Source organism: Copidosoma floridanum, unplaced genomic scaffold (assembly GCF_036245765.1).
Source record: "Copidosoma floridanum isolate Cflo_tuat_1 unplaced genomic scaffold, Cflo_Japanese_pri ptg000009l, whole genome shotgun sequence".
Classification (NCBI taxonomy): domain Eukaryota; kingdom Metazoa; phylum Arthropoda; class Insecta; order Hymenoptera; family Encyrtidae; genus Copidosoma; species Copidosoma floridanum.
Genome location: NW_028321886.1, coordinates 931,201 through 1,074,111, shown reverse-complemented (window position 1 = coordinate 1,074,111; position 142,911 = coordinate 931,201). Strand labels below are relative to the sequence as shown.

Sequence of the window (142,911 nt, the reverse complement as noted above, 5' to 3'; positions counted from 1 at the left end):
TAAAAAAAACCCTTTTATCAGGCCAAAAAAATTATTTAACAGCAGCGATATTATCCTTACAGTTGCTACAAGAAGTGTGTCATTATTGCAAGATTTTTTCGATTGTGAAATACAAGGACGCGCTTCCTAAATATTCATCATCCACCACGACTGATGGAAGAATCGACACAAGTGGGGCAAAGAAAAAAAAAAGGGGGGGGCATGGATTGCGAAAGGACAAAGAGATACGTGCATTGCGAAAGCACGAAATTTCCCCCGATGATTCCGAGTGAGCGTAACATGTATACGGTGTATTCTTCCATCACCTCTGCAAAATACTGGCCGCGGTCCGGTATCGCGCTCCCATTGATCGACGCGCATTGTCCCGCCGAGAGCGTTAAAGTGCCCCGTCGATGTTTGCTCAGAGTAAATTACAAGCTGTAAAACAATCGCGCCATATCCCGTCAATAAAACAGTCTCCTCCACCTCCTCCTTCTCTCGGCTCGGCTCTTTAACCTACTCTCTCGCGAAAGCGAAGGAGGAACCTATTTCTCGAGTGCTTACGAGTATGTGCCCTGGTGGTGCAGGGCTGGCTCCCGCATCGGTAAAAAGGGGCTATATTTCTCGGGAAACCGAGAGATGTTTCCTCACCGGTGGCATTATATGTATCCAGCAACCGTACAGACAGCTACATCGCCCGAAGAGGTAAGAGTTACTTCTAACCGTCCACTACTCCTTTTAGCCGGCTGTTGCTGTAAATTGAGTGTCTTCATGTAAGTTATACCAATACCTATATAATAGATGAGTTGACTTAAATTGTTGTTACGGCAGGTAGATACTTTGTCAGTCTTTCAAAGACTTTGGAAGAAAAAGAACACGTGCTGATCGATTCGAAACTTTACATGCCGATTGTTTATATAAACGTACTGTGACAAAGGACATTTTACGAGTAAGTTTTAACGAAGGGTAACTCAACATTATTAGATAACTATAAACTTATTTGTGTCGAACTTGACGGTTATATGTCTCGAAATGGATCAACAACAGCAAAAGAGCAAGGAAAAAAACCTCGACTGAAACGGAAAACAATAGCTTGAGCGTAGATGGCTCGATGATGTTACCTATTGAAGAAGACAAAAAATTCCCCATCAGAATTCTTGTTAAAATTCCATAACGAGCCTAGCTAGTGAGCAGCTTTCGAAAGCTCCGCGTAAACAACCTCATAACTTAATATCAAACAAACGAAGTTACTATATATATCCCTCCGAAATACATTTATGTACCCTACAAATACGTGAAATTGAGAGACTCGCACATACCATTATCCCAGTACTCGTGCCTTTATATATATATGTATACATGTATATTCAGCAAAGGAAGGCTGCACTCACTTACGCGCGGGTGATTTGCATAATGTATATGCAACGCTGATTGAAACGACTTGTCGAACAAGCCGCAGTCTCCACTGCATCAACAGCAGCATATAAGCGATATGACTGCTAGTCTCGACTCTCTCTCTCTTTCTGCCTTTCATCTCCAATAACTACATACATGTACATAGATGTGGGTACCTATAATATACGCTCCGCGAGAAATAGTCCCTCCTCGACTCCCATATTATTTATGCCGTGCACATGCATGGACGTACATTATAAGTAAATGGAAGAAAATACCACATGCGTGTACATGTATACAAGTGCGCTTAGCGATTTTCTCGCTCGCCAAGAGAAAGCACAAATGTTGCGTCTTATACATATTATATATACATGCGTGCGCTTCCGACGCGCATCATCCTCTCGCGCTTATACATGCGGATCGACAAATTGGTGCATTGTTCTGCCGTTTCTCATTTTCGTCCATTGTCTTTCCTCTCTTCGGGGACCATTTTTTTTTTTCCTCCACCACTTGCCCTCTTCGTTTTGCCGAACGCGCGTACAATTCACTGCATGTATACCAGCGAGGACGCGAACCTGACATTAGCGATCTTAATGAGCCGGAGGCTCCCGCAGAGCCGAGACCCTCGAATTAGGCGCGTCTGCACTGCTTTTCCACCCCCTCAATTTTCTCTCTCTCTCTCCGAAGACGAGAGTTGAATATTCAACGGATGAAAGTGTAGGTGCTCTGTATAAGCATTTTGGAAACTTTGCACTTTGTGCCATACAATAGAAAGTGAAGGAAAATGAGAAGAAAAAAAAAAGAGTAACATGATTAGAGGATTTTTTTTTGTTGAAACGTGGTGGTGTGTTCGACAACTTATTTTGTTGACAGAGCTTTATCTCCTTGGTGAAAAAGTTGGAGCGCGCGTCTACTCTGGATTTTTCTGGATTACAGCGCGATAAGACGGCCAAATGCTCGCGGCGGTCCCTTTGATGTTGTACCCATGTATTGTTTGCTCTCGGCCAAGCTCTTCTCGAAAAGTGAAAACATCGATATCTCCGATGGGCGCGTCAAAGTTCGAGTATGCACATACGTGTGCGAGGGCGCGTGCCTTTTCGCTCAATTATCCCGGGACAAATGCCGATAGCCCGCGATTGTAAATTATCAGCGTGTTTTCCTCCATCGTGTTTCGCCGTTTACGCGTTGGATTGCAAAATTTACCCAAGTGTCGTTCGCCACGATAAGAGACACCTTTTTGCTGTCATCGGAAAGCCAATTGGCTCGCGTTTTCTGAAAAGAAAAAAAAAAAAAAAAAGAAAAGAAGAACCGAGCAATGGCATCGAGTGAGGATTTTAAAAGCGCGAAAATCACACATGAGACGTGGTGCGAAAAAATGGGTGGCTCGAGGACGATAAGATAAGGCGCAATTGGAGCAAATATAACACATTATGTCGGTACGTGTGTTGCTTACACGGTACATGTTTTAACTGAGCATCGGCGTTGATTGTACATTTTCGATCGAATGATTGACTTGCAAGCACATATGCCAACAATGGCCGATCACTCGGTGTACCCTTGGTTTTTCGATGGTTCTTGCGTTGTTTACTTTCGTACTTACTTGTTCCCCTTTTTTGCTGCGTGATTTGCTGAAAAGGACAAAAAACAGAGAAAAACTGAGGCAAAGTAGCAAAAAAAAGCGACCAACATAATTTTTTTTTTTTCTGTCTTTATTTTCTTCTTTCACTCGTTTCGATGCGACTCGATCGTACACATATACATATCATTATTATCATACATGCTTCCCTTTTGTTTTCATCGATCGTACGCATCAAAATCGTCAAAGCACTAGATACAACAGGATGCGACTCTTTTTTTTAAATTTATTTATTTATTTAGCGCTTACGTAATCTTTTTTTTTTTTTCGTTTGTTTATCCAATCTTTGTTTCGATCATCACCATCGACTCGGACCATTTCAAAGGAGTTACATGACTAAAGGACTATCCGGTCATCATCGTTGTTTGTTTTTTCAATTTTTTTTTTTTTTTCTTTTCATCGTAAAACTAGTCGATAATATAATTTATATATATATATATATTCATTCTTTTTATTTATTATTTTTTTTTGCAAAAGTCCTATTACTCGCTACAATGTATATATAATAATAATAATTAATAATATTAATAATAATAATGTATAATAATAATATTAAAAAACGCCGTAATACTTTAAGCTATGTACAAAGCGCGACTGCAGTCTCATTTCTTGAGGGGGAGATTGGGCGTGAAAGAGACAGATGAAATAAAAGGGAAAAGTGGACGGAAGAAAACTACTCGGGTAAAAAAAAAAAAAAAAAAAAAAAAATAGAAGCTCCGCTCGAGACCACACGGTACTAGTAAAAATCCCGAAAAAGGGGGAAAGAGGTAAAACAAGCCGTGCCATATGCGACAATCTCTCCACCATTGAATTACACACGGACGATCCCCTCGTGTCCCTCTCTGTCCCCGTCTCGTTGACTTTATCCAAGGTGAGCGTGCAAAGGCACCCCCTCGCACGGAGAGACCGGGGAAGAAAAAAAAAAAAAAAAAGAGCTAGTCGTTTCCGCGTTGGTAACGCGATACACCCCGGGACCGGACGCTGAATAACTTTGCGCACTACTCGCTCTCGCGCGACACTTTTTCCGCTCGCACCTCCGTCGCGTCCGAGTATACACAAGTATAGGTACACATAAATAATTATATACACCGAGACAGTATCGGGTTTCGCCCGTGTCATTCTTTGTTCTTCGGTGTTTTTCGCTCGATCGAAGTCGACGCCGTGTGTGTACAATGACACGCCAAATAAGTTTCTCTTTAATCAGCCGTAAAGGGTAACATATTTGCTCCCCGGGGTGTAAGGGGCGTTGCGCAATTGTCGCTAGAGTGATAAAACGATACACGCGAACTCTTGCATCGGTCCACAGTATACGTGTGGGACACAATTCAACAACAAGTCGGTGGACGAATAAATATAATAACATTGACATGCATCAATGATCAACAGTGCACCTTTCACAACGAGATCAGTACGTGTATGAGTATACCTACTGAAATCGCGTAAGTATCGGGCCGCCACCACTTTGCAAACAGCTCGATCATCGTACAGTATTAAGCACACGCACACGCACACACGACGTCAAACAAATGTATAACACGAATGCAAGAGGCAGCAGCGGCGGTGGGGGGAGAGGGTGGGCCGTGTACGCGTGTGTGTATATATGTCGCCGGAGGGCTGGGCGTGGTCCCCCGGTAGCCCCTATGCGAGAAAAGGGCCGAATCATCGAGCGCGTGCGGCGTATCCCCGGTAGCTCTACCTGTTTTCGCTCTCTCTCTCTCTCTCTCTCTCTCTCTCTTCGGTGTTATTACACGCACGGTCCAATTTGGTGGGCCCGTGCACGGAGATCTGGCCCCCGGGCTTGCGGCGGTGTCTTTATAGCTCTTGCTTGCTTCTCTTCATCCCTCCGTATATGGTGTTGCTGATGGTGTTTTTTTTCTTCCTTTTCTTCCTTTTTTTTCTTTTCGTACGGATAAAGTACACTGTAGGTGAGATGCTGCTGATTTCCTCTTCCACGACATTGGTGGGGTTGTCATGTCGACTTGTATGTTTGTTGATTTGTCACTTGGGGTGGGATAAGCGGGGCAGGTGTATGTTTTTGTTTTAATTAAATTATTGTAACGTATGAACACGCGCGTGTTGGGCAAGAGATGAAAACAGAGGATCATTTGACGTGAAAGGAGAGGCGAGGCTGAGTAAGAAGAAATAAAAGGGGGTCGGAAGAAGAAGAGGGACTGCTGGACTAGCGAGATGAGCGCGGGAGTTGATTATTTAAAAAATATATTTATAATAATAATAATAATAATAGTGAAGGAAGTGGAAGAACAAAAAAATGAAATAAAATAATAAGAGAAAAACAGAAGGTTCCGCGTCAATCAGCGCCGGCACGTGAGTGTGGCGAGTTTGAAACCACAATTATCGGACACATGAGTGATGATGTGTGTATGTGTATAGACTGTGCGTGTGTCCGACTACGATGGACGTGGGGAGTGAAGGAGGGGGATCGGGAAATTGGTAATCTACAAATTTGACGGGGGATGCTGGACCACCGGGTAGGTGGACAGAGGGACGGGGAGGAGGCACTTGCGATGGCTTCTAGTACCTAGAGTAGCCATTCGAGTAGCCGTTCGAGTAGCCGTTGGAGCCCTTGAAGGGAACGGAGTGTATGCTCCTGGAACAGAGATTGTGCCAAAACGAGAGGTCAGAATGGGACGTGTTGGTATTTTATCATTTCATCTTTTTTTTTTTTTTTTTTTATATTTTTCCATTTTTCCTTGCAATGGCATGAGTGGTTTTGGGAAGAAAAAAATTTGTTTTCACAAGTAAGTGAATTCAGCACCGAGAGCCGCCCAAACAAGCACAACTTACTTTTGTTCTCAAACGACGCGTCTTACATTTTGTAGTCAAGTATATACACCAGACGGAGCAAAGTAGAGACAAGATTATTACGACATATTTTACTCTTGAAAGTACAACGTGCGTCAAAGAAGGACAAGTTGACGAAATAAAAGTAATGAACAAAAAACATCAAAGTATCACAGTCACGCCCGTGAAAAAAAAAAGAAAAAAAGTAAGACTTGTCCTCAAGACTACTTGACAATCATTGTCATCGCGTGTAAGTGAAGTGCCAGTATAGGTGCGCTCGAAATGCAAATACGACTAAGTACTTGCAAGTACTCATTACCGATGATTAATTGTTATTTTTCTACTTGACGTATTTTGTTCTTCCCAAGTCCAAAACCGTATGAAAATGATAGTGGTTAGTATAAAATAGAGTGCAGTACAGTACGGCATGCTTAGGTGCGTTATTCAGAAAATTGAGAGGACTATTTTCCTTTCAAATACAATGTATTGTTATATATAAAAAATAATATGTTGTCATCATGTATGTATAATATATGTATATATAATATTTATAGTGTCTATAAGCAGTAGGTTAATGATAAATCACAATATGTTGAGACCAAAAATCAATAATTAATAATGATAATGATAAAAATAATAATAATAATAATAAATGTAATGGATAAACAATCGCATTACGCGCGTCCACTACTCTAGGGATGATAAAAAAACGCGAACAGAATATAGGTATAACAAGAAACAAAAGCTCAATTATTAGACGAAGAAAAAAAAAGTGCTTGCGATCAAAGCAGTTCGAACAAGTGGTGTAAAAACAGTGTATTAGCATCGGATGGTACAATGTGGTGGAAGGGCTTTTAATGAGGGCTTTCAGAGACAGTGTAGTGCTAGCGATTTTTCCAGAGCATCTTTTTTAACAAATAAAAAAAAGTAATAATAATAATAATAAAAACAACAAAAAGAACAACAGACATCGACGACGCATATAATAATAATAATAATTTTTTCTCTTTACACTGACGTGGGTATGTGTTTAAAGTGTGTAAAAACTGTGGGTGAGTGAGATACAATGCGCGTGAGAAGGCAGGAGTAGGTCCCGAGAGCCAGCTCCCGCTCACCGCCACCCACATCTACAACAGAACAGAAAAAAAAAAAAAAAAACAAACAAGACCACCGCCATTACACACAAGGTCATAATACACCATATGAGTATATAATTAGTAGTAAGTAAGTATATATGGTATACAGTAAGTATAGGAGTTTTGTTGAATACGACAGTAAGAAATAAGTTTCATTGATTTGTAGTCATAAAAGTTGAAAAATAGAGTTACAGGAAATTTTTACTGCAAGAACTACGGTATGTAAAACGATTAGGACCACAAGATGCGTATGTTTTACCGTAGTTTTTGAAATAATTGTTTCCAAGTTATGGGTGTTGGAAATGTTTCTTGAAACATGGATATTTTTTCCAGTGAACTTTCCTTCTTTGATAAGATTCTTTCTACATTGGAACAATCAAGATTTCAATCTTCTCAAAGGAGCTTTCTAAATATTTATAAAGTTATGAAATTTAGGTTAAAGTAATATTATTAATGAGGAAAACCATGCAATTGCCGTAAACTCGTGGTAAAATTATCCATATTTTGAGATTTATTACTTCTATACTGAAATTAATATAATTTACGATAAAGTTGACTATTAATATTTTATGTTATTACGTAAACATACACAGAATTGAAGTCATTTTACCCCATGTATATACAGCTTACAATGTACAACAAGGCAAATATCGAGACCTTAGGAGCCAGGATCTCTAATACCATTCTACCCACAAAGACAAAGGAAACGTTGAGACTATCTGAGCTAAAATCCACTAACTGTATAAAAACTTGTGACCTACAACGGAATATATTCAATTTCCCATAGTAATCTTCAAGAGAATAAAAATCCCAATGAATATTCCGTCATTTAGCTCAACCAATCTTAATAGGTGTAAAAGTTAACGATGCACGCCCTTTCATTTGCTTTGTAAATGACTCCACATCATAGTTCTAAAAGTAAAAATTCTTGCAACTACTTCCTCCGTACACCATCTACAAGTCTGTCTTGGGAGCGTATTTAGCACTTACATGCAATATTATCTCGCAGACACGCGTAGTCGTAAACTAAGCTCGTCCCTCTCTCGCATGCCAAGAGATATTGTCTTTCCACATTATTTCACTGAGTTTCGTCAAACAAACAAAAAATAATAGTAATAATAATAATAATAACAAGAAACCCGCTGTGTGACCTTCGACTCTGAGCAACAATGAGAGAGAGAGAGGCAAGAAAAAAAAATAAATAAATAAACAAATAATAAAAGTTTCGTCGTTATACGATCTGGGCGCGTTATCCGCCTGATTTATCGGTTACGTGCCGCTGCTTCCGCGACGGGAATAATCATCATCATCATCATCATCATATTTCCCTCGTGGCCGTTATATACCTCTTGCGGCCGTTGTTGTTGCTGCTGCATGCCCTTTCCTGCGTTCGTATGGTACACCTATACCCCTTCAGCCGACTTGAGGTTTTCAAGTCGCTGGGTAGGTAACCGGTGATTTGCGACCGTACGCGGCGATCAATTTCAGAGACGATTTTCACTGGTGCCCTTTCCTTCTGCTCCGTTTACGCGGGCTCCTTCCCCCCCCTCTTTTTCTCGGTTATTGTTACTCAAACGACGCGACGCACGCGGTGTGTTGTTTACGATTGTTCCCCTTTCGAAGGTACAATATTATCTGTTTGATTAATGAATTTTCAGTTGTTTTAATGGATAGCGTTTTGCAATCGCTTTGTACGTGCTCTTTGACATTTATCTCGTGCCCAATAAAGCGATCGTATGTTCGAGTATACATTGTACTTTGCGCAGTATTTGTCACTCGAACGAGGTAAACGCGTGTACCGCGAAATCGGGGGAATCGGTTGGAAATCGGAAAGTTTCAGGCCAAATGTTTGCATTGCGTTTATTCATTGCCTTATTCTTTTCCTCGTCCCAAAAGTTGTCGAAACAATATGGTTATCGGTATTTTCTACCAGGTGTCCTCGAACGCGATAAGAATCGTCGCTTAGCGCGCGTACAACGATCCTCGAGGAAAATAATATTCTCCACTCGTTTTTTTTTCGGACGTTGGTTTTGCCACGTACGCATATGCCTTTATGTTACTTTATCGTCGGGCGCTATGTTTCACGGACATGCGCGTAACGCGAATGAATTTATACGACACGCGTCTATGATGATTCTCTGCGCTTAAATGTCGTTAAACGTAATTGGTATTATCGAACGCGTGTGTATAAATATTGTATGATCTCATGACAATATCATTCATACAAATATAACGTGTACATATACACACGTCGCATATCTATGATAATGGAAATGATTTTCGCGTAACCCAATGACTTTTTTTTTTTTTACCAATCTATCCGATATACCTTCATGTACCATTAATTTTTTATTTGTTATATTTTTTTGAACACGAGCGTACCGATTACCAGCAACAAAAGCAGCAGCAACAACAGGACGTTTTTTGTATTCGTGTTCAAGTTCAATTGCTTATATGCCACCGAAAGAACGCGATCGAGAAAGAAACCGATCGACGTAATTGGAAGAAAAAAAGTCAAGAAGATGAAATGAAGGAAAAGTCAGACCGTCGCGTCGCTGAAAAACGAAGAGTCGCCATCGTCGTTGTATTAGTTTCTAGGAGAGCGTATAGAAACCGGTTTATCTCTCTTCATTGATCTCTCGCGCTCGCGTGCGCCATTATCGTATCGCAAGCGCCTATAGTAGTAGTAGTGGTAGTAGTAGTCGTGGTGGTAGTAGCAGCACCCCGAGTATGAATGTATATATACTTGGATGTGGACAGCAATTTTTATACGTGTATGCACATGTACGTACAGTTGGGTGAAAATAAGGTGACGTTATTTCGACCACGACATAATGATATTATTCCCTTGGCTAAATAGCGCACGAATAAAGTGTGATTTACCGGTGATTACGCGACAGGAGAATGTCAAAAGGTGCTACGAAAGAAGATGAAGAAAAATGACACATCTGTGTAATAACGTATGAAAATACCCATAGAAGCTAAATACATAGTGTGTGCATTATAATAAAATGATCGGTATGCAAGTATTTGAAATAAGTATAGTACGGAGAAAAACATACTTAAATTGGAAAAATGAAAAAAAAAAAGAAGATAAAAATAAAGTAGAAAATTTGTATGTAAATACCTGTGCTGTTTGAGGTTGTCCTGGCGTTTAAAGGACTTGCCGCAGACCTCGCAGGTGAAGGTCACGTCGGCCTTGTGGCTGCGCTCGTGTATCATGAGGTTGTAGGGCTTGGTGAAGCGCCGCTGGCAGTACTTGCAGACAAACTCGACCGTACATTTGGCTCGCATCTTCTGCCGGCGGCCGAACTCCCTGCCGTGCCCCTCTGTCTCCATTGACATTATCGCGAACATCCTTATGCGGATTCCCACCCGTTGCCGGGGACCCACGGACGAGATATATATATGTATATGTATATATAAAAGCTGGCAGTAGTGGTAGTACTGCTGTAGCAGTTGTCTCTCTTTCTTTCTTTCTTTCTCTGTTGTGCGCCGCCGCCGCAGCAGCGCAACAGTACAATCTCGTCTCTCTCTCTTTATTACTTCACCAAAGGCTTGCTCGCAGTTGCTCTCTCTTTCTCGCTCTCCGTTCCACCTCCACGCCTCTTTGTCGACGACAATGACAACGATGTACACACTTGTATACCTGCCAACACAAGACATATCAAAGCCACTGTAATTTTTTTCAAATTTTTTGCTAATTTTTTTTTTATTCTAATTTTACACTCTTTTTTATTTCACTTGTTGCAAGTAACGAGTGTTCGCAATGCTTCTAGAATAGAGGCCGTGATGGGGTCGCGCGTGTATAAATTATTTAGCGCCCGTACCAAGCCGATACTGTACTCTCGGACAAAGGAGAGATCGGCAACAGAAGTTGCAAGCTACCGGCGATCATCTCTCGACCATCTTTCGTAATGCTGTTCCCTCGCGTCGATAAACCTCCATATACCCCATACTATCATGTAACCACTATAATATTGTCTTTGCCCCTGAATTTTTGGGAAAAAAATCATATGGTAATAAATGAAGATATAATAAATATATACGCACGAGTCGAAACGAATTATTAATCAACAGCAGTGAGTCTTGGGGTCCCGTTTGATATATTTACAGACGACACAAACGAGCCGGCTAGAGAAAGAGGAGACGTGGGGTTATAAAAATGCGGCCATTAAGACGCCACGGGGGGCTCTTCGCTCGTTATCCGTACCGGGAGAAATCGTCCGGCATCGGGAAAACGCTCTCGTTATAACAACACCGGCACAAACCGACAAACAACCCGACTACTTACTTATTTCGATACTACTTCTCGATCGGTATACTTTTTTTTTATGTCGTCGTTAGTACACGAGATGGGCGTATTTATTGCGAGGAATTTTCGTTCGTGGGACTTAACTGCGAGTTCGTCGAGGGAATCAATTATTTTCGAGTGTTCGGTAAAAGAGTCGTTCGATTATAATTTAGAAATTTTTATGGATTATCGTCCGCAGATCTTTCGCGGCATGTGATACTCTTTGACGATTCACGCTTAGCATCGAAGAAAATTTTTTACAAGATCACTTTGTCCTTGTCCCCTTTGACCAAAGCTTCATTATTCAAGTCAAACAGCACTGAGAGAGCAATCAACTGGTAACCAATGTAAGAAAATTAAATTAGCACGGCAATTTTCAGCCCCTTGCAACAAACGACTGTACAACACAGCACACGTGAGCCAGAACACGCGCAAGAGTCGTAAAACCAGTCTACCTGAACAAAAGCACTGTGTATATACAGGCCAACTATAGTCTACAGGTGGTAAGTATAGGCAATGGTTACAGTGTAGCACTGGCAGTACTTATATTTCTCTCAAGTTAACGCCGACGCGCAAATAAGGGAAACTACCCGTTTGGAAAAAGATTTCTGCTGTCGTGCAAGAGTGTGACTAAAGGGTGGAAGTACACTTTCATTATCTTTTTCTATGAGAAATGACAAAACTGAAGAAATAAAACGATGCTTTGTTGAAGAAATAGATACTAGTATCCTTGGTAATTTGTAGTATAACATCTTTATTGTAGTTTAAAGTTCATGAGTAAAAATAAATTATAAATTTATAACCCTATATTACTATATGCTCATCCATTATTATTTAAACGTCATATCTATAATACGAATATTGTATCGTCGCATTGAACTTGGGTTTTTGACCATCGATGTATTTATGAGCAAGTGCTCTTTTTCAGAACTCATTCAGAGACGCTTTTGCTTTGGATACTTTCAAGACTTATTGTTAAACGTAGTATCTGAAATGTGTACGAGTTAAGGGGACTTTTATTGTTAAAACAAGCCTAACGGTGAAATGAAAGTATATTTGACTTGCAAGGACCCAATACATAGCAACTCCCTGGGGGTATACATTTTGAACTAAGTAAAATAGAAACATTGACGAGAGTGGAAGAAGTGCTGAGACACCATTAAAATCATTTACTAGTCTGGTTATCTCTGACGCTAACTGAGCTAAGACTAATCTTACATGCAAGCCTAATGTGGTAAAGAGAATAATTTAATCTACTGAGAGGTGTGTTACTGTTTATTGAATAGGCTTATATTTCGTAAATGTTGTCAGTACCTTGCAATTGTTTGTTTTCCTAGAAAACCCTACGCGTAAGTCGTGTGTTTAAGTTTGCGTCATAAAGCATGAAGGTTCCAAAACAAAAGATTATTCGTCCTGACTTACTAAATCAAGGATGTAGTATATTGATGAGCTCCAACTAATTGGCAAGAATCTTACCACTAACCCTAGTTGCCATACTTTTAAGGATACTGAAAAATGACCAAATACAATCGTTACGACCGTCAAAGGATTTTAGCTTCAAAAGTAGTGATATTTACTAGCTGTATACTCGGCAATAATGAAATAACGTTAAGGCCCACACCAAGTGAGCCGCAGCACACTGGCTTGCCCTATAGCTAATATAGTGCCAAAAAGGGTCTGGTACAAGCTGAAATTCCTTCACGACGGGTAGCCTTTGTATACGTTGCTAAGATGCCATGAGGTTCAACTTCCAATCGTAAGCCAACTTGGAATAGCAATACTCGTTCCCTCCTTACCTAGTCAACGAATTCACATTCATAACACATTCAAGGCACGCTCTCGCATAATCCAGCTACCGCCGATACACCATTTCCAAGGAAAAATACGCTACAAACGTGCGTAAGCAGGTACCGACACGAAAGTACACTAATACTTATCGTGGCTAGAGTTTGAGTAGAGCATTACATTAGTCGTGCCAAGCGCATAAAAGCCGCCGCTGCTGGCGTGTCCGAATGAGTAATAAGCCGCCGGCGCGTGCTACCGCTACACCAGGTAGTTAGGTATATACGTGTTGCGGGCGGGCGAAGCCGTCTAGCTAGCTACTTAACTGCGCCGTAGCTTACGGCCGGCAGGACCTAATTGGGCCCCCGTGTTACGCGCTTGGTATAATAGGTAACGACTGGAGAGCTGGCTTGTTTTTCTTTTATCTCTCCTTCTCTGGTTCTCTCGAGGTGTTTCTCCTCTTTCGCTTTTGGACTCGCATAGTACCTGTATACGTATCTTTCCCTTCTTTTCGTCTCGCTCGTGTGCTGCAGCCACTGGATTACGCGCACGTGACTTTTCACTTTCGGAAGGCGTTAGGGTTTGCTTTTGATCGCTCGACTCGAGAGTCCTTTTATCAGTGGACACAAAGTGTAGAATATATGAAAGTTTCTAAAACAATGATGATACAATTCAAATGAGTGGCTATGTTTTTTTTTAAATTACAGATTTAGAATTGAATTACAATTGCCATGTGGTTAGCTAACGAGATGCTCGTGGCTAAATCTATTGTTTGAAAGAATATTTTAAAATCAAGAACAAATATCCAGACAGGTGTATGCCCATTACTGGATGGATTTGATTAGTTTCGAGACTGATCGTTAACGCGTCATTGGATTTTCCATTGAATGTACACCCGACGAAGCGATTGTGTCACGCTCCCGACTCGTGATCTTTTCTTTACATGCACATAGCGGTATACTAACTACATCTGACGTATCAAGATGGTCCGCCTCTGTCTCTAACGATTACCGCACAGTTATTGGACTCGTGATCTGACGAGACAACCGCACCCGCCACCGAGGAGACAGCCGATTGATAAAATGTTCCTATGGCAAACGACTCGTGCCCACGATGTGGGAGTCAATTCTACTGGAAGGAACCGCGCGTCCTCGCCATGAATGCGACTTGTGACTCACGTTACACAACCAGAACGTTGCTAAAGAGTCAATGTAGCATAAGTTATATATCATTTATGGTATCGAGGTTCAGGGAGCACATGCAGCCTCGAAGCAGCAATTAATTTTTTTCAACCTTTACGTCTCAAATACAATTCGTCACATATCAATATCGTAAACGTCCAATCTCTATTGAAATATTAGAAAGAACGAGGTAAGTTTGAGAAGCAAATTAAGCCTCAACAACTAAGCTATTTACCAGAGGCACGTACAATATGTCTCTTAGCGTACAACCCGCGTTAATCCTGTTATTAAAAAAAATAATAATAATAATAAATACAAGTTAACTGAAAGTTAAAATAGCACTGATACGCACATTTCGTTGTTTGTGTAGAGCATGAAAATTTTAGCCGAGAAATAAAAATGAAGTGCACGTGCCAAGACTGTAAGAGCCGGGCATTGCGGAGGGGGCCACCAACCGGGAGCGTGCATGCTGCTACTGTGCGCCGCCCTGCGCGCGCGCTAAGCGAGCCAGAGCACAGAAGCCGGCATGCCCGAGCGGCTACCGGTTTTTTCGACCAGTTACAGGCTGCCCCGGGCGCCTCCCTCCCCCCTTGGCACGACCACACCCTCTAGCCTTCCTCTTTAAACGCATGCTCGTGACTTGATTAGATGAACCCGCAATTACAAATGTAGGACCTCTGTGTCTACATACTGGCTCCAAAAAGGAAAATTATTTCGAGCTTCGCCCAGATGCATAAGTGCCCCCTCCTCTCATCCCTTCGAGAGCGAGTCGGCCTCCGAAATTCTCCGTTATTTTCCTTCTTCTTTCTCCTCTTATGCCCTTTTGTCTTCTAGGGGAGTGGTCCTCACGGACCTGTCCCATGCGGGGAGTTTAGTTTTTTGTCGGTATAGGCACACCGGGTGAATCCGACACTACCACCAGATTAGCTGGGGTGTCTATAAAGATTTTTCCCTCCCCGCTCCATCAAACAAAAAAAAAAAAAAAAAAAAAAAAAAAACAAATTATTGATGCTTAACAGGTTAAGAGATGCTTTCTCATAGACTGCGAAATTTTTCAACTTAAATAAGTATGAATAATTTCCGATCTTCCTTAATATGAAATTATCAAGTATCAAACTGACATGGGATTACTCACGTGTGTTTTAAGAGGCTGGGTTCCTTTGACTGTTGGTACCACCGCTGTCGGCTATCTACTGATCGACGATGATGAGTGGCACACTGCCGCTATTGCCGCTGTTCCTTCTGGTATTGATCAAACGGATGATCCGGTAAATCAGACTCGTTACTCTTCCACTGATACAGAAAGACACTGCGTAGTTCCAACTCGAGAGCGTCGGAGAGGACACAAGAGTGGCGGTCAACTAAAGTATAAGTAGAGCAGCGATTTAGCGAGTCAGTTAAAGACGAGTGAGTAAGTAAGTGAACGGTTGAGGCGTAGCAGTGGTAGTTAGTGCAGATAGTAGGTCTGGACCGTTTGGGTGCGCGGCGTCGACTGAAGAAAAGTCCGGTTGGCCGGGCGCTGGGTACACTTGGTAGCCCGAATAGGTAGACCAAGAGTCTCTCTTTCCCGTGGAGCGGACGGTAGGTCGTAGAGAGACGTGTAACGCCAAAGGTTGGTAGGCAGGCTGGTTGGCAAGTCTCTCTCTTTCGCTTAGCTGCCACTGCTCCTGCTCCTCCCGTTTCGCTCTCCTTTTCGCTCCTGCACTGCCTGCCTCTGGTTGGAGGACCGGGGGGACCTCCCTACCGAACTCGGGGACTTGGTCTCTTTTTCCGTCTCGCTCTTTCGCTTAAGAAGCAGCGAGGCGCACACGAGCCGCCACCGCCACCGTTAAAGCGCCGCCACCGCGCCACTGCTCACATTCTCTTTCTCTCTCCCCCCCTTTGCTCTGGTCCCACAGCAGTCCCAGCTATAATATAATATGCAGTTGGAGCAACAGAGACGGCTGCCTGATGCTGCTGCTGCTGCTGCTACTCCACTGCTGATGCTGCCTACCGTCGTCGTCGCGCACCGCCACGGGAGAGGGAAAGGCAGTAGCGCTTTTTATCTGCTGCTGCTGCAGCCGCTGCTGTTGCCCAGCTCTATTCTGACTCAGAGGATCAAGAATGAGAGAGCGAGACAGAGGCAAAGAGAGCGCGCATAGCGGCGTCCTCGTCGTGCAGTGCTCGCCGAATAGCAACGCGCTTACTCACAAATCCTCTGAGACACGGATGGCTCCTTGGGAATGAGAGAGAGAGAGAAAGCTGCTACTCCTGCTGTTGCTTGTGTCGTTTTTCAGGATACCCCTCTCCCCCACTGCCAATATAGCCGAGGCACCGCCCCCCTTCCTCCAGCTTATTCTCGTCCACCTCCTCTCCTCTCCACCCCCCGAAATGGGACTTAACGACGACGATTGAGCGGGGGTGGGAGTCTCTGGGCATTGGAAAATCCGCAGCATAAATTTAAGCCCATCTTTTGGGCCCCCCCCCCCACCCCCTCCCTTTTGTAATTTCTATGCACACTCTTGACCATATGGTTCGGCAATTGTCAATTGCAACAATATACCGTGTGCGTACCTATAGGATCATGTAGTTCGGTTAGCTCGCGGGGCCTTACGGAGTAAGAAAGTTCAGTCCCATCACTGGAAGAGGGACTTTCTTCCTTCAGCGGATAGAGCGCTTGAACGATATATCGAAAGAAGGAGAGAAACGAGAAGGATAAGGAAGCACGGGCGAGAGCGGGCCGAGCGGTGAAGACGGAGCGAGAAAGAAGAGAGAAGCGCGGGGGCCGGCGCGTCGTGGCGCGCAGACCGCCGCAAGGGTTCCCAGGGCACGTGGGAAATGCACAGTAGTCGCTATCGGCTCCCACCTCCCTCCCTGGGCCCCGGTACAACTCCCCCCGCCCCCGCATGAGGCGCCTACTGCGAGCACTCTCTCGTGTGGCAGCAGCAGCAGCAACGCCTTCCCCCTCCCAGCTGGCATCGAGGCCCCACCCAGATCCCGAGTGGGTAAGTCAGGATTGGCTAGAGTTGGATCCTCCCACGTAGATGGGACGCGTGCCCGCATATAGCCAGCAGTACGGAATAGCATGGGATCTGGGACCGCAGACCCATAGCGACATGGGACTATTGTATATTGTATGGTAGGGCTGTATAGAACGAGCGAGCTCCCTGCCACCGACTGTGTCGCCCGTTTTTTTTTGTGGCTTATTACGGGCCGGCGCACCCGCACCAGCCCATAGCCCTTCGGCGACTCCGAGGCAACTCTCTTGTAACGATATCCTGGGCTGCGCAACCACCACTTTTTCCTTTCCCAATTATTTTTGCCCAACTGCGGCGCGCCGCGAAATTTCCCATGCAAATTCTCCGGGTAGAGCCGCGATCCACGTCCTCTTCTTCGATCTCCTTCTTCTTCCTCTCTTTCCTCCTCCGCAGCTTTATCTGGCCAAACGTTCTCATCATCCCATGGATAGTATATATGGGCGCACCGCGATTTGACTTTTTCATTTGCCAATAATATATACATATGCAAATGATGCTCATCGCACGCTTGATCACCACCATACATTAGCCGCACTTATACCGAGCATTCTTCCCTCCGTGGCATTCAACTTTTTCGTGCGGGTCATACATATAGTATTATATATATTTGGCTTTTGATGATTGTCTTTCCCTTCGAGAATAATGCGTAATTAAGCCGTCTTTTGGATGCACGTGCACCTAATTCAATGATGGTTTTCAGATAACCGAGTCAGGTGGATGGCAGAGAGGCAGACTTTTAATCGAGTGTCTCAAAATTTTAATCCTGGCCTTCATACTACGGATTGTTGAACTAATACTCAGTTACGCGTGCGGACAAATAACCCCCGTTGTTGTACCACGATCATATCGGACCACCAAGTTCTCAAGAGACAATAATTGATAAATTTCATTTAATGCTCCTAATCTGTGTAAGCCGACGAAAAGGGCTTCAAGCTTATGGATGGTTAATTACAATTTCTTAAAGTTTCACACCTTTCATCATTTTTTCGCTATTTTCTTATAATCACGTTTTTTATTTTTCACCTGCTGAATTGTTAGCCATCCTAACTTTCATCTTTCCGATTTCCCATACGTCCTTATACTCACTATTCCGAATTTTTATCTTTTCGAAATTATATCCTTCTGTTTTTCGTTTATCCTTTTATTATTATCAATCCAAAATTTGAGCTTTCCGAATTTTTTAACATCCCATTTTACGTTTTTCGAATTTTCAGTCTTTCTAAATTCGACCTTCAGGTATTTAAGACTTTCGTCGCAGTTAGGTACGCTACACACTGTAGAATTGGTTACTAGATGAGATCTAAGTACGTGGTTTTAGAGATACTTGAGAAACTTTTGCTGCGGGAGCTTTTTCGCAGACACCAGTCCTATAGTATGTGTGATACGAAATTTTTGCATTGTCCCTTACCTCCAATGATAAAAAAGTGTTACGTACCTACTAACCTTAATTGATTTGAAATCCAAATTCAGAGCAACTAAAAAACTTACTAAAGCTCATATTTCTCACAATACAAACTGTATAAGCAAAGTTTTGAGTGAAGGATGCTCCTCGCGTATTGTAGGACATTACATTCATGCTATACTTATTCCTACAAAAAATGATGAGCCACTCTAAAATTACGTCAGTTGAAAGGTAAGTATGCAGAAGCGGTGCTCCACCCCAATTTGGGTCTTAAAATTTTTTTATGGTTTCGAGCCATTTTCTATGATTATATCTAATAATCGCAAGATGGGGGAAGACGTTTTTTACCATTTTTTACCATTTTTACCATAAAAAAAAAAAAAAAATTTCGATTTCTACTATTTTAATACTTTAGTTGTGGCATTAAAATGTAATGTAGGGGACAATATGATACGGTGATACAAGTTAAGCAGATTATTTATTATCATTTTAAAAATCTTCCGTAATTACCCAATCCCCAAACTCTTTCCACTTTCCTCAATTGTATTATCTCTGAAAAATGTAACAAAAATCAGTCAGGCGTGCGGCAAAAATTACGCGAAAATCCAAATCCTCAAGCCACTTGCACAAAGCACAAACGACACAAATAATCTCGGGCGCATCTTGGCGACACCTTATCGATTGACGCAGATATACATCAGCGAGCGAGATAAGGGACTCGTCGATCGTGAGATAATATCCTGACAAAGGAGAGGGGGGAAAGGAAAAGGCCTTTGCATCTGCCGCTCAGGTGAGAATTAAGCGAGTCTTTAGCGGCACGTGGAAGCGAAAAAGAAGGAGAAGCCGTCTTCCAGGCACATATACGTATTATTTATACCAAAGGGCCAGCCGTGCGGAGATGAGTAAGGGAGAGCGGTCGTGGTGGCGGTGCATACAAAAATGATTTGTTAAGGGGCCCGTTTCGAGCGCGAGGCGTGCACGCGCGGGCGCGCGAACGAAAGATAAAATACACGGCAGTGCAGAGGAGGGAGAAGAGGCGCAGGGTGTATAGGCATACATAAAGAGGCGGCAAGGCAAGAGTTAAAGGAAGAAAGAAAGAAAGGAAGATAGTGGCAAGGAGCAGAAGAGGCGTGCAGTGCATTTGGACTTTTCACAGACAATGCCATACCCCTGCTGTTGCTGATGCTACGAAAGACAGAAAGAGAGAGGACACAACGAAGGGTTGTTCTATACGTATACGAGTAATATCATTTTACGGGCAGAAACCACAGACGAGGAGTCCACGACTGTCACTCGTTGGACCGACGATTTAAAAGTTCACACATTACGAATGGCCCCTACTCATCGCTGCCATGATAGTCTGCCGCAATCCAATAGTCTTAGTCACTCGCACGCGGGAGGTCCCTCCTGAATGACGAAAAAAAAAAAAAAAAAAGAGCCATCGATGACAGGCAACAGCAGCCGCTTTTCCTCCTTCCATCGAAAAGCTCCGACGAAAACGCGCAACGCCCAAGCGACGATTAATCCAACCACACTCGCGCTTGTACGTGCACACATGTATAGATTCCCTCGAGTCCGCAGTTCCCCATAAATTGTCCGCTAATTTGCGTGCGTTAACATATTTATGAGCGTGAGGCTAATATTTGCCCTCAGCTCTTTTTCCTTTCCGAAACCGCCCGAGGAAGCCGTACATATACTATACATCGGTACGATCAACAGCAGGTGCTTCTTCTTCTTCTCCTACCTCTTTTCTATAGCTTTGAGAAGGGGGGAAAAAAAAAAAACAAGAATGTCATCGATGATTTACAAGCACCCGTGACGACAGATCGACCAAAAAAAGGCCGAGAGACGGTACGTACACGGTGCCGCGTGTGTTCTCGGTTAATTAAAATTGTCGAGAGCGCGACAAAAACGGCGGGACGAGCGAAAATAACGACGAAGCGCGGCAATGGGAATCCATCCCGGCTGAAATATATTGGCCCTAGGTCGGGGGTAATAATTTCCCTTCGCAGGACGGGCACGGCTAGTTCATTAAGCCACGGCGAGCGATGGCGGAGGCCGAGATTGCGCAACCAGCCAGCTCCTGCCCCTCTGCCCACGCGCTCTACGGTGGTTTTCTTCTTTTTCACCGTCGTCCTCGTCGTAATCGTCCTCCTCACCTACGCCTCGCTTCCTCTTTTTATGATTATCATTATGCGCGTCGCACGCTTCGTACGGATCGTTGTGTCCGTGTAACCCCTTGTAATTCCCTCCCGCTGCGCACCGATACACCGCTGTGTGTGTGTATGTATGGCCCTCACAGCTGCATTTGCGTCATTGCTCGGGATCATTGTCATCGCGCGCACACGTTGTAGGTAAGAAGAGCTCATCTCTCTCGTCGTCCTTTTCTTCTCGTCGTACCGTTTGATGCCGGTAGAAATCGTCACGCTGTGTACTCGTCGCTTTGTGCGTTTATTTATTAATTTTTTCTTTTTTTTTTTTTTTTCTTCTTCTTCTTCACCCACCTCAAAAACTCTTTCACGTATCGGACGAGTAATGTTCGGCAACGACGGACCACATTGCCCATTAGCCTGGGAGCTTTTTTTTGTTGGTAGGTAGAGATGATGGCGAGACGGAGTGCCTTAGAGTCCTTTGTCTATTTGTCGTACGTGAACAAGTCGCGCTCAAGAAAGTAGCTTTTGATACGAGCCGATGTACACCTCGTACATAATGAGCCGAGCATTTGTCAAGCGAATGATCTTAAGCTCGCGCGGCTCGTGAAGGTATATAGAAGGTGTTGTTTCGGAAAGGGAAACCATGAGGGAGTGTAATGGGCTCGTTTTGTTTATCAAGCTGTAGGTGTAGCCAGTCTCGTGGGAGAGATTCTTCGACAAACGAGCATTGCACGGTACAGTCTTGTAAACGCGTGAGATGCGAGATGCGTGACGTGAGCTACGGACATTACATCGATTGTGAAAAGATGTTTGTTTCCATCAGCAATTCATTTCTGTTATCCAAAATGTCAAAAATACGTTCAACTGGAGAGATTTTTGTATGGGTAGTTGATGCATTGGTTGCTTCACCGAATGAAATAATTTTGGTAGTGGTTATCGTGAAACATCAAATTTATATGGTATACATATTGTCACGTTTGTATAGTAAGAGTTGCTTTTGAAATTGCTATTTCTAACATTTTTTAATAAAAAAATCAATGTAGGAACATTGTAGAGTGACAAAACTTATGGCCACTGCAGATTTGAAACGCATACAGATGTGTTGATTCGGTGATAGAAACGTTTCACTCCCCAAAGGTTTTTGATGTCAACAATCGTTGGAAAAAAAAAAAAAAATTGCTTAGTTTGATGGACGAAGCTAAAAACAATTTACAAAACATCGATTTTAATGAGTAACCTCTGTATGCGATTAAGATCCGTACGAGTCAAAGAGAGCCTATATACTACGGAAGTTTGAAAAAAATACCGGTCGATGAAAAAATAATGCATGTATGAATGTATGCATATAGGAAATTACGTTTCATCGATCAAATTCCGTCGCCTCGGAGTTCACACGCGTCACTTGGCTCAGCAGTCCTCGGCCATTATTTACGTGTATAGGCTATAAGTATGCGGTTACCACTTACCCAAAAGTGTCAAAACTAATGCAGGTCGACTTTTATTGACGCGACGAGAGATCTTGGGTCCTTTTTTCTCTCATTCTCCTCTTCTTTTTTCCGTTCGACCTGCAGATCGGTAGAAATCAGTATTACTCGTGACACACCCAGATACGTTTGTTTTTCATAGACGTATTGAAACAGTACCAAACGCCATGCCAATTAGTAAAAAAAACTACGTTTTCAACTCTAGCTCAACATGTATACTCTGAGAAAATTGTTTTAATAACTATTTTTTTTTTTACTCTCCGTAGCAGAGAGATGCCAAAAGAGACTATGGGCTCCAAAGTATTAGATGTTGGATCAAACAACTATATACCCATCAGGGTAATCGTTATAAAGCTCGAAGAGGAAAAAAATGAAGATTCCTTCCGCGCGTCTCCCATCACCACTGCGGCAACGGAATCCGACGCTCACGTGGCACTTAAAAACGAGGCGTCGCCGTCAGGCATAAGAAACAAGACTCACGGGTAGGTATATAGTACAAGGATGGGAGAACAGGATGTTAGCCATCGGCGGAAAGAAGCGCCAAATGACGCGCGCGCGCTCGCGTGTGTGTGTGTACACTCGTCGATTGCGGGTGAAAAGCGCTATAGTGTAGATCAGAGAGAGGTGCCGCCCGGTGTCACTGTGTGCTACGCTATACGTCGGCGCGAGAAAACGGAAACTGCCGTGGAAACAAAACCTCGGCAAACAGAGATGAAGAAAGAAAAGAAATGAAGAGCAAACGGTGATGCGTTGCTTCGAAAAAAAAAAAAAAAAAAAAAGAAAGAAAACGCTTATCAGCCGCTCACAACTCTGACACGTACGTGGTAAACTTGCACCTCTCTCGCTCTCGCGGTTCCCCCAGCACCGACTAGCGTATCTGCGTTTTGGTGCGTGATCATCGATGGCTCTTCGTATCCGGTACTATATACATATACCACCCCATACTCATTTTAAATATACATCTGTAGCTGTGCGAATGGGCAAAAGTGCCGATGACTTGGTGAAAGGAAGCCCCTTTCGGGCTTATTATTATGTTCAAACTCATTCGCAGCCCCACCTCATCCCCATCTACTTCTGAGCTTATCGAAAAAACTCTGAGCGATCGACGAACCGCGCCACCTCGGAAGAGAAAACTCGCTTATCGCTCGAGATTTTCCCGAAATAAAAAAAAAAAAAGGAAAGACAGGAAAAAACAAAAGAAAATTGCAGGCGCTAAACCCTTATCTATATACTCGGGTACTCACGGGTATCGCCTAATGAGATTATCACCACGCACGCCGGAGTGTGTTTGTTCTCGCTTGTTGCGGGAGGTCGTCCGATATTTCCCATAAACGAAGGGAAAGAAGGACACTGCAGGTAAAAAAAAAAAAAAAAAAAAAAAAAAGGAGAATCGTGTATACGCGCAGAAGGAAAAAAAAACAAATAGCTCCGGGGCGCAACAAATATTGTGAGACGTCTGCAGCGTCGGGAAGAAGGGATACGAATAGAAGAGATAACGAGGGAAGCTGTAGTGGCCCTCATTGATTAAGGGATGTATACGGGAAAACGTATGTATACATGAGGTAGCAGGACAGCGAGGAAAGCAGGAATTGGCAGGTAGACGCGGGATGAGGCGGATGCGCTGCACTGATAAGGCTTTCGGGGGGGGGGGGGAAGCGACAAAGCCTCCTTCGAAGGGCCGGGAAGAATAAACCGAACGAGCGCCCGTCCGAGGGTTTAAGCGTGACTGTGGGATCGCTCCCAACTGGAGGAGTTGGTAATGTATATGTGTATCGGTGAGAAAGCGAAAAACGGACACTTTTCCCCGTGTGAGTGATGTTTGCTCTGAAAAATAGACCAGGCCCGCGTGTGTGCGTGCTTTCCCTCGACGTGATGTCCAGATGACGAGGTGTGTGCATATACCTACCCTCTATCAACTGGGCTCGGGAGTGTGTGTGCATAGGCAGCTGCTCCCGCTGTTGCTGCATCATCGTCTCTGTCCACAGGAATTAAGGGAGAGGACGGGAATAAGCTTTCCGGCCGTCTAATTTCGAGTGAGAAGTTTTTATCTTTCGCAGTCGTCGAGCCCGCTTCCTCTTTGTTCGTCTCGACCGTGTGTTGTGAGTTTTTTTTTTTTTTTTTTTTTTTTTTTTTTTTTCCGTGCTCTTCGCGTTTGATTTTCAGCTGTTCCTCACGGGGTCATGCTCGTTTTCGGGAACTGTCAGAGCTTTTGTGAAAATTTCACGATGCGACTACGCAAATATGATGCATATCAATCGGACAAAATGAAATTACTATATTGGCCCTGTATCCAACATAAATGGCCCCATGAATTTATGATGTGTTGAATATCGTGGTGATGGATAACTTTTCCAGCATTACAAGGTCCGCAAAGAGCACCGATCAACAGTATAAGCTTGACACGTGAAAAGAAAAAGAAGCACTAGTCTGTACTTGTGGTGCTTCAAAAGCTTCCGATCGTCGTGGTCTCTATGGAGCAAAGTGAAGACTCATCAGCCGAGGGAAGGGAAATGCTCACCCTTTCCGAGAACAATATCCAACGCGTGCCGAAAAAGCTAAATCGTACAACCGCCTGTGCACAATCCAAGCTCAGCCCGGCTTAATTCCCTCTCCATTCATCTCTGTCGTGAAAGAACTTTATCTCTGATGGCGGAGTTTTTACGATTTTTCGAGAGAACGAGGGAGATCCCGTATCGGTGGCGCAGCCCCCGCGCAACGGACTTTCAAAGAGGGAAAGAAAAAAAAAAAAAAATTCTGATGATTCACGCTCGATGGAGCCGTCAAATGGCTTCTCACTCGCGAGATTTTTTGACAGGGCCGGCGCAAATATGAAAGAGAGAGAGAGAGGGACGAGGTGGAGATTTTTCCGGAGATCAATCGACCGAGAACCCCAAAGGGGATTATTTCATCCGAGAAAGCTTTCCAAAGAGTTACAGGAGGGAAAGAGGAAAGGAGAGACGCAGAAAGGTGACCTACTGTGCTGCCGGCCAAGGGGCTTTCTTTTCACGAATGATAAATGACCGGCTGATAAGATCTCCGTGTGGTGCGTGGGTTCGTGCGAGCGTGTTGACCGATTTCCTCGTCTGCTCCCGGTATTTCTCTAGCTTCGTGGCTCCGATGCCACAAGGGGTTACAAATCCGATGATTTACATGCGTCTCCAGGTGACGGCTAATTACTTGAGCCCGGAGATAATAAAGTGTTTTTACGAGCTCGTTAAGGAAACCGGGGAATCCCCGAATTCCGTTTGGTGCGTATTTGAATGGTATCCCGATTTTTGCAGTATAGAAATAGGTAATAAGAGTCATATTTTTGATGATAATGAGAAAAAACTATCCAGATAAGTCTTTCCAAGTCTATCGATCTTGTGTCACTTGTATACAGAGTTGAAAAACGTCAATTTTCTAATCGTGCGATAAATTAGGTGATGTATATGTGCTTTTGAAAACCCGGTGTAAGACAGTCCAATAGCTTTAAAACGCCATTCGCCGAACCATAACTTCGCCTCGAGTGCGACGAATTCACTTTCCACGCGCGTTGCATCATTGTCGGGTGTGATGTGAAATAAAGGAGGGGGAAAAACGTGTCGGCACGCGTTATAAATTAAGAAAATTATTGTCACTCAAGAGGACGGTCAACTTCACTTTCGAGCCCAACAATATTGTCCCCGGCGCATACGGGGAATTCAGAGCCCCGCGCGTAAGTACGTATACAACAATCGACAATGGCCCGCAGGAGACGGCCGTCGACAAAGCAAAGCACGCAAGTCATTGGCTTTCGGGAAAAAAAAAGACGCACTCCCAGACGATCCTCCCGAAAAACCTATCGTTCCAAAATAAATCGTGTCCCCTCAAGCGGCGCTCGCTTATTCCACCAAAGCAGGGCCGAGAAGGGGTACATCGAAGAAGTTGAAGAATAGCCGAAATGGCCCGGCCGGCGTGTAGAAACACCACATATGCATACAAAAATAGATTCGCCATCGATGAAGATCACCTCCACACTGAGAGAAGGATTTGTTTACTATCAACGTACAAGTATGTTAACAGAAAATTCGTTTACACGTTCGTTATAACTTTTTAAATTTTAACCGACACGGATGGCATGTTAATAGTTCACAAGCCATATTTACGATGAACTTGCACCACGTCATATATGATGCCATGTGGGATACATATATCATACGTAATTAAACAATTAACATATAAAGTTAATTACTAACAAAAGTCCTTCTCTCAGTGCACCTTCGTCTTTTGTCGTCGCTCGGGCACAATATAACTCGGCTTATGTGTATAAAACGTACAGACGCACAACATGAAGTCTATATGGACGTGTATATGCTGCACGAAGAGATGAGAAGAGGACATAAATAAATAATGAAACGCAGCTCGATGGTGTATATAGGTACTATAGGTATACTTGTATGACACGTGATGCGTACATATATACATGTGTATGTTTGGATGGATGGATATAAAGCCGTAGGTACAATACAATAGTACGTATATGGGATTATGCATACTTGTGCCAGTGTACAAGGAGGGAATATAGGGAACACCAGGCGCGTGCACGAGGAAGGGAGGGTGGGTCACGGGGCACCCAATGGAGGAGGAGGAGGTCCCTTTCGAAACGATGATAATATCTGTCCCCTGCAACGCGCGGCTAAGATCAAAGCCACCCGTACAGTCGTACCTCTCATCTCTCTCTCTCTCTCCCTCTCCTGTGGGCTAGTATACGAGCGCTTATGTGGGTACTACTCTTTCGCTCGCTCTGCACGGTGAGAGAAGTCGCGAGGCTCTCTCTCTTAATGGTCCTCTGCTGGATGAGAGAGAGAGGGAGAGAAAAGAAGGAAAAAAAGAAACGAATCAGCCGTGGGATCATTCGCAGAGGGAGTGAGAAAAAGCCGAGCCGGAGCGTATGGAGAGAAGAATAAAGAGAAGTAGAGGAGACCCGTGGCGTACGCATGTGTATATATATTAAGCATGTTCGAATATGACATTGCGATTTTTTTTCACTTCCTTTTCGCTCGTGCTTACGACGTCGACGACGACGACGCTCTACAATACATCTACGTGTGTTTGTGTGTATACATACTGCACCCCCTCGCCCTTTTCATATTGTGCAAGCTCGCGCCTCCCACTCATCTCCGTCGGCCTCCGTTGGTCCCTCTTTTTTCACATCACCCCTCGGCCCGTACTCCCTTTCGGCTCTCGGCTGCACCTATAATTCTTCACTAAACGTCAATTTTATCATTTCCTTTCTTTTATTCCGCCGAGCGCGCCTTTCACCGGTTTAATACTTAAGTATACTCTCGCATTTAATCCGAGGATCTTGTCCGCTTGTTGCAAAAGGGCAGGATCGCTTCATTCGCTTTGGCAATGCAGGTATCCCTTTTTGGGATTTTTCATGCGTGGAGGAAAATTTCGTCTTGTTTTTCGGTATCAACGCATCTCGGAGGTCTTTCGGCCCAGTTTACCGAAATTTTACTCCCATTGAAATCAGTCGACAGAGCAAATCGATGAAAAGAAAAAAAAGATAGAGTTAGATGTACCCAACAACTCCGTGCCAAGTTATTCGGAACATCGCCCAAAATATTTAAATCAACATACTTTCTCTAATCAAACCCTTTGTCCTTTGTTATTCTCTTTCCACAAAGTTTTTTGCGCTTACGTGTTTCCTCAAAGTTGGATCATCTAGAATTTAGATTCCCTATGCTGCCGGCAATTGGTTTCTTTCTATTTTTTAGTGCATTTTTACATTCTTATCGTCTTATCTCTGGATATACGCTGGTTATTTCCTCGTACATCCTTAGATATTCCACTCGGTTGAGAGCGCATTATTTCCTCTATACTGATCCTTAACACCTCATTTTTGCTCAGCCAGCTATTTGTGAGTGGAAATAAATAAACTCTAGCAAACCCCCTTACTCGTACATCAAGGGACTAGCAAAACTCTTTCTTAACCACCTTTTTAACCAATGAAGCACCAAAACACACATCCTACAAACAACAGGTACCTCGAAATACTGTGTCACAAAGTACACCTCAAAGCCTCCAATAAGCCACATCCCCTTTCTTTCTGATTTCCATCCTTTACCGAGACTTACAATTATTCAACCCAATCACATGTTGGAGATACACTCGTTGCCTGCACACGATAAAATATCAATAAAAACACCATATTGCGCATACTGATCCGCGAGAAAGAGCCATAAAGGGGAAGAACGAAAGTGAGGTAAGTAGGTACAACATACATGCACAAGGGGAGCCGAAAGCTCTCTCGCGTGGGAATATCGAAGCACATGCAGGGTTCCCTTCTCTCTACTCTTCGGGGGTACGGATACTCGCGCACATACGAGAGCTAACGACATCAAAGGGCGGGAGGGAGATGATCTACTTTAGGCTCACAGAGTCGGGGGAAACGAGCATGGCTTGCACCTACACCCATCACCGGCAGGTCCCCGATGCAAGTACGAGCATGCAAAGGTACACTATATACAGCTCACGAGCCGGTCGCGGAAAAAAAAAATCGTCAGTCGTGTATATACACGATGTATTCTGTTTCACGCAGTTTGGCGAAGCAAAAGATGTAGAAGAAGAGCGAGCACAAATGACGAAGGGGGTTTGGGCCTTACGTAGGTGTTCTGGGCCGTTGGAAGTATTATATACCTACGAATGTATACATGGTTACACGGATAAAATGGCCTCGGGCCCCGTGGGGATGGGGGGATTTGAACTACAGATATTGCGGACTGAAAAAGAGGGAACCACACCTTCACCGGGGTCCTCTTCGTTCCGTATTATACGGTGCACGCAAATTCCTCGTGTCCCCTCGTTCTCTCCCACCCACACTTATGCTCCCAATAATGTGAGTCGTCGTCAGTGTGACGAGAGGCACTTTATAATATACATACATATTATCATGTATACTTATACATAGGATTGTGCGAGTAAATACAGTTTAGTGTTTTTTACCTTTTTTTTTTTAAATTATCATTATCTCATGGGGAGAGATCAATGCAAGCACGATAAAAACTATTGGACGGCTGACCTGTGTACTTTCTCTTTATCAGACGTGCGTCTGTTTTCTTCGTGCACACATACACTTACTTATAGCTTCAACAAAAAAAAAGAAACGTGACAAGTGATAATCCGACGATTATCGTTATCTGTTCACAATCGCCTTTGTACATTGTATCGTGTATACATTAGTATAATAGCGTATATGGGATAAGTCAACCAGCCAGCACTTGTTGCTTTTCTTTCAAAACCGATAAAGTATACACATAGCTTCTTATCATTGGAAGCTTCATACAGATGACGGTGGTAATGACGATTTAAAAATATACAATTGTGCTGTTTGATCCTTAGCAGATTTAAATGTGTGAAAGCAGCTTCTTTGATTCTCAATGGTCTTGGGTTGACTCTTAACACTCGGGAGCTCATGGGCATAGGATCCAAGTTATTCATCCTCGACAAAGTTATAATATAAGTAGAACAAAATTCCTCACGCAAGACGTAGAACTGAGATCCTCAATACTGGATATAATTTGAGCAATGATCCAAATGGTGAAACTTTACAGCTTAATTGAAAGCTTTAGATATAGAAGATTCTTTCACCTCATCCACGTATAGTTTCTTACATATTGTTAGCCCTTGTTGAAATAATATATGAACAACACGAAAAAGAGACAAGAAATGAGATAATGGCCGTACAAGTATATACGTAAGCCGTTTTACGGAGGAACGAAGAAGCCAAGTGAAGTGAAAGATGAATCGAGAACTGGCGACGATAAGCCGATGAGTTTGAAAAAAAAAAAAAAAAATTAAGCGAAAAAAAAAACATCGAGAGATTCACGGCTTCATAATATATAGAAGGAGAGAACGAGGGGGTGGGCTGCCGCGTGTCGCCGCATTTTTCACGATCTAATTAAATGAGTTTACTGATGCGCTAAAGTCGCATAACTTTCGGACGAGGAAGCACAGAGAGAGAGAGAGAGAGTACAAGGGTAAGGAACGTCGACGACTTATGCACAGATAGATGCGTCCGGAGAACGCGGCGTGCCATAATACACGGCACGGCTCTGCCGATTAAGAGGCGAAAAAGCCGCTCTCCCCGATAAGATCGACCTGCTGCAGCAACAGAGAAATTTGAGCTTCGTGTCCACACGATATACGCGTACGTCTATTCGACGCCCTCGCCCTTTTTTTTCTTTCCTACATCCTCTTCCCTAGGCTTTAAGGTCACCAAACAGGGCACATGTGTGTTTTGCCCGTCACACATTTCAATAAATCCATATATATTATATCACACGCGTTAGATTTCTCTGCAGTACTACTATGCGAAAGTAAATTAAAAAAAAAAAAAGAAAAAAAAAAACTCATGGAAAACAATGGGTGCACAAGGAGATAACTGATGGCGATTACCAAGAAAGCAAATAGAGGAGAGCCCGCGCGTTCATGAATGAGTGCAGCGGATGAATGGATGCTGAAAAGGTCTTACTTTCTTCTTGCTCTCGCGGCGTGAATGAGAGTATAATCTTCACCCCCCCTCTCTCTCTCTCTTTTCCTCTTGTGATTTATCTACGGTGTCAGGATGGACCCCCTCTCTCTTGCGTTGAGCGTGTACGCGTGTGTTTGTGGCGTAGCCATCGTTTCACTGATCTGTACCATCATCTGTCCATCCGGTTAATCAATGGACGATCGACGCTGCTGGTGATCCATATGATAATCTGGCGATGTCCCTCAACTACGAGCATTACTTCAGCTTAAAAAAAAAAATTTTTTTTTCGACTCGAGTCATGATTATCGGTAGTATTTGTCACAAAATTCAGTCATGAAGGTGCTCGTCGTCTTTAACGTCTGCACTCGTTATATTGCCAAAATAATTTGTAATAATACGTACCAGTGTGCCTTTTTAGTATAAATTTTTGAGCCCAAATCGCTTCACGCACTTTTGATAATATTATTGCAGGTTTTTGCAACTATACGTCTATCGAAGGTGGGCTAATCACAAATATATTTACCATGATATTAATATAAAATAGCTCGTTTGACCAGAATGTATTAGTGTAAAAGCTTTGCTACGAAATCTAATGAAATACCCCTTTGATACAAAAGCTTGGGTACGTGTTACGTACAAACCAAAACACATCTACGAATTAAAGGTATTATAAAAATAAAAAAACAAAAAAACCGAAATTGAGAAAGCCAATTCCCACGATCGTCAAATATTAGGTAAAAATTCGCAATGCCTGTACACCCGATGTATTATATACATTTGGAGAAAAAAATTTTTTTTTCAGCTGATGAAACGAGTGACTTTTGAATGTCTAATAAATACGTATTGTTAAATCAAGCTCCGTGGATTCATAAATTCGGCCAATCACAGGTAGAAACTTCGCTACAAATTCACACGTAACTACGTATACACGTATAATCAAAGGACACACGTCGTCGTCGTATACGTCGCGTAGGTGGAACAATACGTACGGCAGCTCGCGCGTCGCGTATAGCCGTACAGGTCCCGAGATTTATTAAATTTGTTGTTAACATGTGTTCTTCGTCCATTAGTATGAATATTTTTGAGTTTCACGTTGTATACGTTAACAATATTAACATAACGAGATAGTCGGGCATAGTCTCTTGTCCAATATAAATACATGAATAAACATTTATTGCGGACATAATGTACGTGTACAATACGTGTATAACCGTACTGTGGGAAATGTCAAAAAATCGGTTCGTAACGGCACATGTATATTGTGTATATAAATTGTTTGCGCGTGAAATTCATGCACATACAGTATGGCAGTAGGCAGCGTTAAAATTATGAGCGTATACAATGAAATATATAGGCTTCGCTGTATACATTGTATAAATAATCGGTATGCATGAAGCACCAGTGAATCGGTGTGTTAATAAATTTTTCGGTTTTTTACGTGAAATTCGATACACTTGCCTGTGAAATGTTGTTTTGTCGAACCACGAGTTAATGCGTGTGCACGACTCACACACATACACGCTAGGGTGGATAAGGAACGAAAAGGCTGAAAATTTCGTCGAGTCGAACGATTGTTACGCACTGATTTCGCATGTTGGCTCTTCTACGCGGAGTCGACAAAAATGCGTCATTTCCTGCCTCTCGAAAATCGACGATCAACCAGCGAGAAATTTTATTCTACAAATATTCACTTAGGTAAATCGGTAATAGGCAGCTCATTTCCTGTACTATGTACATACTCCGAGCTTTATCTGAGGGTTTTCGGATTTGCTCTCCAGATTTTTCGTACATACATATTATACGTATGTATATTCCATTCGTCCTTACCGCTTATCATCTCCTACAGTAATTATGTGTGTACGTCCATATATGTATACACAAGTTGGCGAGGCTTTCCCGTTGTATTTATGTTTATAGGGCTTAAAATCATTCGGACGACAAGATGGTCGATTGCGAATCATCTGTTTCTTTTGTTATTTATCGGATTAAAACTAACAACAACAATTAGAGCTATCCCATACATCTTATGATAATATAATATATATCGAGTCTCGTGCGTGACACGACCGAGCCAACATGTGTCCCTCTGTCTCTTGGTATTGCGTGCGGTTTTTTCGCACTAACGCATTGGAGGCGTGACCGTGAGGTCGACTTTATAGAAATCAAAAAATGCCGTGCAGTAGCCAAACAGACCTTCAAAAACAAAAAAAAGATAGTTTTGTTAAATATGTAAAATCTATAGACTTTAGAACTGACCCTAATTATGTATGGAATCAATGTAAGGTGTTTAAGATTAATTTTTTCACTGATGGTAGCAAAACAGATGACGGAGTAGGATCTGCTTGCTATCATCCACAAATTAGAATGCAGGTTTCATCGCGATTAAATGATCATGCATCAATATTTACTGCTGAATCTCAAGCTATTTGTATTGCTGTAGACTTGGCAACCCTCAACAACAGTAATGATAAGTAATTAAATTAATTAAAAAGATATAGTGTTAAATAATGTTTCTTCATACGATTATTTATGTGTATATTTATTGTATCTTTGTATATTCAATGTATCTTGTAACTGAAGCAATGTAAATTTCAAAAAGGTAACTCTGTATGCCTAATGGACTTTGTCTAAATGGCTTTAAATAAAAAAAAAATAAATTAAAAAAAATGATAACATATAATTTAAATCGGTATTATCCAAACAAGTATTTTGCATTTCATTAAACAATTTGTTTCTAATGTACGTATAAATTATCCGCACACCTTATTTCATAATGTATTTGTTGTGTTTGTTGTATGCCAGATGCAAAAACTCACGCACACACATTATTTGTAAATTAATTATTTTTATTGTACATATACGTTCACAGGAAAATTTCATTTTTCATATTGATATAAAACTTGTTCTAAAAGAAAGGAAAACACCGCTCCTATGTATCATAATCGATTATTTTATATAGTGTTCGTCCACACCTCAATGTTTATGAAAAAAAAAATATTTTAATTATTCAATACACATTGCAAAATAATAACAATAATATCATTTATGTTGCCGCGTTAGTTAAAACGATAACAATACTGCGGCTTTGGAACAATAGAGAGCGTGCCATTACGAGTCTTTTTCTGGTATTTATAATAAGAAAGCTTTCACTTTCTCACTGTTTTGACAATTACTCATCACCTCAATTATTTATCATTTGATGACGCTCGATTAACAAAAAGAAAAAAAAAAAAAAATTTCACTATACCAGTAATTGAAGACACAACTCGTGTAGTGGTAGCTAAACCTTGTAAAATGTGATGAGTTGTAATAAGCCAGTCCTGAGTTAAGGTACAGGTGAGAGGGACTCTCCCGCTTCTGGGACACCCTTGGGTGGATTAGTTATCTCAACGCTCTCAAATCCTCCTTGTCTTTCTCTCAATCTCCCGTGGTTGTAACAAAATTATCCCCCAAATATTTCCTAAAGCTCTTAATTTCCGCATTTTGTAATATTCTTCAGTACTCCCGATAACTTTTGTGAGACTGCAATAGAAATATAGTTGATCCCTCCATTACACCATTGCATTAATAATCCGTCTAATCATTGCGTATGTGTTGGAAAGGATATGCAATACCACCCATTACGTGCAAGCTGTCCGGTAATTACTGGAATTACGCGGCTCTTCGGTGTTTCGTGCCTCTCTAATCTCCAATATACACATTCGCAGCAAAGACACGTCGGACAAACATATCATTACAGGCAAATACTAGGGCGACGTTTCTTTCTTTTTTTTTTTTTCTTTTTTTTTTTCCTCCCACTGACATTACCCGTACATGTTCACATAATCGTAACAATAAGTACATACCTATGAGTAGTTGTACCAAAGTTTATAGTGTCTTCGGAGTTATCTTCTGTACAGGCTTTATCCGCGAGATTTACCGAGAAAGAGACGCACTTGTGTGAGCAAAGAGCAGAGCACGCCCTTGTTTGTCTTGGCTTTTGAGTTACGCCGAAATTTTCGACACGCGTTTTTGTCACAGAGGAAACAGCCGACGCGTCCCAAGAGAAGGAGGAATGTATGATGGGAAAAAAAAAAGGCAGAATAGAGCGAAAGAGGAGTGTAGAGGGCGATAAATGGGCTTTTTTGGCCTACTTATTATTTTCCTTCGTTTTTGGCCGATTAGCGACACGTCGGACATTATTGCTGGCACGTTGGACAGGAGATATGGTAGCAGCTTTTTTTATCCATATAGGTTCGTGTGTTGAATATATAGCTACAAACTTGCGTTATGTTCGCACGCAAGAAGCTGTATGGTAATGGCGCACCACTGTAGGAACAATCAACTTTAACGAAACAAGGTAATTTTGGGTAGTGGTGCAAAGTCCCAGCACAAAATAACATATACCTTTACTTATAAAATATACAAATCATTATCAAGCATAATCTTCTTATTTTGCAACTAACTTGTCAATAAAAGTTATGGATTTTACTTCTATTTTCTATTGAAAAGTAGTAAAATTTTATACTTCATGTGATTCACTGATACGGGAACGAATGAATAGCCGGAATGTGACAGGTTAATTTATGAATTTTATTTAATTAACCATATAAGTGAATATTTCATTATGGTGTAAGTTTTCTTTGTAGTAAAAATAGGATCGACAGAACATGTTTGTATCCAACATGAGAAAAATTATTGGAAAACTTGAAATGGATGCAGTAAAAATTAATTGCAATCGTCAATTCAACTCTTAATTAACTATGAAAAATAGTCAATCATACAGTAAATTTACCGGCTCGCTTTCCAATCTTAAGAATCAAGACATTCTTTCCTTTCACTTCCTAATTGCATATCGTAAGATAATATTTCAAAAATTCCTTACTCAAGTATACTTCATTCAAAATATTCATTGTTTATATTTTATATTTCAATAATTTAAAGTGCTAGTATACTGTAATATGAGATTACAAACAGTGCTATAGACGCAGCCATAATAATTACATATTCCTGTTGATAAAATTATAATTTATAAAAATAACTAAAAAATTATAGAAATAACTAAATTTCCGATTTTTTTTTTTTTTAGACTCAAAAAAACTTGGGTATTGTTTATTTAATAAACCGAAACTAGAGTAGAGATACTACCGATTTTTTTCTAAACCAACTATCAAATTAATATAATAATTTTTACTGTATTCACTTGACAAAATTCATAATGGTAAATTTTAAATCAATAAAACATTATAAAAAAATGTTCTTGTCAAATCACTATCACTAAAATACAATACAAGCGGCGTACTCTTTGGTGAATGTTACGAGCTACAGCGTGTGATTTGTGTAAGTATCTACTTTATCGATACGTACTAACTTTTTTGTGTAGAATATTATGATAAAAAAGTAAAACCTCTACTACTAATGATTTTAATTATCTTTGATATCATCTAAATGATTTTTTAAAAACTTGATGTAACAATTCATATATATGTGTAATCAAAAATTAAAAATACACTTATCTACAGATAATATAAAAGTATTTATCATAATGATTATTATCATGGTCAAAAAAAGCTTTCATCATTAGCACATTATTCAATTAAGATAAGATATTAAAACACTGCTTACATAACGTTCTGTAAATGATTTTATAATGATTCGTGTAATTTTGTCTGCACGTAAAAAAATATTTTAATGAACTACTTTTTTAAAAGCCATTACTTGTGGCTCACGTTATGTTTATTTTAAAATAGCTTTACGTTTTCTTAAGACAATGCCTGTTATCAGACGTGTGTAATCTAAAGTATCCACGTAATCATCCATTCAAGTGTTGTCATTTTTTTTCACAAGAACTAAATGTTATGTAAATATATAAGTTGTTTACAAGAAAATACGTGAGAAAAAAAAAAAAAAAAAAAAATGGCACCAACCTCAGTTCTAATCGATATTTATTTTAAATAAGCTAGTCGTTATGAAATTAACAATTTTTCGATGGATGTAACATAAAAAATAAAAAATAAATCATACAAGTTTCACTTGAAACCAAAGACACTGATACTAAAATCCAATGGCTGTCCAGGCTTGGACTCGAGCTTCAACTTGACAATTGCTCGTCCAACCCCACCACCAATTACTTTAACACTTCCGACCGCACTACCGATGTTTTTGGCCACGACCCTGGTGATTTCTTCCACGTCTCTGCAAGCCTTGAATGTTACGAGACTCACGCCAGGCCTGGCGTCTAGGTGCACGTCTTCGAAATAGAGTAAAGTGTCATGGGTCACTCTACGACCGATGTCCAAGTTTAAGCCCGCGCTCGTGCTCACAGCTGCGATTAGAACTACGACCACGACGAGTTGAAATTTTAACGATACCATTTTGAGGTGGCGAACTTGCCTTGGTGTTTTGCTAAATATAGTTTGACGATATTGGATACGGTTGCGCGTCCTTATAAATATGCGCTTGCGACGTCAAATTGAAAGGTTTTTTTTTTTTTTTTTTTTTTTTTGCCAAATAAGTGATTCTACACAACAACTTTATACATTTTTCATTATTTTTAAACTAACCCAAATTGTAATCATATGTATTGTCTTATCGATAAACTGCACACTCGAAACACCTGCTGTAGATGCTTTTTGTGGCCATGCAGATGATTAATATGGAAATTCAAACTTGTTCGAAAATTTGTTTTAAATGGGGTATTGCACATTTTTATGTAATGTTTTTGACATAATATGTGCGTATTTAATCATTGAATCATTTTTTAAGAGGTAAACTGCGATTTATTTTAACATCATTTTACACTTATAGTTGATTATCATTTGCTTTTATTATTTTATTTCTAAGGATTTTTTTCACATCCACGACGCCATCTGAGGACTTTTTATTTTTGGCAACCTATGATTTTTACCATTCTGCATAGTGATTTATATTTTTCCAAAAATTACTGTTCCAAACAGTAAAAACTATTGCTCGGACAACACAATATTTCTAGACAATGAGTTGCAAAAACGCATAAAATCTGAATGTAACGAAATGTATTTGTTGAATAACGTCTGTGGATAAATGCAACTATTGTTGACACTTTGTCGTCACAGTGATAATATCTTAATTCAATTTTTCTTTTCTACCGGAGCTTTGTTTAAACTTTTTGAATAAAATTATTTTAATAAACAATTGAAGAGAAACTTTTGCCACGTACAACACAACAAGCAACATCAGTGCAATAAAGGCGTAAACGTCCAGCAAAGAGGCTTGCCACCAGGGCATGTGGACGATCGGAGAGCGGAGAGTATCCTTTCCATGGCGCGCTACGTACTCCACCCAATATATCGCTGTATTAACCGGACTCATTGGCGCATCTCTGAAACTGTCCCGTAATTTCTCTGCCGATTTTCTGCGGCAAATTTCGTTCGAATTATAATAACGGCCCTTTTTTCGAGCACTCATTATATACCCATTAACAATCAACAACGCATTACGCCAACTAGGATTTAAACTGTAGATAAGGATACCTCTGGTAGCTGCTTCAAATATTAATCATAATAATTATATATAGTGCTTCTCTTTCTCTCTGCTTGGATATTTGCCACTTGTGTATATTATATGCCAAAGCATCAACCGCATTGAGGATACAGTTGAGTTTTAATCCCAGTCGAGGTAAGCATCAATTGAAAGCAATAAAAAATGAAAATACTAACTTGAAGTTGGGGTCTTTAAGAATGGCAGTGATAGCTTTTGTGAAAACTGTCTCCGTCACGTCCTTATGGCTAAGTTGTATGGCCATTTTTTGCTTGGCGCATGATTTGATGTTGTAATATTGGTCACCGTACATGGGAAACCCTACCATGGGGACCCCGTGATAGACGGCTTCTTGAACTCCCATTATACCCCCATGGGTCACGAAAGCTTTGATGTTTCTGTGCTCTGAAAATTATGTCGAATGTACTGACGTTACCCTTACACCAAAACGGTGTAATCAAATCAAATAAATAAACAAAAGCACGGATTACACGTGAACGATGTGGTGCATAAACTCACTCAAAACTTGAACTTGCGGCAACCACTTTTGGGTGATGACGTTAGGGGGCAGTCCTGGGGCCAATTCCTCGGGCCGGAAAACCTTCATGATCACGCGAACCGGCGCAATTTCCTTAAAAGTACCGTAAAACGCGTCCATCAAGCGTTTCGGAAAAGATTCAATTTTGATCACCGATCCGAAAGACACGTAAACGAATCCGTGCTCGCTGTCGTCCAAAAACTGTTGCACCTCCTGCAAAAGCATTTTTCTACAGTATGGCATTAATGGCAAACACCTTGGAGTGAATGAAGAATGAAAAAGAAAGAAAAAAAAAAAAAAGTACAGGCGTCAATTGATCGGCATTGTTGGCGATATGGGCCCCAGCGATGGGCACGACAGCGGGCACGAGGGGCCTGGGTCCGTTGAGCACGTGGTGATGGTTGACGAACACGAGAGCCAAGTCCCTCTGGAGGTCGACGCCGCTGGGACAGTCGGGCCCAAAGAACTTCCTCATGATGGCATCCTGGTCGCGTCGCGTGAGCCGATCAAAGACCCACGAGTAGTAAGCGCTCGCGTAAACGTTATAGAGGCGCTCGGCGAAAGTCGCGGGCAGCGGGTTGTGGGACAATATGCTGCCCAGGGCCGCGAGCTCCGGTGGGTTGCCCAGCGGCCCGTGCTGCCACTCTATGAGGGACATTGTCGAGACGCCGATCACCGGAACGCCGAGGTGACGGCCGAACGCAAAGTAACAATTGAAGGTGAACACCTGGACAGCAGCCCACAAGTACAATGATGGTATATGGAGAGACAAAAGGTTTGGTAATGGCTATTAGGTATATAATGTATGAGACGTAGCGTTCACCTCAACGATGACGAGGTCGTAGGGAGGATCCGTGGGCGGATCGTTGATGAGTTTTTGGAAGACCGGAAGCTGAAGGAGGTTGCAAACGGGGGGTCCGGTTATGGACATGAGGTCGGGTATTGAGATGCCAATGGAGTCACCGGCGCACCAGTCGTAGGTCAAACTGTTGACGAGGCTGGGCAGGCTGCCCGCGAGGCTGTAGTCCGTGTAGTTGGCCGGGGACCTCTTGGTGGGGAAGTGACTGTAGACGTCGACCTGGTGTCCTCGGGTGGCGAGGCCGCGCATCAGAGGCTCGGCTTGGATGAAGTGGCTTTTGCTGGGTAGCGGGAATATGGCGAGGATCCGCAAGCACGAGCTTTTTGGGACGCCGCTCAGGAGGATCGCGAGAACGACGAGTTTCCAGGTTGGCTTGGCCGGTAAACGGAGTTGCATTGTTTGTGCTGTTTGGTTTTTGGATGTAATTTATTGAAAGTCGTCGAGGGCTTACGTGTTTGGTCATTTTTTTGGGTGGAAGAATAATAATGCTTTGGAAAATTCATAATGATTCCTTGAAAATTTGGATGCACGATATTACGAAACACACCAAAGTTACATACATTTTTTAATTACGCAACAAGTGCATACAAATTATAGGTGATTCGATTCATAAAAATCTCAATATAACTATATTTTTCAACAATACATCCTGAATAGTGCATCGAATCGCCATAATTTTTCTGCCATACGTACCTAATAATATTTTGCATAGGATTTTTTTCAATTCGTAAAAGCTTTGCTAAAATATTTAATATTTTTAATTTTTTTAATATTACATAAAATTTTTTCTATAGTATGTTACGTACTATGATAGTGTTAAAAATTTTACTTTTTTTCATACTACAACAATATTTACAATATCGAGAAAATCAAATCAAATATCATTACAATGGCTCTGTAATCGCTGTGCAATACTTCATTGGTATTCCATTAAATATGAAAAATTATTTTATAAACCCATAAAATTTAGCTATGAATTACAGAATTTATTTATTTTAATCGCATCGTAAATCACTATTTTTGCTGCAAAAAAGTATTCGTTAAAAAAAAAAAAATTACAATAAATTTTTCATTACATTAACAGCAAAAAATTATACTTCCAAAAAAGTTAAAAAATATGAATGCCTAAGTCTGTATGTAATCAAAACTCTTACAAGCATTCGACTTTTTGTAAATATATTGCATTGACAATCCGTAAATGTTTTGTATGAATAAAATTTTGATTAAAAATTTTTTTTTCGTAATTTCTATGTAATGTAACCAATTATTGTTGAAAATAAACAAAAAGTATTAGTTAAAATTTTTTTTCTGCCAATCACTGTTTATTTTTGCAATATTACAAAACAATTATTGTAATGAAGACATGATAAATAAAATAATGCAATATTAACCAAAAATACTGTTTATGTATTAATAATATTGGTATGCAAGATAATTTGACTGAAAGTTGGTAAAAAATCTTCGGTTTTGAAAATTTTTGTGTAAATAAGCCATATTGCTTTTATGCTTTGATGCAACTTACTGCTTTTTAATGACCTTGCAATATGGATTAAATATTTCTTGTATATTTCTTGTACTGGAAAATTTTTAAATGCTTACCTATTGTAAATCACTCAAATGTTCAATGAATTAACAAAATGATTTTAGGAAAAAAATTAGTTTTTTACTTTCCGAATTTCATGTTGTTTAAAATAAAAATTGTTTTTAGTGATCGTTTTTAAAATCTATAAAATTAAATACACAATTCGTGTCACTGAGCATGTGCTGCAATTTTTTTACAAACTCAATAAACTTCGTCTACAACCAAATAAAGTAAATGTTAAACTTGTCGGAAACGTGACTTATTAAAGAAAGTACAACAATTATGTTAAATAGAGATAATTGTTCATTTAAAACACGCTCTCTTTTGATACGTATGAACGATTAACAAATTATCCAATTGAATATTTACTTAACAGTTTATAGGCACTCAACAAAAATATAACTGATATTATTTATTATACTTATCTTGATAATTATTTACGGTAGTAGAAAGTAGAGCATGACTTTTTTACACTTGCTTCTATGAAATATGAAGCATAACTAATTTAAAATTTAGTTCCATTGTTGAAAAAAATTTCTTTGTTGAACAAAATGTAGCGCAAACTTGAGAAAATTGCATTTTTTTCACTCTAACATTTTTAAGAGGTGATAGGGAAAACAAAAAAAAGTTTCCATAGCGAAAAAATAAAACGAGACATATTTTTTACAAGACTATCCGGCTTTATTAACGATGAAAATCGTTTGTAATTGACTAAAAAATTTTCTTATAGCAATAAGCCTTTTTTTTTATGTTTCAAGGCAAAGAAACAAAGTAAATTTGTAAACTGTTAAAAATTTTCTTACAGAACATTACGTAGCAAAAATTTAAATTTTTTCCTTTTGGTGTAAAATAAAATAATTAATAAAAATCGAAATTTTTTAAAATATATTTAGCCACTTTATCTATTCATACGAATGTTTACTTTATTTGAGTAAAAAGGCTTAAGTAATGGGTTCAGGTTTATTATCGATATTTGTTTTATTAGTAAAAATTAGCTCATCTCGTATGAATAAAGTACTGCATGGATGTAAAATTTTTTGAAAATTTGTTTACCCATTAAAATACATTGATAATTAATCAAATATGTTATTCATAGATACAAACGTGAATACAATTGGCTAAAAAATTTTAATAAATACATTGTTTTGCTCAAAAAGGTAACATTAAGTATAAATGTTTTCTAAGATACAAAAAACATTAAAATTATTAACAAATAAAGACAAAAAAGCCAAAGGTATGTGAACATTTACTGTAATGATTGCAAAATAAAAGAAATTAATATAAATATTCGGTTTTTTCATCAGGTCTAACACTTTCTTTATGTAAAAAATAAAAGGAACCACAAAAATAAAATAACCATAAATGAAAAAAAAAAAAAAATCCGTAAGCCTTTAGGTTTGACTAAATACGCGTGGCATTAAAAATAATATCCATGTACACGAACTAAAAATTTCTTTTACGAAAAAATTTTAAAAATAATCCAACTAAAAAAAATTTTTTTTGCTTCTCAAACGTGAAACCCATATATTAATTAAACAGAGCACTTTGAAAAATTGTCACGAAATGACGTGCGTCCATATTATTTGATCATGCTAGTTTCCTGTTACAATCAAGAAAGCGAAGCACCCATGTGATGAACACACGAGAAGATATTCAGCGGGAGATAAGCGAAGCAAAAGAGAGGGAGAGAGGCATTTTTCCCGCGCGCAAAGAAAAAACTACTTTTGATAGCGTTCAGCCTAGAAGCGCGCTTTTTTTACCGCGCGCGGGTTCCGCGTCGAGAGTTATATAAACTACGCCCAAGCGCTTGTTATCGTTACGAAAGGAAAAAAGCGCGAGAACACCCCTTATCTTCTCCGTACACCTGATGAATGAACAATGCAACAATAGCGTATAAAATTGTTTCTTTCCACCCTGCAGCAAGTAACGGCATTTGACGTCTTCCTCTTTGGTAATGACTCTATCACCCCTGGGATGAATTTTTGTAGAAATTTAATTTAATTTTTAAACAGCCTTACAAAAGTTTATCAATAGACAAAATAATAATAATATGATCACTGGTCTTAGGTGTCCTACATAAATAATGCATTATTATAATAATTCGTCTTCATCTCTGTCTTCGATAAAAGCAGTATCTATAAACATTATGTGTGGCTGCCTCTGAAGTACTGGTTGTTTTAATGATAAGCTAATGTTTTTACTCGATTTAATAAACAAAATTTAACACTAGCTGGAAAAATGAAAAAAAAAAAACAGATAAAAAGCCTTAGACGAGAAAAAATCCTCTTCAAAATTAACGAGGAAGAAACATAAATATTATAATTTACAATATCCCCATATGGGAAGAAAGGAACGTGCGCATCCGTGTGAAGTTGATTTCAAAATGTTCGCGCGCATTTCGGGTTAGGTTACGTCGCATGTGTTACACACAGTTATATATATATATGTTGTGTATATTTTTGTGGGGGGGTGGGGGATGGGGGGCCTATTTGTGTATATACGGCATTGTGAAATTTGTGAGGTTATGTTGGACCCAACAATTACTAAGCGCGTGACACCTGCGTCGAGCGGAAAGTGCTCGGAAAGCGCCGAGAAAACTCGTACCCAGGGCACGGCGGACGATCGCCGGAGATCAGAAAATGTCGGACGAAAGTTGCTGGTACAACGACTGCAGGTAGGTGGAGGGGCTTTTCCCGCGTTTTGGCGTCGTCGGTCCCGCGCGTCTCGCGCTGTTTAGCCTTTCGTTTCTGCAGAAGAAACTGCATCATCAAAAGTTATCGCGCGCGCGCTCCGAAAAGGCTGGACCGAGCCGACGCTCTTTCCTTTTCTTCTTTTTGTCTCAATCCCGCGACCGCGTCGTATCGGCCGATGCTACCGATCGTCTCTCTTTCTCTCGTGTCTTTCGCACACGCGAAATTGGAGTTGTAACGACCGTTGGAAGTTATCTTTTTCGATTTGAAAGTGGGCCCTCGAGTGTTGCACAGCAGTTCTAAAAGCACCTGTGTGCCCAATCGGAAAATTGTACACCTGGCACGTCCGGATAGGCGTTTAATGTTTCCAGTGGTTAGAGATTTTCGCCGATGCTCGTTGCAGCAGCTGTGTTGCGCGTATTGTTATTATTGTCAAATTGCAATTGTTACCTAAGACACTTGTTGCACGCGCCATGCAGGCCCAACCACGGTACAGTAGTTTTTCTTCTTTCTATCCTTAACATATTGTTTATTTCGTTGTCGTTTTCATGTCTTGTTGAAATAAACGTGTAATGTAAATGTTATTTTTAATTCAAAGATTTTGGTCGACTTTGTTATTTTCTACTTTAAAATATGTGTGTGCGTGTCGTGCTAAACCTCACTTTGATGATTTTGTCAAGTGCTGGACTGTAAAACCGATGTCTGAAGGTTTACACGCTGTTTTACTTTTCCTTGTGTTTGATTAATTTTTTCATTTCTCAACTTGAACTTTGCACACCAGAATAACAAAAACACCAACTATTTATATCTAAATTGCTAAATTTTATAATATTTACAGTAAACGAATGCGCCTGGATAACGGTTGCAATAATAACGTAAACAGTCCAGAGATAAAAGAAACGGAATCATGGTCATGTACTGGAGATACAAGTCTGATAGAGCCAGAGATGCTAGAGGATATGGGTGTAGGTATGCTTGTTGATGGAGAAGCCAGCAGAGACAGTCTTAAAACATTACAGACACAAGAATGCACGATTCCACCAAAAAAATTTGAAGCAGAGAGATGTCTGAAAAATGTTGACTCTATGTATGGATCACAAGAATCACATAAAAGTGCAAGCTTTGAAGTACTGAAATCCTTAGATGTAGACAGGTAATGTATCTTACAATTTATAAAGATTATTAGTCTATGTTAAAATGAAATCTAATGTATACCAAGTGAGGTACTGAATCATATTAATATTGCTTTGAGTTATACTTACCAACATGTAAACGTTTTTAAATAGCTTATTGAAAGTCTTTTGACTAAACGTTTTATGTCTTGCACATTTTTATTAATTATCTTTGTCCATGCAGGTTGGATGCATTTGAAACTAATGAAGTAAATTTTTCATCAACAAATGAGTCAGGGTACTCCTCTAGAATAGAAAGTGAAAATTTCTCAGAATGTAAAGAAAACTTTACCACTTGTTCAAATGATGCTACAGACAAAACCTGCACAGATTCTTATTTATTGTACAAAAGAAAAAAGAAAAAATCTATTGTTGGAGAAGATAAATTCAATATAGTTTCAGATGAAATAATTCTAATGATATTCAAATGGCTTCCAAAGAAAAGTCTAGTAAGTAGACAAGTTTTTGAATCATTTATATCAAAATTTTTTTTGCCATATGTGTATGTTGCCAAACTATTTGAGTTTGACTTATGCAATTTGTTATTTTACCAGAATCTTAAAAATCATATTGCAAAATTATGTTAAGTATGTTTTATACAAATATTTAACAACATTATGTACACAAATTAAGTTTAACAGTCCAATAATACATGCACTAGTCTGAACAAGACTTTTTTTAATTATAAAATTATCTAGGTTCGTTCCATGTCTGTGTGCAAACGGTGGCATCAAATAGCTCGTGACGAAGTTTTGTGGACAAGACTTGATCTCGGTGGCAAAATTTTGGGAGAAGGCGCTCTAGGACACATTATACCTCGAGGCGTCCAGATTCTAAGATTAGCAAAAGCTGAAGTCGAGTATCCGGCTTTCTTCGAAAATAGCGATTTTTTCATGGAGAATTACGTTAGCCGACTCCAATATTTAGATTTATCAATGGCAGTCATCTTTCCAGAAGACTTAGCGTGTTTGTTTTCTAAATGTAAATACTTGAAAAAACTGTCCTTGGAAAAGTGTACCGTGAACCAATCTTGTTGTGAAAACATCTGTAAGAACAAAGATATGGAGGTTCTTAATTTGACTATGTGCGAAGGATTGAACTTGGACTGCGTGAAATATATTACTAATTTGTTAAAGTAAATTCATTAACGTTTATTAATTATAAATTATTCTTTTGTCTTGAACTTATTTTATAGTTGACTAAAAATGTTTCAGATTATCATCTCTCAGCATTGCGTGGTGTGGTTTAGGTTCAGAATCAATGGATTATTTGTGTAAATACTTACCATCTTCCGTCACAAGATTAAACATTGCTGGTTGTAAACAAGCCTTGACTGATGAGAGTATGTCAAACATATTAATGTATTTTTTTTGTTATTAGCAGACATTAATTATTGTACTGTTAATTTATTCAATTTTCATTACAGATCTTAAAGACTTAGTTAAAAAGTGTCCAGGACTGGTGGAACTCGACTTAAGTGACTGCTCAAGGCTCACGGAAAATGCAATTCATGCTGTTAGTACCTTGGAAAAACTGGAACATCTTTCATTCAGTCGTTGTTATAGTATTCCTACTCCGATGCATTGCAAATTGCCGCTGATGCCAAATTTACGGTCCCTTGATATATTTGGACTTCTATCCGAGGATTTACTCAAGGCTTTTCGATCAAAATACAGCAATGTTGAGCTCAATAAGTTCATGTTTAGTTCTGTGGCGAGACCTACTGTTCGCGATAAGCGGACCAGTATTTGGGGTCTGCGAGTTAGAGATTAGACTACGAATTTAAAAAATAATTTTAAATAAGTTTGAGGTCGTTACACCTCAAATACATACCAATGATTGTTTTTTTTTTTTTTTTTTTTTACGATTTAGACTGATGATAATCATTTGTTCAAATAAAGATGAACATGTGTAAAGTTTATACTCGTAGCTGCATTTATTGCTAGGTATGTTAATTGTATTTACAACTGCATATCGGAATAGATCAAGCAAAAGTTTTTCAGTGTTCTTATAGACGTAAATGTACTGTGAACACTGCAAAGGCAATTTCGGATCTATTCAGTAAAGGGAGTAAAGTTGCATTTTTTGTGAAATAAAAGCGATTAGACGTTCAATTTCATGGCTTACTGTTTACCAGACACTATTAGTGTTATTTGAATTAAATTATAATAGTTGAACTTAAAGTAATTGAGTCTAATCAAATGAATGAGAAACTTTTTGAAACAAATCTCTATATTTCTTACTATGAGTACTTGCCATCAATTGCATATAGTCAAAGGTTGAGTCGTTAATTTTCAGTAATTATAAACGAATTGTTGGCGATGAAGCGACTTATAGATCAAATAAAACTATTCTTATTATTCCTGTGTACATAGAAAAAATAATGGTCACTTTGACAAAAAAAAAGCATTAACGCTTGATTATTTCAAGGCTGTGTGTCGTAAAACATTACTAATGCTGCTTGAGGGTGAACTTCGTGATATAACTACTAATCCTAATGATGATGAATGAATTTTCGTCAAGTAATTTGTTTAGGTCAAAATGATTGTTAAATTGAAAACTTTTCTTATCAAAAACTAGGAACTTAATTTTGCCCAAAACATCACATGGATAATTGGTTGTGGTATGTGTGTTAAAATTTACCGTTATACTTATAAGTTGCATTTGAACTCTAACAACAGTATTCTTTTATGTATGATGGAGAAAATAGGTGAAATTACATGAACTGTATATTATCTGTTTTACAAAAAGATAAAATAAACATTTTTATTTATGATAAATTGTGTATCCCTTTATAAGTTGATGTTGAGGAGAAAAATACTTACAATCTAAAAAAACAGTAGCTATAAATTTATTACTACAAGAGTGGAAAAATAGGTATTGATTACTCTAATAATTTTAACTACATTTTTAACCAGAAACGTAGCAACTGCAACAACTTATATTTTTATGGTTATTGTTTATACATTTCCACTAAATTAACTAAAACATTTTTATAACGTCATCTTACAAAATACTTGTGCAAGTAAACTATTATCAAAGTTTATCTATATTACACACTGAGTTCTCGGCCACGTAAATGAAAATCACTGTAAAATGCAACATGTTCTTTTTTTATTTTCTATACACAACCTGTACATTCAGATTATAAAAAGGCGCAATGAAAAAATGTCGAATTATATTTACATTGGTACGAACTCCAGCCTTATTGAATTCATAAATCGATCAGTGATTTTTAAAAGTAGTTTTGGGATTCCATTCCAAAACAAACTTGAAATAACAATTAATTAAGACAAAATATATTTCGAATTAATAAAATGTAAGAAAATTCGCGACCCACTTGAATTATTGATAGACTACACATAGGAACTGAAAGTTTGCACAAGCAAGTTTTCAGATTCACGACTCAAGAGTCAATAGTCAAGACAAGTCTAAATTGGCATTATAACTAAAGACTAACACAAACATTATTTTACAGTTCATCTCTTCTCACTGGCAATATAATTGATTATATTACGCGAAAGCAGTAGTTACAACTTGGGATTTTACACTTTTTACGTTTATTTAAAACGTGCGCAACTCAGTAATTCTAGGTACTGAGAGCTGGAGAGCCAATATTTTGGGTTTCGTCTTCATGTTGGCGATCAGTTTTGCTACTAACAGGAGCCACTGATTGGTCTTTTTCGCTGGAATATATAGATTTCGATTCATTCTTTTCTTGTTCGCTCTGCCATTGAACCTAAAATAAAAATTATGCGTGATTAATAATTTCATTATTCGACCATTTATAAACCCGGAAAACTAAAATCTTAGCAGAATAAATTTCAACAGAAAACGAAAGAAAAAAAATGTACCTTTTGTCTGTGCTGTCTGACAGCCTCCATGCATTTGTCAATCACCATTTGTTCAGTCAGGACGCCATCAGCAGATGCGTAAGCTGCAGCTTGCCAAGCAACACCAAGCTTGGACAGCTCACGGCCAGACATACCTTCAGTCATGTTAGCCATTTTGGTGCACAACATGCTGTAATCGAACTGAGCAAGTTTCAACCTACGCTTGCCTTCGGTCGCGGGTTGCAATACAAATTTTTCGAAGTACAATCGGATAAGACGCTCTCGCTCGTCCCTGCCTGGTAATGTAAACTCTACCATTTCGTCAAGGCGATCGTTGACAGCCCAATCAAACTGCTCGGGCGTATTCGATGCTAACATCAACATAAACTTGTTGCTCTGTTCACCGGTACGATATAGAAAAGCGTTGAGCATAGCTCGTAGATCCTCACTTATATGCTCACTCGAGCGTTTACGCAGAAAGGCATCGGCCTCGTCGATGAAAAGCAGCAATCCCTTGCGCGATGTCGATGCCCAGTCAAATACTTTATGGATGGCAGTGACGCCGTCACGTCCCAGTGGAGCCAAATCACCTCCCGTCAAGATAGCGTAATCCATACCTGAGTGTTCGGCCAATTTCTTTGCGAACATCGTTTTACCTTAAAATAATTAACAAATGCTCGTTAAATCTTCATCTTGACGAAAAATATCGTTTAAAAGACAGTACCAGTTCCGGGAGGACCATGCATCAAGATATTTCTGTACATTCCACGATTGTACTTGGTGTTTTTTGTGGCAATGGCGATATCACGTAGCCGCTCCTCAAGCTTGGGCGCGAGTACAACGCCCTGAAGAGCATCGGACTGTTTGGGTTTGAGCCTCTTTAGCGCCTGTATAGGGTGGCGCACCGCCTCGATGGCTGAAAAGCGGGAAGTTTCACGCACTAGAGATGGTTTCCCGAGACGTGCTTCTATGTAACGTGCCGCCACGCCAGTCGATCCCTTAGCAGAGTACACGCCGAGAGCTAAGAGAGATAGGCCACCAGCTGCAACCAGAACCTTATCCCAATCGCTAAGTAAGGCCGAGGCACCAGAGCCAATTACCGAACCTGCTGTTCTGAAATTTTTTAAGTAATTATTTAAAATTTAAAAATACAATTTTTGTTTGTCAAATTAAGTTCATAGAAGAATTGGTATTTTCTGATAATTACTTACTTAATAGACTCTAGAACCGTGACTCTGTGTTCAGAAGCTTTTAACCTGATTTTTTCTAAATTCAAATCTTGATTTTCCCTGTCAATCTTAGCCTTTGCTTCCATTTCAGCCTTCAATCTTTTCATGTCGTTTTTATGCCTAAGTTCCATTTCGTGCTCAAGAGTAGCTTTCCTCATTGCTTCTTGCTTGGCAACAGATTCCTCTTGTCTTCTCAGATTCTCGTCGTTCATCTGCTGTTGCTGTGAAAGTTGATCATCATATCTTTTTCTGGCCAACTGGTCCTGATACTGAGCACGCGATTGATGCTGTTTGGTTTCTTCTTGCAATGTTTTTCTGCGCTCTTCTCCTTCCACCCTTTTAGACTCTGCTTTCAGCTGTTCAATACTTGCTTCATATTTTTTCATTTCCTTCTGCATTTCTGCCTGTCTCGTTGCTTCTTGAAGCTTTGATAGTTCAAGTGCTTCTTTTGCATGAGCTAAAAAATACGTTTATACCTCTTATCAATCTCTGATACAATACCATTAAAAATTTCGAGTACAAGATTCTTTTTTCATTTAAATTTTTAATTATGTTACAGTTTTAATTTCAATAAAAATTACTTTCTCTCAAAATGGCACTCTAAAGTATTATCAACTGCTAAAAAATTTGTTGTAACAAAAAGCTTGCATTTCAAGTATAATATCTAAATCGATAATAATGACAATATTAATAAAGATATTTTTATTTATAAAAAATGAAATGAACAAAAAGTTTACAGTTCAACTCTTGAAAAATCGAGAGTATATTGGAAAATATGCAGGAATTTTGTGTTATTCGCTAAATATAAAATGTACAATTTAATCATTACATAAATTGTTTCGTGGAAATAAAACTTTATATCAACAACTTTGTGCAACTAATAAGATTCTATGAACGCAAAATAAATTGCTTTTTAAACAAATTAATTAAATTTGTGTCTCATCTTTAGTTGAAAAATCAAACAACTATTTAAATGATCTCTCTAAAATAGCTCTTGATGACTGAAAGAAAAATTAAAAATTCGGAAGTTCGATCATAGTATTAGTATGTAAGAAAAAAGCCCGATCCTTACATCAGATCAGACCATTTTCACGTCACCCGCATGGGTAGCCGCTATCCTAACCTCGAAATCGGCATAGGAGCCACCCTTACGTAACCTTACATAAGTCATAAACTAACTAGGGTGCGTCGCTGCAGTTGTGATAAAAGAAGTACACACCTGACCTCTCAAGATCCTTGGCAGCGGCAGCAGCTCGCTCCAAGGCCGTCGAATCGAACCTGTAGGCCTCCATTTGGCTTTTCTTCGGAGGCTCTCCTTTGCCACCGCCACCTCCACCGCCTCCAGCACCACCAACGCCGCCTGGGTTACCGGCATGTACGTCTTCACCGGCACCTCCGGGTGGCTCCTGTGGTGGTTGCTTGTAGTACGAGCCCAATAGCCACGACATCCTCTCAAGGATGCACTCCTTTTATTACTGGGCTACAATTTGTTTCCTCCCACGAAGACGTGGTAACAATCCCTTGTGAACGACAACCGAGTTATATTCTAATCCCTCAAATGTATGTCAACGTTTCTTACTTAAACGTGTAGCATATCACAAATTCACAAAACGCACTGTTGTACACCGCTTCAACAACTTTGGTAACGTTTCTTAGTCGCGTAAAGAGCACATGCCTGCAGCACGCGGACCGTGGACCGGGTTCTGTCTGCCCGCATCGTCTGCTACAATTTTTTTTTTTTTCGTGGCTGCACTATATATAATATATATATACACATCAGGAGCAAAACGCCTGTTTTGGGGCAAAGTTCGGAGGAGCTTGGAGGAGCTCCGAGCTGTGTTCCAAGCTAAGCCCCAAGCCCCAAACGCACCACTAAGTAGTGCCATATGGACGATTTTATTGAACCATGTACAAGTAGAATATCTATACTTTTAGAGATCAATTTTCGGGTAAAAGATACATTGCACACTTGCCGCAAACAGTACAAACCATTTCAACTTTTTATTTTCTATCTCCAAGATTAGTTGTGGCTGGTTCAAAATTGATAAAATGGCTCCACTGTAATAAGTATAGTAATAATTTTTTGGATCAGTGCCATCTAGCGTTGCGGATTTCTGAAGTAAAAAGTAGCCCTAAAATTCTCAAGGAGAGTTTTACGCATTTTAGGCTCTAGAGCCATTTAATTAGTTATAAACCAGCCGCCACTACTCTCACAGATGTAAAATTAATATTAAACGTAGTTTGTGCTATTTGCGGCAAGTTTGCAATTTAACTTCTACCCGAAAATCGACTTCGTATATATTTATACTTTTAGATAGAAGATAAATTGTAAACTTGCCGCAAATAGCCCAAACAATGTTTAATTTTTATTTTATATCCACAACAGTAGTTGCGGCTGGTTTATAATTAAGTAAATGGCTCTAGGGCTAAACTGCCTGAAGCTCTCCTTCAGAATTTCAGAAGCAATTTTTGGCCAAAAAAGTTTCGACCGCTAGATGGCGCTGATCCAAATAATTATTACCACTTATAGTGAAGCCATTTAATCAATTATAAACCAGCCGCAACTAATTTTGTAAATACAAAATAAAAAGTTAACTGTGTTTATGCAGTTGGCGGCAAGTTTGCAATTTATCTTTTACACGAATATCGACCTCCTATATATTTATACTTTCGGGTAAAAGACAAATTGTCAACTTGCCGCAAATAGCACAAACAATGTTTAATTTTCATTTTATATTTATAACAGTAGTTGCGGCTGGTTTATAATTAAGTAAATGGCTCTAGGGCTAAACTGCCTAAAGCTCTCCTTCAGAATTTCAGAAGCAATTTTTGGCCAAAAAAGTTTCGACTGCTAGATGGCGCTGATCCAAATAATTATTACCACTTATAGTGAAGCCATTTAATCAATTATAAACCAGCCGCAACTAATTTTGAAGATATAAAATTAAAAGTTTACGAGGTTTGTGCTATTTGCGGCAAGTTTGCAATTTACCTTTTACCCAAATATCGATTTCCTATATATTTATACTTTCGGGTATAAGCTAAATTGGAAACTTGCCGCAAATAGCACAGACAATGTTAAATTTTAATTTTATAATTATGATAGTAGTGGCGGCTGGTTTATAAGTGATTACACGGCTCTACTGTAATGAGTAGTAACAATTATTTGGATCAGCGCCATCTAGCGTTGCGGATTTTTGAACTAAAAAGTGGCCCTAGAATTCTCAAGGAGAGCTTTTAGCGCTTAGAGACACTGCTTATTATAAACCAGCCGCAACTCATCCTGTAGCTATAAAATAAAAAAATAATTATACATGTGTTTTTGGCGGCAAGTTACTAATCTATTTTTTTCTAAATAATTGACCTCCTGTGTATTTATACTTTTGAAGATACATTTTTGAGTAAAAGATAGATTGTTAACTTGCCGCCAAAAACACACGTATGATTATTTTTTTATTTTATAGCTACAATACAAGTTGCGGCTGGTTTATAATTAAATAAATGGCTCTAGGGCTAAACTGCCTAAAGCTCTCCTTCAGAATTTCAGAAGCAACCCAGATAGCATCACGTGGAGAGCAAGGCGTGCACTAGTGGTGACCGCACGCTGTGGTGTCAGTTTGTGGTCATGGTGCCGTCACATCGTGTATTAGCACGCTGTGCAGTCAGTCTGCAGCAAAAACAAAGTACGCCGTACGGTAGCCTGTGAGCGCATTCTGCAGGTACGCCGTGCTCCAGATAAACTTAACGTTGTACCTTAGGCCGTAAATATATAAGTATATTTCGTGTGGAAACAATCTTTCCCACGCGAGGCGGATGATCAAGTATTTTTCATGCACATGCATGATCCAGATATTTTTCATTTGTGATTACAATTATTAAGGTTGTACAGTGAAAAACCATCGTCAATTCGAAACATTGCAGCTAGGAAGTCACAGTCCCAAAAAAGAAGTAAGTTTTTTCACAATCAAACACATTAAATGCAAATTTGCACGTACTCTCTAATTTTTGAGGTTATGATTGCTTTCAAGCTGCATTAATCAGCTCGCGTACATCTGCATTCAATAAAATTTGTTTTTCTAAAAGGCATTTTCTCGTTTTTAGATAAATTAATTATAATTATGTATATACTATTAGCGTAACCTATATGGAGTTTTAATGTTATCGAGACGAGCACATAGGTCGTTTTTCGCACATTAGTAGTTTGAAAGCATCGTAGAGAATGTTGTCGTAATGTACAAGAGTTGCAAATAAAATAAGTTTTAAGATTTTTCTTTCTTTGTTTGAGATAATACATTCATATTTTGATACTATTCTTAATTATTCTATACGAGCTTGTTGTTTTTGAATGAATCTGTACCTGTATACCAGGTTATCAAGAATTCTTAAGTCATGAACCTAGTATCAATGTAATGTAATTGATTTTGTTAATTTTTTCATGTAACAAAACCGCGAAAAATAAACACTTCGAATTTAAGTATCTATATAATAAATATATGTTGTATCGGTGTTCGTGTGATTAGTGTCGTGCCTCTATGTGTCTTTGTATAATTTTTTTGTTGTCTCATGCTACATTAGCCGATCATTATTTTTAAATAGTTTCACCAGCATTCCGTTTGAATTTTTTTTTTTTTTTAACATCCATTATTTTGATATTTACATCAAAATATGTTATATTAAAATGACAATATAAGTTTTTTATGATAAAAACATTATAATTAATTATAAATCTTGTAATAATAAAAAAATGTTAATAACCTGAAAACATAGAGCGTTAAATGTTACCTGAAATTTTAATAATAGCAATGTTTTTTCTTGAGCTAGTGAAATTGATCATCTTATTTGCTAAATTTTAAATATTGAGCTATGAAGTCTTTAACTGTTCTCATGAAGGGTGACAAGCATTCTGTCTTCGTCAGTTTTTTTTAAGGGAAACGAAAAAATACGTATTTAAGGAGGTTTGGGAGAAAATTTAAAATGTAGAATCGTGCCAAAAAAAATGTATGCTATATTTGAGCATATCAGGAGTATACCTGAATTCGTTCAGATTTTTCACCAGGGAAATTTTTGAGAACAAAATTTTTTCAATATTGTAAGTTCAACACGGTCTCTTATTAGAGAACGAGGTTAAGTTGCCTTTTCATTAAAATTTGGATATATTATAAATGTATTAAAATGAAAAAACGGGTTTATAGATTCCTTAGTACAAAAGGAAGATGCTCAAAAAAAAAAAACATGACTCACCAGGCATTTTTCAAAAATATAACCTATTACAGTCGTAAATATTCAAGTTTGTTGAGTGCAAGAGGAGGCCGTGCACAGTAAAGGGGGTATACCTGTGTGGGCCGGGGGGACTTCTCGTTCCTCGCCTCTCTGAATGATACTCCCAAACCTCCTTTTAATATATTTCGCTAATATACCTGACGAACCATATCGAATATTTTTATGCAAGATCGCAGTTAATTATTATGTAAATAATTTTTAAGTTTCGATGTCTTCTTAAAAAACATTGCAGACGTCTCATCTATCATCTTTCTTGACGAGGAAGCCCTGCACCGGGTACGTTACAAGTAAATTCGTTTATTCTTTTATGTGAATCATAATGTTTCGATTAAAATCGTATCGTTCACGAAAGCCCTTGAGTCAGTGTACTCCATGGCACAAATCACGCATGAAACGTATATTTTTAAACGCAAAAAATGATGCATTACAAGAAACTAGTTGCCATTATGTCTCAAATGATTCTACAGTACAAAATAATGTTTCGTCTGACTTTAATAATTCTGATCCTAGTTTAGATGCGCCAACACATTTAAATGACATAAATGACAAAAAATAGGGATAGAGATTCCATTGGTGACCCTGACGTAGATTTTTCTAATTTGGTTGATGAAGATATATCAAATGGTTCTCTCTTTGATCCAGGTACTCTTCGAGAATCTGATTCAAGTTCTTTATGTGACAGCGAGCCTCAGGATGACTTAAAAATTTTTGAAACTCGTCTTGGTCATGCAATGATAGATACGAATATGAATTACGAACAATCTAGAGCAGTTTTACGAGTTCTCAGAACACATCCTTGTTTTGGAAGTTTTCATATAGACCCAAGAACATTGTTAGGCACTCCAAAACATTCTTCATCGATTGTTCAATTAACTGAAGGTGAATACTTACATTTAGGTTTTAAAGAGGGAGTTATTCAGATTCTTCGGTCAGTACCTCCTGAATCCATTCCTGATGTCCTTATCATAGATTTCAGCACTGACGAGGCTTCTCTTGATAAAGCCAGCAAAATTATTATGTGGCCAGTCCAAATAAGAGTAGCAAATGTTTTTCATGAAGCTCTCGAAGTAGTAGGTATTTATAAAGGTTCTCATAAACCATCTAATGCTGAAGATGTTATTAAGCCATTTGTTGATGAAGTTTTACAATGTTTAGAAAAAGGTGGTATTGAATTTCTTGGTATTACGAGATCGATCCAGTTGCGTTGTTTCATTGCTGATGCGCCCGCTCGTGCTTTTATTTTATGTCATGCAGGGCATAATTCTTATGCACCTTGTTCGAAATGTTGGATAACTGGAGAATATTTAGGACCAGGGGTAATGATTTATAAGGGGAATCATCAGAGGCCCAGAACTGATGCAGAATATTTATTAAAATTAGATGGTGAACATCATAAAGACAAAGAATCGCCGATTTCCAAACTTCCAATTAGTCTGATCTCAAATGTAGTATTCGATTACATGCACTTGGTTTGTTTAGGTGTAATGGAAAAAATTTTTCAGGCTATTGTTGATGGTAAATATGAAAAGTCGACTCAAATTCCAAAAAACTATGTGAAGATGTTATCTGATAGAATGCAACAGGTGAAAGAGTATTGTCCTAGAGATTTTGCAAGAAAACCCGAAAGAGCAGATAAACATGGATCTTATAAGGCTACTGAACATCGTCAAATTTTATTGTACAGCGGACCATCTATTTTTCGCGGAATCGTAAATCCTACGGTATACATACATTTTCTTTTATTAAATACAGCGATAAGAATTTTTACGAATCCTTATATGACAAATGATGATATAGTGCTGGCAGAAGAGTGCAATCGAATATTTGTCGATAGAGCTGAAGAAATTTACGGTTCGACATTTTTATCTTATAATATTCATGCTATTTTACATTTAGTAGAAGATGTTAAATCATTTGGGCATTTAGATTCGATTTCAGCATTCCCTTATGAAAATAATATGACATACTTCCGAAAAATGTGTCGAAAATCTAACCAACACTTACAACAAATTGAGAGAAGAAATGCTGAGCAAAAGAAAGTGAATTCAATAAAAAAACAAGATAATTCCCTTAAACTATCTGGTGAACATCATTCTGGGCCTCTCCCTCAAGGTCCTTTTCAAAATTTTCGTCAGTTTTCAAAATTACAATGCGGAAAATTGTATCTTTCGATAAACAAACAAGATAATACGGTTATTCTTCGTAATGAGACCATTTGTGTTATATAAAATTTTTTACAGCTGCATAATGGTAATCTCTTTTGCCTTGTGAAAAATTTTGAAAAAAATGATTTTTTCGAAACTAATTGTTCTTCGTCTCATGTTGGTATCTTTCATTGTTCTTCTTTGTCAATAGATTCAACTATGATCGAATTCACTGAAATCGAAAGCAAATGTTTCAGAATGCCATATTGGGAGGAACTTCCCTCTTCAAAGTGTCTTCCACAAAATTATGTTGTTGTTAAGTTTTTATCTTCACACGTTAATAATTGATTAAGTCATACGATAATGTTTATTCGTATTTGGTAGTATTAAATTTTTTTTTATGTAAAATTGTATTTAGGTAATTATAAGTTGTATTTATAGACCGGTCAAATACTTGCACAAATTCATATTACCATAGAGCTTCGAAACAATTTTATTGAATTACTTAAATTTTTTATTAAATTTTAGCCTGTGTAGCGTATTGAATCTTTTTTGTAATAATAAGCAGAACCCAGAGCATTTTTTTGTTATAAATGGCTGTAAAACGCATAATATGCAATAAAATAGTTACTGAAAGCTTTTCCACATATTCGTATAGCTATAGTTAAGAGTCATCTGCTAGTTGACGATACGTTTTCATATGTTTCACAACCATGAACCACAAAGTAAATGCACCAGGAGATGTTCATTTTTATACAAAAAAGTTCAGTACACAAGTCCTACGTTGACAGTGCTTTAGCATTAGTTTGTGACACATTCGGTTAGTTCCTCCCTTTATTGTGCATAAAGTTCTGTGGAGTTATTTGGGTATTTGTGGGTTGCGCCATGTAGCCAATTTGAATTTCCCTAAAGTTTGCCAGTCACATTAATTTGAGAGCACTGGTATGGTCGTCAAAGTCAATCATTCTTGAGTCTCCCGTTTGGTGGCGCTGTTATGAAATTGTGCTCGAGGCAAATATTGACAATCTTGAATAGTATTTGTTGTCACATTCAATTTTATGCAGTCGTATTGTAGTACATCAAAATTATTAGTTCTTGATATTCAACTTATCAAGTAAAAAGTTTGTACTATTTGCTTCAATATAAAAAGTATAGGCAATTGTTGTTTCTGTCTAGTATCTATGATGTTGTTATCAGCGTTTCTATTCCTTATACTATTATTAACATGAAAGATATGTTGTTGAATACTTACAAATTAATATCATATTGAGATTTACATCTCTCGCCATTGGATTCTAATCTTGTAATGGATTATTTTGCATAATAATAACATTTACTAGCTTGTATATATATTTTTATGAAAAAACATTGTATAGAATATTACATAGTACTATATTGTGTATTATACATTGTATAGAATACAATTGTAAGATGTTTGACTGGCACTGATGATTTTTTCAGTATTCCCACAATGTCTAAGTTTCGTGGTACAAACTCCTTGGCGCCAAAAGTTTCCGAAGTAAATATTCTGAGGGATATTCAGCAGTCAAAACAGCGAATTGCCGTCATGAAAGCGGGAGAATCTGTTAAAACAGCGCCGGAATTACGTCTTCCAATACTATCATCAAAAATACCGAAATCATCAACTGCAACAATAAATATTAAAAAAAAAACATCTATTAAACCTACCAGTACTAAAAACACCAAAATCAACTTTAATAACTCAATAGATAAAAGATAAACTTTTATTACACCGTTCACCATCACCATCACAAAAACCGCACACAGTAAAATTTGCAGAACAATCGAAAGAAAACTTGAAACAACTTCCTGAATCACGTACATCAAAAAATATCCCTATGAAAAGTAATATTCGCGTTGTATTGCCTGCCAAATACATTAATGGGCTTCAAAAATCAAACATAAGCAGTGCAACAAGTAATGTCTCTAACAAAATGATACTCGAAACAATTACTGCTCAAACAAAACCAAAAGATAATTCTTCTCGTGAAATACACCATACTTTTTTAAACTCCAAAAATCAATTAGTTTCGAGCTCATCAGAGACTATGACAACTTCTGATCCTGTAAATACCCAAACACAAATCCCACCAAATAATCCATTGTTAATTACGACGAAATCCTTAACACACACACAACAGCAGCCAACAACAAACAATATTACCGAGAAATTGCAAGAAATTATGGAAATGATTCAAGCTACAAATTCATGAGTAATTTTTTAAAATTGTAATGTAACTGTCTTAATTTTATTAATAGTCAAAATTTAGTGTTGAAAAAGAATTCTATTAAGAGTGCTTATGAAAATAATTCAACGTGAGGACCTCACAGAAAAAAAAATGATTCAGAATCTTACTCATTTGTGAAAAAAATTTTTTTTATTAGTATGCAAGTGAATGAATGGGAAAAAATCTTAAATCTTCAAAATTAATTTTATGGATAACTTTTTTGTGAATTTCTAATTTCTCCGTAATAAAAACATATTACAAGATTCAATAGTATGTTAATAATCTACTAATCTTCACATTAAATAATAAATAACACACCAAGATTTAGTAAAAAATGCTCGGCTTCGCCTTCGGTGGCAATACACGTGCAATCTGAGCATTTTTACTCATATAGTGTAGACAAGTTTTTTTACCACTGTGGAACGAGAGTGATACTTTCATCCCACTATGTGAGACAGAAGTACTCGCTTCCGTTACGCAGGCACGAAAAAAATTTTTGCTCTACGCAAAAACATCGAGAATGTATACCATATTTTTGAAAGTTAAGAATAATTCTAAATCGCTTCATTTTCATAAGAAGTTAAATCAAATTATTGTCCATGAAAGGTGAAAATAAAAATTTATTTACTGATGTACCCTTATTAATTTTTTTTTTCTAATTCTAGTCATATGGTAATCATAAATGAGAAGTTGGACCATCTTGAATCAAAAGTAGAGTAAGTGTACATGTAAAAACAATTAATAAAATAATAAATACGGTATTTTAACTAAAATGTATACATTGCAGATCTAATCATCAGTTGTTAGAGCGATTAACAACACAAAGGCGTGGTGGAATGAAAGCAGTACCTCAATTTTTGCCTTTTAAAACTCTTCAACATCTTCTTGATTTTGACCGTGCTGCCGATGCTACATATGATGAGTTGGTAAATAATAAGCCATCAAAAAATTTTACTGATTAGAAATCTGTAGTATTATTAAAAGATGCTCCTAATTTTTTTAAAGCTGTAAAAAAATATGTGTACAAATTGTGTTGCATTCATAAATAACTTTTACTTCAAATACAGGTCCATTACTTCGTGTACCTTGGAGGCGCCAGTGCAGTTGATTGTGCAGCAATATACTTTAAGCATGTTTTTGCCAGTGACGAAGAAATATCTCCATATATTTCTTGGCTCGGAAAAGCGTTACGAAACTTGACTTCGTTGTCGCGAACAAAATTTGCTAACGCTTGTGAAGGTTTGTCTCATGTAAATTCATATCAATACTTTTGAAAAAGAGTATAATCAATTAAATTTTTACTTGGTGTCTTGGTGATTAACTGTTTTAGATTACTACTGTAAGCATACTTTTTTTTTTTTTTTTTTTTTTTTATTAATTTTATAACATTTTACGAGTACTCCTTAAAATGCCAAAAAAAATTAAATTTAAAATTTTATCACAATTTCACTTCTGTATGATTTTATTACTATATTTAAAAAATTTCATTCATTGTTCGAATTAAAAGTATTTTTTTTTAATATTTACAAATAAAAATAGATTCGGATGAATTTCTATTAGATAACCGTTATTTTTAATAAAAGTTATGTTACAAGTCATTTTATATGAAATTGTAAGAATTTATACTAATAATCATTTTTTTATTATATTTTTATAAGCATTTGAATGATGAATTACACTGACAGTCATGCTTTAAATCACAATAAAACTATGTACTTAAAAAGGTTAGAATAACAATGCATACCAACAGTCATAAAGTATTTATTAAGTGCTGCAAAATAATATAAAAAATCGTACGATATGAAACAGGATAAAAAACAAGTAGTGAAAAGCACGCACCATCTCTCTTACTTTCACTCGTTTTTCCCACTAATACTACTTGACATTTTTAATAAAAATCAATCTATAATTACCTATTGGTACATATTCAATTACAAATCTATGTTTTTTAATATAGAGGCTATGAAAATCAGCAAAAAAATATCAGAAAGCAGCCGGGATAGTTTTATTGATGGCATGACAAAAGCCTTAAAAAGTTTGAAAGAAAGACGTCGGCGAAAAGAAATTAATCAGACCATCATGGCTCAAATAGAAAATGAGAATTTGGAAGACCATCACCCAAATGACCTTGGCGTGATACATATAAATGAGGAAGATAACTTAGAACAAATAGAAGATAGACGTTCTGTAGAAGATGATCAAGAAATTTCCAACGAGCAATTTGGACAGCAACATGATGATATAGTTCAGTCGGAGTCAGAGGTTGAGAAAGAAGACGAGCAAGAGATTGATGAGGAATTTCCGGATGTATCTGAAATGTTCCAACAACCCTCACATAAAAAAATTAGTAAGTTTTAATAATTAACTAAAGAATAATATATTGTATGTAAGCACGCGTTCATTGGCAGGATTCGTTGCTTATCGAAAAGAATATCCAAATGTCTTAAATATATTTATTACATGATCATAAACCAGTACAATCACATTATTTAAAAAGTTTTCAAATAAAAAGATATTATAGCAGAACTAAAAAAATATTTTTTTTACAGGACTTGAACAGGTGTGAACTTCAGTGATTCCATAATAACTACGTTGCTGAGTCTTTATTTAATTTTGTCATGGCAGTGTCAAATCTTAAGTCGTATAATTTTTCATTTAAGTAAAATGTAACTAATTTTTTCATTCAGTATTCACTTTCTTGTAATATGTGATAATTTATTTTTTGTGATGTGTGTTGCTAAATAGTTAATTTTAATTTGCATTGCATGATGTAATATGTATCGTAGGATTGTAACTGTAGGATAAGATTGTAACTTTGTGTTTATCATCCTGTGCAATTGAATTTAATTAATACAAATAAATTATTTTTTTTATAGTCGCAATGCTTTATTAATTATTTTAAAAAACTTAGAGGTTATGAGCGGCTACCCACGACACGCATCCCACCTCGCGTACACGCAACCTGCAGCTCTGGTGAATGCATGGTGAATGCAGTCTGACAGCATGACGTGCACTCTCCACGCCATGCTTGCAGTGTGCACTCAGAAATTGCTACAGCTGGACGTCAGAGTGCTTTCACGCGTGCTTCAGGCCGTGCTCCACGTTGCGGTCACAGTGCCGTCACGATGCTATCTGGGTAATTTTTGGCCAAAAAAGTTTCGACCGCTAGATGGCGCTGATCCAACAAATTATTACTACTTATTACAGTAGAGCCATTTTATCAATTATAAACCAGCCGCAACTAATTTGATAGGTAAAAAATAAAAATTGACATGATTATGTGCTATTTGCGGCAAGTTTAAAACTTACCTTTTATCCAAAAATCGACGTCCAAAAAAGTAGATATTCTACTAATATGGTTTGGTGTGTTATGTTGTTATGTTGACATGAGGATATTGCAAGACCTTTTATTCATCCGCCGATAGTTTGTTTTTGTTACTTACGCATGTATATATGAAGTATAGAAATTGTAAAATGACTACACATGCATGTCTATTTACACAAGGGTATACATGTGATATATATTTACATATGTGGGTGCTTTGTAGGCCGCATACATGTGTATATTAGAGTCACCAAAGTGGGGATCGCACTTACCTAGTGTAGAATGCCGGTAATCCATATTCTGTTTACCGACGGTCGTCGATACGACAGTAAACGGAACCTGTACTACCAACATTCTACAATAGGTAATTGCAATCTCTGCTATGTTGACTATATCGACTGGTCTGGGGCTGATTTTTTGAAAAAAGTTGAGAAGAAAACTATACTTTATATATATATATCACTAGACAGCGCTGATATAAATTTTTTTTTTCGTCTTTTTTTCGTCTGCTCGCGTTTGACGTCCGTAAAAATCGTGCCTATATACCTATAGTTTTTTGTGCTGATGCCAACCTGCCAACTTCAAATAAACCAACCAAACGATAGCTTTGATATTGTTTGCATACGCAATAGATAAGTGCGCGATTCTGATACGCTGAACGCATTGAACTATTGTTAAAATTCTCATTGATTAACGCTTTTTTCGTAAGTAATTGCCTTAAATATGAACGATCTCACAAATATATTTAAACGTGGTAACAGTTTCATAGGGCTTCTGTACAACTGCTTAGTTGTCACTTGTATGTGTCAAAATGTCATTGTCAATATTTTGGGCTCGAGGTATGGCTAGTCGAAAAAAATTATTACTGATGGGAATTCCGGCCAAAACAAATGAGGATTCAATTGTCTTTTTATTTTGAGTTTGTTTAATAAACGTAAGTTGTTATTGTAAATAAATATGCGCGTGTTGGATATTGATTTTTTAGGTGTAGTACCTACTCACCTGATGATTTCATATTCATACTGGAAACTTTGTAAATAACCGCAGAAGGAAACTGCAAAATTCTCAAATTACACTCAAGTGGTTTATAGTGTTTTTTTAGATTCTTAAACCTTTTCTACAACTATGTGGACTGAAAGCATTTATGGGTGCATTGTACCCACAGTTTCAACGATGGTAATATTCGTTGTCACCTTTAACGTGGTAAGGTTTTTGATTGGAGAGTTTAAAGTACATATTACAGATAGTAAAAAGCATAATTGGCAAGTCATCAAAACATCATCAAGGGTAAACAACATAATAAAGTATTCTTTGCTTTTAAAATGTTAATGTCCTTTAATTGATCAACATTTTTTACAGGCTTATTTTTGTAATGTTTGTGAAACACTACTGTTAGCTGTCAATGGATTATACTGTGATTCTTGTGGTGTCTGTGCAGATCATGAATGCATGAAAAAAGCAGACAAAATGTTCAATTGCAAGAAAATGTTTACATCAAGTAAAGAGCCAATGAAGCATCATTGGATAAGGGGTTGTTATTTATTCATATGAATAGCTATCTTAAGTACATTTTTCCAACCAATTCCTGTTTTTATAAATATTATTTCGTGTTACAGGTAATTTGCCACTCATTGCAATGTGTGAAGTTTGTGATGAAGAATGCAGTCTAGAGCCGGGACTTTTCGACTGGTGGTGCTGTTGGTGTCAAAAATGTGCTCATGAAACATGCAAAGCCTCTATTAACGAAGTATAGTCATTGATATTATTCTGGATTTCTCAATTTCATAACAACTTTGTTTAATCTTGGCCTTATAAACAATATTTTAGATCTGTGATTTTGGAGCCTTCAAACTGATGGTTATTCCACCCACAAGTCTTGAAGTAGCCAGCAAACGTAGCAGCATAAGGCGTCGTTTGCAATTAAAGTCCATCACACCTCCATTATGGCTTAATTGGAGTCCATTAATTGTAGTTGGTATATACTTAATCAAATCAATTGATTATTTTTATCATACTTGAAGGAGAAAAACGTCAGAGTATTTTCAACTTTTACAGTCAACAAAAAATCAGGGAACAACGAGGGAGCTGAAATATTATCCTCATTCCGAAGACTGTTGAATCCTGCCCAAGTTGTTGATCTGTCAGATCGTGATCCCATAACAGCTCTTGAGTGGTGTCGCTTATTAGGAAATGTCCCTTGCAGAATTGCTGTAGCTGGAGGAGATGGAACTGTTGCTTGGATCTTAGACACGATTGATAAATTAAAATTTAACGTATGGGTGTTAACGGTTTTAATTTTTCGTTATAATTAATCATACATTGTTTAACATAAACATATTATTGCTACAGCCTCTTCCAGCAGTCGCGATTCTTCCACTGGGTACTGGAAATGATTTGTCGCGAGTCATGGGATGGGGAAAAGAGTATGATTCAAGCACAGATATATCCACCACATTGCAAATGATTCAACAGGCAAAAGAAACTTATCTTGACAGGTACCTTCAAAAGTATATCTTACAATAAAATTGTATCAATGGAACCGTACTGCATATTCTTATTTTGTAGATGGTCTGTTGTTCTGGACGGTAAAAAGGGATTAGGATTTAGAGCCCAGCAAAAATCGTTGCATATGTACAATTATTTGAGCGTCGGCGTGGATGCACAAGTGACTTTAAGCTTTCATGATGCACGAGAAAGTCCTTTTTACCTTTTCAGTCACAGAATATTTAACAAGGTATGGTACGCGTAAGGAAGTTTGCTGTATTGACTTGTTTAATAAATACACGACTTGAATGAACACTTTCAGCTTCTTTATTTGTGCTTTGGAACCCAACAAGTTGTTGAAAGAGACTATAAAGACTTGAACAAAAGACTAGAAGTGTACTTAGATGGTCGGAAAGTAGAATTACCATCGATTGAAAGTATCGTCGTACTCAACATTCCATCGTGGGGGGCTGGTGTTGATTTGTGGAATATGAATCTCGAAGGTAAGCCATTCATTGCATTGACTAAAAATAAGGGCATTTTTTACGAATTTCTTGATTTATTAAAAACAAACTAATCTGTAAAGATGATCACATTGGAATACAAAGTATGAATGATAAAAGAGTCGAAGTATGCGCAGTGTATTCGTCGTTTCACATAGCTCAGATGCAAATCGGTCTGTCACAACCACTTCGTCTTGGTCAAGCTACGACTGTTAAAGTAAAATTCCTACTTTTATCTAATTATAAAACACTATTTTATAAAGTACCAATGAAAAATTAATCATTTCACAGATAATATTGAAAGATTCGTGTGCAATGCAAGTAGATGGAGAACCGTGGCAGCAACCTCCATGTACGATTACTGTATCCCACATTAATCAAGCCCTAATGTTGATGTCTAATGATCAATAGGAAGCTGTGCCCTAATACATAAGTCCCAAGCATCTATGTGCAATTAATACAACGTGATAATTTACTGAAGTAATACATTAACATAAATATATAAGTGCTTTTATAAATAAATTAGATAATTATAAATATTTATTGTAGATTTGGCTGTGTACTGAGAAAAAATTATGTATTTAGTGTATTTTAATGATGTAAAAAGTCTAATTTTAACAGCAGATATTACGATTAACGTAAGAACTCATATAAAATGAAGTATAGTTTAATGTTCCTATAAATGTACTTGTAAAAGCCCTGCTAGGACTGATTATATCAAAATAAAATGTAAAAAAAAAATAGTGTATTACTGTAATAATTAGATGATTAGTTCTTAACTAATATGTTTATTGATTTATATACGTATGTAGTACATTTAAATGTATCCCACCCGCCCTATTTGTATACTATTTTAGAACAGTACCTCGCACCTAATTCGTAACTCTTCATTATCTCTGCCCGATTTTTAGCAAGATATTTCAAGGCTCTGGTAAGTAGGCAAGAGTCTTTCCACCCTAACACCCTCTCATCTGATCAATTTTATCAATCGACATCCCCTTACAACTGGGATGTCCGTCTGAACCCTATTTTGGAGCAATGCCTTCGGGTTTTTATTAAAAATGATAATAAAAATACGGCACTACCGCATGTATTGTACCTTATTAATTGCCTTGTTAAATTTTTTAATTACATTTCGAGTTCACTACTCAAATTGTCGTCATCCTGTACCGATCTGAAAAATCGTATCGGCTACAAGCTATATAATATATGTTTCCTGGACTATATACTTATGTACATTTAATGATAGTAGTACATTGTGGTTGTACATCTACCGTAAGTTGGTGGAATGGATAGTAAAGAATTGTGACTCACTTTTCCATTGTTTAGTTAAATTTGGAGGTGTATATATATAATATGTAAGAGCTATATGCATATATATTTGCATGCATACCTACAGGCTACAGGCATCGCGCTATATTGGGTTGAACGCCGTGGACGCGCGACAGTTGACGAACGCTAATCGGAATGAAAAACATAATACTGTAGTCAATGTAAAGCATTACAAAAATTTTATTTCATTGTTAGGTTCGTACGTTCGTAGCAACAATCGTAAGCAAACATACAATAAATGTATGTATATTGTGTGGGGAAAGTCATTTTGTATATTTTATTTCGCAAAAGTTTATAATTTTAAGTAAAAGTGAGTGGGTGGTGAATATATATTGGAGAGATTTGCTATCACGCCAAGAAAAACAAGTAGCATTTACTTGTATAAAATGGATGCTGGAAAAAAAATGATACCACACGAAGAACGGACATGCGATGAACTGTTGAAAACACTGGAATGCCCGTTCACCTGGAACATGAGTTGCATTGTTGATTTCTGGGAAGTAGTTCACGAAGATATTTGTGATGAAAGTGTGAGCCACCCATTGATCGTACTGATGAACCACGTATTGTGTATGTACGTGACTGCATCGAAAAACGGCGAAACTCAACGGATATCGGAGTATTTTGACAAGTATTTAGAAAACTGCAAGGTGCACCTCGACAAGTTTAAAGAATTGTAATATTTTTTGTACATCACTCAACCCTTACGATCATTTCTCATTGTCATATATTTGTTAAATGTAACGATACATCAATTACTTTCAGGAATGAGCCGGAAATTTCGTATGAAGTACTTAATTATGTTTTGCAAGGCACAACTTGTTTTGTTTACCAAAAGTTAAAAATGCACGATGAAATGCTAAAAATTCTAACAAACATCCAAAATGTGGAACTCGATTCCAAAAAAAATAAAAGTACTTTATTAGCATGCAAAGCCATTTGCTGGTTGAAAAACAATAAATTAACCGATGACGGTGCAGAGCCGTTGATCCGCGAAGCGCTTGAAGAGAGTCCAAATTGCCATTTATGGTATTTTATTTTGGCAAAAACTTTACGAAAAAATCGGCGTGATTTAACTTTGCGTTCGAAACCAAGTCGTGAAGAAAAAGAAATGTACTTGAAAGCATACAAACTTTCAAATTTTCAACAATATAAAATTCAAATTGCACGGCTTCATAGAGAAAATTGGGAAAATGAAAAAGCTTTAGTTTTGTATGAAGATGTAGTGAACAATATTTCCGAGATTAATGATTCAGTATTGTTAAAACTTGCGTTAGGATTCACACAGATGGGAAGTTTCGAAAAGGCAAAATTATGTCTTGATAAAGTTGGAGATAAATGGCGCAAAAAAAGCATATACATGCATTATTACGGGAATTATTACATGAAGACCAAAAAATTTAAGGTAATTTTATCAATTGGTGTCAAAAAATCCTAGTTGTGCTCTCGATACATGTGATGGATAATTTTGTTGTATTCTGTGTATACAAGGTCAATCAGAGGCTCGAGACTCGAGCCAACGTAATAAATACAACAAAAAACAGTTGCCACTTTTCGTCACAAATTCCGAGAAATGTAGGGGTATTATCAAACGTGAGTACACATGTAACTTACTATACAAATGTTGTTCAACACGCAGTACTTCTTGCCTCACGAGTAATCGCAAATAGCAACTGTTTTTTGTTGTGTTTGAGCACCTATTGGGAACATCCTGCTCTCTACACATCAGCTTTGAATACACCAACATTGTCATGATTTAGTTAGTTATTTTTTATTTATTTATTTTTTTTATTAATTCTTGCAGTATCAAAAAACTACCATAGCTTTTCATACGTTTATCAATATTATTAGACTTTATTTAATAATAATAATGCATTAAACTATGTTTTTACATTTTAGGAAGCTAAAGACTGTTTTGAAAAAGCCGTTGAGAAATCACATAATTTATCTGCTGAAAGACAATACATACAATGTTTGATTAAATTAAATAAGAAGTTTGATGTTACCTCCTATTTGTCAAAAATGCTGCATAAATACGAACATTTTACAAAACATAAACTGCAGCCTATTTTCTTAGATTTGGCCTTTTGCTTCTGGATCAAAGAAAACGACATGAATAAAGCACTTGATTATTTTTATCAAGCATTAAGCATAAATCCTCAATCTTTATGCCTAACCGTAAGTAAACCTCCAGACAATAATGCTGATTTAGATACTTATATTTTACCTAAATGATGTTTATTTCCAGAATTACTCGCTCCGGTCTTTGATGTTGGGATCAAATAGTGTACAAGTTTATGAAAAACTGAAGAATGATTTTTTACCTAGAATTAATTTTCGACGTAAGAAATTCAGTGCAGAAGAAATTGAAAAAATAGATCGTATTGCAGAGTACTGCAATGAGTATGCTGCAGATACACACGTCAGAACCAACTCACGAAAATCTCCCGGTCACGTTGTCGAGGTAGAAGATTAATAGTCAATTGATTAGAAAAATCAACAGCAAAGGTGAACGACGAGTATACTTGTCAATCGAAATGGTTTTAACGATAAACGTATAATATACTATAAAATAATTCAAAAACTACGTTTTCAATACATTTTTTCCATTATAAGTAATTATTAATTACCATCCTTAAAATAAATATTTTATTTCTTAAAAAGAAAAAATGTGTAAAAAATGCAACGCATACATGCATACACATCATGGCTTCGTAAAAAAGCACTATAATTACACAAAATATGTATATCCTAGATATTTTATCGACCTAATAAAGATTTTTTTTCTCCTTCAAAAATAATATGTGGTATTTAAAAACTGTTGGAGTGTTTTAAGAGGCGTGAAACGTGAATCACCTGCTGTAAATGCGTAGTGAGAACCAAGCCAATTATTTATGTGGAGAGAGTCTCGCCTCACGCGTACAATGCTCATTTTTCCGGTGTATGCGTGCACGTAAAATCCACTAAAAAAATTTTTCATGCGCTCGACGTGAGACTGGTACTGTGGGTGGATGACATCGATCGTGTTGACCGATGCGATGTCGATAGGGCACATTTCGATAAACAGAGAATTAACACGAGAACGATATCGTTATGGTTCTATAAATATATATTTATTATTTAAGTTTCAAAATAAAATAAAAGTGTTGCATCGACGGCCAACTAATATTCTATAAATTTAATAAAAAAGCAGACCGGAGATCGACTAAGTTTCGTTTTTTTTCCTCATCTTTTTAAAACTTTATACCTTTAAATTTTTTCAAATTTATGAAGCATTAAAAAAAAAAAAAAAAAATGATTAAGAACTATTTCTTAGATATCAATAGCTTTCTTCTTTTTAAATGTTCATAGGTGTTTTAATCTACGACCACGCAAAAAGTTATTTTAATTTTGATTTGTCACGATACCATTGGATTAATTAAAAATAAGTGAAGATGGCTGATATTGATAGTTGAGGTGCACACGTGAACGTGAATCGTATATTCATACCCAAAAGTGTCAAAAGCTCAATTTGTAAACAATAACTTTTGAGCAGTAAATCCAATGAATTGTCAATGTGCTTCTGGTTTGAGCCCGAATGATTGTTCAACACAAGGTGGTTCTCGAAGAAATAACAAGTATTGCAAATACCTCAAGCCGTTTTTCTCTTTCGTTGTCTCGGTTCTGTTGGGTAAATAATCATCCCATATTTTTGTTTCGATAGAAAAATGCTTCAATTGAGTTTCAGAGCTCATATTGTGAAGTATAAATTATTGGACCAAACATTTTTCAGCCTTGTCTATGTCTCATCTGTGCGAAAAGTACTCGACGAGCAATTCATTCGAAAACGTGAGATCAGATTTGAGTACCTTAAGGAATAACTTGAACCTACTAATGGTAATATTGTCTCAGCAAGTATCATCGTATCTGATAATCATGAAAAAAAAAAAATTAATTCATCTCGTGCACATTTCAAATTTGAATCCAAGGAAGAGGTAAGGACATTGATGGAATCGAAAGATGAGTTCAAAAACCAACTGACGGAGGTTAGTCTCGTGGTACCCAAACTGTCAGAAGCTATTTTACATTTGAGGGCTGAAATTTCTGAGGGTGATTTTCATGACACGCAACCACATTTAACTAAATTGATGGATTTTATTCAAACAAATCGTTGTACACGCCTTTGTCGTTTCAACAGTAATCGAAACGCATGCAAACAAACTAGAACAGTCAGCCGGTAACCTCAAGGATTTGGTTAGAACAGAGCTAGAAGCTTTCAGCGAAGACCACGCCGGGAAAACCGATTACGCTCTCGAGCTGTTAGGTTCGATGGAAATACACTTTTGCCGGTCACGAGCTAACCATTCATAGATTGTTATTCACGCAGGTGGCACGGTTTTGACGGTCAGAGATACTCAGACTTACGACGCCGGTGCACCACAACTCAAGATTTTCGGCATGGCCATTTGTGCGCAGCAGAATACGCCACGAGCGATTATACAGGTTACAATCGACTATAATTGTTTGAATATTTGATGCAATTGCAAAATGGTTATAAATGTTGTGAAATGTGAATGTTTACGTCTGTTGATAGGCAAATACGCTGCCGGGAGAGTGCTGGGCCATTAAGGGTGACAAAGGCGTTGCGGTGATTCAGCTCATAGGGCCAGTGCGCGTTTCTGGATTCAGCCTTGAGCACATATCGGCGACGATCGCGCCAACCGGGGAAACTAGCACAGCTCCAAAGGATTTTTCAGTATGGGTTAGTTTGCACCAAACATGCCGTCGATCAATTTTTCTTATAATACCGAAACACATATTTTTTCTATGGTGAATTAAGGTATTTTTTTACTAAAAGTATTTTCTTTGGTGTTCAAAAAAATGTGCACAATTAATTTTGTTTATAAAAAGAGTATAACATTTTTATTTTAAATAGGGATTGAACGATATCGACGATACAAATGGATTTTTGTTTGGTGAATACAGATACGATAATTCTGGAGTGCGAGTTCAGTACTTTCAAGCAAAGGTATTTTTAACATTAAAAAATATTGTTCAGAAGTTTACCAACAAATGTACTTTTTCCACAGAACGAACCTAACAAATCTTATGAAATCGTCGAACTAAAAATACACTCGAATAGTGGTAATACCAAATATACGTGTATTTACAGATTTAGAGTTCATGGTAATCTTACATCCCAACAACGAGGTATAAGTTGATTTAAAAAAAAAATATTTTTTGAGTATTTCTATTACAACTATATTTGTAACTAATACAATACCGGTATGTTCTAAAATGTACAACAATGAAACTAACATATTCATGAGTGATTTTCATGGATTTTTTAATAGAAAATTATTTAATGAGTTTTTTGTAAAAATATTAAAGTGTAATATCTTTTGTAATCTACTATATTATTTTAAAAGTATATTTTATAATAAAATTTTTGATTTAGAATCAAATTTCTTTTAATGAGATAGGCCGGAAAAAAAATTTTAGTCTAACAAAATTTAAAAAGCTTCAAAATACGAACTATTGATGTTTAATTATTGTATTTTACGGATGAAAGTCTAACTCACTCCAAGTTTCAAGGCTGACTGATGTGGAAAAATATGTTGGAAGAACAACAAAAGTCTATTGATTTTGTAATAACTGTTTATAAATAAGACTTCATTAACTAATAAGCCAATGACGTTCTCCAGTGACAAGAAATATTGAAGTACAAATTGATTCAATTTCAATTCGATCGGTAAAACCCTTAAGTCAAGAGTTAAAAAAATAAAAATCAGCCTTGTCATTACTTGTTTTTACTATCGGTTATACATATAGAAAAATAAAACTCACCTGGGCTATAATGCATCTTGACATTGGAGCACAAATATAGAGCAACAAATAAAATGTAGCATTAAAGTATATTTGATACATGTAACGTACTGGTATGTCTATGAATATGGTACTTTTGTTATTATTAATATTATTTTATATAATTGATTACTTACCTTTGAAATTTTTTATATTTTTTTCGATAAAATATTATGTTGAAAGAAATTTTCTGATTACGTTTGTTGACGACTTGTGCTTATGATAATGCAACAAAAATTATGAATTAGTTTTAAACATAAATGAGATACGAATGAGTTATACATTTTTTTTATTAAACTTGACTTTAAAAATTTCACAATTGCTTAATAAATACATATTTACTGTTATAAAATAAAAGAAATTATAATATTTACTTTTGATATTATGAATTATTATTATGATATTCAACAGATTTTGGTACGTGTTTTGAAATGATGCGTAATATTTTTAAAACACTTATCAGCTGAGTATTGAGCGGTTATTACTTCTAGTTAAAAGACAGGCTAATTAAATTGATTAAGATTCAAATATATTTTATTTTGTATGTATTGAAAAATAGAAAGTAATTACTGGAAATACAGAACAATTACATTGTTTTTGAAATGTAAAGTCTTTTAACACTAAGGACTATTTCTTGAATCGTATTTATAATTTATATTAATTATCAGAATGAATTTTAAGAACTCTGGGAGTTTAAAATCATACAAAAACAATGTGCTAGTATTTGAAGCTAATTGGAAGAATCGATGTTTTCTTTGATTTTGTTGAATGCGAAATCTGAAAAAAATAGACAGGATAAAAACGTTCAAAAAAATTAGGTTGACGAGGGGAAAACGACGACTTTTTCTTTTTCTCAGCTTCCACCATTTACACTCTCAGACTATACATTTTTTATAAACATTTTCATCAAGCTTTCTTGCACATAAAAATTTAACGATTACTATAAAAATATTTGTTCTGATTTTTTTAATGGTGCTAGCTATGTTTTCGTATAGATAAATATATTCAAAAGACAACTTATAACTGTAAAGCATCGTTTTAAAAATATAAAAATATATAAAAACGTTTGAAAACATAGAAATATTTACAGCGACAAATATAGGTGATGTCCAAAATGATAAAAAAGTTTAGAGTAACATTTAAAACATAGGGAGTTGTAATTGAATTATCATTAAAAAAAAAAAAAAAAAAAATTGCTAAAACATATATTGATGGTCACGATCAAAAATACTGTAAGCCTAGGACTTTCAAATAGTAAAAATTAAAGACAATCTAATTAGGAACATTTATAATACAATTATCACTAATACGACTTACGAAAATAATTAAAATTTGCATATCAGAAATATTTATAATCCAATATGGTTAGTTGTTTCGATTTTCCGATTTGAATATGCAATAATTATAACTCAAAATTAAGTATGATGCTTATTGTAGCTTTAACTATGATATAAAAAATTCGATACTTATATATACTTAAAGACTTGAATAGTAAATAATCGCATTTTTCTATGTTTTCGTATTTACGAACTTATCAATAAAAAAATACAATTAAATATAAACTACTAATGAAATCGCTATTTCACGAACTTATGCATTTTTTTTTTTTATTGTTACGTAGTTATGACAAATATTCGAAGAAAACTAAACAGATTTTACATTAATCCAATAAGCATGTAGATGAGTGGAATACAATTGATAAAAACGTTTTTGCATGGAAAAAAAAAACAAATTTTAAAACGATTCTTTTTTGAAACCAAAGCCAAACTGATCACATTTGTAACGTAAGATGCGACCAAGTTGTGGTGGTCCACAGTAAAAGACCGTCACCTTGCCTTTTTTTTGATCCTGCAGCTGCTTGAAAACTTTGTCCCAGTTTGGTCTACCAGCGTTTGTTCGAGTCTTTAGTCCAGTAATGAGATCTCGCTTCTCCTGTAAAACAAAGATAGAAAAAAATGTTAGTGTACACAAAATTATAAAGAAAAAACAAAATATTTGTATAAACACAAAATAAAGTGTGACGTAAAATATTGAGTTAATTTGTGGACGGATTATTTTTGATAGTAATGATCTTTAACGTTTTAGTGAATACCATGGAATAAAATCTAGAATCATTATTTTTTATTCAATTTAATTAGTATCTAATACAGGGTGTAAACTAAAAATATTTCAGCTAAAGTATTCCAATCCACGCTCAATGGAAAGCCAAACCACTTTCACGCTTTACCTTTTCGTGCAGTAAATCCAAGGCAAGCTGTAGCCCAACAGCCTTCATGTCGCTTTTTTGAAGTGCGCTGGTTATATACATGTGCATCTCCAGAAATCGTTCCATTGTTGCACCAAGCTCGGCTTGCTCCATCTCAAGCTGTGAAAGCAAATTGACGAACCACTCGAACGAACGCTGATCCCGGTTTATCCAGAAGAAATCCACCTGTTTTTTTCGGTTGTATAATTTTTTTTTTTTTTTCTTCATTAAACTAAGCTTAGTAGAATTGTATTGTATTATATTGTACATTTTAATGGGAGAATTTACTTATTTAACATATTTGACATATTTAACTTAAATTTACTTATAGCTTGAAGATATTTTTTTGCCTCACTCATTTCAACAGTCTAATATACATAGATACAAACTATTTAACAATTATTGAATAAACAAAAAATTTTTTTATAAACTTGCTAAAAAAAATCATAAAATTATTAATTTTATATTTAAAAAAACTAAAACATTTTAACGCTATCAAAACTTCAGCATCCTTTATTAAAAATTTTAATAGAATTATTAAGTCCAGAGTTATTTAAAAAAACAAAAAAAAAGTCTATAGATCTTGAAAAATCATGAATAAAAAAAATCTGGCTGAACTTCAGTTAAAGAATAACTATTTATTTTTAATTGGTTTTTTTTAAATGTAATAAATAAAATTGCAAATATTTTAACATTTTTTAAAAATAATTATTTAAATAACCATTTAATAATTATTATGCTTACCATTTGTTTTACAAAAAAGGGTAATTAAAAATTATAAATAAGGACGAATAAAAAATTCAGAAACAGACTACTTAATTTAAAGGATTTTAAATCTATCGCTGCGAGGTAAATGTTGTAAATATTTTCTTTGAAACAATTTCTCTCAATACTTTTTAATTACTTTTTCGAAGAAAGTCTTAAAAAATAATTTATTAGTATACGTTACGGTTATAAAATATGTGAGTTACCTTTCTGAGATTCATAACAGTGACTGGCAATTCACTGGACCAAGAGAATGAGCATTTAGGACACGTATGTCGTGCGTTCCAATAGCGATGCATAATGGACTGAAGTAATGACGCGAAAGGTGTAACACCTATGCCTGTGGCTATCAGAACGGCATGCTGAGCTTGAAATATGTGGCTCGATGGTGCACCATATGGTCCATCCAGATAAATCTGTTGATTACAATTTTATTACACGAAGTAACCCACGTATAAAATTTTAATGCTTTGGATTTGAGAAAACGTATAAATACTAATATGATAATATTACATTCATACCTCAAGGGGCTTGCCAACTGGATAATTCATGGCCACGTGACAAGAAGGCTCACACTTTACGCCTCTAAAGCAACTTGGTCTCCTCCTATTTCCCATGGATCCAACTCTCCCTTCTTCGGCAATCATTTCTGGTAAGTTTGATGAATCTGTTTTTGGTTCATTTCCATTGATAGCTAAAGATAAACAAAAGTATATTAATATCTAAAAAAGAAAAAATTCTCATTAAGTTATCAACATCATAGATATCGAGAAAAGTATTACTTGATTCTGAAGCCGACGTAGGAGCTTCGAACTCACAGTTTTCCAAACTTGGTGTTTTGAATGCAATAATTGTGGGTTTAGTGCGCATGTAACGAAAACTCTGAGCTAAAGACTTATTTTGCGGGCTCAAGTATGCCAAGCCAAGGGATTTCAGCCTGGCACGTCGAATCGAGCACTCGTCGAAACTTTTCTCTGATTCAGATCTCATGTAGTCACGAAGACTGAAAGTTGTGTTTAGTTGTAACAATTTTTAAATCGTATGGGATTCTATTAAATCTGATTTGAAACTCGTTGACTTACACCATCAATCTCTGACGTTTTTTAGTTTTTGTTTGCATATCCGGCATCGAAAACGATTTTTCAAGAGGTATTTTGCTACCCAAAACAAGCTGGTGTAATTTCTTTTCTCTTAACATTTTCTGAGACGTCGGATTCACTGAAATTTTATTTATGGTGAATAATAATTTGTATTCAAAAAATTGTTGGCAAAAAAGTATTAAAAAATTTTTACACTCCGTAGAGCTTGAAAACGATGGGGAGCTTATGGTAGGATTGGACGACGAAGTGGGTTTTTCGTGGTCCTGAACGAAAACTGGATTAGTCAAGCCTCGCGGATCCTCCAAAGAATCAGTGGAGAATTTCTTTTCAAGAAATGTTGGGATGCTTTTTACCACCTTGCATCTGGAATCGAAAAGTATAAAATTATACAGTGAAAAAACTTTAATTAAAAAAAAAAAAAAATGATGGCTCGTACGGTGTTTTTCTCGATGAGCAATTTTCGACGGGCAGAATTTCCCCTCTATGGAGTTTTTGTTGCTCCTTCTCGAAGTAAGAGTAAAGACTATTTGTCCACTCACCGACGGCTCTGATGTGCAGCCACATGTACTCTAATCAAAGTTGGAACGAAAAAACCATTTATTGAATTTAGTCAAATAAGTGGGCTAAGAATATACAAAATATTCTTGTCTGTGCTAGACAGAATCATCGTAACATTTTACTGATATGGTTGAAATGAAGCCTCACATTGAAATACCTTTGTATGAAAAAATACTTGTAAAAATTAATTCACCCTCAACAAAATCAAATAAAAATTTAAAAACGAAGCTTTTTAAAAGTATCAGTTTTATTACAAAATAATTCAACTTTTTATAATAATTATCCGAAAAAATTTTGGAATTGCAATATTTGATCAAAGATTTTCACAATGCATGACAAGTTTAGCAACACGTTGTAGGTAACACTTGAATCTTCACGCAAAATTTGGACAAACGAAAATGTATGCACAGCAAAAATCACAACAGCGTGCTTCTCTCTTACCTTCTTGTTCAGGAGCGCTGCTGATGGTAAACGGATGCCACTCGTACTTAGCAATGACGGGCACATTGACGAAAACGTAGTCCCCTGGTCGGAAATCAAAGTGCGGCGGCCTCTTGATCACCAAATGCGTGACCTTCGAAGGCAACAGCAGACCCGAGCTTATGTAAGTCTTACCCCTCTGAGCGTTGACCCAAGCCTGCCGGCGCGTCCTTTCGATCGCGTATATCGTCCCCGGCACCACGAACCACTTCCAGAAGTTCGGCCCGTGCACTATCATCAGCAGCCAGAAGGGCACGTAAAGCAGATGCGACCAGTAGAATACCTATTTTTGTGGAGAAAGCGTATTTTGACAACATCGTGTTGTGACATCAAAGGAATTTTTAATTCAATGCACGTGGAGCATTGACAAAGGATAATTTTTTATGGCCCGTCACTGGAGTAGTGGGGACATTTTTACGAGGAAGGGAGTAACAGCATTCGATCGGTAAAATTGAGGGCAGCTAGTAATAAAATCCCATTAACGCGTACAAAATGGCCCTATAAACCTCGCAATCAGCCATCTGAATGTCACGTTTTTTCTCCTTTCGTTATGCAAACTGGGATACACGCGAGTATCTTTCATCACCGATTTCAGGCGCAAAAGCCCAACTTGCGTCATTTGGATCGTGATATGATTCATATTGGAACGTATGTAGTGCACATAAAAATTTACTACGTTGCAGGGTAATATTTTATAAATGTGTACGTAGTGAAACGGAGAAAATGAAAAATAATGATACCTCGAAGCAGCCACCTCGGCGTACGAAAGGCATCGAGCAGACGGTCATGATTGTTAGGATAACGATCAAGGCGACCCCGGTCGGATTCGCCAGACCTGCCACAAGCCCGAATACCTTTGGCCGGCTCGTCAGTAGCCACTCGGACATCGTGTAATTGGCGCTGTTCAGTTGCTCGTCGTAGATCACAATCGTACCTGCAAAAGTTGCAGCGATCCAAATCATAATGTATCGGTCTTTTTACGTATTATTATTTTTTTTTTTCTGTCGTTTTGTACATTATCATATACGATTAACAAGATTTTTTTTCGAACTTTTTCGCTCAGCCGAGAGAGATCTTTACCACAGTCAATCAAGTTTTTAAAATTTCCTACACGTACTTAAAATTAAATGCTTGGCAGTTTTTGTAACAATAAAAAGCGTCGAATCAAGATAAGAAGGAACATTTCGAACAAACAAGGGCACTACAATCATAATGTAAAATTTTTGGGAAAACAAATAATGCCTACATGCAATAAAAGAAATCAAATAAACAAAGAGAACGTAGACAAAAAAAGTACACATACATCACTCGAAGACAGGTTCCAAAGTGTTTTTTTACCTTTTTTCGGACCTGCTCGATCTATAGTGACGCTATGATGTTTTTTCTTTGTGTCTCACTCGCTTCTTCGTATTGATAAGTGCGTGGTTGAATTTTTTTGATGCGAACAACGAAACGTTTGATACGTATATATAAGAGACACGGATATTTTTTTATCGCGTGATTCACATAAATTTTTGTTAAACCATCTGGTATATAACGGTGTAACGTAGGCCTGTATAATATGTATGACATATGACGCTACATTTGGCATGTAAGCCTGTGGAATTGCTATCTAATTAGCTGTGGTGTATTTTTGCGTTCACGTACTTTTAAAATCGAAAACTCGTCTCCGGGGGATATAAACGTATGACACATTGAAATTCATTAATGTCGTGTAAAATGTTGTGGTCGTCTAGAAATAATTGATGTAGCTTGATGAATGTTGGTCATGGGAAACACTTTTTGCCTGAGTTTTTTTTTAAACGATCGTCATTTACGTTGATGGTTCAGTGAGTATAGAGCCCATTAAAATTTTTCATATTTGCTCAAGTGTATATGTTGAAAAAAAAAAAAAGAAACATTTGAGAATGTTTGTCATTGAAATTTGGCCGCTGGACTTACTGAAATTGAGTAAATGCATGAGCGTATGGACAGAGCTCAGTATACCGATGAGCACGCCGGTCGTTTTGTGCAGGTATATGTGGTTGTCCAGTGGCAACACAGAACTAAATCCATGGGTTCTTAGGAAGGTGATGCACTGCCGCAGCATCAACACCAATATGAACATGCAGTCGAAATTGAGACATTGGCCTGGAGAAAAAGAATGCTGTGGAAAGATTATCCGGAAAACGAATAAAATGCAAATTTAACCCGATTAACTCTCAGTTTGTTGGGATAGTGTAGTTCTAGACGTCTCTAATGACTCGCAATCAAGAACAGATTTCAAATTTTAATTGTTCGTATGATCGTCCAACTCACCGCAAGCTCGCGCTACAATGACGTAACCGTTCGAACGTCTGTATTGGTAGGCTCTTGTGGCAAAAAGAGCGAAGTTGATTAAGACGAATGTCGAGATAAAGGCAATTTTCACGTAATTATTCTTCAAATAAGGCTTCGTTAATTGGTACGGTCGCAAATTGGACAGGAACTTTTTGTACGATTGCTTCGGCTCTTCGGGTTTTGGCGGCACGAGCCATCTGTCTATACTAAAATGTTAAAACGCACACCATTCATTTAGTTGCAGTTGGTTAAAATTGATACATTAGTGTGTAAATGTTTCTTATAAAGACACAAATTTATAAATAGCGCTAGGATTTTTCTTATCGTTAACACAATATAATCCTGCTTTATCCATCATTTGTTTACTTATATATTTATACTGCGTTACTATTGCAAGGAAGAATTGAAAAATATTCATTTTAACTTATTTGGACATTGGTTTAAAAATGTTAATCAGATTCACGAATTTTGGCCTATTTTGAAAGGCATATCAAAATAATAAAAAGTTTTACTGAAGATGTGGTCCAAAAAAAAGGTTAACGAGGAAATACTAAAAAAAATTTTTCAACTAAAATAATTGTCTAAAAAAATGAGAATTGCTATCTGTAAGCCCACCTCATATGCATTATTATTGAGTTTACAGATTGCAACAAAATTTAAAAAAAAACATCAATATTTGCAAATCAGTCCCACCAACCCTTACACCACTGTAGATTTGGCAAGTAAACAGTAAGGTAAATAAATCGAAATTGTAGTCAGCTAATTAAGACACTCGCACATCAATTGTACGAAAAGCGGTCCAGAGGATCCGGTACTAACGATCCACATGCGTTAATTGACTTGCCTAATGGTTAGGTTTTCCAGGAGACCGTCATGCTTCTCGAGCTGCCTTTTTAGAGCCTCGAAGGTGATTGCCCCTCGACTGCCCTGATCTGCGTCTTCGAACAAGGCTATCGTCAGCTCCTCGATTTGCTCGTTGCTAAAGCTCATCCCGTTTTCCTCCATACAGGCACGCAGCACATGCTCAAGCTCTCGTAGCTGGATCAGACCGTCACCTACGGGGATTTTTTGGTAATTTCCCTTACTTGGTACGTCACAGAGGTCTTACACGTATTTTTTTTTATTCTCATGATTTATTGGTTTATATAGATAATACAGTCACATTTTTAAAGAAGGTGATTTTATTTATAGAATAGATTAAATTGATTTTAGTGTTAGTATGAAAAACATTTTATAATTTTAAAATATTTATGGTGTTTCAAAGAGAAACATACTTGGCATAAAAATTATTTATTCTACTTTTTTTTCTTTTTTTTTTTTTTTTCTTCTTATCTCTACATATTACTCAGTTAATTATTATATCACGTGCATTTTTTTCCTCAAAAATTATGCAACAATCTGATTAAAAAGCTCTCGTACAAAAAATGTACTCTATTTGGAAGTAAGTGACTAATTTTTCAAGTTATTCAGGAGCATTATGGGAAACCTCAAATATCTCCTTTTACGACTTAAAGTAGAAAAAATTAAACTAAAAACGATTTGCACTTGAAATGAGCTCAAGTTTTTCCTCGTGTAGTCTGAACGTGTCTTCGAAAAAGAAGCATTTTTAACAAGAATTTATGTTACATTTTAATCATGTTTAATATTTATTTGCCACAATGGTCTATTATTTTATGATGCTATCGTTATAATCATGTTTTTACACTTGTCAACTGCTGTTTGTTAATCAAACTAGATTACCGTATAAGTTATCTAATTTATAAATAAGACACAGAAGTGTACCATCGATATCGTAGACCTTGAAGAGAAATCTGATTTTATCGTCTATCGTCTTTCCGTTGAACTGGTGCATAGCGTCGAGAAATTCTTGGAGCGATATCGTACCGGAATTGTCCTTATCAAATATTTGGAAGACCCTTTCGGTAAAGAATGGCTACGAAAAATTACACCCATAATTTAAGGACCATCTGAACGTAGTCAAACTCTAATTATAAAAAAGTTTAATTCTCGAAAATCTTACATTTTTTGATGTGACGATTTTTTTGAACTCCTCTCTTCTAATTTCTTTTTCATTACCTACGGTCAGCTTGAAGATTTTTTCCAACCATTCTAAATTACGTTCGTCAAAGCCTAATCTCGACCTAAAGTGTAAATACTCATAAAATCCTATCAAAGTAATGTTCGGATAAATAATTTATCAGTTTAACAACATGCAAACCTAGAACTGCTGATCGATGAAATGAATTCCATTATTTGTTCGGATGTAACACTCCCTGTGCAATCCACATCGATGAGCTTGAATAATTTCTCAATAATCTGTAATAAATAATGTTACTAGTTACAAAAAAATTTTATTTTATGATCTAAAATTTAATAATTGATGTGACGCATGGTGAGTTGAAATAATAATTTGTTAAAAATTTTATTGTACACTATCTTTCTAAAACTAAAAATCAAATTTCAAAAATTTTCACACACGGAGTATTGATAAGGCTCTCACGCCTATTATTGTTTGATAACGCTCGTAATAACTAAAATATTTTTATGTTGATTATAATCATCAAACAATGAGACCAAATGAAAATATTATCCTTTGGAGTATGGAATATATAACATAATTTGGTAAAAAACTTTAATTTGAGCAGTAAAATCAATTTTTTAATTTATTGTGTAGTGTAATAATTAAGATGGTTTTTTTCATACCCCTTTCGTGTGAAATATTTGGCGAAATGTTGTGTGTTTGACCGCTTCTTCACCACAGAGTACGTAAGTGACACTCTCGATTTGATCGACAAAGTCGTTTTGTTTTTCGGTACTAGAAAAAGGCATGTTAACTGTGTCCCATAACTATTGTTGAAAAATTTGGATATCATGTGTAAACTTACGTCAGTCTGCCTTTCAGGAATTCGACCCATTCGTCTTGTTTTAGATAACCATCTCTGTTTTGGTCGAAGAGAAAAAATAGTTTTTCCAAAAATACCTGCAAAAATAAGAATTACAATTGTAAGTTATTAAAGTGTTTTGTATGATTTTATAAAATACTTATCATTGTATTCCATAGTATATTAACGGAAGGCAAAACATTTACTTCATAAATAAAATTAGATAGTGTGAATTAAAAGTAAAATCTGTTTGGAACACAATCAATTCCAATACTATGAGAGATTCGTGAAATTAGAATCAGAACATTACATTATAATTTTAGTATTAAACTGTTTTTACTTTTTCTATGAGATATAATATTTTGTGTTTATGCCATTGAATATAATTGTAATTATTTTCTAAGATTTTATATTAATTTAAAAACAGAGTATTGCTTATCAAAACAAGGTGCAAGTAAAACGTATGTTTAAAATGATCAACTTTTGTGTTTAACTTTTGAAGTAATCATCTCAAAAATATGAGCAAACTTTTCACTGCTTTGAAGATGACTATTTAAAAATCATTATCTTCTTTTAACTGACTAAAGTTTTGTTTACTTAAATTTGTTGTTATAATTATTACTGTTATATTCCTTGCTAGAGATGTAATATTGTTTTTCAAATTTTCTCAGATAGTCAAAATAATATCTTCACGTTAGTTTATCATATTCTACTCGACAGTTTTTTTCGTTTAATATTTATACCAAAAGGATATGGGTAATAAATATTTAGCCAATCCCGAAGCATATTTAATTCAGTTTGAAGCCTAACTTCTTTGTATTCTACTTGTTATAATATCCTTTTCTTTTGATACACATGTTGAGAGAGCTAAAAAGAATTGATCATTTTCATCTTGCAACATTATTGTCCCGGAAAAGCAGGCAAAAAGAATCCATCTAATTTTATTAAGAAAATCTGTGCATCTTAGAGTAGCAATAATTTTTATCAAAGTGATCCTTAACTGACTGAAAATTATTAAATCCATCGAGCCCCCAATTAAAATTTGCGTCTCTATAACATCAGCTTACAAAGTAATTTAGGTTTTGTTTGGATTATTAATCAATATTTTTATTGGATTATAATTTAATATTTTAGATTTTAGCTTAGACCATATCAGAGATGAGTAGACATCTCTGACCATATGCTAAATAAGTTTTGGAACATATGAGATTTGTTATTTCTTCATGTTCTTTATTTTCTCAAACCTTGGTCTTCAACAGAGTTAAAAAATTATTAATAACTACACGATGAATAGAAGGATAACTGGAATTTATGTTTTAACCAATGTACAATTGACATTTAAATTTAAGTACAAAGTTTTTTTTTTCAAAAGCACATAATAAGTTATGTATTGGAGTAGCGTAATCAATTGTTACGAGGATGCGATAAGCAGTTATAATAATGTAAGCAGACAATACGTCACGAAATAAAATATTACTTATCAATACTTGTCATTGCGTTAAGTATTAGATAAATTTATGAAGTCACTGACTCTAGAGATAAGACAAAAATTATATCAGTTCACCGATAAATTATTTGAATGCGTAACATCCAATTATTTATTGTTATAGAAAAAATAATTTACACAAAAACACATGTAGGCTTGGAAATACAATAAACTGCTCGCATTAGCACTCGTTGGCATATAATTATTGATTCGGCGAATACTGATTCGGTATCAAATAATAAAATAAAATGTATTATTTAATACACCTTCTTGACTTTTACTGATGAAAGGTCAATATAAGGCTCAATGCCATTATCCAATTTTTAATCATGTATCCAAAATTTCAATACTTTTAAGTTACTTTAATAAAACTGATGAAAGCATCCACGAGGATGCATTAATTATCTAAAACAACTTTTGTGCATAGTACACGAGATAAAATCGAATTCTCGTTTTTATGTTTCTACTGTCACGTACGATATGATGATAAAAAAAATTTTTTTTTCAGTTGTAAAAGAGCAAAGATTAATATTTGTTGTTGAATGTATTTAATTTCAGTAAATTATCGCTCTACATCAACTTATGCTAATAAACGCAGATTTTCAATTTTTACTTCCCTCATTTAAGAACTATTGGAAACTTTACAAAGTTTACATCTCGTGTTTTTTTCTGTGTATTTTACTTACTTCTTTTAGAAATAAAAAATGTGGTAGGCAAAATTTCTTAAGAATTATTAAGTTCACATTCATACACGATCTTGGATCGTTAAGTTCTTGACATTTGAGATAGATATACTTAAAGAAGTAAATTTAGCAGTTGGTACATAGTGCATACTTATTGTAAATTTTTGTAATTAAATAATATTTACATTAGTGTTGGTGTAATATTTTTCAACAATATTTCAATATACAATATTTTTTTTCAATAAGGAAATTCATTGTGAAAATAATCGCAATATTGCATTAGCGTTTTTTGTTAGTCAAGTGATAAGATAATTTTTTAAAGAAGTATATAAAACAAGCGGCAAAGTCATAAAGCGTCGTCAAATAAAAATTTGTTACCGGTGAATGCTTATTACTAAAATTTTTTCATTCATATTTTTTTATTTCCCCTATGCATAGTTTTATATTAAAAATGTTTAAACTACTGTTGTTATTTATGGTGACATCGTTAGTAAAATGTGCTAATGAAAATAATACTCTGAAATTTCCGAAAGGATTCCTTATTGGAGCTGCTTCATCTGCTTATCAAATTGAAGGTGCATGGAATGTCAGTGGTAAGATCCATTTGCATAGATGCTTCAAAATCCTTTTAATTAAGTTTATTAAAAGGCATAAAATACAGATAAGGCAACTAGTACTTGGGATCATTTCGTACACCGTTACCCAGAAAAAATTGCTGATCGGTCAAACGCTGACGTTACTACTGATTCATACCATAGATATAGAGAAGACGTAAACATTCTAAATGATCTAAGGGTGAGTAAACGTTAGTCCACATAAAAAATGAGGTTTTAGCTACCCTAGTCGTGGAAAAAATTCAACTAATTAATTATTGCGTTCAAGGTCGATCATTACCGTTTTTCAATAAGTTGGTCTCGACTATTGCCAAAAGGTCATACTGGTTACGTGAGCAAAAGTGCATTACGTTACTATCATAGTCTTTTGGATGAACTAGATGCCAAAGGAATCATACCGTTTGTAACGATATATCATTGGGACCATCCACAATCTATAGAAGAAGCGGGAGGATGGTTGAATGATCTTATGCCCTATCTGTTTGCGTCTTACGCTAACGTTATTTTTGAAAATTTTGGACATCGAGTACGATATTTTATAACTTTGAATGAGCCATCCATATTTTGTGGCATGGCTTATACAACGGCTGAGTTTCCTCCAGGTAAATTTTATTTGAAGCATTTTGTACTTTTTTTTTCTCAATTTATACATTGAGAAAATTTTTATATTAAGTCACGTTCAAATGACTGAGCTGTAAACAGAAATTTTTTATTTTTATTGGTATTTGATTGTTCTAGCCCGTAAATTGAATGGTACAGGTGATTACCATTGCATTCACAACCAGTTGAAGGCTAACGCTCTCGCTTATCACACATATAACAAAGTATACCGAAAAAAATTTAATGGCCAAGTTGGTATTGTGTATCAATGTAAGGGTGCTTTCAGTGAAAATGAAAACAATGTACAATTCGATGATTTAGCTTTTGAATTTGAGTGCGGATGGCAGGCACATCCAGTTTTCTCAGAATCCGGGGATTACCCGGAAAAAATGAAGAAAAAAGTGGCTGAAAGAAGTCGAGCCCAGGGCTATGAAAAATCCAGACTGCCAACTTTTTCTAAATTTTGGATTGAACATATAAAGTAAAGTGAAATTCAGATGTTATACAGTAAACTTAATAGTTTACATAAATTATTTTCTTAAGTTGGAATTGTAAGCATAATTATTACTTTTTACTTGATTCTTCCAGAGGAACAGCAGATTTCTTCGGATTAAATTATTATACTAGTAGAATAGTGAAACCATTACCGCAGTCTTCAATAGTACATTGGCCTAATGATGAAGGATTAGAATACATAATTGACTCTAGTTGGGTTTCAGCTCAAAGTTCATGGTTAAAAGTAAGTTTTTAGATTGAATGAAAATTACTTTTACAAAAAATTTACTTTATAGGATTTAAGTTTTAAAATATTGTATGGTTTTAATTTTTATCCATAAGTTAAAACTATTACTATTATTTTTAAAAATCTGATTTTTCTCAGTTATTAGATTTTATATTTCCACCAAAAGTAAATAATACAAACTTTTTTTAAAGGTTGTACCTGAAGGGCTAAACAAACTTTTAAAAAGTATTAAAGAGAAGTATAATAACCCGATAGTATATATTACTGAAAATGGTGTGTCTTCTTCAAGTGGCAAAGAAGATGATTTAAGAATAAATTATTTACACTCTCATTTAAAAGCAATATTGTTAGCAATAAAAGATGGATGTGACGTCAGAGGTTATACATACTGGAGCTTATTGGACAGTTATGAATGGGTTTCAGGATTTACGTAAGTTCTTGTCATAAGTAAAATTGGATTTTTTATACGAAACCTCACCAAAACTTTATTATTGCAGAGCTCAGTTTGGATTAATGCACGTCGATTTCAATGATGCAAATCGAACTCGAACTCCTAAAAAATCTGTAAAGTGGCTGAAAAACGTAATTAGAGCGAGAAAATTATTATCTCCTTCGTGAAAAGCTAACTATTGAACCTAAATTAATTTTTACATGTATTACTTCGAATCAATTACGATTTCTAAAAATTTTTGTAATATATTTTTGTTAACGCTTTTTAAAAAAGATCAAACTTTTTTCTTATCTTGGTGTCACATTTATTCACTTCCAGATGTAATGGCTTTGCCTATTTTAATCTACAAAGCACCTTATAAACTTCACTAAAACTGTATAGTACCTTGAAGAAAGTTATGGAAAATTCTATAAACCTTACAGAAGTCTCATAAATAATTTAAGAAACTTTGTAGAACCTTTTAGAAACTATGTACATAATGTATGGAATCTTCTCAACACTAAAGGCATAACCTTGCAACCTTGTCAAATTTTACAAAAACTTGACAGAACTTTTAATGCTGTGAAAATTAATAATTACATAATAAGATAATCATAAGATACATTGGTAAAGAAAATCAAATTTTTTCTTACACCTGAATAACAATTAAATGATAGTTAAATTAATCCTCTGACGAAAATAATTTTTTTACGTATTCACCTAATGGGATGAAACTTTTCTTATCATTATTAAAGTGAGTTTACATATTCTTAAGTATTTCGTACAGATCGTGAATTCATGAAACATATATTGTAAGTTATGTTTTAACGATATGTATCAAATAAGTTTCTTAAAACTATTTTTGTACATAGAAGAAGAAGGAGAATTCTTTACCCTAGAAAAATATTTCGAGATTATAAGCTCTCAACAAGAGAATATTGCTTCTACATCGCTAGTATTTTTTCATAGTAGTGATAAGATTAAAGTTTAAAGAAATGGTATATAATAGTGAATAAACTTGTTTGTCAGACTTAGTTTTGTAGATACCTGAATGTTAAATGTCGCCAACATACATTTTTTTTCGAATTTTCTTGTGACTATCCCATCATTTCCAAATGTTTAGTGTATTTCTTTTGAATTTTGTCGTAAAATCAGTAATATGTAACGATGAAAACCATTTATTATTCCCCGATGGGTTCTTAATTGGAGTTGCTTCATCTGCTTATCAAATTGAAGGTGCATGGAATGTCAGTGGTAAGATTAGTTAGTGTATGTTACTTAACATTATTCCAATGATGTTAACTAAAAAGTTATGAAAACAGACAAGACAATCAGTAATTGGGATCACTTTGTACATCATTGGCCGGAAAAAATTTATGATGGATCGAATGCTGATGTTACCACTGATTCATACCACAGATATAAAGAAGACGTGGATATTATAAATAATTTAGGGGTAAGATACTACCTCAATACTACGAAAAATACAATTTAATCGGAATGACTATTTTATCAAAGGTCGATCACTACCGCTTTTCTATGAGTTGGTCAAGAATTTTGCCAAAAGGTCATGCTGGTTACGTGAGCAAAAGTGCATTACGTTACTATCATAGTCTTTTGGATGAACTAGATGCCAAAGGAATCATACCATTTGTAACGATATATCATTGGGATCATCCACAATCTATAGAGAAAGCGGGAGGATGGTTGAATGATCTTATGCCCTATCTGTTTGCGTCTTACGCTAGCGTTATTTTTAAAAATTTTGGTCACCGTGTAAAGTATTTCATAACTTTAAATGAGCCATCGGTATTCTGCACAATGGCTTATACGACAGCTAGTTTTCCACCAGGTAAGCTTAAACTATTCTTTTTGGTTTGAGTTTATTTTATAACTTTATTAAGTTAGTTGAATTCGTTTTTTTTTTTTTTTTTTTTTTTTTTTTTTTTTTTTTTTTTTGAAACAACTATGTTTTTCTATGGGATTTCTTTATTTTAGCCCGTAAACTGAATGGTACCGGTGACTACCACTGTGTTCACAATCAATTAAAGGCAAATGCTTTTGCGTATCACATTTACGATAGAATGTTTCGTAAAAAGTTTAAAGGAAAAGTTGGCATTGCTTACCAATGTATGGGCTCATTTAGTAAAGATGATAATGACATTGTATCCGATGATTTAGCTTTTGAATTTGAGTGCGGATGGCAGGCACATCCAGTTTTCTCAGAATCCGGGGATTACCCGGAGATAATGAAGAAAAAAGTGGCTGAAAGAAGTCGAGCCCAGGGGTATAAAAAATCCAGACTGCCAACATTTTCAACGTTTTGGGTTAAATTTATCAGGTGAAATAAATTCTAATAATTTCAAAAAACTAAGACCAGATTTTAAAATTCACCCTCCATTATTACAGAGGGTCAGCGGATTTCCTTGCATTGAACTATTACACGAGTCGATTGGCAAAACCGTTACAAAAATCTTCAATGGTAAATTGGCCGAATGACGAAGGACTGGAATATGAATTTGATCCCAAATGGGGCTCAGCACAAACTCCTTGGTTAAAAGTAGGTTATTGGATTCACATAAAAAGAGTTTTTTTCAGATATGATGAACTATATACTTTTGGATTTCTTAAAGTTAAAACAAACAATATAAACACGTTTGAAGGTAGTTCCTCAAGGGCTTCATAAACTTCTAAAGAAAATCAGGGACAAATACAACCGTCCGACAGTGTACATAACCGAAAATGGTGTATCTTCTTCAAGTGGCAAAGAAGATGACATAAGAATACATTACGTATACTCTCATTTAAAAGCAATATTGTTAGCAATAAAAGATGGGTGTGACGTCAGAGGTTATACATACTGGAGCTTATTGGACAGTTATGAATGGGTTTCAGGATTTACGTAAGTTAACGTGGTATTATAAAGATACATATTGAAGTTGAAAATATTACTAGAACCTTTACGTTACAGGTATCAGTTTGGATTAGTGCACGTTGACTTCGATGATGTTAATTTAACTCGAACACCAAAAAAATCTGTTGAATGGCTAAAGCATGTAATTAGCACGAGAAAATTAGAATCTCCTGTGTAACAAAATAATTGTCATGAAAGCTAAATTAGTTTTTAGATAAATTTATACATTCTTTGACTATTGCAACTGGAGATTGAGAGAAGTTAACACTTATCAGACTTATTACTTTTCTCCAGTCCCATTTTTAAGTAATAATTTATCATTCATTTCACACTTTAACTAATACTACACTCTTTGGAATAATTAAAAAATGCATTTTTTTCAGTAAATTGATTTATTTTTATTTGCTCGTGTGATATTCTCGATTTCTTTCTTACGGTTAAGGTCAAGGCCATCATCAATACAATGCGATAACGTAATTACTCTTATCGGGTAGAGCGTTCGTATGCCTAACAAACTATACATTGCGATAATTCAGTTTCAGATTAGACTTGCGTTGAACCGCGTTGCATGAAAATTTTCCTCCATCATATTATGTTTATCGATCAATGTAAGTTTTTTATATGTTATGTAATAGTTTTTTGTTTATGTAATAGTTAGTTGAATGTCTTACGAAAACCTTAACATTGGCAGAGAAAATTGTGAATTGCTGCACGTAAATTTTAATGACAAACAACGCTAACGATAGCAATGCACAATAATAGTACAGAGTGTCAAGAATCTTTTTACAATAATTAAAATTATAAGTAACTTTTAATACAAACAAGTTAGTCCCGTGAATACAAATATTTATCAGTCAAAAATATTAGTACTTATGACACTGTTTTAATGATAAAATAAATGTCAGAAAAACCGAATCTATTGAACTTAAATTACTGCAGACGATTGTAAGAATCAATGAATCCCAATTTATTTAAAATAGGATAACGACGACCGTCTCAGTTTCTATTGTAAATTTTTTTCGCGCGATAATTTTTTTTTACCTTCTTAAACCAGACGTGAACAACGATGCATAAGGTGTCTCCCTGGAGATAGATCTCACGAGAGTGGCTAATTAAAATTAGAAAAGGAATCAAGAATGGAGGCTGTGGCGAGGTCCAGAGTTCGGTTGCGAGGCATCAAGGCCCCACAGCCCCAGGCGATTAAACACCTTGATCGCACTCTAGAGCACCAACTGTGCTCGCATAGATATGTCTTTGAGATTTTTTCTCGTTGCTCCCTTTTTTTTTACATTTTTTATTACTCCAGATTTCATTATCTGTCTGTACAGAGGTTTTTTTTTACAAGGATTCCATATGATTGATTATGTGGTTGTATTTTACAAATTATTTAAAATTTTTGTCATCCATTGGAACTCAAGTAAAATAATGCCTGTAGATTTATTCAATGAGAGCTCATACATTTGAACTGCTATTAAATTTTTGTCATAATGTATCATTAGGATACACCTGCAATATCCTGGCACAAAAATTTTAATTCAGAGATATTTCAGCAAATGTAATAATCAAGATTGTTTATATTTTAAGATAGTGCATAGAGGTAGGATCTAAATTTTTAAATTTAGCTTTGAGAGTCTGAAAGAATCTATGAAACCTACAAAGGTAGAAAAAATACGTAAGTAAAGTCATCTTGTTTATACTTTATAGCAATAAATATGTAGAAATTGATGTATGAATGTAATACAAGCTTTTCAATGTATGTATAAAAAAAATCGTTTTACACGTTCTTATTAAAAAAATTAATGATTATCATTGAACAATAGCAACCTCTTTAGCCCTTTAGTGTCTGACAAGTATTATTTTTTATTTTGCACGTAAATTTAAGATTTCACATAATTATTCTGTAGATTCACATATAGTTGTTGGATCTATTGCTTGATTAAAATTAATTGAAAAACTGGCAAAAAATTCTGTTTTTGACTCACAAGAAAGTTTTTATTTCTAACTCCCCCGATAATCAGTTTTTATTTGTTACTTACTTCATTTTGAAACAAAACCTTGAAAGCTTCGCGACCATATTTTTGAGTACCATCGCGCCGCAGCATTTCCGAGCACTCCATGAGCATTGCCGTTCTGCGCCTCTCGATCATACACTCGCGCTCCATTGCGCTCATATTTTTCCAACTGTTTGACGACTCGCACCACTGCCGGCACTTTTGGGCCATCGGTTCGTCGTAACTGGCCATTTTCGAGGTGCTATCGTCAACGAAGTGACCAATAGTGATGACCAAAAAGTAGTACACCTATTCGACACTCGGATTATCTCTCACTCTGACGGTCATCTTGCGTTTATTGTCATCATTGGGCTTTTTTTTAGCTTTTTTATGGATGCTAAAAAATAGTCGGGACAGCCTTACCGAAGTTCAGGTACGTAAACGAGAAATCATTTAAATTAAGTGTACTGTGGACAACCCATTCTCTGAACCACCTCACATTGTCACAAGCTATAAAAATCTCACGACATAGTTTACAGTATAGAATAATTGGTACATAAAAAGCACACAACGAGGCGAAAAATTGATATGGCTCTTGAAAAAAACTAATCGTGCTCGTAATTACGAGGCTCGAGCTCGCAAGATCGTTACCAACCTAGCAGGCCAAGGGAAGCCAACGGACTTGTACTACGCGCGAGAGCGAAAGCAGCTACCGGTCGAGAGGAAGCAGCCACCCATCGAACAACGTCGCGCGTGGGGCACTCGCACGTACTTATTCAAGTAAACGGCAGACACGCTCGCAACGGCGACCTTTCACTTTTTGACAGCCTCCGGCTGCTCTACGAATTTTCAAGTACTTTTTTTTCTTCTAAGTATGTCTCGTGCACGCGTAGACGAATTGGAAAGAGAGAGTTTATTGTCAGTAAGGTTTTTTGAATCAATTAGGTATGGGTGACACACAGCTCAGCTATCGACTTCAATAGTCCACAGGTCGTTAGGAATGTAACGGCTGCTGAGCTTTGATTGTAGGGTGTTTCTCATTAGGTAACTGAGCATAGACGTTTTTTTTTATCTGGTTGAAATCTTAGCTCTGAATGGTGCCACTTTTAAATTATCAATTTATTTTTGTAAAAAATACAGTTTATTTACATTCAGCAAAAGCGGCAAAAGTTAGATAAAGGTTAGATAAATGCATCAAATGAAGGATTGCGAAAAATTTTGCTTTTTTTATTACAGCGTTACTACAGGATCAAAGGACAAACATTATTTGTTTCACTAGACGTTTATCCTCTGTTCTGTATTATATCACATCAATCTTTGATACTCATACTAAACCAAATAAATATTAGATCGAACGATCATTTAAAAAAGTGAAAAAGTTTAGTCTTCATGGATACTATAACTATAATACAACATTTAACTACCTCAAGATTACAATTATTGGGCTCTTTTACAGCTACAGCATCTCACTATGACTCTAGTATTAGAAACCAGTGTAAAAGTATTAAACAATATTTATTATTATTATTATTATTATTATTATTATTATTATTATTATTATTATTATTATTATTATTATTATCAATTAATCATACACATGACAGTCAAATGATAGGGGGATGTGGATGTGTGATACAAAGGTATCGATCCCTATTTTACTATGTGTAAAGAGAAATGAAGTGATCGACCAATAAATTCTTTTACATCATTTCAATCATTGCAGTTATTCTTTTACCAATAAATTTTAAGACTAAAAATAGATTACGTCAACCACCACTGCATAAATGTAATTCAGTATTAAGAACGCAGTTCTAGAAACTTGGCCGTAAAACCGTGCTTATCCACGAATAAAAACCCAATTAATAACCACTTTGACGAATCGATTGGTGAAATCCCAAATACACCTGAAAAACTGCTTCAGGGCCTGCGTTTGACACTGACTAGATTATTTAATCCTTATGAGAGTTTCGCTTTTCGTCACCTGACGCATCGATCATTTAAACATTTTTTCATACATTAAACATTTCCGGATCCAGTAGCCGTGTATGTATTATACGCGAGGTCAACAATCTTCTGGTAGAGATATTGCGTCAACTTACATTATGAGGCAATTCGGAGAAATGTACGTGGGTCGTTTGTGATCAATGAGATAAAAAGTAAATAAAAAGTGAATATTTAGTTGATACACGCATCTTACTTATTTCATTTTTTTCTGTTACAAAGCATCTGTTTTTCGTGAAACGAGAAAAAGAAAACGATCGATCGCTCACGAGTACGAGCAGCAATTTTCAAGCAAAAACCCAAACCCCCGAGGGTTGGCCGCATCCTCAGCTCTCACAGAGTCCCCAGCACCGCTTGTCACAAGATCGAGATATTTTATCGCATACCTGGGACTCCTGGACGTTTCACCTCCCCCCTGGGGGGGCTATTTCTTATTTCAGCGTACACGATACGTGGTACGAAGGACACGCGCTTCGACCGGTATCGCCATTAAATTGTGCAAATTGGCAGCCGATCGATGTTCGGGCAGCTCGGCTACGCGATAGCCAATTTATGTGCACGAGTGTCAAGTGCACTAGAAGAGAGAGAGAGTCGGTGTCTTGCAGTGACGGCTGCCGTAATCGTTTGACGCGTCGGGACGGAGTTGGATTTTTTTCTCGCGCAGAGTTTTTTTTTTTTTTTCTTTTTTAATGGCTCGCAACAGGTTTTTCACGAGGTATCTGTGAATAACTGTGAATCGATGTTTGATGTAAATTAGTTTTTTGGTCCATTTGGACTCGAAGCAGTTCTTTGAAAAAGCAAGAGGGTTCCTTTGAGTCAAGATAGACCAAATATCCGTATATGATATATACCGTGAACGGAAGTAAAGAGTGGACACATGCGATCTTAGACATTATTCATCTTACTATTTTAGGCTCGTGCTGTGCTGCTTAAAAATAATCATTGCAATCGTGGCGTCGTGTAATGACTTTGATAAATGCGATCATCACCTCAAAATCATAGTAAAATTATTTACATGATAAAAGTTCATGGATCAAGATTTGCCAGAGAGATATTATATCTTCGTGAGTTTATTACAGCCTCGATCGTGTTTATTAAAAGGTCAAAATGTTCATTAGCATTTCTGTAACACGTATGCCGCGTACAAGTAGTTGTATCCATCGAGACTGTTGTCCGATGTCGAGAAAGCGAACGCCTTGTTACCGATTTATTTGAGTAATAGGCGGTGTGCCCTTGATAATTAAATGATTCACTGTTTCTCGGATATATGTGAAATGATTCACTTTTTTTTTTCATGATTGTCGAGAGAGCTGTTATAGGCGTCAGGCGAGTTGTTATCCTACATCCAGCCTGATTAACCTAGAATCGAAGAAAAAAAAATAAAGAGATTCCTAAGGATATAAGCACAATTTTGTTCGTTCGCTGCGAGTGCTATTTGAAAAATTAACCGTCCTCTTTTTTTTTTTAATAAAAAAAAAAACAATCACATCAACAAACAATTTTCTTCCAATTCATTAAGTTAATTGTACCATTAACATTAAATCACCATAGATTGCAATTTTCAGATTATAAAATCAGAGGCATCAACACAATTCTTCCTTATACATTAGGATCGAGATGGAGATAATTTTACCATATTATATAAAGAGACTCGCAAGTCCATTAAAAAAATTACTCTTTTATTGCATTATACTTCTCTATAGAAATAATATGTTATTACTTCTCCAATAAAAAAATCGTACCGCAAAAAAAAGGTAAAAGTAAAAAAAAAAAACCAAAAAAACCCAAACAGTTACCTATACCACGCCAATGATTCGATTTCCCTTAACATCCCCAGTCACTCTTCGCACACCTGCTCCTTTGTATTTTTCCCTCGATCCTCGTATTACCCTCGTACTACCCTACGCAGCATATACACTCCCCCGCAGAGCGCATGTGCGAATGCCAGTACATGCGCCCTTTCGCTCTGTGGCAATCCGCGACGCCAGCAGCTGGTGGTCGAGGGTTTATCGTCCTGAACTGCCTCTCAACCTCGTCATCTTCGAGGCAGTAAAAAATTATAAAAAGACGACGGCTGAAAAAAGTTGTAACCTTGTAGTACGAAGATGGTGTCTTAGAGGCGACCAACAAGAGATACAGCACCAGGTGCGAGATGAAGGTAAGTCGTGGATAGCGTTTAGTTGTGTTAGAGGGGGTCGGCAGCTCTGGTATTTGTATCCTCAAGTAATTCATACGGGCTCGGTCGATTTTTTTTTTTTTATGACTAGGAGGGAGCAGTGACAGGTATGTGCTTGCAACTTAATTCATAATTTTATTATTTTTTTCTCACACAGGAGAAGGGTTTTGCTTTACAATACATTTTTCTTGATTTTCATGTTTGGGGAAATGTGGTTGGGAAATTTTACACTTGTGCTTTATGAATGAGGGGGTGTTGTGGAAGTGCTGCGCAGCGTAGGGTAGCGTAGTGGGTTTTCTCCTGTTTGTGAGTATATTGTTTTGTTAATTTCATCAATGTACCTCAATGAAAGTGTGCCAAAACAATGCTAGTAGAAATCAGCTCAGGTATTAACAAAAAAAATCTTCAGACTACTCATGCCACGTGTAAATTATGTTTATTAGAACTGTATGTTAAAAAATGTAAAATTTTTTTCTAATTTATCTTGGTGTATACATATATTGTAAATTAATTTTACTTTATAATTTTTTTTTTATTCAGCACCTAACAAAATAATTTTAACTTCGCATCATTAAAGATTATTATTTTTGGTATTCGCAATGATAACTAAAAAAATAGGGGATAGGAAAAATAATAACTAGAACTGTAGATAATCAAACAAAAGTTCAACAGTATAAAGATTTACTCGACGTTCAATCGACATAATCAATATTAAGCAGAACAATAAAAAGCTCTTCCATAGACATTACTGCAACGCCAAATAGCGACAGTAGTGAGTGTGAATTTGAATAATTGATTCACAAATTTGTTACGCGCGCGTCAGATGCGAGGGGCATTGCTGATTTTGCTGGGATGGCTGGCAAGCTGTTTGCGTTGTCACGACGTGCCGTGCAATTTCAACGCCATGTGTCTCTGTTGGGTGCAGGACGACACCGATTTCACAAAGATGGACATCAGCTGCACTGGCGTGCCTTTCGCCAGATTTCCGGGTGAGTTTGATTTTTTTGTAATTACTGCTCTGTTTGCTGTATATTGCGACTGGTATATTTGCTCATATATTATTTGTGCCAAATTAATTGAGTCATCCCATAGTATGATTATACCAGAGTCACAAAATAACCATGAGGTTCGATGGTGCTCTTTTAATATGCAAACATATTTATGTACTTTCTGTATATTGTAAGATGCTCTAGAAATTGCTTTTGATAATGAGAATCAATTAATTTTTTTAATCCATACAGAGATTTTTACATTTTGTTTCCTGCGTTTTTGAGAGTATTTTTCAAAACTTTTTAAGTAAAATTATATTAAATTAATTGTACACTTAAGCTTGGGTATCAATACATTTTTTAATAGGTACCTTACGTTACAATTATTTTAGAAAAAACAGTGCATCTATCTACAAGATATTTTTTGATTGCTGCTTATAATACAGTACTGAAATAATTTTTTTTGAAAAAAAAAAAAAAAAAAAAATCTATAATAGTAGGAAAGAGAAAAATTCAAAATTAAATGAACACTTGTTAAAAGTATTTTAATAACTATTTTAAAAATAATTCATCACTCTATTTTTGTAAGGAAATTTTTTTCTGAAGTATATTATTGTTTGTTACGAAAAAAAAAAATAAATAAAACAAAATAAAATAAAAAAGAAAAAAAATGCATTACACTTGGACAAAAAATTCATTCTCAACTATTTTAATATACACATTATAACTTTGCCTACGTATTTTAGTATCTACATTTAATTCATAGTTAATAAATAATTGCTGAACAAAAATTACATTGTAGAATAACTAATAAAATCTTTTCAAAATCTTAAAAGTATTGTAAATTCTTGTAAAAAAATAATTTGTAATTAAAAAAAAAAAATAATAAGTAAAAAAGTCTGGGTAGTAATAATTGCCGCTACAATACCTTTCTTTATTTTTTACGTCTGAATTAAAATATCATTCAGTTCATCGATCTATTTTTCGAGCCGTACAACGTGAAAAATTCCAATTTTAGACGTATCGATAAGTTACGTGGCGCAGCTAGATGTCGTCGGCTCTGGCATACAAATTTTTGACAACGAAGCGTTGGTCAGCGCATCAGGAGTCGAAGCGCTTGGTCTTGTAAGCAATCAGCTCATGAGCATCGGTGAAAGGTCCCTGCAGTAAGTATACTTTTGATTATTATAAATATTGTGATTGAAGGTCTTTTACGGTTAACACAAATAGATAATGTCAAGTTAATTATAAAATATTATATAAATATTTTAATGTTTCTTTCAACGTTATTGAAAAATTGTACGTTGAGTTATTAAAATCGACTGATCAACTTAATTCGTAGACGAGTGAGCGACAGTCTCCGTTCGCTGGACTTAAGTTACAACTCGTTAGAGGAAATACCCCTGGCGGCCTTGCGTAGCCTAAAGAAACTTAACTGGTTAAACATGCACAGGTAAGCCGTTAAAATACTTAAGAAGAAATTTTTTTTCCACACACATAGAAGTTGTATACTTACCCTTTTTTAAAACTTTATTGCAATCACAGCGTTACGCAAAAAAGGAAAAAAAAACTAAATTAAAAAAAAGTCATACTTAAAAAAAAAAAAGTCCTAAATTTAACCGCAAAACTTTGTGTTCATGATAAAAGACTCCGCAACAGTAATTTTTCGTATTTTCGGCAATACCACTGCGCTCCACCTATACCCACCCACACTCGAAGGCGTTAAATTATCGTGACATACATACGTTTTAACTCTGCTTTCGTTCTGATATGTAAAACAAAAAGTATCGATGCTGGGCAATACAAAATTTCGTAATTGTCCATCTTCCTTCTTTCCAGCAATCATCTGACGACATTGGAAGGCAATTGGGGTCACATGAACGGCACACTTTCGAACGCCTTCTTCGGCGACAACTCGCTTGTCTCGGTACCCCGGAGCTTCGCCACCTTCTCGTCCCTCGTCTGGCTCAATCTCGACAACAACAACATCGAGGAGCTCCCACTGGATACCTTACCCCCAAACCTCGTCACCCTTAGCCTGAACGCCAATTTGCTCAAAGCCTTCCCGGCCAGCGTGGCTGGGCTCAAAGATCTGGAGTGGCTGTATCTCCGGGGCAACGACATCAGGCACCTCCAGTTGCCGGATTTCAAGAGCAGGCGCCTCGAGATGGTCGACCTCAGTGAGAACTCCATCGAGAGCATCAATTATGCTGGCACTGGGAATAAGAACCTCACCATAAAAGATCTAAATCTGTCCGGTAACGTTAATTTTACGATTGTGTCTTTGATCGCGTACACTCTATAGAGTCGTTATTTTTTTTTTTTTCCTTACTAGTTTCTCGATTGTAAAATAGTGTACCAACAGTGACGAAAAAAGTGGTTGAATTTACGACGAGTGAATCGTATATCTTTGATTTTAGTTGTTGATGTAAATCGTGTGATTATCGGTATTTATGGCTCTTTTGACAATCGGTATGATAAAATCTAAAACACAGGTAACCGCCTCACCAGCCTGACAGAGGGCACCTTCTCCCAAATGGCAGTGCGACGCATCCACCTGTCGTCCAACGGAATCCGATCGATCGATCCACAAACGTTCGCTGGTCTCGAGGACACCCTCGAGTACGTCAACTTGGAAAACAACGAGCTTTCGGCCCTGCCAACCGCCGTGAGCTCGCTGCGTCAGTTGTCGTACCTGTACCTCGCGAGCAACGCAATTCGCGAGCTCGGCAACGACAGCTTCCTCGAATTCGGCGGCAATCTCAAAGCTTTGTCTTTGGCCACCAACGGGTTCGAGACTGTGCCGGTCAGCGCGCTCAGCGGCTGCTCGAGTTTGCTTCACCTCAATCTCGGGTACAACAAGATCCACAAGATCTCGCCCGGGGACTTTGAGTGGGCCGAGAATCTGGAGATTCTCCTGCTGAGGAACAACTTTTTGACGCAGCTCAAGCCAAACACCTTTGGAGGTTCGTACGTCTTTCGCGCAGTTTATCATACACCGTGAATCTTAATGTACTCTCTGAATATTTAATTTCACTGCAACCCCAGAATTGTTTAAATTTTGAATCTCAGGTGTTTCAATGGTTAATACGCATTTGAGAATTATCTTATTGAGAGTAAGGAGACAAAAGTTTTCAAAACTTGTGATGGAAATCAAACGTTTGATTGTTTTGTTTTGGTTCACATTGCAAGTACTTGGAACACTATAAAGGAGGAAAAAAAAAAAAAAAATGTGTGTCCATAGGTACGAAAAAACTAAAGGAACTGAGCCTGTCGTTCAACCACCTGACTGACATATCGGACGAGGCGTTCACGGGCCTGACGGACAGCCTCGAGATCCTCGAGCTGAGCTTTGCTTTCTCGACGGACGTGTTTCCTCTACGGGCGCTCCGTCCCCTCAGCAGCCTCCACTGGCTCGTGCTCGACAACAACAACTTCCACGCGATCGAGCCCTCGGCGTTCTACACCCTCCAGAAGCTGCGCTACCTCAACCTCGAGTCCAACCGCCTGGCCGAGATACCCGAGCGCGTCTTCCTCGAGGACGTGCACTCGGAGCTGCGCGACGTCAAGCTCGGCTACAACTTCATCGAGGCCATACCCGAGAGCACCTTCCACAATCTCACCGAGCTGAGGGCCCTGGACCTCACCGGCAACAGGATAAGGCTGTTGGCCCCTGCCTCCATAAGCGACTGTCCGCGGCTGGTCACCGTGTCTCTGGCCAACAACAGGATCACTGCAGTCGATACCTCGGCCCTCGGTGGACTCTATGGCCTGAGGTTCTTGCACTTGGAGTTCAATAAGATCACGCTCCTGGACTTTGAGGCGTTTGCCGACAGGTATGATTTCGGCTTTTCTTGATCGATGCAGCCCCGTTGCTTTTTTTTTCCAAATCTGTACACGCTTTTGATTTCCTTGGGTTATTGTTCGCACCGCAATGGATGGCCTTGGCAACAATGACACAACATATTATATAAATGAGCGCCGAAATTTTGCATGAATCTACACAATGATATTCATCGACAGCATATACCTATAGTGGCACTGTATTGTGCACTAATACATTAATCATAGTTTTGCCGACAAACATGACGTTAATACCACATGCATATACACGCACTTTGTTAATATCTTTTACTTTTTGATCTGCTTACGTAGTGGCGGCTCGGATTTCACCTTAAACGTGTCCTACAATTCAATATCTACTCTGCTGCCGAGCGTATCACCGATTAATTTGACACGCCTCGATTTGGGTTTCAACAATCTGACTCACCTGTCAGCCGACGTTTTTGCCAATTCGCCGAACCTGAGAACAATCAACTTGCAAAACAACTATCTCACGTCGATCGAGCCAGGTGATTGTGTTTCTCATATTGTTGTATAGAAATGTTATTTTGCTAGTCGTAAAGTACAAATTCAAATTTTTACTATTTAAAAAAAAGTTCTATTGTATAGTTTCATTAATTTTTCGGGCTCCTTGATACAGTAGAACTGCACGAAATGTTGAAAAAATTTCACCTTACTCAGTTGTTATTTTGTTTTTGTTGTGAAATATTTAAGAAATATACATTCATACATCTGATTTCTATATGAATTTTTTTAAAGATAGACAAGACTTGATGGAATAATTTTCTCCTTTTTTCATAAATTTGTTTATTTTAAACTTTAATATGATTTCTGACATAATAAATACTATATTTGTATTTCTAATAATATTTTGCTTCAGTATTTTTTTTTTCCCCTTAGAAAAACAGTCTATTAAAAAAACATATTTTACATGAATCTACGACTCTACATTGACTTTTTTATCTATTGAAGAATTAAGTTTTCCGTTTTATACTTGAAAAGATAAAAAAATTTGTCCGTACCTCAATAACCAAGAAGCAACTGTTGCTTATGGTTTGCTAGGAAACTAACAGTAAACTTGCAGCAACAGCAAAAACGGACTCAGATTTGCAACAACTTGCTCTAAATCTGAGTCCGTTTTTGCTGCTGATTATTGGTTATTTTTTCAGTTTGTCTGATGCGCTCAGCTCAAAATCTCAACGTTTTAAAAATTTTTTTTTTTTCTATATCATTTGCTAAGACAATTCATTACCCATTAAATTAAATCAATACACGTAAACAAACATTTTTTTATGCACTATTTTTCATAGAAATATGACTTTCAATATTACCTCTTTTCGTTGAAAATATTAAATAATGCCTGAAAAAATTGTATTCAATAATCGATTTTTCACAAATTTTTTATGTGTATGCAAATAATGCACATTTATAAACGGAAAAAAATTAATACAATTTTTTATCAACCTATTTTTCCTACCAAGGGCGTACTTAGTAAACATAAAAAAAGAAAATAAATAACGTCTGAGGTAGGACAAAGAATTTGAACTGTCCCTGCATTATCAGATAAGGGAGCCTAATCTGCACATGCTTTTCGAGATTTTTTTTTCAACAGAAATCATATGTTGATTTTTTTTTTTTTTTTCTTTCAATCATTTTGTATCATATTCCAAAGGCACGTTTTCTCTAAGTAACCTCGACGTATTGAACCTCCGAGACAACCGCATCGAGTCGTTGCGCAAACAGAGCTTCAGCGGCCTCGGCCTCCTGCAGCAACTCGATCTCTCAGGCAACCAACTGAGCCAACTAACGAACGAACAATTCCGACACTTGCGCGGCTTACGGGTCCTCAACCTGGCACGCAACCGGCTGCGATCGCTAACGCGCGACGTCTTCACTGGCACGCGACTAGAGATACTAGATCTCAGTCGCAACAAGTTCACGGTCGTACCATCGGCGCCATTCCTCGACGTTGGGTACACGCTCAGGTACGGGACTATTGTGTTTTTTTTTTTTTTTTTTTCCCCACTTTGTTGACGCAAAATAACACCACATTTTTCACCCTCGCTGCAGAAGTATAGATCTTTCTGAAAACTTCATCGACCACCTGGATGCCACTTCGTTCCCGACTTCGCAGCTGGTGTCTCTGAACCTGGCTCGGAATCGTATAGAAATCTTGCCAGACATCTCGTTCGTCTCTCTGGCAAAGCTGCTGGTGCTCAACATCTCCCACAACTATCTTCGAGCGAATTTCAAGGAGGTGTTCCACTATCTGCCCGATCTAAGGCATCTGAGCCTAGCCAACTGCGATCTGAAGGCGATACCACATCTGTTGCTCAGTTCTTTGAATTGCTTGGACCTGTCGTACAATAACATCGACACGATTCGAGACAACGAGCTGCAGTACTTTGACGATTTGAAGATACTCCTGTTGACAAACAACTCGCTGAGATCCATCGGTGGACTGAGGCTTAATTTATTGAGGGAACTGGATATATCCGGGAATCCGATTAAGGTATCCATAATTCTTTACCAAAAATTTACCTTACGTATAACGATGTTCAAATGGACTTTTTCAGGAGCTGTCGAAAGAATCATTTTCCGGCTACTCCAGAGTAGAAAGTCTCAACATCCGCAACCTCAATCGCACCTACGTGGTCGACAAGGATTGCCTCAAATCGCTGAGATACCTGAAACACCTGCGCACCCAAACCTGGCCGGAAGTTCCAAATTTTCATCTCCAGCACTTCTTCAATGGTCTGCCCTTGCGTAACGTCGAGATCGAAGTGACCGAGTCTGAGCTTACCGATCAGCTGCACTACACGTTTACCAAGCAGTTGCGCGAATTAACGATCACAGGTCGCAATTTGCGCTACATCGACTCCAACGCGTTTGCCACGATCGAGAGTGCCGAGCTGGTGCTGAGGATTACGGAGACGCAGGTGCAGCGCTTTCAGTCCGACGTTTTTTCGCCGTTGACGAGACGATCGTCGCAGCTTTCCCTGGATCTCAGGAACAATCACATTTATGAGCTCAGCCCGTCCGTTATCTACGGTAATCAGTCGTGGGAGACTGTGGGCACTTACATGGTTTCAGGTGAGTTTTGTAATGCTTTTGTTTTGTGGAATTTTAATTTCAGTAATTTCAATGAAGCCTTGAATCGATTCTGATTACATCAAACCGTTGCACGTCAAGTATGGACGTGTAAATCATCCGGATGTTAGAAATATCAGATATAATTACAATAACTTTAGATGATCCAGGCATATTATATTACATGCCTCGTTTATGCCCAAAAATTGTCCCCAGTCAATAAAAAATTTGAGTCATCTGTGATTTGTCCATCACACCCTTACGTAATTGATTAAAAAAAAAAAAAAAAAGTGAAACGTCATCTTCGAATCACAGGTGGACTTCAGGTGTCGGGCAACCCACTGGAGTGTGACTGCGAAATCGCCTGGTTGTCGGTCTGGTTGCGCCGCTGGCTCCGAGAGTCGCGTCAAATTCACACCGCCTCGCAATCGGATGCCCGACAATTGCGCACTTTGGCGGGCAGAGCCGTTTGCGCCGAGACTTCGGCCACGGCCTCGCAACACCAGCAGGGCCAACAGCTCAACTCGATACTCAACGCCGATCACACGCGCAACACTGCCTGCCAGGCGTCCGCGCTCAGCGGGGCACCTGTTTCTGATTACGGGAGGCGAGCGATGATGGCACCCGTGGGTGCCTTTATTTTCATGCTGCTTGTCCTGCGGTAGCTGATTTTTGTTTTTCATCTGGTGGGCGTACATGTTGTCGTTATTTAATCATTAAAAACGTTTCGTTTTCGTTTTTCATGAATACTTGAAAGTTGTAGTATGTATCTTATTTGTCACTTGCCTAGTGCAATGTGACTGTGATTTCTTGAAAGTTACAGTATTATTACCTTCGCACAAATGGGCTTGGGGTCGCGGAATACATTAAAGATTTTATTATGATGTTTAACATGTGTGTTTTAAGTACTTTAAAGTATTTTGTTATCTTATACGGTAGATAAATGATTAAGTCTCGGTTTTTGTAAATATTAAAAAACATATCCAAGAACTGATGACGCTAAGGGATCTGATTTTAATTTTTGATATATTTCTGTGATTACATCTTAGCATTCAGAGATCCAAGAGATTGTTGACATTTTACGACATTGCACTATCCATGGACATTTTTCAATGTATTTACATTAAAAACTAGGGATGTAATAAATTTTTATGATAAATACTTGTATGTAAATAAAATTGGCATATAACTATGAAGTTATAAAACTATTTAGCAAATTCATATTGCATCAACGATAAGAGTCGAGTTATTGCACAAACATAATGTTTTTTTTTTTCTCTTTAGTCTGTCAGAAAAATTACCAGAAAAGTATTGGACAAGTACTGTTTACTATTCCATTTAAACTAAAATTGATGTTAATGGAACAGATTAAGGTTTGGGAATGGAGAATCCGTATCATCGCGACTTTCTTTACGCCAACGAAAATTTACAGCAACCGGGATATCAGATGTCTCATGCTTCTTAATTCACATACTGCATTTTCATTAATTATTGTTTACATTAAAAAAACATAAAATATGTGTCATTACTGATAAACTACCCGGCAATAATGATAGTTTTCTATGAAAAATTCCAGTTGTAAACTGTTCATATCGTCTAATTTTCGTATGATATTTTTGTAGATCTGTAACCAATAAGTTTCTAAAATAGCTTAAAAATATCAAAGAGTACTTAATATTCTAAAGAAAATTCTTTAAAATATAATTAAAAATTTAACAGTTCATCATGTAAAACTAAACAATTTTATAAAATAAATATTTGTAAATTATTAATTAAATATTTATAACCTGTATTGTAGAATCTGCGTGTATATTAATTGAATAAAAATTTTGTTAAAAAATCTATTGATTAGTATTCTTAAAGTGTTTAATTATTTTAAAGGACAAAAATAGTTGTACGAAAATTCTAAAGTAGTCGTATGAGTATTTTTTTATTTCATCTTATAAATGTAGTTTTTGAAACCTTACAATGAATAATAATTTAAAACACTTGCTTTTTGTATTTGGAAAGTGTTAAGAAATTAAATAATAATTTTTAGAACAATTGAAACTACTGAAGAATTTTTCTGTACAATAATTTTTTAACATTCCATTAACAATGCTCGATATCATTATATATTTATCTCCATAGCCCTATATCTCCACTCTTATTTTTTATTTTGTCTTTGCAGTCTCATGACAAGTCAGAAAAAGTTTAGGTTGCCTACGCAACTGAGACAAAGTTGTTAAAAAATAATTTTTAAGCTTCAGCGACTTTATTTAATAAACGTGAGTTACATCATTTTATTAAAAAATTTTAATCTTTCATCATGATGACCGCAGTTTTACATTGATAAAAAACGTTATGAAATTTTTAAATATTCAACTTATTACTATCACTTATGCCAGTTAAGTCTAAATTCAATCAGTGGAGCTCACTAAACCATAGTAAATGGCTTGCTATATCTACGATAGTTTTATTATTAAGATAAATTATTGCTTATTATATTGCAGGACTAAAATCTTGACATCATTACACAATGCGATTTGAACAAGAGCATGTAAAAAGTGGTATATTACGTGTAACGAAAAAAATTTATTTTTAAACTTTAATTTTTTAATCTATTTCATTAAATTGATTGACGTGGATTTAAAAATGAAATTAGCTTTTTTTTATGTACTCTCAATTTCATCGATTAAAAAGAGGGAAAAAATGTAAATAAATTAAATGTCTGTCATAATATACAGTCAGAGAGGGTTTTTTAAAATTAATGCGTTCAGTAACAGATGAGGATAAAAATAACAAGCATTTTCGAGATAAACCGAATTTTTTTCATAAACAAGTTATGTAATAAAGTTTATAGTTGATGAACAAGAGATTTGAAAAAAAAAATAATAAAATAAATAAAATCATAAATAATTTAAAACAGTGGAATGAACTTGTTCTATTAACTTTATTGAACTCGTAAAATTACTTACCAATTTAGTAAATTTGTTTTTGCACAAAAAAATCAAGTATTTATTCGTTGCACCTCTACATCAATACATCGATAACTTTGAAGTATTAAAAAGTCCAAATAATGTATTGGGTATACAGGAGATGAAATAAATGAAAAATGATTCTCTGAATAAAACTGAAAAATTTGTAAATCTATTTACAGCTTTGATCTCATTAAATTTTTCATGAAAAATAATTATTAGAACACTTACAATATTTTTACTTTACTCAGTAGTTAAGTTTTTTTTCTAAGTCCAAACTAAAAGAAAAGCAACGAATTTGGATCCGTTGGTCAAATATTCAGGATTAACGTTAATTTTCTCTATTAGACTTGATGCTTTTAGAAATGATCTTTCTATATTGAATTTTTTTTTTTTTTTTAAGAAGTATTTAGAAGTATTTAAAAAGTGCTAAAAAATCATTTCTTGCTCATGCTATTTGCAACCATACAGTCGGTTTGAATAAAATGTTATAGATAATGACGAACAACATAACGAAGCATATATTGTACTTCAATAATTTAGAATAAAAGACAAAGTAAAAATGCAATAAAATTTTTTGTTTTCGGAGATTGATTTTAAGAACAGTTATGAAATATATTTAAGTGATAAATAAAGTTAATACATGACAATTATCATCCACTGCGGATTCCCGAATCTTCATTTTACATATTTTTATGAATTCACTTTAATAATACAAATGTACTGTTATCAAACTTTTTACATAATTCACGTTACTGATTGTACTATCAATCAACGTCAGAGGAACAGTAGCCTCGCTTTCGCCTCTCTTAACTCAAAAGACTGCAGTGTCGCGAATGTAAGGCTATAAATCGCAAGAAAAAGAGACGAAAAATCGCTTGCACACCTGCTTCAGGTTCTGTTTTGAGTTCCAGAACAATATAGTACTTTGATACAAAATGTTTCACCTACTGCTCTCGTTAATGACAATAACATTAGTTGGATGTAACAACGAAAATAAAATTCTGACATTTCCCGATGGATTTCTGATAGGGGCTGCTTCATCTGCTTATCAAGTCGAAGGTGCATGGAATGTTGACGGTAAGATTGTTTTGTCAATTTTTTTCAACATTTATTTAAACAATGATAACGGAAATATTTCAAAAATAGATAAAGGAATTAGTAATTGGGATCATTTTGTACATCATAACCCGGAAAGAATTGTTGATGGATCGAATGCTGATGTTACCACTGATTCATACCACAGACATGAAGAGGACGTAAATATACTTAGTGATTTGGGGGTGAGTTGATAAACTTTTTCAAATGAGAATAACAATATTTCTTGCTATCAACTAAATGAAAATTCATGATACATTCACTTTTTTAAAGGTCGATCATTACCGCTTTTCTATGAGTTGGTCAAGAATTTTGCCAAAAGGTCATGCTGGTTACGTGAGCAAAAGTGCATTACGTTACTATCATAGTCTTTTGGATGCACTAGATGCCAAAGGAATCATACCGTTTGTAACGATATATCATTGGGATCATCCACAATCTCTAGAAGAAGCGGGAGGATGGTTGAATGATAACATGCCTCAGTGGTTCGAAGATTACGCTAGAGTGATTTTTCAAAACTTCGCACATCGCGTAAAATATTTTGTGACTCTAAACGAGTTAAATATATACTGCACTATGGCTTATAGAAGAGCTGAGCATCCTCCAGGTAAGTTTTAAACTTTTTTCTTTGTTTTCAAACTACTCTATCTGTTGACGCTTGTAAAATACTAATCCGTAGACGATTTTGTGCTTCAACGTGATTTTTCACTTCTTGTGAAGCAAAAAGGGCCAAAAGTGTATTTAAAAATTGGTCATAAAAAAAATTATATCACCGACATACATATCCGCACTTCCTTCGCTCGAATATAATAAAGTTATAACTTAACGGAGCGCTGTTTTGAATACAAACACCCCTAGCCGAACAAACCCACGTAACAGTAGTAATTACTACAGAACTAACTATAGTACAATACAATCATTACTGCCATACATCAGTATTGTACTCAATAGAAATTAGTGAATGAATGCGTGATAAATGTCGTAATAATATATCATTGTTTCAGCCATAAAATTAAACGGGACAGGCGACTATCAATGCCTTCATAATCAATTAAAAGCTCATGCTCTTGCATATCATGTTTATGATGAGGAATTTCGTAAAGAGTTTAATGGTCAACTTGGTATTACAACTTTGTGTTTTGGTCACTTCAGTAAAGACACAATCGATTTAGCATCCGAAGATCTTGCCTATGAATTTGAATGCGGATGGCCATCTCATCCGATTTTTTCGGAAACCGGCGATTACCCTGAAGTTATGAAAAAACAAGTTGCTCTAAGAAGTAAAGCTCAAGGCTATAAAACCTCCAGACTTCCAGTATTTTCTGAAGATTGGGTCGCACGTATTAAGTAAATCATTACACTGCTATAATTATTATTTAAATTCAGTATTGTAAATGTTATCTTCGATACTATATGTTGTTTTAGAGGAACATCAGATTTCTTTGGACTAAATTATTACTCAAGTAGAATAATTGAACGTTTATCAACATCTTCAAGAATTAACTGGCCAAACGATGAAGGGTTGGAATATACTATGGATCCCAAATGGGTATCAGCGCAAAGTTCTTGGTTAAAAGTAAGGTCTCTCATGAATATAACAATCATTTTCATAAAAAATGGATCTATATTTTAAACAATTTTTCCGAAATTGTAGAAACTAAAAATAATATTCAAAGTAAAGTGATATTACAACTTATTTTAAAGGTCGTTCCCGAAGGACTTGGTAAAGTATTGAGGAAAATAAGAGAAAAATACAACAACCCTACAGTGTACATAACCGAAAATGGTGTATCATCTTCAAGCGGCAAAAATGACGACGATAGAATAAATTATCTACGCTCTCATTTGAAAGTAATATTATCAGCTATAAATGACGGATGTCACATAAAAGGTTATACATATTGGAGCTTATTGGACAGTTATGAATGGGAAGCAGGATTCACGTAAGTTTCCATAAAATATAGGATTCTTTTTTTGGTCATCCATTTAACAATAATTTTAATGTTGCAGAGCTCAGTTTGGATTAATGCACGTTGATTTTAATGATGCTAATCGTACTCGAACCCCTAAAAAATCTGTACAGTGGTTAAAAAATGTAATCAGTACAAGAAAACTGTAAGTATCCGGCCAATCTATTGACTTTGAGTCTTAATTCTTAGAACAAAGATTATTTTACTATTGTAAGGAACTTTTTTGTTAATATATTTATGAATTCCTCAAAAAAAAAAATTTTTTTTTGCTATTTAACATTATTATTGTAATGAATATTTTAAAAAGACAACAAATTTGATGTACTCGGTGTAATTACTGTGTAATTCGATGTTAAATACGAGTATGCTCTAAAAAAATAATTAAAAATAAATACATTGCAACGTATATACCTTGAATACTTTCAAACTATATAGTACAAGAATTAATTTTACATATATACTGTATGGTACTACAAAATAAAAATGTATTCAACAATATGCTCACAATAGTCACCAACAAGTTACAATTTTTTTTAAACTAGTGGGCTCGTTTAAGATTGTGAAAGAGAGGGAGGAATTAAATTTGTAATCAAGTGATGTAACAATTTTCCTTCTTATGGGTTTTTATGAAGCACTTATCTTGTCAAGGGATTTAAAGATTTGTGTAAACGCTCTCACATTATGAATCGGATTTTCAAAGAAAAATAAAGGTGTGGTATTTCTGTTTCAATGTTTTACATCATTAAATAGTGAATAAAAAAAATATATATATATATACATGTTAAATACTGATGATTCGAAAACATTTTACTTTTATTTTTTAATACAAATATTTGTTTATCTACAAATAATAAAAATGTCGTTATTTCGATAATTTTTTAAAATTATGAATTTTTCGTACATTCTCATTATGTCTCTACCATATTTTACAGTGCTAATTGACCATCATACAGGTAACACGTGTTTGTTTTAAATACTATCGGCAATAATATGAGTATCTGCCAATAATTTCGCCAATTTCATCGATCGTATCTTAGTAATCTTACGTCTACGCGCGGGAATAATATTGATAATGATAATTATGTAGTAAGAAATACTTGTCTCGTATTAAACTTCTTAAAAATCCGTAAATCGGATAAGTAAGTATGATGCATTCTTATGAAAATATAAAAATATTCGGTGTCAACATATACTTTTATAACCGTCTTCTTGTTCGTTTAGAGAACGTTACAATATTACAATATTTATAACCTTAAAATGTACTAAAAATACGCCATTATTATAAAATGACAAATAAAAATTACAATAATTTCGAAAAAAACTTTTTTAACTCCTCTTAGAAAAGTGATCACAATATCTAGAAAACAACCATTTTTATTGCTTTTAAAAAACATTTAGGCAATAATCTTTGAACTGTAACAAATATTAAGTTCTTTTTTTTAAGTACATAAGAAGCCAGGTAAGATCACGTAGCTTTTTTCGTTTTAATTAATCCACTAGAGTTTATTTTATGTTTTGGTCAGCTAAGTAACGTTTTAATTTTATTTTGTAATTAAATGTGCATAAACCACAACTTTTGGCATCAAGAAATTTCACAAGTTTGGAGATACACTTATTTGTAATGTATTTCAAAATAATTTTTCGCTTCATTTATAGCAAGGCGCATTTATAATTTTGTCAAACAATTACTTTTTTGGTTAAAAAATAAAAAAAATATGGAATAGCTAATTTTTCCTATTTTTATCTATTTTTTACTTAAAAATTATAAGTTTAATTGAAAATATCGAGAAATCAATTATGTTACGTTAGCTAAAAATCGAAAAAATTATTGTGGACCCAGAAAAAAAATAGTTATTTAAATTTTTTCATTTCATTCAAACAATCTCAATCTTCAAATAAATTATTTTGCAAATTTTGAAGTATTAACATTTACTCAGGGCAAATTAAATTGTTTGTGATTTATAAAAATTCACTGGCAAGGTTTTAGTGACTTTTTTCGCTTATTTTACTCGTACTAATTTTACAAAATTTTCTTGTAGAGTCAATAACTTTTTAATAAAAAAAATTCACGATGGTAAAAAAGTTTATTTCTAAATTTTTAGATTTGTCTCGCAAAGTCTGCAGGTTTTGTGAAGAAATGAAATAAATCTTTTAATTAAAATTAGTTAAGAAATCATATTTCAAATATTTGGTCTTTTAAAAAAATAATTTGATTTGCAAAAAGTTGAACAAGGCAGCCACCATTATAAATTATGTTTGATAAACCAAAATATCACTACAGAACTTTAGTGGATGCTTTTAAATTTTAAAGACTAAGATCTTACTTGATTCCTGTACTAAAATTAATATAAGTTCTAATTAAACTCAATTTCTAGAATATTCTATTCAACGTGGCTTAAAGTGATCAAACAAAAAGTTGTCTTAATTGATACAAGTTTTTCTTAATTTTTACGAGTATCGTGAATAGTTTTACGTGAATCAAGACTTCGAAAAACTCACAATTATTTAAAATTTCTCTCCAATAATAATTTTATTAGGATCACACGATATTGTGAGCCAAACTGAATTTTGATTAAATGTTAATTAACCACCATCCATAAGTCCTTGTTTTTACATTTGATTTCATCGAAGCCTTTAATCATAAAACGTACCATCCGAAATTTCTTAATGTGTTTTCCCTTTTTTCCTTCTATTCTCTGGTTTTACAATATTTGTCTAAATTCAAAATGTGTATTTTATTCAACAAACATGCAAAACTGTGCCATTTCTATGAAACCCGAAGTCTTGAACGATCGAATATTTTGCAAGATAATTATACGTTACATCGTATCCGCAAGAAAAAAAAAAAAATAAACAAACAATAAAAAATTAATATAAAAACGAGTATCGGTTTCTCGCTGTCATCACCTGTCAATTTTTACGATTCCCTCGTACCATCCTCCGTCGAAAAAATCCTCGCGAATTTCATATGAAAAAAAAAAAAAAATAATAAAATAATAGCAACGTTGCCTTAACATAGTCATGTTTCACAAATTTTTTCGGCGGAGAATTTCGCTAGTGATGCTAATTTCGAATTGAATAACAAATATCATGACAGCACTTATTTTAAACAATTTTTACATTATTAAAAATTTCCATAAAGTTTCAAAGTTACTCTCAGACTGGTGGCGATTGCGTATGTTGCAGACAGCCCTCAACGTTCTCGGGCCAATCGCAGACGTTCTCGTTGGGGTTGAAGACAAGGTTCACGGGACAGGGCATGTGATGTTTCCGCTCGCCCTCGCACATGTAGTACATCGTGCAGTCGTTCTTGTCCGCGTGATAGGAGATGTGATTGTCTTCCTCATCGCAGGTAACTTCGTTGGCTGTGGGGCACAACATTTTTTTTATTTCTTCACTCCCAATCTCGAATAAAAAAAAAAAAAAAAAGAATTCATGTTTACTAATAGAAACTAACGATCTTTGGTGGTGTATTTTCCGCCTCGCAAGTTATTGATCTCGTACGGTCCTTCGTACTCGAGTTTCACGGAGTAATCGAGCAGCTCCTTTTTCATGGCCTTGATCAGAGGATACTTATTGTTGCCGCAAGATCCACGGAAGTCGTCCATGTCAACCGACCAGATCATTACACCTCCGAAGCCTTCCTCCTTTAGCCAATTCATCTGTCGACGTGAAACGATGTTGAGATTTTTTGCTGAGTTTAAGGACATAAGTCCCTATTTTCAGTATTTCTTACCTTGTTGATGAGGCTCCTCTCGTCGTCAAAACCAACCCACTGGTCGTCTCTGTAGGCAAACGGAACCTGCTGTTCACTGTCCCAAACTAACGTTGTGTTGTCTTCGGACAGGAAGCTGCACACCTGCAAAAAGTATTAAAATTTGCATTTTTAATGAAAGCGTAAAAAAAAAAAAAAAAAAACATTGTGCTGAAAAAGTATCAGTTTCCCATTACGAATGACAACTCGATTTGCCATCAATCGAAAGTTTCCCGTCCTCCTCCTCAATCAGATTCCGCAAAGGTCAGTTAATTACCTCGTAGTAGGAGAGGAAGCCCGCCTCGTTCGTGAAATTTCCGGCCAGGCCGCCTCCGGATGCCGGCGCCCCGATGTCGAACTTGGACTTATCGACGAGGGTGAAGGACCTGCCGTACGTCGGCATTCCGATCATCAGCTTCTCTTTGGGCGCTCCCTGTTTCACCCACTCGCGTGCACTGTAGTCCTAAAAATTAATTCATTTGGAAAAAAATTATAATTTTTTATAATTATGGATTGCCATTTTTTAAAAATAACATATTTTAAGTATACTTATTATACCCCTCGTTTTGTAGGATTAAGTTAGTTTTATACTTATTTGACTATTATTTCATCCTTGAAGTAATAATTGATTCAAACAACGAAGCAATACTGGGGGTGAAAATATTTTCTGATGCACCATCAAATCGTATTGGTCTTAAAAATCTTAATACTTTATCGTTTTATTTTCCTGCACAAGACCCACTTATTGACGGGTATAAACCAATCTGGCGCTGCCGTGTTGAATATCACGGAATAAATAGCTTTTAAAGAAAGTTAATTCAAACGAGAGCTCCGCTCAAACCACAAGCCAAGCGAAGCCGCTTTTTACAGAAAGCTGCGGTCGCGTGAAAGCAAAGACCTTATTTCGCTTGCAGTCTTGGCTGCTCAACAAAATCTTGCGACGAATCGATTTATGCACTATCGCAGTTTACTTCCAAACAGAAGTTTACTTTCAATCTGATATATAAACAAATGAAAATGAAAAAAAAAAAAAAAAAAACTTACCACAGTGAGCTTCTTCTGATAGCTGGTAGCACTTTCCAGCGAGAACAGGGGACTGTTGTGCCCGACTTGCCTTTCCCACTGGCCGTGGAAATCGTATGTCATCACGTTGATGAAGTCGAGGTATTTCGAAATCTCGGGTACGTCGTAACTACGAAAAAACCCACGATTGTCATGAAAAATGTGATCCTCGGTATAAATCCCATAATTTTCGAGCGATAAAAAATCCACTCACCCAGCGGCGATCGCTTCGAAGCTCGCGGGTACGGCTGCCGAGAGGATGAGCTTGGGCAGACCGGCACTCTTCGCTTCTCCCTCGAAGGCGACTCTGAGCTCTTTCAGGAGATTGACGTAAGCAGTGCGGTCGTCGGCTCCTCTGTGATGAAAGGATACAATTTCAGCTTCTCTCTCTCTCTCTCGTTTAAATAAACCTCGTGGTTTATTATTCCAACAAACCATTTTAAAGTATTGCTACTAAATTATTTTTTTTTTTCTACCATCAAGACACGATTCGATGTTAAATCGATTGGGCCAAAAAAGTCAAGCTGTTCACTCGTGAAACGAGGGAAATTCAGAGCCGTGCACAACAGGACGAAAACAGAGAGGAAGAGGTACAAAGCTATACAGCTGGTGCATATGCACAGTGAAGGGAAGCAGTAATTACCGTGGGTACTCCCAGTCAACGTCGAGACCGTCAAATTTGTGCTCGCGCAGGAAATCGATGGCCTCGTAAACAAACTGGTTCATGCGGAAGGTATTGCTCGTTAGCTCTTTGAACGGCGTCGAGCCGAAGGCCCATCCACCGATGGCCAAGAGAATCTGAAACAGTCCAACTAATTGATTATTTTGTCGAAAAAGGCGCACATTTAATTGAATTTTTTTGGTTTTGTTTTTTCATTTGATAGCTTTGGATACAATACAAGAAATTGTTAATAATTCACTACGTCGTGTTGTTGTATCATCATTGTAATGTTGAAAATTTGCATTATTCATACGAGAAATTGTACAACTAGCTTGGGTTTGGTAACAATTGGTAAATTTGGTACAACAAGTAGATGCAGCACTGTACGAGAAAATTGCCGCACGACACACTTTTTATGCACGCACCCAACAAAGGGAAAAGAGAGAAAAGACCTTCAGCTTATCATTACTTCTGTACCCACCGCGGATTATTCGTCAACTGCAATTATCAAACTTTCTCCCGCTCTCGCGTGCCGTATACAGTGCCAAATGATAGTAAACACCGGCTTTGCGTGGCACTGCACAACGGAGTCGGCGGATTTCCTTTTCAGTCGAAGCAAGTTAAGGAAATGGCCGGATATACTTACAAAGGGTCCATGACTCTGCGTACCTTTATGTCAGGATTCTTTTCGCGGAGACTTGTCAGCCGCTCGTACATCTCGATGTCCTTGTCGCTGCTCTCGTATAACAGATGGTCCTTCAGTGTGGCGAAGGCGTAGATGACGTGGGTGCAGAGGCTCGGGTCTATGTCCTCGGGATTGAATTTACCGGTGCCGGGACGTCGGTGCGACCAGTTTGTCAAGTAGCAGATCGTCTGAGCTTCTCTTTCTGTGGGAACAAGAGAAAACAGCTCGTGTTGGTGATCTGACAGATAACTAGCTTTGCCTCAGAGCTAAAACCGCAAGTATCTCAGATTTTTGGAGTAAATATCATCTATCTCATATTTGGCTTAGTAAGTAGTTTAGTCTTCAAGAGAAAACAGTTGTCTTATAATTGTAAAAAAAAAAAAAAAAAAAACAAATATCAATAAGACTTGTTGAAAAACCGAGAAATAATCTTGAATTCTATAGCAAAACCATCTACTTTGATCTTTCGACAAAATGGGATATCTCAAATTCGAACGAAATGGTAGTCATATTAGCATCAAAGAAAAAAAAAAACTTCCAATGACGAAAAAAGGCTACATTGGGGGCAAATTGCAGTTGTTTTAACTAAGTGGCAATTTTCTTCACCAGATATGGTAGAGTTTCAATTAAAAATAAAATTCCTTACCTCTGGTTGGCAAGTTAATAACCAGTTGGTTGGCGGTCTTGGGAACCTTTTTGGCTTTGCTGAGAACCTCGGATACGGGTATCTTGTAAGGTTCGGGCTTTTTGACCACCACTTCGGATATCGTCGTGGCGACGGAACTCCAGTCAACATCCTTGCTGTTGCTACCACGAGATACGCCTCGAAGCTCCTCGCGCATTGCACCGATCAGCGGATATCTGACACCGCTTCCACACGATGTGCCGTTGAAGTCGTCCATGTCGACCGTCCATACCATAGCACCTGATAAATTGGACGAAAATAGTTGAATAGACAAGCTGAAGTATCGTTTCTGAAGTATATATCTACAGGAAAAATAAGAAGAGCACGAGACTAAAAAAAAAAAAAAAAAAAAAAAAAAACCAAAGGAGGAAGAGGAAAAGAACGTGATGCAGTACATGTACATCATAACAGATGTACACCGGTGGAATTTCGCGAATCTGTATATCTGTAGACTATGTATTTATGTGTAGCGTTACCTCCGTATCCTTTATCCTTGAGCCATCGCATCTTAATTCTGATGGATTTCTCGTCGTCGAACCCAACCCACTGGTCGTTATCCACGAGGTACGGGACTTTCATCTCATCGTCCCAGATGTAGACGGCACCGTTTAGCAGCATCTCGCAGATCTTAATTAAAAACGTGAACCAAAAATTGTACTTTTATAAACCTTCATTCTTGTTTTTTGTAAGGCAAACCTCTCTCGGTTCACTGGTATCTCAGTAGTTATACTTTTATGAAATTTTTATGAGCTCAAAGAATATGTACAGCGATTTAACTTTTTAATTTAGTTTTTGGTAATCACTAACTGAATTTTATGTTCAACAGCAATGTTAGTGAAAAATTTTATAAAGCCCACAGTAATTATTTCCGAATTGACTCCACTTCCAAGAAATACTTTATTAAAATTAAAAGTTGCAGCTTTATCGAAAAATGAGCAGAGAAATAATCAATAAAAAATTGATGATCGTCCTTAGTTGAATGAAAAGTGGTGAGTAAATAAATAATCACGAAAGTAGACAAGATGATTATTATCCATCAGTTAAATCAACAAAAACTTAATCACGTATCTCTCTGCTCGGTAGCTCTTCACATCACCAGAGTAATGCACAAGTATGCGAAAAAAAAAAAAAAAAAAAAAAAATCATACGCTTACCTCGTAGTAAGCCAAAAATCCCGATTCTTTGGTGTACTCTCCAGCTTTGCCACCCCCGCTAGCAGGCGAGTGAATCTTGAAATTAGCCGGATTGCTGAGGGTGAAGGAGCGTCCGTACGTCGGCATGCCGATGATCAGCTTCTCTTTGGGCGTGCCGAGACTCACCCACAGCGAGGCCGCGTTGTCTACGCTCAGTTGCTTCTGCCACTCCGAATCCAAGGATGAGGCGAACAAGGGCGCATTGTGGCCCGTTTCGCGCTCCCACTTGCCGTGGAAGTCATAAGCCATCAGGTTTATGAAGTCCAGATAGCTGTAACCACGGGCGTCATGGTTGATGTATTTTTTTTTTTTTTCTTTATTTTTGGGGTGGAAAATTAATTTCTTTTTTGAAAACGTTTTAAAAACTTTCTTTACGATGCGGCGAACTGAAGACTTTTGTTTGGGCGTTTGAATACGTACGTCGAGGCTTAAAAATTATATTTTTGCTTTTAGCTATATATCAAGCAAAAGATCGTTTGTATTTTTTACTTTTTTTTTTTATTTTTTAGTGTAAAAAAAAATGTTTCAATTTATTTTTGTAAAAGAAATTTTTTTTTTTCATTTTAATTTATTGCAAACCTAATCTACGATTTTTTATTAAAATTTAGTAATTATATTATATGTTTATTTGTGATTAACGTAAGTCCATTAATCTAGTGTTCGAAGTGTTTAATGTATGTAAGACCCCCAAATTGTTACGTAGATCGAGAACACAGAATTAAAGAAAAAAAAAATTTTTCTTTACAATGACAAAAAAATATTTTTCAGTGGAATCACCGGGATAATGCTCGAAAAAAATACAGAACTTGTAACTGTTACAAGTTTAATGGTATGAAGAAAAAAATCTCATGAGTTCAAAGTAAAAACAAGTAAAAAAGCCACTTGCAATAACTTATTTCTCCCAAGCAGTACTATGCTAATTAATAACCACCGTTTATCATGCTATTTTATGAATGCAGTCAGTTGCTACATACAGAAAAAAAAAAAAAAAAAAAAATACACTTAATTACACACTTGCCACCGTAAAATTCGAAGAATAACTTCGACCACGACTCGAAGTAAGATTAGCCATCTCAATTGACACGATTAAAAGGAGAGAAGTGCATGAGAAAATCTGCCAGCAGGTTAATTATTTCGACATGGATTCCCGTGTATGTTACCTACGAGCGACTCTCTCCCGCTCGCATCTTTTTCCCCAGATCTCAAAGAAAATCTCTCGTTCAATAATAAAACATCGGTATACGAAGCGTCAATTGAAGACTGCCGTGTGTACAGCATCCTCGTAAATCACCATCAGTACGGTTAATTGAAGGGTAATAATTCAAATTTGTTTTTCTCCGACCGTACGCGTTTTATCAAGAATTCACAGTTAAACTGATCGGTGAATACATTCATTGGCGGATTCGTATTTGGTACTAATATATCCAAGTATGGTGAGTTGGAAAAATAAATTTATTACCTGGCGACGGCTGGAACGTCGTAGCCGGCTTTTACGTTGTCCGGACCCACGGGCACAGCCGCCGTGAGCAAGAGTCGCGGCTTTTTGCGCTCCTGAGCCTCAGCTTCGAACGCCTCGCGAAGCTCTGTCGAACAGTCACATGATTTCTTGTGTTTTTACTTTTTTGAAATTATTACATTGATATTTTTTGCAGGAAAATTAATTGCACGTATAAGTACATGGAAGTTTTTAAAACCATTTCTTTGACAACTACTTTTTACCTTTTTGTCATATTTAGTGCAATAGTATTTGTTGCTCAGAAGCATCATAAGATTAAAATCAATTTATTCGATTGCTCTGTTTCAAACAGTAATTTTTCTGAGTAAAAGTGCGCCTTCGTTTTTACTTTGTCTTTATTTTATAGAAGTTAACAACTGCTTTAAATGACCATTTATGGATGAAAGTTATTAGAATACATCATGCGGTCGATGGATCTGCAACGAACGTGCAACTCAATTACGGTCGGATTATCATTGGGAGATATTTGTACATCCGGTGAAAGAGAGGTGGGAAGAAAAAGTTCCGAGTCGAGAAATTTTTTTACAACCAATTCAATTGATTCATGCCTAAAAATAGTAACGACTCTTTCAAGTACTATTCATATTTTGATAAAATAAAAATTTCCAATTTTTTAAAGAGGATATTCGTGGAGCTTTTGGATGAGTTATTTCTAGAAAATTTATGAAGAGAATCACCCATACCTTTGAGAAGAAGCACAAAGTGCTTTTTGTCATCTCCGCCCTTGGGATACTCCCAATCGATGTCAAGGCCGTCAAAGTCTCTGTCACGAAGGTACGGTATGGCACTGTAGATGAAAGTCTGCCTGGCGTACCTAGTCGATGCCATGTCTTTAAATTTCTGCGTGCCAAAGGACCAACCGCCTGAAATTCATAAACCAACAGCACAGTCCAAGTAAATCTCGATCGACTACAATGGTTTTTTTTTCTCAATATTTCGGATGCAGGACTTACCGATCGCTAGTAGGACCTTGAGCGTAGGATTGGCCTTCTTGAGGGACATTATTCTCTCGTAGAGCCCAAGCTTGCCGTCCTTGGTCTCGTCGTTCGACTCGAAGCTCGTCAGCTTGTTCTTCTTGAGCCAGCCGAAGGCGAATATGACGTGGGTGCAAAGATCCGGCTGTATGTCTTCCGGCATGAACTTACCGAGTTTCGTCCGATACTGCGACCAGTTCGTGTAGTAACACACGACCTTTTTTGGGGGAACAGAAGGAACAAAATAAAAAAAAGTTTTCATTGAGATTTCATCGAGATAAGAAAGGCGGAAGTCGAAGCGATCGGTAACAAAGCGCGTGGACGGGTCTTGGAGCTCCATCCTGTTGAGCAGCGGCGTTTATTAGAGCTGCAGCACGTGCATGTTCGTTTATTTACGAGCTCATGATCGGTATGGACTCGGGATGCGTACGAGGATAATCGTTTCATTTCTGCGCAGTGAAAGCACTTACGAGCTGCCGGTCTTTTTGCAGAGGCACACGTGTCACTTAATTGTAGTCCTTATGAATGTGGTGTTAATACAAAATTAGCTCGACGATAGGTTTGAAATTTACTTGTACACTTTGGCAATCGAAAAGAGACGATGATGGACCTGCTCTTCTAAAAAGGGAATTTACCAAAAAAAAATCCAACAGCCGCGCGAGTAGAATTGAACAGTGGCAACGCGAGCGGAAAGCCGGTAATCTCACGCATGACGAATCACCAAGATCTGTGCTCCGAGATTTTTTATTATAATTTTTTACTCTTGCGCACATGCGAGCTCGTAAAATTTTAAGACACGGTGCGATGAGCTGGCGGAAAGGGCCGTATTTAGGCATTGCGTGACGAATGATGAAAAATCGCCGAGTGAAAGCTCGCGCCGCGAGCGAGGATAGTCGAGCGCATTTATTAACGAGACGTTGACTCTGTGAGATATTTCAAGGGGAAGAAGAGATGTGGAAAATTTTCACCCATACCTTGTAGTCCTCGGATGATGCTTTTCCCGGCTGGAGCTCATTTTTCGTGCCCTTGTTGTTGATTCGGTTGCGCGTCACCTTGAATCTGTTCACGCTGGCGGACACCTCCTGATCGTTGGAAATCGAAGGCCTCGCTGACGTTGGCCTGCGAAATCGTTTCCTCGCACCTATTCGATGAAAAAAAAACGTACTTGAAACAATGTTTACGAGAAAGTAAACGATTTCACGTTATTTTGCAAAATAACCAAAGTCTACCACGATGTACAAACGAGGCAAAAAAGTTTTTTAAATTAAAAAAAAAAATAAAAAATAATCATCCAACGAGCCTAACGGAAGATTCCACCGAAAGGCGTGCGTTGGATAAGAATGAAAATCGCGTTGGGTTACAAAACTTTCCCGATATGTGTACGGCCGACGTAACGATATAATTGCTATGTATGATTCAAGCCGAACGGTGGCGCCTCGAGCTACACAATCTCGCAGTTATATAAAACTTTTCTCGGGGAGTAAAAAGCACGTGGAGGAAAACGACTCCCGTTTCGAGTAGAGGGAAAAAAAAATACAAAACCACAAGAGCCCGACGCGACACCGACAGAGGTAGAAACAAAAAATACCCCAAGCGCAGCGTTCGTAACGCGCTGTCCGCCTCTTTCTCGTGGAAAAGTAAAAATCCTGCCGGCGTCACGCTCGAGTTATTGCCCTCGGATTGCACGGTCGTTGGGAAAATGAAAAAAAAAAAAAAAAAAAAAAAAAAAAAAAAATCGAAGGAAAGAGAGGGTGGCATAACCATGCAGTAAAGTTGTGGACCAAGTAGAGGACTCACCTTCCGCCTGTCCAGAGAGCAGCGCGACCAGACAGAGCGTCAGCAGCAGCAGCGTCGTTGCCTGCAACACACACCAAAGAAAACACATTTCATCATTGGACCATCGTAATTTTTTTAATATCATACACTCGTGTCTCATCTTTCGGTGGGTTTAAGATCATCACCTGCCAAGAGTCGCAAAACGGTGAAAGTCACGTAAGTATAATATGCATAGACGTATGCCATATTCCATAATATACGATCGTAAACACAAGAGCAGAAACAATAGCAGCTCGCACGCGTTGGGAAAGGAATTTTAATTTCAGCACTCAAGCGAGACGAACGATCGAAGCTGGGAGAGAGAGACTCCTTTTTTTTGTTCTTCGCAAAAAATCGTGGTGAGTTTTATCTGCTCGTTAATACGCTTGTGGTAAGTATACCGAATGTCGCGCTTGGAAAATATGTTTCTCTCATCCGCGCAGAGTTCAACAATGACAGCTGCCCCGGGGTCTCCGCGTGGGAACAACTTTTTCTATTGTCTTTGGGTGCACGCGCTTTGGCTCGGGTTTGAAGTTCAATCAGCAGCTGTAAATGAATTGACAGTTCCGACCACGCTCAGATATTACTTTTTTCCATCTCCCTTATGATAAGTACATTGTAATAGCTGAGTGTATTTTTTAATTTACAGATTTTCTCGGACAAGGCAAGACACACCTCACTAGTGATGAAACGAATAATTTACCCTCTTTGTCCAAAGACACGATTATTTTAACATTTATATAACATAAAAAAAAAGGTTAGCAATGAGAAGTAAAGAAAACAACAATACAGGAGTGAGAAAAAAAAACTCGACTTAATAGCAAAATTAGCACTCAATCGACTCATGGTATACGGTATATGGTATACATATGCTTATACGCTCGCACATCACAGCTTTGCCGCGCAAAATGAAAAAGAGCGAGCTAATTTTACGCCGGAGAAACGAGCTCGCACACCGTACGTAAGTATACGAGCTCGTGCCGATCCCTTTCACATTCACTTTCAATTAGATCACGCGTTTACTTTTGAAGCCTCGGCGAGGAACACGTTGCCCGCCCGGGAGACAACCCATCTTTGCTAAAACGGACATACACAACACCGTCTAGTCATCATTGAGATTAAAATAAAAAAAGAAAAGAAAGGAGCACTAATCGAAAGAAAAGGCATGTCACCAAAAGCACCTTTAATATAAGCGATGCGGTGAAACAATGAGCCAATGGGACATAAATCATATCCCCGGCGCGCCGAAAGCTTTTTCGGCGGCTTTGCGCGTGCATAAATCACATCACTCGGACGAGAGAGGGAGAGAGAAAGAGTACGAGTAGTGGAGGCGTGAGGCACGCGCGCCGCCGCTATTGTGAATCACGCTTTTCGCTCCGGATCTGATTTACGCGGCGTTGTTGCTGCGGATTCTACTTCCTTGTACGTGTCGGCGGGGGGGAGAGCCTCTTTCTCTCATCCTTTCGCTTTTGCTTCGTGATTTTGTTAATGGTCTCCGAAATCTTTGTACTGTGGGCTGGTGTTTTTTTCTTCGTACCGAGCCTTGAAATTGTTTTGGTCGTTCCTACGAGTAATTTGGTTTTTGTAAACAACCATCGAGAATACATTTCTTAAAAGATCGTTTGAGGCCTTGAGTGTTGTCACATGGAAACGGGCCAAGTTCTGAGACAAAGTCCGCCCACGTTTTATGTGGAGACAAGCCTTAAAAAAAATTAATGCTTGCGTTTTTGAAAAATTAGGGTAAAAAAAAAGTAGATTCTCAAAATACTTTTATTAATAGTTATGCAACGTAGATAAGATAACGATATTTATATTTTAGAAAAACATATAAGATTTCTCAAGAGCCATTTTGCTTAAATATTTATTTTATTATGTTCTTTATGTGATGAAAACATTTTTTTTCTCAAGTTATGATATAAAAAATCATTGATATGGTTAAAAAAAATCACTACTTGATATAAAATCACCAAAATTTTCAGAAAAAAAATCTTAGGGTAATTTACTTTCCAATGGAATTTGACTTCAAATGGAATATGAAATTAAAGACAGTTTATCACATGGGTACACGATACAGGAAAAATGATTACATTTTTTACTATTAAATTACAGCAATCCTAAAAATTAGAGCAGTTCTTTTTTCTGTACCCCATCAACACACTAAAAAGCACACACGTATAAAAACAGAAAATACAGTTTTACTTCGTTATTACTTTTTTAAAGATTCAAACCTTTAAAAATATTAAAGGAAAATTCTTAATAATCTACAAATTTAAACTCATTAGAATTTTTTATTCATTAGAGTTTTTTTCTTCACCAATGATGGACCTATACTTTAATTTGAAATTTAGTTCTTCTTGTTGCAAAAACTTTGGTAACTTGAAACAATTTTGTTGCATAACAAATTACTTAAAATAAATATTCTAATCTATCTAATCGTCATCTACAACCTACATTATTACCTTGTTGTAACATTTTTTTCTTAAACCAACTAAAAGGCGATATCACTTTTCAATCGATGTTCGGAATCTCGAATTATCGAAACAATACGCGCCGAAACAACAACTCGACGCAGATCAAGGTAAAGGTGAAGGATTACAGCAACCCCTAGCTCTTTCTTTCCTTCACTTCCTACAAGTGAGTCAGAGTCTCGTTGACACCGCCTGCCGAACCTAATAATGTATATACCCACCAACATGCGAACAATGAGAAAGTTTCGAGTGACGCCCATGAAATGGAATAACAATAGCCATAAAAAGGAACATTGGTACACACATATACGTACACCAGGCCATCGGCTCCTTTGGCTTTGTAATGGTACATATATTTATATCTACGTGTACCCTACTTGAGCTCTTCGAGACGCGTGCCCATGAATATAAAACAACAGCATTTGCGCATTATTACAGCCATAATATATGTACATGCATACGTACGAGCATACGTATTTGTATCGCGTGTGCGTGCGATTTTCGAACAATGAAAGGGCTCGCCCGCGCGAGTAAGCGAAGGAGAAAGAGAGCAATGGATCGGATAAAGTCCCCGGCGCGCGTTGTCGTGTGCACGCGTCCTTGAAAAGGAAACGGTGTGGCAGAGAGCTCTCTCGAGCAAGAAGTTGCCTTGAATTTTTTTTTTTTTTTTTTTTTTTTTTTTTTTTTTTTTCTTACAATTACAAAAAACCATTAGTAGTTGATGTATTTTAACGTGTGTATGTACAAAAGAGTCAGCAGAGGAAGTTTGTATAGGGTTGACATTGTCATAAAGTTCATATGTATGTATATACAAGTGAACTAGTTTATTTTAAATACCGTCCATTTAGCACGTATGACTGTACCTTGGACTCTTTATTACAGTTTTTTTTCCCCATCTTGCAATTATAAAAGTAGCTGCTGATGCAGTACTGCCGTTTCGCAATAATGTTACCCCGAGCTTGCCCACAGCAGTGTAAAGCGTCCGCGAGTCCCTTCACTTCCGAAAGACTAAGGCCTTGTACTATTTTTTTTTTCTTCTTTTTTTTTTTTTCTATTTTTCAAGTTATTTTTTTCGTTTATATAAATCTTTATGAAATTTTGATGTCCATTGAAAATGCGTAGCCATAATATAAATTGTAAATCAAGACAAAGTGGTCGTCAGGACTATTTAAATTGAAGACCACTTTTGTCTTTAGTTACAATTGAATTTGGGCAGTAAAAGCAAGTTGGAAGTTATGGGGAGATTACATTTTTTCATAATTATTGACTCTAAGCATAACTCATTTTGTGTCTTTAATACCTTTAATGCTGTTTTTTTGTTTATAATTTTATTGTAAACTTACTTTCAAACAAAATTTATGCCTCTTAAATCAATGTTTGTTCGACTGTTACAAAATCAGAGCTTGAAAGCTTGTACTATAATTTCTATGAATAGTGATTTTCAATACCATGTCTATATAGTGGGGCATATATTTTTTGTTTAGCAAGGAAGTAACTAATAGTTCCACTTGTTTTTAAAATTTGTGAATCGCATATAAAAGTGCACATCTAATACAGTTGCACAAAGCCGATACAAAAAATAGATAGCCAGCAGGTGTAGACAATTGAATTTTTTCACAGTCTAGGGGATAGTATAGAGTTATACACAAACTGCACCGTGGCAGCTGCCATGTACGAATTATTTTATGGTCGATTATAAGGAGAGAAAGTGACACCGTATATAGACGTTCGTTGACCCCTCGCCCAGCAAAAAAAAAAAATTTTTTTTTTTCAACGGAAATCCATTGTTAGTGGACATTTTATGTGTAAAAGAAACGAAATATGCTTCACTGCGATGTTGGTGAATTATTTATCCAATATTTTTTTTTATAGAAAAGCTTGTCTCCAATGATTGCTCAATGTAGTAATGATCTTTACGGGATCAATCAAGTTGACTAATCATTTCGTAAGGTCTTGAATGGATGAGTCGATTGTGATATCGATAATTTTACAGCATCAAAGAAAAAACTCGAGTATCCAACAAATCTTGACTTTTATTTTATACACCCACAATAAATTTTAAATTTATAATTCAGTTTCTTCTGAATATTGTACAAATTGTCGTACAGTAACAGTTCACTTGAAAATCACATGTAATTGTACATATTCGTAAGTAACAATACAATTTTGGGTTCACGCACGAAAAAACAGACGTGACGAGTTTAAAAAGGAAGGTAGCTATTATAATGTAAGGCCTGCAAAAAGATACCACGAAGGCGACAGTATTTTGCTCCCATGCTCACTCGAAGGTAAAGAACTTTCGAGTCGAGTTCTGTGCGTGCACTGCAATGCCTAGCCAAAACTTTTTCCTTGCCATTGAGGCCATGTCCTCGAAATTTTGTAGTCGTTGTAGTCGTCGCTCCGTAGAGCCAGAGTTGCCTGTACTATTTTCTGTGGTTTTAATTTTTTTCTGTTTCTTTTTTTTTTATACATATATTTTCAACGCAGAAAAAACGAATAAGTTTGTGTAGTTCCCATTTTTATTTTCTTACTTTGATCTCTTACAAGGGTAACAGATACCAAAGTAGTAATGAAAAAAACCTTTTTTTATCCGATGGATAGTTCTTTGTAGAGATTTAAATTCCACCAATCAAGTGTTGAGGTCTTATGTAAGACTACGAGCCACGTATAGACGCATTTAAGCAAGTGATTTATTTGAACAGCTGGTTATTAGTGGGCGTGAAAATTTTCAACGTCAAATAGTTTTTTTATGATTTGTTGTTGCTGACCATGTTTGTATCGGATACATTATTTATGTAATATTATCAAGACTATCCGTTCAAAAATGTTGATAGTACGTGTGTATTGATTGGAGTAGTTTATTTAGTACAAAAAATGTACATGACAGATTTTGTAGGTAATTACGCCTTATATTATTCATCGAATAGGTAACCAGACTTTCAATTTACGCGATAGCATCAGTATATTTTTACAAGTTCAAAATTAATTCTCCAATATAAAAAAAAAATAATAATAATAAAAATTGAAAAAAATGATCGATATAGCCATCATTAAAATTTAAAGCCATGTAAATCAAGTTTTTTCGATCATGTCGTGAAATAATGAAGACAATCTTACCTATTACAATTAAAAAAAATCTGGCACAACCAGCGATTATCCAATTCGTCTATAAGTAGATTTGTTTATAGAGAACGATGAATAATTTACTCCATCCTCTTGTAGGGGGGGGGGGCGAAAAGTCTAGTGTGAAATATTAATAGGCACATTGCAAATTATATCCACGCGCAACCTTGGCTCGGCCGTACATACCAGTCTCCACTTTGACCAACCGGATTTTCGTGACTGCTATAATAGCTGTCGGAGAGATTTCTAGATCCTGTTAGGATTCTACGGCTTCCCGTACGAAGCACAAGCCCGAGTGGGCAAGGAAAAAAAAAAACGGCTCGACTGGTACGATAATTTATTAGAAATGTCGCAATTCTTTTTGCAGGATTATATAACTCTTCCGTAATAAATGCTGTTGACGAGGGTGACGTAAAAAAGTAAAACAGGAATTAACTGCGACTGGTTTGATTGAATTCAACCAATTACACACGTTAGAGTTAGTTTTTACGTTTCAACCGTTTGTGTTTGTATGGCCAAAACTTTATGTTGTTGATTAAAAACTTTTTCATCCAGTTTCCCAACGGTTCGATAAATTAACTCGAAAAACTAGCAAAGGATGTAGATTCTAGGCCGCGTATTTTGATGAAACTTTTAAAAATCATTCCTACAGGTAAACTTCAGAGTATTGTAAACTATTTCCGTATAATTTCCTTATGATCACACCCTCTCGTACTCGTGAAATCACACCCCTTGACTAGTTATTTATGTTCATAAGTATTACTGCGCATGCTCTGAATTAAATTTCTACACCATCTCAGGACAGCGGTAACTTTTTTTTTAGAACTCCAAATACCATCACGATTCATGAAAAATATCCCAGTCCTAGACTTGGACACTTAGTTTTTCTGCAACTATGACTAATTATTGAAATGCATCGAATAAATTTCCACTTCCAATCCAGAGTATTATTTTTTTACACTTGAATCTTGGAAAAAGACAAAAACGTATCCTCATATTTAGTACCATCCACAAAAACAACTGCACAAAAAAATAATTAATTTAAATTTAAGAGCCTTCGGAATACTTGATATTTTTGTCGACAAAATCAAATAAATCAACGAGAATCGAAAACGCGCGTGAGCACAAAGGATCCGTTCATATGATATTTCTTCGATCAAGAAAATACCTCTCACGTGCACTGAATAATGTACGTATGTATTACATACACCTATCACACAATATGTGTACCACATCTACATGAAAACTCTGCCTGACAATGACACATACGTCTCTCTAGCACTGCTGTACAGCTCTGCCTATAAGTATACCATGCGGTGCGTGTGGGCGCAAGTCACGGCACGCGCTTACACATGGAGAAATCAATCCATGCACTACATTTTTCTTTACTCGGTCCCTCCTTCGTTTTATCGCCCGATCCTTTTGTCCCTATAATGTAATTCTTGTACCTCTATTTCTGTCTCTCTTCTTTAGACGTTTCATTACGACTAGAACTTTTTATGGGACATGCGATTTAGACGTTAAATATCACCATTGACAAGCAATAACCCAACCCTAACTTTAATCCTTGCCTCAAAATATTCTATTAAACTCCTAATGTACATACTGTAGACGTAAAATATATTCAACTAAATTTTGTATGCAATGATCGGCCGTTCACTCTCATCCATCTGACATCAGCAATAATAATGGAAAGAGACTATCACAAGTTAACTTAACTTTCACGTGGGACACTCTCGAGATACATGGTTCTCTTTTCTTCGAAAAAGGATGATAAATTTAGAAATTAAATCACTGTAGAAAAGGATACATAATATCTGCAAAGAAAAAATAAGAATGTAGTTTAAATCAACAGACACAAATATTTATAGGCGGAGGGTTGACCATAATTTATAGAGACTATAGGAAACAAATGAAACAATAGAAAGATCAGGGAATAAAATATATACAGAAAGACAAAACTTAATGGTATCATTACTGAATTGTTTTACATGTAAGGCAAAATAGACAACATACAGGAAAAAGAGACACAGAAAACTGGAAATTTAAAGACATTGACAATCAGACGGATAAATGAAAATATGGAAAGACACGCGTAACAATTTAATCATAGAATTAGAGTCACAGATAAAAATAAAGATAGTAAAGACATTTGGGTATACATAAAACGATACAAAAATACCAGGACTTGAAAATAAAGACACTAAGACTAAAAGATAAAACTCAATGTTATGGAGGGATAAAGTCACCACAAATTTAAAAAAAAACTTGGAAAAACTGTGTACTAAGATAGAAAAAAAAGGTATAGTGACTGGAATTGAAAGACTAAAATGCATATATACAGAGATTTACAGGTGAAGAATAACCTGTATATACGTAAATGTTGATCGCATATGATTGAAATTTGAATACTTCAGCATGTCCTTACTGCGTTTTCTCTATTTCGACGCGTATTACACTCAAATGTATACATTCTTCGGCCGATCTTATCACTCGCGCGTGACTCGGAATTTCTTGCGGATAAACATCTCAATGGAACCCCATGCAGCCTCTAACGGTAAGTATCAAACAGCGCGTGCATTTTCTGTTGGGTTAATTTTTTTGTTTGTTCAACGATTTCACTCGCCCGTCCCCACATAGGAAATGTCTATGCACATTGATTCTTGCGTGTTTGTACGATTCTTAAAAAAACATTCGCAGCTTATTGTTCGTAATTAAATTTATCAGTGCACGTCAATTATCGTATGCACGAATAATCATCACAATTTTCAATCAAGTTCAGCAATAAAAATTGAAAACCTAACTTACGTTGCATTAATTAACTACTAATGTAAAAGTGCCGTATATAATTAGACAAAATTTTATGAGTCCTAGAACAGATGAATGTAAGTAAAAAATGTGTATCTATGTTGCATTACGCATTGTCTTACTGTACCCGGACCTTATCTACTTACGCCAGTCACTTCCAATGAGAATGTACGTGTATGGACAGACGTACATTCTCTCCATATAGGTATATGCTCTACTAACCTGTGAATGTAAGTATAAATCAGTTTTTGCCTCCAGCACATGAGGCTTATACCATTTGATTTTTCAGCTCTGGTTAATTATTCATTTGTTTGTATGCAAGTACGTCTACTTTTAAAAAACGGAGAATCGAGACAGCTTTTAAAATATTTTTCAACAGAAGCCAATCAGTTTACAGAAAAAGCGATAGTGCAAGATTTTGGCAAAGGTTTTGGTGCAGTGCATTGATAACGATTATTAAAATTGCCCTGACGGCAATTTAAAATCGAGAGATGGAGGAAATCAATCGAAAACAGACACGTACAACCAACGATAAAATTAACAATTAGCATATACGCTTGAGTATATCATTCTCCTTTTTACTTCAAAGGAGAGATGTATAGTATGAGAGAAAAAAATAATATAATACGCAGACGGACAGCCAAGGCGACGCAGAGTCTCGCAAAGTGAGGCATACATATATATACGTATATATAAACATGTGAATACGTGTAACACTTCGTGTATACATATACAACTCGATTCGTGCGCCACAGGCTAAATAGTTGGTATATCCGTGACTTGGTATAATAATTGCCTACGTATACTCTTTCTCTCTCTTTTGCATTTTTTTGTACCTCTCTCGCTGCTCACTTATGTTTCAGGCTTTTTTTCGACCAAAGGAAAAATAAACAAAATTATTTATACGTTGAGCATACCAATTGATGCTTTGAACATTTTTTTTTGGATTCATTCAATTTTTCGTCTTGAACTACTTTCAAAATTAAATCAATCTAAACTATACCCAATAACCCTTGTCACACGTCCATTTTTATGAAATTGCATTCTTCTCTAAATGTAACTACATGACCAGTGCCAAGATATGTACAACTCATACTTTGAAGCAAGAACATTAACTTCGCAAATCGGCCAAAACTGCCTTCAGCGCATGTTTATTTTGCTCTCTTGCTTTTTTTTTTTTTTTTTTTTTGTTGAATTCTGAGTGGGAACGTTGATTGTTCACCCGTGAATCCCTCGTAACGCAAGAATTTTCAAAACGCTGAAAACCCCAACCATACGCTCGAGAAAATCAAGGCTTCCTCACCAAGTGTACGGTGCAGCACATAAGCTTTGAAACAATATTGCTTCAGCTGAAAAGCCTTTGAACACCCGTTTCTTACGGCCACTCGTACGCTCGTACAGAGTAGGTATAAGTATAATGGGTGAGCACAAAAAAAAAGAGGGAGGGAATGGAGTGCAGCAACAAGCCACCTATACGGAGGCCAGGCCTATACGTGGTACACATTATGTGCCGTATAGTAGCGGCCCGACCTATCATTAGAAAGTGAGTCTCGCTTGACCGAGTGATTCCGGTCCGGTTTTCAGTTTCAATATTTTTGCACACAAAGGAGCATAAGGGATTTGCAGTATTTGCACCCGCCAAACAGGATTTCTAATACGTGCCCATGTATATGCACACAACTAAAATCAAGACACAGGACATTTATAAATCGAACGATCTTCTCTGCACAACATTTTTGATCCCTAATGCAGATACAAATAAGTAAAATTCGCACAGAAGGAAGTAAGTACTTGTTGGTATTATATTAACTAAACTCTCTGGCATCCACGCCATATGCTTATCTTTATACTCGGTCACTCTCTCTATGGTGGCAAGGTATTGGCGCTTTCGCGGATCAGCGTGGAATTTTCGAAGAAAGCTATCGCGCTTGATTTCTCATTCAAGCCGTATACAAATACATTTGCAGCGTGTGGCTGGAAAAATTCCCTCCTTTGGCGTCTTCTTCGGCGCTCGCCGAGCCGCGATGTTAATCCCCGCACCGAAGAAACAAAAAATCGCGACCATCAGGAAGGACTTTTGCGCGAACATACAAGAATATCGTACATTAGCGGTCGTGGGTAGAAAGAATGCCTTTCGGCGTTATCCAGTCTATATAATATACAGAGATGTAGGTGGTACTGTAAAATATAGTTGCGCCTGTCGAGTATCGGGAGAGAAGTCAACGACAAGGGGGGGTTTCGGCTGAATGTAATTTTCATCCGCAGCCACTACCGCGTAGTTTGAATTCTCGTTTGCAATAAAACCAGTGGCTGTGCCGATCGAATCTGTTTTTTTTTGGTAAACCGAGCCTATATATATGCTGCACAGATCGGTAGCGTTGCGTAAAAATCCTTACTCGCGTGCCAAGGTATATATGTACGTAATAGACAAGCGACTTTTGTAACGGAGACACCAAGTGTATAGTTTGAGCGAAAGAAAAAAAAAAAAGAGAGAATATTCAAGCATCCGAGACGAGTGATTTATTCGACGTATAATCTCGAACGAGCTGCTTGTCGATGCTGATGTCTGCGCATTGCTTGTAAAATAGGTCTTTATCGTCTCGGAACAATAACAGAGGCAACAGCTGTACAAAAACAATGGGAGTACAAGTCGGCGGGTATAAGAGATAGAGCACAGGCATGTATACACTTATGGTAACCAAGTTTGCAAAAGAACGGGATGGATGGCCTCTCTCTCTCCCTCTAATGTAATAATCTCTCTCTAATCGAGTTGTGAACGAATGTAGCATACACGCAAACAGAAGTAATGATCCTCCCACATTTGACTCTGCTCGAGAGCTCAACTAGGGATTGCGAGTCGGCATCCTTGGGATCCTTTTTTTTGTTGTACCACTTGGTACTGATGCAAGTTAGATATCTACGAGGCTGTATAGCACGGCAGTCTGCCGGTTACCAAGTATTTCTTTTGCATGCATGCACGGCGTTTATTTGTTGGGTTGTTGCGGGAGAGGACAATGAAAATTGCCGTAGTCTCGTGGTAGTCTGATATTTGTTAACGAGCATGTAAGTGCGTTTGAAATCGGGATTATTTGTCATTTCGAGTTTTTACAAGCTCAAATGAGCTCCGTACCCTCAGGTTGCAAGTTACAAAAGAACGTGAATATGTATTCCGGAGAAGTAGAGCAAGACGATAATTTGGTTGGAACGAGGTTGTATTAATATTCGAAAGGAATTCCAATGCTCCTTACATTTTTCATGCATAGACTGTCTGATAGTTTTGCAACAGAAATAAGTGAGCTTTGATCAATGAGACGCGTAAAGTTTTTAATTAGCTCGTTGGTACAGTTTTCTCGTTTACAATCAACCAGATGACAGATTCTATGATTTCAAATTAGCAGAGTTTCAAGAAATTTGGGGATTACTTCGAGGGTACCAAGTCTCCGTGCTGAGCTTTATAAACTGGAACAATTTCAATTTGAGCGACGATACACAAACAAAACTAACAGATCCGCTTGTGAAATTTCATCACTATATAAAGCAAATCTTTACTGCTATTCATGCAAATATCCGTACGAAAGTTATTGTAAGCGTGTGCACGTGGCAATAAATTAATTGACACCGATGTTCAACTTCTTTTTGCGAAATCATTTTTTTTTCTCGATCATTTCATGAAGATAGTGTGTACGAGTCATAAATTATTCAAGAAACGCATTTTTTGTTAAGTATTTTTTTAACTTTAATAAACACATTAAAGAATTTATTGAGTCGTATGGGTTACCATCTTATCCTTCGAGGACAAATAAAATTTTTAATATTGTGCATATATACACGTGACTCGTGCATTTATTAGCGTCGAATAGTTAATAGTCTTCGTTTTTCACGATTTTTACAATCAGACTCGTAACGCGCATCTCCTACGTGATATTGAAAAAACAATTAAAAAAAAAAAAAAAGGTAGAAAGTTTTGTGAATACACCTAGTAGATGGACACTGATACGTGAGAACTAAAAACACTTCCAGTACGAAAATGCTTTTACCTTCTCTTCATTAAAAGCCTCTACGTTGAATTTTATAATCGCGCATAATTTTGCATGCAAATTATCCCTAGATTTTTGCTCCCACCAGACTACACAGTCCACTGTTTTAGCATTTTCGCTTGGCTCGGACTTTTCCTTTTCACGTTTGTATTTGCCTCCACAATTAAAAATACCAAAAATTTCCCAAGAACTTGCCGAGCCAAAAAAATTTGATGTAAACCATCACCCATTCATCGACCTCGACACTATGTATTTATATCTCTCGCTTTGCCAACTTTCGTACATCAATCTTCTCTCAGAAAACTCGCCAACCATTCAACTCCTCGATTACTCCTACCGCGAGAAAAAAATCAAGGGCTTTCCTCCGTTCTTTTCGCCAACAAAACCCACCAGCCCATGGAAAAGAGCTTCCTCAAAGGCACACGCAAAACATTCATAGATAATACAAAGCATTCGGGTAAGGGTGCGTGCACGCATCACACGCTCGGCGACAATAATCCGCAGGACCACGCCTTGCGGTTCACATACATCATAAAATAGGTACGCACGAACGCATGTTGTAGATATATATATATATAATATAATATACACACCCGAGAAACGTGGCACGCTTTTACTGGTACGGCAGTGCGTTGGAAAGTGACGTTAAAAAGCCTCTCGCGTATCGGTACACGAACGACTACTATTCCCAGAATCAAGCCAAGACTTTCCTTTTTGACCGAAGCGGCTTCTTCCTCGGCGACAGTTGGAGAAATTGTTGATGCCGATTTTTGTGGGAATAAATTCGCGGGGCTCTCTTGTCTCGGGCGATCGGTAAGTCAATCGGTTCCTGTGCTCGATCGCCGTTCGCCTATCCACTACCGATTATCGTCACAACGGGCCGGGTAAGTGCACCGCTCGGTTCATAAATCGGTTGCTGGAGCGTTGCCGGTTTGGTCAGGAACAAAGAACCAAATCTTGGGGCTTATAAATCATCGGCCGACTCGCTATCGTTTCTTGCCCGATTTTTTGCCCCACAGTGAATGCTGTTGTACGTGGATCGGTTTAACGTTGGTCACTCGCGTCACTCGCAGAAAGATTAATGCTGTTTGCCCGAGAGACTGTACGACTGTCTTGCTTAACAGTTACGATGCAGTTTTAGGAAAATGTACAACGCCTGATCGGGAAATGGCACTGTTTGCAGTTGAGTTCATGATTGAGTTATCGTTTCGGATTCAAATTGAAAAGAATTGGAAAAACTTTTTTTTTGGCATACACCCTTTTTCTAAATGATGAATTTGTTATCCCCCTTGAGCGGTCGTTATTGTGTGGCATCATACTCGACAATGCGAAAAATACGTAGATCTGGTTACCGTATAGTATAATTATGTGCACAAGAAGGTTCGTCTTCGCCATCTCTTTGCGGCTTCAAGCAAAAGGCAGTGACCATAACACCATCAATGAGAAACTACATATCGGCTTTGTTCGCACGTATAGTGTTACTTTAGAAAGTGAAGATGCTGCAAAATTGTTAGCTTGGCGTGAACAATTTAGACGAGAAGGAACTTTTGAGGGTCTTGCGTGAGTGGAAAATATATGTATATTTGGATACATAGGTACCTTTATTTGCCGGAGAAAGAGATTACGTCGCGTTTTAATCCTTTTTTCGCACGTGCGCGAGAGAGAAGGAGAAAATTGATGGGTCTGGGTCACAGTACTGTGCGTATAGTACAATACGCGGAGAAATGGCCCGTGAGTATAAATCGCGATGGATTTTTACCCTTACGGCACGTTGGGTCGTAAAGTTTGAATCCGAGTCAGAGTCGACATGCATCTATATGCAGCACACTCGTTATGGAGGGGAAACGATTAATCTAACGCGTCGAGCGCATTTGCACTTTTTGAGCACTTTTACGCGATCAGATGGTACAAAACTGTGTGTGTAGCAGGGAAGGAGAGAAAGTAATTTTACTTTTTTTTGGATCTACCGTCTACCAAATATGTTTGTTAGTTGAGCTTTTCTAATGCACAAAAAAATTTTCCGTGGCGCTGACAAATCGTCTGACTTTGCACACGTACGAGTATTACAGACTTTTAAATTAAATGCCATAATACTGATGGTAAGTTGTACGGGGTAGAAAACTATTGGCCCCAGATTCGGGAGTTTACGTGGTGCTTCAAATTTTTTGCGAAAATATTGCGTGATCGCGAAAAAAAAAGTATTACACATCGCGCGATAATTATGCAAAAAAGATCATTACGCTCCATCAAAACGAGTTTGCTGGCATGTATACTTAATCACGAAAATTCGAGGGTTGCGTAAGGAAGCGACAGCAACGCGTTTTTCGGGCCCCTCGGGAGACGTAATAGCTCCGAAAAAAAGGGGGCCACAAAAAACGTGGATTTGTTCATTCACGCACATGCGAGTGTGCACTCGGGACGACTGGCTGAAAAAAAAGTGAATGATCAAACGGGCGCGTGCAAAAACCAGTTTAAGAGGCGCAAAAGGCAACCACGTGTGCTCGTCCGGCGCATTTTTTCTTTTCTTTTCAACGAAGATGTATCTTAATTTACTTACTTATGAGCTAACAAGATCACGATAAGTGTCATTTCATATGGTCGGGGGTGAGTCTATTTCATGTTTAGGACAAAAAATTTTTTTCTCCGCATTAAATATTATTTATAAGCTTTCCAATTTACGTGTAGAGGAATGGCTGACTTCGCATATGCGACTAAGGAATTCTAAAATAGACCAGAGAGAGATAAGGAAATTGTTGGTCCAGTTAGAAACCGACCCGTCACGTGAGAGCTTGACATGATTTTGATGTCAGTAATGATGTGTGGCTAGAGGGATTGCAAAACGTACTTCCATTTTCGTAATACACTCAGGATTCGAAGAGATAAAATAAGTAAGCATACTCTTATGACTAGTAAACTGAGATTGGTTACTTGATGTGCTTGATTTTTTTCCATGGAATTGGCATCTATGAGTTTTTATTGATATTTTTAATAGTAATCATTTTGAATTGCATACTGAAGAAAATCAATTCTCTTATGAATGTATTTTACGTAATTTATACTTAGCTTAACAAAAGCTAAAGCTTAGCTTGAAAAAAAAATTATCCGTGCTGCATGATGATTAACATTAAATAAAGATTTTCATCGATGCAATTCTCAGGTAATTAGTGACACGTGAAATTATTCATACAAATTTGAAATAGCACACACCAGTTGATAGCTAATTATGATTACGAAATTATTTTTATTTATTCGTGTCATCGTTAAAATTATATCTTTGAATACCTAATGTACTGAAAAAAGACCATTTGAAAATGCTTGTTGAATTTATTTTTAATACAGTAGCAATAAAAAATTATTCAAAGACGAATCCACCGGAAGGCGAGTGTTGTCAGTCTCCAAAGTCCAAAATAATCAAAAGAGCTCAAACAAGTCAATTTGTTCGACGGACTGACTGTCCCAATGAGCTCACTCGTTATTCCACCTAATTGAAAGAAAAAAGAAAAAAAACTATTGCGTAACAAGTGCTCGCATTCAAACTGATCTCTTGACGATTTCTTCTTCGAAGTGAACGTAATAATTTCTTGTACCTATACAATTATACCCTCACTTATGCGCACAGCAGCGTGAATATTGTGTAATACGCGTACTTATACACATTGGACGGAAGAAGCGCATGTGCTGTGAACGTATAGATATTAGAAAGCGCCACCAAGGAAGCAGTAGCTGCTACGAGGACTTTCCTCTCTTTCTTTATTCCGAGTTGCACTAAACGCCTAGAAACATCGCCTCCGGCAACGTTTCGTTATGGATACACTCGTACACATATATTTGCACACTCACGCTTTTACAAATGGCTATCGATCCTCGGGGCAAGTTACCTTTTTTTTACAGCCTAGTCTTATCAAGCGACGAGATGAAAAAAAAAAAAGTAAAAAAAGTAGGTAGGTACAACGTGGACAAGACGTGCATTGAGAATACTCGATTAGGTGCAAAGTATAGCCAGAAGGGACTGGAGCCCTGATGACAATGACGATACTATTAGGAATTTCGAAAGATTTGATGCCTATTATACAGGTATGTATGCACATATATTATTACTCGTATTCATTGACGTAACTGCGTGGTTTGCCGCTAATAAACAGGTGGAGGGGTAATTTTTATCAGTCGAGGTATATACGAGAGGAAAGTTGTGGGCATTGAAATTAGACGGAGTTAACTCGTTTTTCACGTGTACAGGTGGAGAAGTAACTTTTTAAATTTATTTTTTCGAGCACGCGCTCTCCGGTGTTGAAAATAACGATGAAATCCGTACAAAGTAACACTCGCTTGCACGTGCTTCTGTTGAATCTCACGGCAAAAACCATTACTGTACAATACAACCGGAGCCCGGGCGATTCGTATCAAAGATCTCGAGCCCGAACAAAACTCTCGACGCGAGAGAAAAGAAAAAAAAAAGCCAAACTCTCGTTTTTCGAGCGCGTTCGTGCGGTAAGATTTACGCAATAGTCTTTTTTTTCTTTATTTATTTTTTTTTTTTTTTCGAAAATACAAGTGAAATGGAAACCAGAACACCGAACTACAATGTAAGTATATACGTTTAAACGCACATGGAGAAATATCTCGAGTGGTACAACGAGTTTCCGCCGGACGGACCTGCCGAATATTACAAGCACAGGCAAATTATACGCGCGGGCTTTGTCGAAAGCTGCTGTCCTTGGGCGTGTACGGATAAATGGCACCTATACGTATACCACTACTTTGGTGTGCTCGGGTTTTGCTTTTACTCGGGCACGTTGTACACGGCGTCTAAAAACTCGCGAGCAGCTTTTTTTCGCAAATATTTATGAGAGAATTGCATGAAGAGATGAGTAAAAAAGTAGTTTTGTCAGCCGGTCCACTTACATATTTCTACATTAAACAGGTGGATACAGCTAAAAATGTTGGAAAATTTGCAGAAAGTACTTGAGAACGTGAAAATTGTTTACACGGCAAGTTCAAAAAAAGAGCTTTTGACAATATTATAATAAAGAACCTTAATTTGATGCGTAGTGATTGATGCACACATACTGATGAATGAAAATGTATTAATATTTCTAAAAACAGCACAACGTGGAAATAAAAAGGCTGCACACACACTCAACGGCATGCGTGAAAAAACAAAGACGGTCAAGTTTTATTTTCATCAGAGTGAAAGTTTGAGCTTTCAATCAGAGACATACATATCGTATACGCAAATCATACTCTTACTTTTAACACACTTGTATTGCAAACGGTAAAAAAGTCCTATAGCGAAAAATGAAAATAAAGACAGTATACAAGAATATCCACAACGCAAGTGGATCATGCTCTAGATTTCCTTGCTTCATCCGAGACACACATCAACATTTTCCTACGCCTCACGACCATCATTACCATCATCTACTGCGTATTGAATTACCGTCGACTCGATCCTCCCTTTCTCATTTGCAATTTCATTTTCAATGCAATCGATAGCATATGTGATTGAGTCTTCTACTCAATATAATTACTCGTCACATCTATTACTTGAACTACTCATGATTGATGGACAAAATCTCAAGTTTTTACCAACATCCATGAAATAATAAATCCAAGATTTGCGTTAACATCTACTGGCGTTTGATACCAATACATGTATGGTTTGAACACCTAGAAATTATCTTACCGACCATCCGGCCGACTAATTACATTCCAGCCATTGATAGTAGCTTCATCAGCAAAAAACCAAACTTAACGTCAATTGTATGTACGTATATATTATACACATCGCACCCAAACTTTTTAAACAGAGCACATTATCTACCCTACATTGAACCACCATTGCCTACTTACTACACCGTTAGCGATTTAGCACCTGATGCAGGCTCACGTAGTTGCGCAAGACATCGCCACGCTGATGTGAAATTGCACAAGTGTATATGTATATGTCAGTGTGCCTTCACTGCTAAACACATATAGGCACCTTGTACACTCATATCACCAACAGACAGCTGAGTTGGCTCGATTGCACGATAAAAAATTAATACAAAATTGCGTGCATGTAGCCTAGATTTCACGGATCGTCTCTGCATTTCCACCAGCCAGTCTATATGTACATTCAAGGATGTAATTTAGGCATCAGAACTCGAGAGAGAGAGAAGAGATTCGCCAGCTCGTTACACGAAGCACGTAATGCTAGTGCCCATGCAAGAGCAAGCGAACGTGTTTTAAACGCTAATAGTTCTGAGAATCAAAGTTTTCATGGCAACTCCGTGGGTAATCTTGGTTCCGTCCAGTGCTTATGCATTACATGGAGTTTGAGCGAAGTAGAGAAGTCTCAAAGAAAGTAAGTATTTATAAGACGAGCGATAGTCAAATAGGTGTCTAATAATGATCATTTCCGCGCACGGGAAGTTCCAGAGGTAAAAAATGGATGTGTGTACGAATTAAGCGAGAAATCGTTGGCAGTTTGGGTTGCGTACTTTCACTGAGCTCGATGATAGGCCCGTTTTTTTTTTCAAGCTTTTCTTTAACTTGGTTTCCTATCATTTCTGTCTGTCGGTCTATACCTACGTCCAATACAAATCTTGCGATAAATTTATCATTGACTACAATATAGCCAGTACATAGTGGCTGATTAACTTTTTCCTTACAACATCCTTTGACAGGCAAATCAAACGAAAAGACGTTAGAAAATAAAAAGCTGTGTGCCATTTCGAACTCAAAATGGCCTCTCTGACACAAAATAGCGTATCATTTATGAACCTTTTACAATTAGAATGAAATAAGGTAAACTATATATTATTCTATGGTCATACTCGTATTAAATCAAAGGATTTTACGAATACAATATGTTAATATTGTATCGATAGTAAAAACTC

The 142,911-nt window shown here is 36.8% G+C and overlaps 12 protein-coding genes and 1 long non-coding RNA gene across 16 annotated transcripts; 8 read left to right on the top strand and 5 right to left on the bottom strand.

The window, feature by feature from the left end:
• Positions 1 to 3,103: 3,103 nt before the first annotated feature.
• drm (odd-skipped family member drumstick) lies at positions 3,104 to 16,015 on the bottom strand. 3 transcript variants are annotated; one of them, XR_001339095.2, is made up of 4 exons: positions 15,341 to 16,015; positions 10,076 to 10,597; positions 6,831 to 6,939; positions 5,567 to 5,618 (listed from the first exon to the last, which is right to left on the bottom strand). XR_001339095.2 is itself a non-coding variant. In XM_014358433.2 (3 exons), the coding sequence occupies exons 2-3, from the start codon at positions 10,303 to 10,305 to the stop codon at positions 5,543 to 5,545; spliced, it is 306 nt and encodes a 101-aa protein (XP_014213919.2). In that variant the 5' UTR covers positions 10,306 to 10,597; positions 15,341 to 16,015; the 3' UTR covers positions 3,104 to 5,542. The 3 variants fall into 3 exon arrangements, 2 of the variants coding, with proteins under 2 accessions (XP_014213919.2, XP_089445967.1); XM_014358433.2 differs by lacking the exon at positions 6,831 to 6,939 and having other exon boundaries at positions 3,104 to 5,618; XM_089589841.1 differs by lacking the exon at positions 5,567 to 5,618 and having other exon boundaries at positions 6,480 to 6,939.
• A 21,597-nt stretch (positions 16,016 to 37,612) lies between these two features.
• On the bottom strand, positions 37,613 to 41,448 carry LOC106643335 (UDP-glycosyltransferase UGT5-like). The gene is made up of 6 exons (XM_014358429.2): positions 41,252 to 41,448; positions 39,617 to 40,056; positions 39,098 to 39,520; positions 38,775 to 39,006; positions 38,435 to 38,660; positions 37,613 to 38,130 (listed from the first exon to the last, which is right to left on the bottom strand). Exons 2-6 carry the CDS (start codon positions 40,046 to 40,048, stop codon positions 37,842 to 37,844), a joined length of 1,602 nt encoding a protein of 533 aa, XP_014213915.2. The 5' UTR covers positions 40,049 to 40,056; positions 41,252 to 41,448; the 3' UTR covers positions 37,613 to 37,841.
• Positions 41,449 to 43,766: 2,318 nt separating this feature from the next.
• Skp2 (S-phase kinase-associated protein 2) lies at positions 43,767 to 47,870 on the top strand. Of its 2 annotated transcripts, none has more exons than XM_089589330.1 (6): positions 43,767 to 43,908; positions 44,763 to 45,077; positions 45,281 to 45,545; positions 45,795 to 46,231; positions 46,311 to 46,438; positions 46,523 to 47,870. In XM_089589330.1, exons 1-6 carry the CDS (start codon positions 43,874 to 43,876, stop codon positions 46,867 to 46,869), a joined length of 1,527 nt encoding a protein of 508 aa, XP_089445456.1. In that variant the 5' UTR covers positions 43,767 to 43,873; the 3' UTR covers positions 46,870 to 47,870. The 2 variants fall into 2 exon arrangements, with proteins under 2 accessions (XP_089445456.1, XP_014213892.2); XM_014358406.2 differs by lacking the exon at positions 43,767 to 43,908 and adding an exon at positions 43,948 to 44,414.
• Positions 47,871 to 48,003: 133 nt separating this feature from the next.
• bor (ATPase family AAA domain containing bor) lies at positions 48,004 to 51,990 on the bottom strand. The gene is made up of 5 exons (XM_089589329.1): positions 51,378 to 51,990; positions 50,141 to 50,615; positions 49,654 to 50,042; positions 48,951 to 49,585; positions 48,004 to 48,835 (listed from the first exon to the last, which is right to left on the bottom strand). The coding sequence occupies exons 1-5, from the start codon at positions 51,604 to 51,606 to the stop codon at positions 48,686 to 48,688; spliced, it is 1,878 nt and encodes a 625-aa protein (XP_089445455.1). The 5' UTR covers positions 51,607 to 51,990; the 3' UTR covers positions 48,004 to 48,685.
• Positions 51,991 to 63,844: 11,854 nt separating this feature from the next.
• Dgkepsilon (diacylglycerol kinase epsilon) lies at positions 63,845 to 66,776 on the top strand. Its single transcript, XM_089589521.1, has 11 exons — positions 63,845 to 64,090; positions 64,248 to 64,443; positions 64,516 to 64,687; positions 64,773 to 64,903; positions 64,984 to 65,131; positions 65,212 to 65,429; positions 65,506 to 65,651; positions 65,722 to 65,890; positions 65,963 to 66,143; positions 66,227 to 66,360; positions 66,435 to 66,776. The coding sequence occupies exons 2-11, from the start codon at positions 64,282 to 64,284 to the stop codon at positions 66,552 to 66,554; spliced, it is 1,581 nt and encodes a 526-aa protein (XP_089445647.1). The 5' UTR covers positions 63,845 to 64,090; positions 64,248 to 64,281; the 3' UTR covers positions 66,555 to 66,776.
• Positions 66,777 to 67,721: 945 nt separating this feature from the next.
• Positions 67,722 to 70,068, top strand: LOC149375229 (uncharacterized). The gene is made up of 4 exons (XM_089589713.1): positions 67,722 to 68,151; positions 68,241 to 68,880; positions 69,375 to 69,653; positions 69,724 to 70,068. The coding sequence occupies exons 1-4, from the start codon at positions 67,862 to 67,864 to the stop codon at positions 69,949 to 69,951; spliced, it is 1,437 nt and encodes a 478-aa protein (XP_089445839.1). The 5' UTR covers positions 67,722 to 67,861; the 3' UTR covers positions 69,952 to 70,068.
• Positions 70,069 to 71,461: 1,393 nt separating this feature from the next.
• On the top strand, positions 71,462 to 72,671 carry LOC111643687 (klaroid protein-like). Its single transcript, XM_089589712.1, has 6 exons — positions 71,462 to 71,564; positions 71,653 to 71,778; positions 71,842 to 71,957; positions 72,049 to 72,216; positions 72,391 to 72,529; positions 72,628 to 72,671. The coding sequence occupies exons 1-6, from the start codon at positions 71,462 to 71,464 to the stop codon at positions 72,669 to 72,671; spliced, it is 696 nt and encodes a 231-aa protein (XP_089445838.1).
• A 2,382-nt stretch (positions 72,672 to 75,053) lies between these two features.
• Positions 75,054 to 83,051, bottom strand: Nox (NADPH oxidase). The gene is made up of 16 exons (XM_014358388.2): positions 83,005 to 83,051; positions 82,807 to 82,927; positions 82,569 to 82,719; positions 81,631 to 81,841; positions 80,766 to 80,992; positions 80,409 to 80,597; positions 79,208 to 79,401; positions 78,429 to 78,750; positions 77,866 to 77,998; positions 77,623 to 77,792; positions 77,412 to 77,547; positions 77,112 to 77,332; positions 76,851 to 77,023; positions 76,536 to 76,745; positions 75,547 to 75,750; positions 75,054 to 75,251 (listed from the first exon to the last, which is right to left on the bottom strand). The coding sequence occupies exons 1-16, from the start codon at positions 83,034 to 83,036 to the stop codon at positions 75,054 to 75,056; spliced, it is 2,892 nt and encodes a 963-aa protein (XP_014213874.2). The 5' UTR covers positions 83,037 to 83,051.
• A 3,158-nt stretch (positions 83,052 to 86,209) lies between these two features.
• LOC106643352 (myrosinase 1-like) lies at positions 86,210 to 88,870 on the top strand. Its single transcript, XM_014358449.2, has 7 exons — positions 86,210 to 86,430; positions 86,499 to 86,632; positions 86,720 to 87,053; positions 87,190 to 87,532; positions 87,640 to 87,790; positions 87,985 to 88,223; positions 88,291 to 88,870. The coding sequence occupies exons 1-7, from the start codon at positions 86,268 to 86,270 to the stop codon at positions 88,409 to 88,411; spliced, it is 1,485 nt and encodes a 494-aa protein (XP_014213935.2). The 5' UTR covers positions 86,210 to 86,267; the 3' UTR covers positions 88,412 to 88,870.
• Positions 88,871 to 89,281: 411 nt separating this feature from the next.
• LOC149375228 (uncharacterized) lies at positions 89,282 to 109,570 on the top strand. The gene is made up of 3 exons (XR_016292874.1): positions 89,282 to 89,477; positions 89,546 to 89,679; positions 109,556 to 109,570. It is a non-coding gene; the product is annotated as an uncharacterized LOC149375228 (long non-coding RNA).
• LOC111643315 (cytosolic beta-glucosidase-like) lies at positions 89,686 to 90,568 on the top strand. Its single transcript, XM_089589337.1, has 2 exons — positions 89,686 to 90,075; positions 90,222 to 90,568. The coding sequence occupies exons 1-2, from the start codon at positions 89,724 to 89,726 to the stop codon at positions 90,566 to 90,568; spliced, it is 699 nt and encodes a 232-aa protein (XP_089445463.1). The 5' UTR covers positions 89,686 to 89,723.
• On the top strand, positions 91,716 to 105,912 carry LOC106643351 (uncharacterized). The gene is made up of 12 exons (XM_014358447.2): positions 91,716 to 91,745; positions 98,129 to 98,294; positions 99,313 to 99,460; positions 99,637 to 99,747; positions 100,134 to 100,552; positions 100,790 to 101,260; positions 101,539 to 102,130; positions 102,450 to 102,646; positions 103,810 to 104,122; positions 104,208 to 104,649; positions 104,714 to 105,230; positions 105,543 to 105,912. The coding sequence occupies exons 2-12, from the start codon at positions 98,129 to 98,131 to the stop codon at positions 105,890 to 105,892; spliced, it is 3,726 nt and encodes a 1,241-aa protein (XP_014213933.2). The 5' UTR covers positions 91,716 to 91,745; the 3' UTR covers positions 105,893 to 105,912.
• Positions 109,571 to 114,408: 4,838 nt separating the features above from the next.
• On the bottom strand, positions 114,409 to 123,718 carry Cht7 (chitinase 7). Its single transcript, XM_089589711.1, has 17 exons — positions 123,706 to 123,718; positions 123,580 to 123,640; positions 122,757 to 122,946; positions 121,762 to 121,999; positions 121,492 to 121,671; positions 120,752 to 120,875; positions 119,254 to 119,563; positions 118,576 to 118,726; positions 118,061 to 118,339; positions 117,399 to 117,616; positions 116,712 to 116,866; positions 116,283 to 116,423; positions 116,051 to 116,198; positions 115,284 to 115,469; positions 114,989 to 115,111; positions 114,710 to 114,914; positions 114,409 to 114,617 (listed from the first exon to the last, which is right to left on the bottom strand). Exons 1-17 carry the CDS (start codon positions 123,716 to 123,718, stop codon positions 114,409 to 114,411), a joined length of 2,931 nt encoding a protein of 976 aa, XP_089445837.1.
• Positions 123,719 to 142,911: the final 19,193 nt, after the last annotated feature.

Excerpts from the sequence above, each read along its gene's own strand:
- drm (XM_014358433.2), bottom strand. The coding sequence starts at position 10,305 with ATGTTCGCGATAATGTCAATGGAGACAGAGGGGCACGGCAGGGAGTTC. Across the intron at positions 5,619-10,075 it reads GACAACCTCAAACAGCACAG|GAGCATACACTCCGTTCCCT; the intron begins GTATTTACATAC and ends TCTCTGTTCCAG.
- LOC106643335 (XM_014358429.2), bottom strand. The coding sequence starts at position 40,048 with ATGCAACTCCGTTTACCGGCCAAGCCAACCTGGAAACTCGTCGTTCTC. Across the intron at positions 39,521-39,616 it reads ACGACCTCGTCATCGTTGAG|GTGTTCACCTTCAATTGTTA; the intron begins GTGAACGCTACG and ends GCTGCTGTCCAG. Across the intron at positions 38,131-38,434 it reads CTTAAAGACCCCAACTTCAA|AAAATCGGCAGAGAAATTAC; the intron begins GTTAGTATTTTC and ends AATTTGCCGCAG.
- Skp2 (XM_089589330.1), top strand. The coding sequence starts at position 43,874 with ATGTCGGACGAAAGTTGCTGGTACAACGACTGCAG. Across the intron at positions 43,909-44,762 it reads TGCTGGTACAACGACTGCAG|TAAACGAATGCGCCTGGATA; the intron begins GTAGGTGGAGGG and ends TAATATTTACAG. Across the intron at positions 46,439-46,522 it reads ACAAGCCTTGACTGATGAGA|ATCTTAAAGACTTAGTTAAA; the intron begins GTATGTCAAACA and ends TTTTCATTACAG.
- bor (XM_089589329.1), bottom strand. The coding sequence starts at position 51,606 with ATGTCGTGGCTATTGGGCTCGTACTACAAGCAACCACCACAGGAGCCA. Across the intron at positions 50,616-51,377 it reads CAAGGATCTTGAGAGGTCAG|CTCATGCAAAAGAAGCACTT; the intron begins GTGTGTACTTCT and ends CGTATTTTTTAG. Across the intron at positions 49,586-49,653 it reads GCATGGTCCTCCCGGAACTG|GTAAAACGATGTTCGCAAAG; the intron begins GTACTGTCTTTT and ends AATTATTTTAAG.
- Dgkepsilon (XM_089589521.1), top strand. The coding sequence starts at position 64,282 with ATGTGGACTGAAAGCATTTATGGGTGCATTGTACCCACAGTTTCAACG. Across the intron at positions 65,430-65,505 it reads TTGATAAATTAAAATTTAAC|CCTCTTCCAGCAGTCGCGAT; the intron begins GTATGGGTGTTA and ends TTATTGCTACAG. Across the intron at positions 65,652-65,721 it reads AAAGAAACTTATCTTGACAG|ATGGTCTGTTGTTCTGGACG; the intron begins GTACCTTCAAAA and ends CTTATTTTGTAG.
- LOC149375229 (XM_089589713.1), top strand. The coding sequence starts at position 67,862 with ATGGATGCTGGAAAAAAAATGATACCACACGAAGAACGGACATGCGAT. Across the intron at positions 68,881-69,374 it reads TGAAGACCAAAAAATTTAAG|GAAGCTAAAGACTGTTTTGA; the intron begins GTAATTTTATCA and ends TTTACATTTTAG. Across the intron at positions 69,654-69,723 it reads CTCAATCTTTATGCCTAACC|AATTACTCGCTCCGGTCTTT; the intron begins GTAAGTAAACCT and ends GTTTATTTCCAG.
- LOC111643687 (XM_089589712.1), top strand. The coding sequence starts at position 71,462 with ATGGAATCGAAAGATGAGTTCAAAAACCAACTGACGGAGGTTAGTCTC. Across the intron at positions 71,565-71,652 it reads GAGGGCTGAAATTTCTGAGG|TAATCGAAACGCATGCAAAC; the intron begins GTGATTTTCATG and ends TCGTTTCAACAG. Across the intron at positions 71,779-71,841 it reads TTACGCTCTCGAGCTGTTAG|GTGGCACGGTTTTGACGGTC; the intron begins GTTCGATGGAAA and ends TTATTCACGCAG.
- Nox (XM_014358388.2), bottom strand. The coding sequence starts at position 83,036 with ATGGAATTCATTTCATCGATCAGCAGTTCTAG. Across the intron at positions 77,548-77,622 it reads GTTTTCAAGCTCTACGGAGT|TGAATCCGACGTCTCAGAAA; the intron begins GTAAAAATTTTT and ends ATAAAATTTCAG. Across the intron at positions 77,333-77,411 it reads AAACGTCAGAGATTGATGGT|TCTTCGTGACTACATGAGAT; the intron begins GTAAGTCAACGA and ends CACAACTTTCAG.
- LOC106643352 (XM_014358449.2), top strand. The coding sequence starts at position 86,268 with ATGCATAGTTTTATATTAAAAATGTTTAAACTACTGTTGTTATTTATG. Across the intron at positions 86,633-86,719 it reads ACATTCTAAATGATCTAAGG|GTCGATCATTACCGTTTTTC; the intron begins GTGAGTAAACGT and ends ATTGCGTTCAAG. Across the intron at positions 87,791-87,984 it reads CTCAAAGTTCATGGTTAAAA|GTTGTACCTGAAGGGCTAAA; the intron begins GTAAGTTTTTAG and ends CTTTTTTTAAAG.
- LOC111643315 (XM_089589337.1), top strand. The coding sequence starts at position 89,724 with ATGACTATTTTATCAAAGGTCGATCACTACCGCTTTTCTATGAGTTGG. Across the intron at positions 90,076-90,221 it reads GACAGCTAGTTTTCCACCAG|CCCGTAAACTGAATGGTACC; the intron begins GTAAGCTTAAAC and ends TCTTTATTTTAG.
- LOC106643351 (XM_014358447.2), top strand. The coding sequence starts at position 98,129 with ATGCGAGGGGCATTGCTGATTTTGCTGGGATGGCTGGCAAGCTGTTTG. Across the intron at positions 98,295-99,312 it reads GCCTTTCGCCAGATTTCCGG|ACGTATCGATAAGTTACGTG; the intron begins GTGAGTTTGATT and ends TTCCAATTTTAG. Across the intron at positions 105,231-105,542 it reads GGGCACTTACATGGTTTCAG|GTGGACTTCAGGTGTCGGGC; the intron begins GTGAGTTTTGTA and ends TTCGAATCACAG.
- Cht7 (XM_089589711.1), bottom strand. Across the intron at positions 117,617-118,060 it reads TATTAACTTGCCAACCAGAG|AAAGAGAAGCTCAGACGATC; the intron begins GTAAGGAATTTT and ends TTGTTCCCACAG. Across the intron at positions 116,424-116,711 it reads GTTGACTGGGAGTACCCACG|AGGAGCCGACGACCGCACTG; the intron begins GTAATTACTGCT and ends CTTTCATCACAG.